Genomic DNA, 144,179 nt, shown 5'->3' on the forward strand with positions numbered 1-144,179 from the left:
TAAGTTAAATCAGGAGCTGAAATTGGCCTGTCGCAAAGATGTCACTACAGTTGTTATGGGGGATTTTAACATGCAGGTAGACTGGGAGAATCTTTCCACAAGAAAGAGACTTTGTGGAGTGCCTCAGAGATGGATTCTTAGAGCAGCTGGTGCTGGAGCCGACCAGGGAGAAGGCAATTCTGGATCTGGTATTGTGTAACAAACCAGAATTGGTCAGAGACCTCGAAGTGAAGGAGCCATTGGGAAGTAGTGACCATAATACAATAAGCTTCAATCTGCAATTTGAGAGGGAGAGGGTACAGTCGGAAGTGACAGTACTTCTGTTGAATAAAGGGAATTATGGAGCTATGAGAGAGGAGCTGGCCAAAGTTCAATGGTGCAATACCTTAGCAGGGATGACCGTGGAGGAACAATGGCAGATATTTCTGTGTATAATGCAGAAGTTGCAGGATCAGTTCATTCCTAAAAGGAAGAAAGATCCCAGGAGGAGGCATGGGCGGCCGTGGCTGACGAGGGAAGTAAAGAAACATATAAAGTTAAAAGAGAAAAAGTATAACATAGCTAAGATAAGTGGGAAAACTGAGGACTGGGAAGCTTTTAAAGAGCAGAGGATTACGAAGAAGGAAATACGCAGAGGAAAAATGAGGTACGAAGGTAAACTGGCCAAGAATATTAAGGAGGATAGTAAAAGCTTTTTTAGGTATGTGCAAGGCAAAAAAATGGTTAGGACAAAAATTGGGCCCTTGAAGACAGAAACAGGGGAATATATTACTAGGAACAAAGAAATGGCAGAGGAATTAAACGGGTACTTCAGATCTGTGTTCACTTGGGAAGACACAAGCAATCTCCCTGAGGTAACAGTGGCTGAAGGACCTGAACTTAAGGGAATTTATATTTGCCAGGATTTGGTGTTGGAGAAGCTGTTAGGTCTGAAGGTTGATAAGTCTCCGGGGCCTGATTGTCTGCATCCCAGGGTACTGAAGGAGGTGGCTCGGGAAATCGTGGATGCATTGGTGATTATTTTCCAGAGTTCAATAGATTCGGGGTCGGTTCCTGAGGATTGGAGGGTGGCTAATGTTATACCACTTTTTAAGAAAGGTGGGCGAGAGAAAGCAGGAAATTATAGACCAGTTAGTCTGACCTCAGTGGTGGGAAAGATGCTGGAGTCTATTATAAAGGATGAAATTACTGCACATCTGGATAGTAGTAACAGGATAGGACAGAGTCAGCATGGATTTATGAAGGGGAAATCATGCTTGACTAATCTTCTTGAATTTTTTGAGGATGTAACTATGAAGTTGGACGAGGGAAATCCAGTAGATGTAGGGTACCTGGACTTTCAGAAAGCTTTTGATAAAGTCCCACACAAGAGGTTAGTAAGTAAAATTAGGGCGCATGGTATTGGGGGCAAAGTACTAGATTGGATTGAAAATTGGTTGGCTAATAGGAAACAAAGGGTAGTGATAAACAGCTCCATTTCAGAATGGCAGGCAGTGACCAGTGGGGTATCGCAGGGATCCGTGCTTGGACCACAGCTTTTTACAATATATGTTAATGATATAGAAGATGGTATCAGCAATAACATTAGCAAATTTGCTGATGATACAAAGCTGGGTGGCAGGGTGAAAAGTGATGAGGATGTTAGGAGATTACAGGGTGACCTGGACAAGTTAGGTGAGTGGGCAGATGCATGGCAGAGGCAGTTTAATGTGGATAAATGTATGGTTATCCACTTTGGTAGCAAGAACAGAAAGGCAGACTACTACCTCAATGGAATCAATTTATGTAAAGGGGCAGTACAGAGAGATCTGGGTGTTCTTGTACACCAGTCAATTAAGGCAAGCATGCAGGTACAGCAGGTAGTGAAGAAGGCTAATAGCATGCTGGCCTTCATAACAAGAGGAATTGAGTATAGCAGCAAAGAGGTGCTTCTGCAGCTGTACAGGGCCCTGGTGAGACCACACCTGGAGTACTGTGTGCAGTTCTGGTCTCCAGATTTGAGAAAAGACATTCTGGTTATTGAGGGAGTGCAGCGTAGGTTCACAAGGTCAATTCCTGGAATGGCAGGATTATCTTACACTGAAAGACTGAAGCGACTGGGCTTGTATACCCTTGAGTTTCGAAGATTGAGAGGGGATCTGATTGAGACGTATAACATTATGAAAGGATTGGACACTCTGGCAGTAGGAAACATATTTCCACTGATGGGTGAGTGCCGAACCAGAGGACACAGCTTAAAAATACGGGGTAGACCATTTAGGACAGAGCTCAGGAGAAACTTCTTCACCCAGAGAGTGGTGGCTATGTGGAATGCTCTGCCACAGGGGGCAGTGGAGGCCCACTCTCTGGATTCATTTAAAAAGGAGTTGGATAGAGCTCTCAAAGACAGTGGAATCAAGGGTTATGGAGATAAGGCAGGAACAGGATATTGATTAGGAATGATCAGCCATGATTATATTGAATGGCGGTGCAGGCTCGAAGGGCTGAATGGCCTACTCCTGCACCTATTGTCTATTGTCTATTATTGCTAATATAAAGCAGCATTCAAAACACAGCTGAGTGGCTTGTGCTCATTTGAGTCATTTCTCTGCTATGTCCCAAAGATCTAATGGCATGCCGTAAGTGATCCTCTTGCCTCAAGGCTTTACTAAGCTCCCCAATCCTGGTCTTAATAAATCGGAGGGTAACAAAATTCTCCTGCCATTTTCATGCACCATCTCCTGGTTACCTTTCACTGACTTTGTTGGCTCTTAGTCAAGTAAAGTTTTGATTTTAAAATTCTCATGCACCTTCTTCAGCATCACAAATTTTATTTCCTGTATTGGTGCTGTGCCTTCAGTTGCCTACTCTCAGCTCTGGATTACTCCCACTCTCACTACTCTATCTTGCTTTCCTCCTTTAAGATCCCCTTTGACTAAGCTTTTGGTCATGTGACCTAATATCCTGATGTGGTTGCTGTCATTCGTTTGTGTTTTGTTATTCCAGTGCAGAGCAGCTTGGGATATTACATCAAGTTAAAGGCAGAGCGCATCAGTTACTGTTGACATATTAGCCAACTAATTAAATGAAAAGAAATTATCTTAATGAGAATGGAAGTACGTTTTTAAATAAAATGGTCAAGAAGATGTTATTACTTACAAACTCTACAGATCAGCTATAATTTCAATTGAAATAAACAATTTGCCCTTTTCAGATAAAGCACAGGTTATAGAAATAAATGGTAGTTTCTTGGAATGAAAACTATTAACTAGCAATATTGAGTAAAAGTGACTTTCTAACCTGCACAGTGTTGGACAAGCTAAAATCACGTCACTTTGGTTTTGGAGGCTTGTAGCATGTGCTCAGGTAGTGATTTTCTTTACTTACTAATAAGAGGACTGGTTTTAGGATCCAAAGAATGAGTTCAAAACCCATCTCAGCAATTTGAGATTTTGCCTTGTTTTTCAAAAACCGACATCTGTAAAGGTGGCCACAAAGCTCTTAGATTGTTGAAAAAAGCAAACCAGTTCACTAAAGTCCTTTAAAGAAGCCTGCCCAGAATACATGTGACATCAGTCCCATACCAATACAGTAATCATAGAATCCCAAGAGAGTGTGTAAACAGGCCCTTCAACCCAACAAGTCCACACCGACCCTCCAAAGAGTAACACACCCAGACCCATTCCCCTATATTCAACCCCTGACTAATGCACCCAACCTGCACATCCTGAACACTGGACAATTTAGCATGGCCCCTTCACCTAACCTACACATCTTTGGATTGTGGGAGTAAACCAGAGCACTTGGAGGAAACCCATGCAGACACGGGGAGAATGTGCAAACTCCACACAGACAGTCTGTCCGGGGCTGGGATCAAATCCGGGTCCCCGGCACTGTGAGGCAGCAGTGCTAACCACTGAGCCACTGTGTCACCCAGGGACTCACTGGCTTGAAGCAACCTCTACCAACCTCATTTGAAAATTGTATTGAAAAGTTCCTGAAAGGAGACCAATCACACCAGTCTCAGGGAAAGCCAGGAATAAAAAAAAAATGCAGCCCTCATAATGGTGCCCATTTTTAAAGCTTTTTAAGAAATTATTTTCTCAAAAGCAGTTGCTTGAATGGCAGGGGCATGTCAGTTTATGATGCTTACATTAGCAAGTATATTACGACAGACCAAAATCCTCATCCACAACATCACTATACCCAAACAAAAAAAAAACAGCATTTCTCCTTTTGAAAACAGAAAATAGTCTTGTGGTTTTTGTCCTGAAAAACTAATCTGACAAGATGGTATGCAGTTCCATACTTAACGTATTTATATCTTTTCAGCCAGTGAGCAAAATTAAACCTATTTACAAATAACATGATGATGGTCAAAAATGTTGCCTACCATGGACATCCAGCTGATTTTTAAGAGCTGTTTAGTTTATAGAAAATTAATTATTTACGTCAGCCAGCAGGAGCTCCTTAATAGTTTCAAAAAAAACTTGAGGTAATAGTCATCATCTATTTTCTGTAAACTTCAGCATAATCGGAAACAAAAATGTTAGTGCAAAAGGCTTTACTGAAATCTATCTGTACTGAATTTTCTTTTTATTGCCGCTGCTGTTTACTACATTTAGACACTAGTAAGGAAGAAGATGTGGATTTGTCTGGGTAGAGTGAACACATTAATGAAGATAAGTAGGAATTTTTAAGATTAGATTCCCTACAGTGTGGAAACAGGCCCTTCAGCCCAACAAGCCAACACTGACTCTCTGAAGAGTAACCCACCAGACTCATTTCCCTTCATTTACCCCTGACAAATACACCTAACACTATGGGCAATTTAGCATGGCCAATACACCTAACTTGTACATTTTTGGATTGTGGGAGGAAACCCACACATACATGGGAGAATGTGCAAATTCCACACAGAGAGTCGCCATAGGCTCAAATCGAACCTGGGTCCCTGGCGCTGAGAGGCAGCAGTGCTAACCACTGAACCACTTCGACTGCATTAATAGGATTTACAATTATCCACTTGTCATTTATATTTACAGTGGTGTGTGTCCTGGAACATAAGAAAATCTACCTCATTATTCTGAGTTTAAGCAAGCTAATCATGCTTTCCCTAATTCAAACTGTTCCAGTCATTGCAAAAATATGGATGAGTTACAGACAAAGTGTTTCTATTACCAGCACACAGGCTCGTGGCTATCATTGCCCAAAGGTTGAGCTGATTATCTTTACAATGCTGCTGCAGAATGATGCATAAAACTCAAAGCCATGCAGCTTCTAACAAGGTTTTCTCAAACTGACAATGGATAAAGGAGCAGACCATTATGGTCACAGAGGCATGTAGCTCAGGGAGTGGATACTTAAAAGTGAATGCTGCAGAGTGGAGAGGTATAGTGCAAATGGCACAGGCAGGAAGAAAATGAAATGTGTGCTATGTTCCATATTTTGTACTTGTTGAAAGTCTTCAAACAATCTTTGAAAATCAAACCTTAAGCCCACGCCTTTCAAATGAATTGTCGCTTCATTCAGATGCATTTTCCTTGCTAGAATGATAATTTATTAAACTTTACTGGAGGTTATTTTTACAAAAGCAGGTATAAATTAATGAAAGCCAAACATACATTTATCTTTGTTCATTTGTATACACATAATTGCTTAATTTTTAAAATTAGATTCTGTCAGCGTTAAAGAATTTAAAAAGGAGGGAATTTCATACTGCAAGACAGTACCAGGTAGTTACACAGCACTAAGTTTGAAGAATGAAAAAAAAAAGTAACCACCTGAAGCTGCCTGGGTGTCAAACTAAATTATCTAAAATTAACTAATCATTTTTCATTAATCAGTTTTGCAAAATTCTTTTTTGGTGTAGTCCCCATTGTTGTATCAGTAACAGCAGCATGCAAATTCTTACAGAAGACCAACACAGTTAAACTATTCAAGATACTTTTGTCTATGGGACCAAGCTTGAAATAATTCATTTATGTTCACATGAAAAGATAGAATAGACTTGCTGCAATGTCGGTTCTGAAATACGGAGACTCCAATAATACGGCACTCACACAGAGTTCCATTTAACTATCAACTGACTCTATACACACAAGCCATAGAGTCCTACAGCACAGCAACAGACCTTTTGGTCCAACTCATCAATGCTGACCAGGTTCCCTAAATTGATCTAGTCCCATTTGCCTACATTTGGCTCCTATTCCTCTTAACCTTTCCAATTCAAATACCTGTCCAAATACCTTTTAAATGTTGTAATTGTGCCTCTACCGCTTCCTTTGGCAGCTCATTCCAAACACACAAGCCCCAGTATGTGAAAAGGTTTCCCCTCAGGTTCCTTTTAAATCTTACCCCTCTTACCTTAAACCTACGCTCTCTAGTTTTGCACTCTGCTACCCTTGGGGGGAAAAAAATGAGTAACTGTTCACCTTATCCATGCTCCTCATGATTTTATAAACCTCCATGAGGTCACCCCTCAGCCTCTGACATTTCAGAGAAAAAAGTCCCAGCAGTGGGCGGCACAGTGGTTAGCACTGCTGCCTCACAGCGCCGGAGACCCGGGTTCAATTCCCGCCTCAGGCGACTGACTGTGTGGAGTTTGCACGTTCTCCCCATGTCTGCGTGGGTTTCCTCCGGGTGCTCCGGTTTCCTCCCACAGTCCAAAGATGTGCAGGTCAGGTGAATTGGCCATGCTAAATTGCCCGCAGTGTTAGGTAAGGGGTAAATGTAGGGGTATGGGTGGGTTGCGCTTCGGTGGGTCGGTGTGGACTTGTTGGGCCGAAGGGCCTGTTTCCACACTGAAATGTAATCTAATCTAATCTCTCCTTATAACTAGTCACAGACAAGTGCAACCACTGAGCCAAAGTGACACAAACAAACAACAGTGCTTTCACATGGACTGGTCCTTGTAAAGCAATTAATCTAATTAAATACTTAAAAATATGTACAAACAAGTAAAATGGCCATTTAATTAGCAACAGTTTAAAGAAACCTATTTTAGTCCAGCTCAGGCAAGTTAACCAATGCTACAACAGAATTATCAGTCTGGTTTCTCTTACTTGTGCATCAGTTGGCTCAGGTATCAACACTTGCCTCTGAATTATAAAGTTTTGATCCATCCCTTACTCCAGAAATTCAAATACAAAAATAAATTCTTGGATGAGATTTTCCTAACATTGGAGCTGGTGACAGTGGGAATTGTAGCCTCCTGTAACATCAAGCTCCATGAAACCAGTTTGAAGAGCAGGGAAGCTTTCTCCTCTACTCTGGACAATATTTAATCCTCAAACATCACAAAAATTGTGATTATTACTCATTTTAAATTCGTGGAAGCTTGCTATGTGTAAATTGTCATTTTTTCTATCTTAAATTTAAACATACTTCATTCGCACTAAAGTGCTCCACAAGGTTCTGAAGTATTGAAAGTCAATATATAAACTGATTCTTTCTTTTCCATCGATGCATTTTTTGATGCCTCTAGGATGTTTTAATAAATTGGGAGCATTGTTGACTTTGAAAGAGCAACATGGTTAAGAAATCCCCTTGTGATTGCTTACACTGAAGTTTTTAGTTTTATAGTGGGAGTTGGTTAGCTCAGCTGGCTGGATGGCTGGTTTGCAATGCAGAGTGACACCAAGACCATACCTGAGGTTATCATGAAGATCCCACCTTCTTGATCTCACCCCTCATTGGACAGCAAACCTATTGCCCTCTGACAATGGCAGTTGCTGCCAGATTTGCTAAAATATTGGAATTTCAGCTCTTCATTTAGTAAAAATTAAAGCAGCAGAGTCAAAGCAACTGAGGATGTTTCCAAGAACTCTAAAAGAGGATTACTACGTTAGCATTATGATTTTCAAAGAAAAGTGATTTATCTGATGGTGTCACTGACAAAACCAGCACTTATCCCATCCCTAATTGCCTTTGAAAAAGGTGGTGGTGAGATGACTACTTCAACCACTTGGTGTTGGTACACCCACATCATTGTTGCTTGGTCAAAATCCTGGTCAATGAAGAAACAGCAATAAAGTTGCAAGTCATGATTCTACGTGGCAATGCTCCATTAGTGAAATGATGCTAAGTATTCTGTAATACAAGATATTCACACATATATGGTTCAGGAGGTAGATTACAAACACATCTGATACAAAATTTTAAAAAGCATTTGAAAACAAGATCAAATTGTTTTTCCTCAAATAAATTTAATTCACACTTCACTGTAAACTAGTGAGAAATATTTAAATGTAAAATGAGTTGGGCACAAACAGAACATCGGAACCATCTGCAATAAGAGTTGGCTGATGTTCAGATATCTTTGGATCATTAAAGATAATAACAATGAGAAGCAAAGATGAATTAAGCAGGACTATGTTTAAATGTAAACAAAGTGATAAGGGTTTTTGTGAGTATCTCAAAGCAAAACCGAAGTGCAGTGTCTCTGTGGAATGAAGGTGCCAACTTTGCAGAATAAAAGATGCTGAATAAATACTTTTGGCACTATAAGTAACTAAGGAGACCATTAAGAGGATTAATATGCCTCAAGGATCATAGAAGTCTAGGCTGTTCAATCCTATTATGTAAAAGACGTTGCTGAGAAAACAGCACTTACTAAATATGATTTTCAAAATGCTTTGGCAAGAGAAATTGTACAAAATTTGTTGAGAAGCAAATACTTCATTATGTTTTTAAAGGGGAGAAGAAAGAGTAGCCAGCTAATTGTAGACCAATCAATCACATATTGGTTATAGAAAAACTGTTAAAGAACAAAAGAGGAAAAGCAAAGGTTTCCAAATAAGGAAAAGTCTATTTACTGGATATTAAAAATTTCAAAATATGCTTCAGAAAGCACCAAGTAGGAGACTAAGGAGTAGGGCTATTTGATTCAAAGCAAAGCAATAACATAGGTCGAGGCAAACTACAGGACAAAAAGAGGAATAAAAAAAGAACTGAAAGAACTGCGGATGCTGTAAATCCGAAACAAAAGCAGAAATTGCTGGAAAGGGTCAGCAGGTCTGGCAGCAACTGTGAGGAGAAGTCAGAGTTAATGTTTCAGGTCCGGTGACCTTTCCTAAGAGCAGTCCTGAGGAAGGGTCACTGGACAAGGAATAAGTGCATGCGTTTTTTGGACTGTCAAGCATTAACTAGGTGTACATAATCTATATACATTCCCAACAGAACATATTTTGCGCCCATTACATAAATGAACTTGACAGGGGCATGGAGGGAACATCAAAATTTGCTCGAGTGTTATGGTAAACTAATAAAAATACAAAACAAGAAAACAAAAGGAACTGCAGATGTTGAAGATCTAAAACAAAAATAGGAATTGCTGGCAAAACTCAGCAGGTCTGGCATCTGAGAAGAGAAAGCAGAGTTAATGTTTTGAATTGAGTGGGGGCAGACACACAAAGACAGACCATAATTAACATTTTCCCTAAACCTAGTCATCTTTCAGTACTATTGTCACTAGAACTGGAACAAAGAAATCTAGGGTGCAGATTTTTAAAAGGATCAGATAAAGAAATATGAAATCTCAATTATATAAAGGAGCGCAGAATACAACAGCAAGTGGCAAAGAGGAATCCATAAACAGTGCTGGTTAGACAATAATTGGAACATTGCAGTTTTAAGCACTGATTATTGAAAAATACTGCAGCCATGAAAATATACAACATTAGTTGACCAGGAATGACAAAGATATCTATGGCAAAATTGAAAAATGAGGCTTGCAACTGAAATTGAGAGGCTAGCTAATATAAATATTTAAAATCATTAAATGCTTTAAGAATACAGTGGTTAGTTCCATTGGAAAGTGAAACAATTACATGTGGATACAAATCTAGGATCAGTACAAGAAGCAAGAACGTAATTAAATAACCCAGGGGTTATTAGAATAAGGGCTAAGTACATTGCACAAGCAACGGACAATAAAGCTGATTCAATCACATTTTGAGTGTTGAATAAAATAATCATGAAAACACTGAATGAGGAAGAGTGTTGAAAGGTATGATTGAAGAAGGTTGTTGATCATTTGAGTCGGTGTCGGGAATAACCTCCTTCTGTACTTCAATGTCTGAGATCGTTTGACAGATTCTGGAGATGGAAAATTAAGTACCTAAGCTTGATGCATAGATAATTTATTGCTGTGTTATATGCTTCCATTTTGAAGATGCATTGATATTTGATCCTTTTGTAAATGTAAAAATATTGGCATGAAGGTCAAGAAAATCCAAACATGAATTTAATTAACAAAACAAAATTGAGCAATTTGCAAACATATTATAAGTTATGAACTCTCAGAGGGCTAGCATGATTACATTCTGTATGTGAATTGAAATATTTTACATTTTTACTAACGATTGTACATAATGTAAAATTCTACAAATGTATGAACATATTTTGAAAATAAAAATTATGATACTAAATTGTGGAGAATCTATTTAGATTTTTTAGATATCATGAAATGAAATATATCCTCCCTCTAGTTAAAATTCATTATTATAATTAAGCATTTTAACTCAAGTATATGAGTTGCTGCTTCTTTAATAGATTGGGATTTATGTTGTCAATGTAATTTGAGGATGTGTAAAATATAGGATACAAAACAGCAAGAGTGTTAAAACACCTCTTCCAAAACTGACAGGTTTGTTAGTCACCCCTCGATTATAAAACATCTCTCAAATGAACAGAGTAATGATGTGATTACTACTGATGTGATATTTCATAAGGGATTTATTTTAGCAACACCAATCTGCTTGATAATGATTTACTACACAGAATTCTAATTCAACTTAAAACAGAGTGAACATGTCATTTGCATTACATACTAAATGTTTCAAACTACCTGCATATAACATCTGCTAATGTTAATTGTAATACAAAGGAGCAAAAGTGATTTTCAAAATTCTAGTCAGGAAGGAACTACTTTAAAATTGATGAAGTATTTTTGAAGTGTAAAGATGACATCCACATTGCACACAGCAAGATCCCAAAAAATAGACAAATAACCAAATCATGTGCATGAGGAACCGAAGCATTAGTTAGAACTGAAGGGTTTCTAATTGCAACAACAGTTTCATGGCACTAACTTCATCTGGAGAAAGAATGGGAATAAAACTAAAATTTGCATTCACAGAAGCATTGTCTGTGACCATGATCTTATGAAGAATTGCCATTACATTTATAGTACTCCTTCTCCATCAACCGGGTGAAGAAGAAATTTCACAAAGTGCACTGACACGAGGTTGCAGTACTTCAGTGCAAGAAACCCATTATCATGACAGTTTTCCTACAACTGCCTTTGGAAGAAGTTGCAATCTCACATTTATGCACTTACTCCTTTCTTTTTATTGATAAAAGCAACCCAATCATTTAGAAATAGTACAGTCTTGGTTATACTGCTGCTTACATAAAATATCACAAGTAGTAAGAATTTCTTAGCATTGTGCATTTTCATAAATGAAAAGGATAGCACACCAGCAGTACCCACATATACAATCTGTCAGACTGAACTTATTGCAAAATGTATTGAGCATAACCAGAGAAATGTCAATAAACAAAGTTAAAAAATACATAGCTAGTAAATGGTAGAAATAAGTTTTTAATTGACTTTTGTAGCACAAATCTACAATAATGACAAAAGAGAACTTTACGGTAATGGAAGACCTCAATGATACAACTTTTCATCATGACATGTTCTGTTGGTCAAATGGTGTTTTCAATGAGATGCAATTTTGCTTTCAATAGCCTGAGGGATTCAGGCAACCAAATGGTTTTTGGAAGCTGATTTAGAATTTCTAGTCATGAAAACATTTCCTCAACAGTTTAAACTATTAAGCAATAAGTAGCTGTTAAGTGAAGACCATAACATTCCATTTCAGACTAGAATCCTCAATCTGCTTGTGGGAACCAGGCTGCTTTGGCACAATAAGGGGCAACCTATAAAGCAGAACTATAGGAGACCTCAGGCACACTCATTAAACACAAATTTACTTGTTATTTACATGCAATTCAGAAGATCAGTAGTTTACACGCATTGCATTATTAGATGGTTTTGCAAAATCTGGTGATCCTATCCCTTTCTTTCATCATAACCATTTGGCATGTGTGACTAAAATGGCCTGCCTACATAGATATTACCACAAACCTGTTCCTTATTGCCCTCTCTGCAATGCTACTGCTTAGGAGGCAAAGACTCATCCACTTGCTGAGGGAGGAAATTCCTCATCCAGATAAAACTATCAAGAAAGTGAACTCTGGTAAGCTAAAATATCAAAAGAGGCTGATTTGGATTTGGGAAGCAGGACATAGATTCAGTTATCATGAGCCTGTGGGATGCAACAATCAGACATGCAATTCATTCCTCAAATGTCGGGTTCAGTAATGTATCACTATTACTGCATCATCCAAATATATTACACCAATACTTTGTGGGTACCATTGTAAATCTTGTAAGTTAACATGATGCAATTTCCAATTGTACAATATGATAATGCAATATTGAGGCTATTTAATAATTGATATGACAGGCATGCTTACACTTAAAATGCTGTTATGCTAATACGCATTTTGAATCTGGTTTGATTCGCAGTAGTGTCTCCAATGACCTGAATTATACCCGAGTAAATGCATATTAGTTCAATACCATTTGACAGTCTGAAACAGATTGAACCTAACCGAGACATTACATCATAATCTTTGTGTTAACATGAAGCAAAACCACATCACATCAATGCAACAGTTGTATTAAAAATATGAACTGAATAGATGAATATAGAAAGAAAAGAAACTTATCACACAAAATAGCTTTGAGATGACTGAACAAATATATAACACAGGTAAACTATTACATTAACAGCAAGCATCATTCACATTAATTGCATACCATTTAAACTCTGTAGTAATAAGTGAGGGGATCAATTAGTTGTAGTTAGTTAAAGTGCTTAATGTGGAAATACAAAAGGATTTAATAGCCTATTAAAGAACAAATTAAACACTTTTGACAATTCAAGATCAAAAAATGCCTGATAGAATTCCAAAAAAGGCATGAATATGCTTTGCTGAACAACTACGTTTTCCTACTGGAGCTTGGATGTAAATTGAGCACATCTGCAAAGTTTGTTTTACTGTAGAGTAAATCAGTTATGTAATATACCAACACTAGTACACACCATCAGGTTCAAGAATATCTTCAAAATCATATTCATTTTCAATGCATGTCTGGTACCTATATGATTAATATTATTGATTGTTACTTGACACTGACAGCAAGACATGGAAGGCCAGGGGTTTCAGCTCGTTGCAGTTTGGAATAATTTTCCTTTAATTATTACTGTGTGAAATTTAAAAAGTCACTAAATATAACTTGTACTTCTAGCGTTTTATCTCAAACAGAAATAAAGATATATGGATGAAATCTCCATTTTAATTTTTGAACTTCTAGTTTCAAAGGCAGACAGAAAACTTTGTTGCAACAGTTTCCTCTCTATAATATTTAATAGTAAAAAAAAGCTAAACTACTAAAGAACCAAAATTAATTACACTCCATTGCTAGTTATTTATTTCAAATGGCTGCAAAAAAAAACTTCCAAGTCTGCAGAATAAAAACAAATCAAACTAAAGCTCTGCTTCTCAATACTCAGGAGTTGGATTAAATTTCTAAAATGAAGCATTTCCAGTTAGAAACATTAATAATTGACTTCAGAGTCTGCAAGTTTACAGAATAATTTCAGAGTACAGTCCTGTATTACAGCCATGACCACTGAAAGTGTAACATTTCTCACTGGCTACTGAATTTTGGCAGGCACAAATTAAATATTTAATTTCATGATTGTGCAATCGACCACAAGAATAAAATGACAACAAATCATGTTTACTGTTTTTTGTATGATTTTATGCTGTCAATGAAACTATTTTAGAGACCAATAGCATTGTCTGCTCCAAGCATAATCTAAGAAAGACATGTAATCTTTTCCAACTCTTATTGAACAAAGATACCTCCACCAACCTCTTCCAGATATTCAGTAGCATTTTCCAGCAAAAATGAAAACCTCCACTAAGAAATTTCTCTCACAAGCAGAAGACTTTGTTGTAATGGACTATATACACACTCAAATATCCCAACAGTAATTCAGACGTCTAACCCGCACAAAATGAACCTTCAAATGTTGTAATATGTCAGAAGAGCACAACTGATTCTGACAGTGCATTCTGTGACTAAAGTACAGGACTGCACCTAAAGTGATCTGGCGTTCCACTGAAACGGCAAAACCGCCCATTGCTGTTGGCCCATTCGTAGAGATTAAGCTTGCAGAATGAACTTGCATTCCTCCTACAGTAATTTCTGAGAAGAAGAAAAGTGTTGTAATGTTAAAACAAATCCTGCTGCACATCATTCACTGTAAGAAACATGCAACAAGTCATAAAATAATTTTTCCAAGTACAAGTCAGTTTTGAGTTTTCTTTGGAATGAAACAATGACTTGTGTAGGAATACTTGAATTGAAAAGCGATCACTCCAAATTTTACAGACTTTGGTGTATAAACTGAAAAATGTGATATTGACCCATCTCAACATCTCTCCTTTCAGGTTGCCAGTCTCTGTTTCTTCTTTCATTTCTTTCATTCCTCAATATTCACTATTGTTATGCTATTTAATAGCTAAAGTATAGAGCAACACAAGAGAACAAAAAAAACCCAAGATTTAAAAAATCTACAGGTGTCCAGGATTGGTTAAGAGTCATAGAAAGTAAATAAAACTGTTCAAAAAGCAGATGGGATCCTTAGTTTTATAAAAAAGTAGAGGCATTGAAAAAACTCCAATATCTTTTCAGCAATGTGGAAACCAATAAGAAACATCTCTACTGCAGTGTTATTTAAAGTTTAAGCAGGCACATCACCTCTTCTTAGGTTTTTATATTCTATCCCTAGTGATAAAGTCAATTTTTTCACCAGATTTTCTTGTAGCCCTGAGATGAGGGTTTTAAATGTCCTGAAACGCCAATCCTTTTTGCACTTACATTCAGTACTGTCAAAACCCATCCATTCTGAATGAACTTCGGGTTTTTTTTCCCAACAAAATGTATCAACTCATGATTACTGAAATTGAATTCCATTTGTAACATTTTCAACAATTCACCCAATTTAAATCAATACCCTTTTGGTCTTTTAAAGATTGAAATACATTACCAATTTTAGCAGGAACTACAAACTTTGACAGCAGCCCTTCCAAGTCAGCATCTAAATTATTGATATGTACAATGCACAAAAGATGCCATCAATCCAAAACATACTTTATCCCAAGTAAGTTTATTTTCTCACTCTTGTCCAGTTTGTTGCCAGGTTTCCATTAATGCTATAAAGTTTAGACTTGTAGGAAAATAATTGCTTCTGGCTTTTCCAGCTTAGAAACTACACTCTGCAACATTACAATCCATTACTGGAGAGAAGAGTGGCCAATGTGTCTTGTCCCAGGAATGGGAGGTCACTTAGAATTTTGTAATGTTCCAACTCAATAACTCATTTAATGAAAGCTTTATTAAATTAACTGGCAAACAAAGCAGTGAGCCAGGAGCAAACACGGAACAAAAATTAAAAAGGGGAAAAAAAAACACTTTTTATTTTTGGGTTTACCTAGTTGTGAGATCTGATGGGTGCTGCCAAGTACTTGAATAATTTCTGTATTCTCTATCAGCCACCTGATCCATGAGGCACAGCAACTCTTGCATTGGACCTGCAAAATAATACATTTAAAGAGCACATTGGTAAAATATTCAGTTTTTAAATTTCAACATGCTGCACTCTGACATGGAGACTTTAATTTTTGTACAAGTTGTTTTGTATTACAAGCATTCACAGAAAATTGATTACACTGGACAGTCTCTGATTAAACCAGGAGTGTCCAAACTGTGGCCTGTGAACCCCATGTCCCTTAAATTTCAATCAATTCAGTCCTACTGTATAATGTTTGCAGTAGATTATGATGCTTAAATTTTGTAGATCATGAAAAGGCTGACTCAGCATCACTGCCTCATTTGGTGGACAAATCCCAAATTAAATAGTAAACATGTGTATTACAAATCCATACAGGGCTGTATACTTTCAAGGAGTTATGATATTGCTGTATTCCTGATGAAGGGCTTTTGCCCGAAATGTCGATTTTACTGCTCCTCAGATGCTGCCTGAACTGCTGCGCTTTTCCAGCACCACTCTAATCTAGAATCTAGTTTCCAGCATCTGCAGTCATTGTTTTTACCTATATAGGCTGAACAGGCTGGGACTGTTTTCCGTGGAGCGTCAGAGGTTTATAGAGGTTTACAAAATTTTGTGGGGCATGGATAGGATAAATAGACAATGTCTTTTCCCTGGGGTCGGGGAGTCCAGAACTAGAGGGCATAGGTTTAGGGTGAGAGGGGAAAGATATAAAAGAGACCCAAGGGGCAACTTTTTCACACAGCGGGTAGTATGTGTATGGAATGAGCTGCCAGAGGAAGTGATGGAGGCTGGTACAATTGCAACATTTAAATGGGTATATGAATAGGAAGGGTTTGGAGGGATATGAGCTGGGTGCTGGAAGGCGAGACTAGATTACATTGGGATATCTGGTAGACATGGACGGACTGGACAGAAGGATCTGTTTCCGTGCTGTACATCTCCATGGCTCTCTATGACTCTGTGACTCTATGTGCAGTTTATGCATATATATTAACATAATTAATTTTTATGTTTGGATTTTGAACTAGTGGCATGTGGATTTAGGCCTGTATTTATAGAGCAGAATTAATGACTAACTTTTCAGTATTTCTGAAGCCATGAATTTGTTTAAAAAAACTGAGAGAGAGGGAGTCCCTGGCATGATAATGCAAATTTATTTTCATTGGCAGAGCTTTAGGAGTGGATAGAATAAACATCGAGGAGCATTAGCTTGCTTTCAGTTTAGAAGGTTCTGTGTTTCTTTTTGCTAAGGGAATAACACATAGTTTGGGAAGCTTTTTGTTTCAGTTTGCAGAGGCCCTGATTGTAGTTCAATGTTAGGAACAGGTTCTCCTAGGGAAAGAAATTAATTTTGAATTGTTAAGAAATAGGTTACCTCAATTTCAGGGTTTTATTGTGAAGGATCAAGACCTACAGTGGTGGTTAGAACCATAAAGGGATTACTTGAAGCTAAGAAAGTCTAAGCTTAGTTGTGTGACAAATCAGGGAAGAAGCTATCAAAATCTCAAGACTGAGAATTAAAATAAACAGTTAAATCAAACCTATCAATATGAAAAAGAAGGGGCTATCTCCGGTGATTGAGTACTGATGGTGTTAGGATAGATAGAATTACATTGTTTACTTTTGTGTTTTGAAATCTTTCACATTTAATCATATGGAAAAAAGCTTGGTTTATTCTATTGTATCTTTTCTTTTGTGTAATAAACTTCTTTTTTGTAGTTAAATTCAGATCTGCAGCATTGCATGCTTTTGCTTCAGTGAAAGACCACCCAGTAAAACAAAAATAAAATATGATTTTCAAACCAGATTTCAGCCTTCAATCTGGTTTGTCTAGTAATAACATCAGCTAGGAACAATCTTCAGCAATCTTGCAGGATTTAAATTGGATTTAAGAAGTATCTATGTCTTTCTTTATAAAGTAACAGCTATGCTGGTGGTTCTGATCATAAAATGGCTGCAATGTGGTAAAGTCTATTGCATAAAATTTAAGTATTGCTCAGTGTTTTCTTGTAGTGTAAAATATAATGGTAGATTATTTGAAATCTTTGACAAAAACTAAACCGTGGGAGTTAGCAGATAAATTGAAAGTGGAAGTAAAAGCAGGATCTCACAAGGAAGAAATGTTTTAAATAATTATTAGATATTTAGAATTGGTCAAAAGGAAACGTAAAATTGGAATGCCACAGCCAGAATTAGCTGAGATAGTTTGAAATGAAAAGACTTGAGTTAGAAGAAAATTGGGTAATAGAAATTGAGCAAAAAGAAAACAGATAAAGATGAAAAGTGAAGAGAAAGAAGAGAGTAATGGAATTATTTTGTAAAAAAAAAAACTTGAACTCCAAAGAAATGGGAAACTGAGAGAACATGAGTTTGCCAAAGAAACTCTTACAGATAATAAGGAAGGAGGAGATAGCATCTTGGATGATGGTACTGATTCCAATGAGTGATTTGATCCAACAAAGAATCAGCACCTAATACCGAAAATGATTAAGATGGAGTCAAAAAGTATCTTACCCTCATTTTAGAAGGGAGTTGGGCAGAAAGTGGCTGAGAAATGATTGGACCTTAATTTTTCCAAGACCATTCTCAATTTTTTCCCCTGACCTGAGAGATCTAAGCCACTGATCCCACAGTGCTTTTGTCCCATCCAAACTCCATAAATGTCAGATTAACTGTTCCTCTTGTAGTGCAAAAATTTAATTGATAAGCTTCAAGCATAAGTTTATAAGCACAGACAAATACAGATGGCTGATGGTCACATGGAAATCTACAAGGAAATTAGATGAATAGAAAATCTGTGGATGAAAGAGATATTTTTTTTTGAAAAGAGACAGAAGGTCACCAAAGTAATAAAGACAGGAACTAAAAACTGATATAAATAACGTGACATATAAGAAGACTAGACATACCAAAGTTAAATGCAAGGTAGATCGCAAGTGCAGAAATGTTTAAGGAATCTTCAAAAAAAGGGAGGCATCAGGAAAGGATGTAGGTAATAAAACTGAGGTAGCAGTACAGACAGAAGATAGTTCCTTGGAACGTACTTTGAAGGGAAAATTGGTTGGAAATTCTTCTTCAAAATTGATAAGGAAAATTAGACTACTGGAGGTTCTGAGTATTTTATTTATTTCAAAAGGGGAGGTATTTCCTTGTGCTTTGGTTCAAAGAGGTAAACAAACAAAGATATTGAGACACTGGAGAAAGCCAGGGACTAATGCTGGCTGATGATACTATTTACCTGACAGAGGGGTTAATGAAAGACAAAATATTAACTGGAAGTATACATGGAGGTTACAAACAAGTCACATTATAGAGAGTTAAATTAAAGAGTGATTTAGTAAATGGAGACATAGTGGAAATAATGAAGCCATGCTGACTCTGCTTGATGAAATTATTTGTAAAAAAGATATTTCTAGGTGAACTGATATTATACTTTATATTAGACTCTAGCATTTTCCCAATAACTGATGTTAAGCTAACTGAGCTATAGTATTTGTCTCCTCTTTTTAAATAAAAAAGTGTGACACTGGCAGTTTTCCAATCCTCTAGGGCTTTTCCAGAATCTAAGGATTCTGGGAAGATTACTACCAGTGCGTCTACTATCTCTATAGCTATTTCTTCTAATATCCTAGAATTTATCCCATCAGGCACAAGGAACTTATTGGTCTTTTGCCCAGTAGTTTCCCTAGCATTTTTTCTCAAGTAATAGTCATTGTACTTATTTTCTTTCCTTCTTACTCATTAATTATTTAGTAATTTTGAATAGTATTAGTGTCTTCTACCATGAAGATTTGATGCAAAGTATTTATTCGTGTTCTCTACCATTTCTTGGTTCCCCAATATTATGTCCCCAGCCTCGTTCTCTAAGGGGTCTTTGTTAACTTTGGTCACACTCTTTATTTTTAGTATATTTAAATAAGTTGCCACCTGTCTTGATATTCCTTGCAAGTTTACACTCAAAAGATATCTTCATTGTTTTTTGGGTTATATTTTGTTTGTTTTTTAAATTTTCCCAATCCTCTGACATACCACCAATCTTTGTCACATTGTATATTTTTTCTTTCAACTTGATCCTACCTGAAACTTCCCTGGTTAACTCTGATTGGCTATCTCCTCTCCAGAAATCTTCTTTCTCACTGGATACATCTATCAGCTATGAAATATTTTCTTAAATGTCTGCCATTTTTCCTCAACTATCTTTACTGCTAATCTCCTTTTCCCAAAGCTTTTCAGCTAGTTCTGGCATGAAACATTTGTAATGATGAAGGGCTTTTGCCCGAAACGTCGATCTTACTGCTCCTCGGATGCTGCCTGAACTGCTGTGCTTTTCCAGCACCACTCTTATCTAGACCCTGTTCAGCCTATATTCCAACAGTGGCCTAACCAATGTCCTATACAGCCGCAACATGACCTCCCAATTCCTGTACTCAATACTCTGATCAATAAAGGAAAGCATACCAAACGCCTTCTTCACTATCCTATCAACCTGCGACTCCACTTTCAAGGAGTTATGAACCTGCACTCCAAAGTCTCTTTGTTCAGCAACACTCTCTAGGACCTTACCATTAAGTGTGCAAGTCCTGCTAAGATTTGCTTTCCGAAAATGCAGCACCTCGCATTTATCTGAATTAAACTCCATCTGCTACTTCTCAGCCCATTGGCCCATCTGGTCAAGATCCTGTTATAATCTGAGGTAACCTTCTTCGCTATCCACTACACCTCCAATTTTGATGTCATCTGAAAACTTACTTACTGTACCTCTTATGCTCACATCCAAATCATTTATGTAAATGACAAAAAGTAGAGGACCCAGCACCGATCCTTGTGGCACTCCACTGGTCACAGGCCTCCAGTCTGAAAAACAACCCTCCACTACCATAGATTCCTGAAGAAGGGCCTGTGCCCGAAACGTCGAATCTCCTGTTCCCTGGATGCTGCCTGACCTGCTGTGCTGTTCCAGCAATAAAGTTTCAACTTTGATCTCCAGCATCTGCAGACCTCACTTTCTCCTCCACTACCATACTCTGTCTTCTACATACACATGTTTAAGCATGAAATGTTTCCCCAAGATGCCTTACTGCATTTAAAATGATCAGCTGAGAGGGTTGGAACAGTCACAATTTCACCCCACTCAAATATTATGTGGGATAAGATCCATATAAACAGAGAACTAGCCTCATTACGAGCTGAAGGTGGTAAAAGAAAAGTCAAAACAGTCAAGCTGGTGAATATTCCATTCTCTAGTTAAGAGTAAGTTGCATCCTTAAAGGCACCAGATCTTACCTCATTAATTTAAATTTACAGAAGTGTTCCAAAGAATGCCTACAGTCAAATAAATACAAGGCTGTTTAAAAAAAAACTTTGTTCAGTCTCAGTTCATTCAGAATTCTGTTGCTTGCTTATTTTGATATGCCAGCAAACAAAGTACTGTTGCAGTAAATATATAGATCCCAAATCTATCCACCACAGCCTACCTACTTATGCCACACAAAAAACGTCACCTCACCCAGGACATGGCTGCCACCCGCTTCAATTTTCTACACACCCCATGTACCTTGCTGTGTGTCTGGACTCTGTCCACAAAATCAAACCAATTAGAACAATCCAGATGATAAAATCTGAATATAGAGGAACCTCGATTATCCAGCATTTGATTAACCGAATTGTGGATTGTCTGAACAAGACCTCAAGGTCCCGGTGCTTGGCTAACTATGTTACCTGGAATTCAATTAACCAAACGAAATACTCCCCACTCGAATCGAGGTTCCTCTGTATTATTACAGATGTGCGCTATGATCAAGTTGTGCAAAATACTAAACATAATCAGATGATCTTCATCAGATATTTAAACCTTTTCACCCCTCTGTTGCAATCTATGCTCATTTTGCTTAGCCAATATGTTACTCAGGAGTGCAGACCTGACTGCAGACAACAGTGGAGGATTAGAGTTTGCGCGAGTGGGTAAAGGGCACAGACCCGAAGACAGCAGTGGAGGATAAGAAAGGTGAGTGGGTGGGAGGGCAGCACAGACCTGGTTAGAGACAACAGCAGCATAAGGTGGAGTAAGCTCAATTTTGAAAAAAAAAGTAAAAATTAAACTCACATGAGTTGATTGGCTGGTGAGTAGAGCAGCTTTTTCCCTTTCCCCAAAGTTGGGCATTAATATAAAGAGGAGATAAAATATTTTTGAAAGATAACTAGGGTGAGTAAAACATTTAAATGAACATCCCTAAACTTAAGAGGATGCCATTAGAAAAGGAGTGAGTAGCTGGCTGGTCTTTTCAAAATAAAAGTTTTGTTTTCTTCTAGGTAGAAGAATGCCAGGGAAATTCTGGCTTTACAGATGCACTGCTGTGAAATTTGGCAATCCCAGGACATTTCTTGTGTTCCCAGTTAAAACTGACTTAAGCAGCATAGGAATTGCAGTACCTCAAGGTAGGGTTTAGGATTTTGAGCACAATCGGCCATCACTGCACATATACCTAAAGTCTGGAGCTTTATTGATAACACTTTTATAGATGTAGTCATTTCACAACTTAAAAGTCTGCAAGGAGGAGTAGTGCAGGAGTACTGAGTACATCTAATTCTCCAACCAGTACTTGGTTCATTTGGGGAAGGTAAACACTAGTCGAGTGTGTGTTGCTGGGAAACCCAGCAGGTCAGGCAGCATCCGAGGAGCAGGAGAATCAATGTTTTGGGCATAAGCCCTTCATCAAGAATTACTAAGTTTATGGCATCTCAGCTGTTCAGGTGCACAAGAGATTCACAAAAACGACTGAAAGAGTAATGATAGCTGTTCAATAGTTAAGGGAGCAGACTGGCATTTCTGGGGTCACATATACAAACCTAGGATGTTATATTGATGCCTGGTGGCAAGGTCAAGGATTTTATTGAATGGCTACAGAGCACCCAGAGAGGGAGGGGTGGGGTAAGAAGGGATGGTGATGCAAGGTATGATTTTAGATTTTAAGATTTAGATTTTATTGTCAAGTACAGAAGTACAGGAGTACAGTGAAAAGTGTATAATGTCACCACACACAGCCTCAGGCATGTGGGCCAAATATCTCAATGAATGACTGACAGACCACACCCAACTGCCTCAGACTGTCTGCAGTAGGCAACATGCTGATTTGTGCTCAACCAGCCTATGCAAAACTCAGAAGCTAGGGCCCAGTGCCAGATGTGATTCTGCTATTAGACAACATTTAGTCATTCAGACTATGCTAAGATTTATCCTGAAAGTGAAATGGGGCTCTCTATTCGTATAATTTGTAAGTCATAAAAGCTACATATATTCATACAGAGGACTCTGCCAAGCCCTGCTGAACAATGGGCTACCTTCAAAGAGGAGATGGTTTTGGTATTGTCAAGTTACATCTGTCAATTGGGAAATGTAGGACAAACAAATCTAGACTTTCAAGTGACAAAGGTTATAGAAATTAAGAAAAAAAAAAGTGTGTTTATGACAGATATCTGGCAGTAAATGCAGTTGAGAACCAAGCCTAATAAAAAAAGGTTCAGGAGAAAAAGCAAATACAAAAAGCAAAAAGAGAGATTATATTTTAAAAAGGCTAATATAAAAGGAAATCCCAAAGCCTTCTATAAGTAGATCAAAGGTAAGAGGAAGAGTAGAGTGATTAGGACTGAAAAAGGGGTTCACTATTGGAGGTAGGAGGCATTGCAGAGATTTTGAACGAATACTTTGCATTGGTCTTTACCCATGAGGCAAATACTACACAGGTCATGGTGACAGAGGAGGAAACTCAGTCACTAGAAAAGGTTTAAAATCAATAAGCTCCAGGTATTGGATAAGCTGTCAGGTACTTAGACTTGATGAGAACCAGATGAGATGCAATCAATCAATGATACTGAACGAAATGAGTGGAAATTGCAGAAGAAGTGGTAATATTCTTTTTCTCATCTCTGGATTTGGGGCTGATGTTAAAGGATTGGAGAATTGCAAAGATTATGCCTTTGTTTGAGAAAGTATTTTTTAAAAATTGGCCCAGCAATTATAGATCAGTCAGTTTAACTTTCGTGCTGGGGAAACTTTAAGAAACAATTATTTGTGATAGAATTAATAGTCTCATAGAAAACTGGAAAAAAATGTTGATGTGGCGTAAGCAGATGTCCAAAAGATATTTTCTATGATGCCACAAATAGGCTTAAGGAATCTTATAGGTCATGGAATAGGAGGACAGTAGCAATGTGTATACAAAATTATCTGAGGGATAGGAAGCAGTGTAAAGGTTGATTAATATGTTTCAGGTTAGAACATGGTTTGCAGCAAGTTTCCCAGGGGTCAGTATTGAAATCCTTGCTTTGCCTCATATACATTTATGATCGAGACTTGTGTGCAGGGAACAATTTCAAAACCTGTGGATGACATAAAACGTAGGAGAACTGTAAACAGTGAGGGGAAGGACAGTATAAACTTCAAAAGGTCATTGACATACTGGTGGAATGGGTGGATTGGTGACAAAGTTTAAGGCAAACTGTAAGGCGATGTGCTTTAATACAAAGAACATGTAGAGACGGTATAAACTAGCAGAACTATTAGAATAAGTGTGCAGGAGCCCAGAAACCTGTGTACACATGTACAGAATTAATTTAAAAAAGTGGTAGGATCAGAAGGGAAATCTGTTAATAAGACAAAGACAGGCAGGAGGCTGGAAGAACAGTCTCAAGCAGCATCAGAAGGTGGAGAAGTTGACTTTTCGGGTGGAACTCCTCTTCAGGATTTGTTAATAAAGCACATGGCATTCTAGACTCCATAGAGACCGAGTGTACGAAAGGAGGGAGATTATGATAAACTTATTTAAGAGACTTGTTCAGCCTCAGCTGGAGCTTTGTGTATAGTCTCAAATCACACTGTAGGAAGGATGTGAATGCATTGCAGAGTATACAGGGAAGCTTTCAGAGGTGAATTAATTCAATTACGATAGTTTTCAACTTCATGAGGGGTGTGGGAAGAGCTCGTAGACAGAAACTGTTTTCATTCATAAATGGATCAAGAACTGGAGGAAACAGTTTTGAAGACATTTTCAAATGAAGCAAATGAGAGGTGAGAAAGAATGCTTTCACTCAGGGCCTAGTTACGGTCTGGAATGTACTGTCTGGAGATGTGGTGGAGGAGGCAGGTTCAATTCAGGCAATCAAGAGGAAATTGGGTTATTAATTGGAAATGTTACAGGAAAAAGTAGGAGACTTGCATTATGCTAAAAAGGTTAGTCGGCCAGCAAAGATAGGCTGGGATGAATAGCTTTATTTTGCACTATACCACTTCTGTGATACTGTAGGACAACATCCTGACAAAGTCAACCTGCCTATTTTGAGGTTAATCAGTTAACTAAAATTGACAGTTCACAGATCCAGCTGCATCTCCATGCTCATCATGATCCAATCAATTAACACCCTCCTCTCAAGTCGTATGAATTGATATTAGGGGCTCAAGTGGTAGTGGTGGTGTTCTTACCTCGGGCCAAGAGTCCGGGGTTCAAATCTCACCTGTTCCAGAGGGCTGTAATAACATCTCTGAACAGGCCGATGAGAAAATATCATCCCTTTCAAAGCTCATCCTAGTCCTATCGAGTGCAATATGAAAAGATCTGAGTTTGTGTCTCTTTTTCAGCGATTTCAGGTTCTGTACTGGCAAGTGCTGCTTGAATTGTTGGAGAGCTACATTGCCAAAACCTATTCCATTGTTCCTATCACAGATCTGTTCATCATTTTCTTCCTTATGCTTCCAAACCAAACAGCTTCATAACGCAGCAGTAGATGCAAGTGGGGAGAGTGAGAGTATTAAGTTGCAGCTGTTTCATGTTAAACAGGACTGGACAGTGGGGAATTGCTGACTGTCAACAGAAAGCAAGACATTGCATAAGAACTGTTTAATTGTCAAGAAAACAATTTAAATTATCAGACTTTGGAACTTCAACATGGTCAAACAGGTTTCCAAATGTATGCACTAAATAATAATTATCTATAATGTTTGCACATTCTTTGCAGGTTTATTTCTCTAATCTATCGCACTGGCTGATAGCCAATCGACTACACCAAGCAATTTAATTGTACAATTTTTATTCCTTAGCTCAAGACAACTAGATTCTGTCCTTCAACTCTCTGGGACATTTTCCTTTTCCAGCCCTGCAAAACACCTCTGCTGAGTTTGCTTAAAACCTCTCCAGTAGTACTGGCATAATGGCCCACAGGAACTTGGTCCCAGCTCTGTTTGGATGAAACCATCCAGTTTGTAGTGGCAACCTACACCCTCAAAAGCCAATGCAGTGTCTAAGGCATTCCCTTCTGTATCATCTTTCCAGCCACGCATTCATTGTTTTATCTTCCCATTTCAGTACTTGCTTATGCTTGAGATTGTGAGTAATCCAAAGATTATGTTTCAGTTCTCGATTGCTATTTTGTAATAAGCTCCCTAAATTCTGACGAGTGGACCATACCATCTGGCTGATCATTCTCCAAAACAAAAGTCCAACTCCACAGTGGACTGTTGCTATGCACCTGCTTAGACCCCTGAATTTAAACAATAATTGTTCCATTTCATTTAGATACTGGGGCAGAGATTGAGATTCCCTCAATTCACCAAACTGCTAATGTTCTGTTCAAGATGTACTTTGGCCATGTTACATTTTAAAAGAACTAGAAAGTCCAAAAAAGCTCACAGGAAAAGGAAAACAGAACACAGGAGATAAATGTACGTGGACAATATTTCAAAAGAATTGGACTTACTCTTCTGTGCAATGAAACTAAACCAAATTACACAGAATGTGTTTGATGTCACTATCTGTAAAGAAACCTTTTTCCGACACAGTTTAAATTAATTACAAACCAAGGTGACTTTACAAATAGAAGTAAGCAAATTTTTCTGTGCCCTCTGGATTTTTTTCTCTCTTCAATGTTGTAGCATTTATAGTTCACATAATAGAAAATGATTCAAAACTCCAAAGCATTTCTTGAATTCAGACCTTATTTCAGATTTTCATAAGTTACCTTGAATCCTTTGACCATTGTTTATATGGTGTGAAACGAGTCGAAGGTACAAATTCTTCCGTCGTTCTATCTCTTCATCAGACATCCAAATCATTCTGAAAAAAAGAGGGAGAAAAGAAACTTTAAATCACTTAATAATGTGTCCACATTTCAATTAGTTTGAAAACATTCCAAAGAAACATTCCAGACAATGTGCGCATCTGTAGAAATCATGTGTCCTATTGCTCTTACACATCAAAATATAGAGGCACCATGAATGCTGAGCTTGGTATACAGCAATGCTCCCACCTACAGGCTGCACTGAATAATGAATTTAATGGATAATGGCATGCAAACTAAATTGGACAGACATTGATATGCAGAAATGGTTAGCAAAATAGCATTTTCTCGACAGTTCCAGGCCTCATGAAATGTTCAGTGAGTAATGTAATTGAGGCCATGCTAACGACATTCAACAAACAACTGTTGTGCATGTTTAAAGGTAATGTCAACATAGTTTTACCAGACTATAGGACTGCATGAGACAGACATAAAGATGGGATTAATGTCAGGGAGAGGTCGAGTACTGAAATCATAAATGGAAAGTGTTAGAATCTTGACCATCATTATATAATAGTCAAATAACGTGTTGCAGGTAAGATGTGACAATTATAACCAGCAAATATTTGCACTCAAGTTAATTGTGTCACTGCTTACCTTGTACTCTGCCTGGTTTCTTCATGCTCTGATGTTTTTATGTCTGGATTATGTATCTGCAAATTCTTTTTGACAAGTTCTACATTACGCTGCTTGCGCCTTCTGGCTTTCGATTTAGATGATGATCGCGTCTTTGCCATAAAGGAAACAAAATCTCCATAAGCACACACAATACAACTAAAATAAGAGCTTCAGCGACAATCAACTGAGGGGATGAGACCGAAAGAGTTACTGATTTTCAAATTCATAATCTGAATTATTCACCCAATTAAGTACCTCCAGTGACTGAAGGACTATACAAATAGTGTACCAACCACCATGTCGTATGCAAATTTCGGGGAAAAAACCTGGAAAGAATATGCTCAGAGACCAAAAAGTATTTTAAAAGCAATAGGGATCTCATCAAATCCTGTAGACTGGTGCTATTGAAGTACGTTTCCATAGTATTTCTTTCCGTCAACCCAGAACATTCATGTTTGTCAGTCTGTGAGAGAGATTTTGAAGGGGATTAGTTTCAGCTAGTAAAATTATATGTTGACAATTCATATTTTTGTTTGCTTGTGGTTAAATAGATTTATTTGTAATTAATGATAGTTTGTGTTAAGTACAGAGACCTGATCAGTGTTTCCTACTAGACAGCCCTACAAGCTGCTAAACTGGAGACTTGAGTAATTTGATTAAATCTTTAACTTCTGTGATGACCCTGGAAGAAGTGGGTTCGAATATGATTTTCCACAATGAATTGTGACAAGACTAATTCATGGAAGGTGAGCTTTATTTGTAGGAAGACAAACTGGGCTGGTTAAGCTAGTATCCATTGGAGCCTGGAAAGAGACAACTTGATTGAAACTTAGAAGATCCTGAGGGACCTTAACAGGGTGGTGCAGAAAGGCTGTTTCCTCTTGTAGGAGAATCAGAAACTATAGGTCCCTGTGAATTAATAAGGTATTATACATTTAAAACAGAGATGAGAAGAATATTTTTCTGGAAGTCAAATATTTTTCTGGAACTCAGTCTTAAAAAAAGATGTTGAAAGCAGAGCTCACTGATATTTTTAACAGAGATGTGATCTTGCTGAGTAACTGGTTGAAAAGTTTGCAGAAACAAGCAGCAATTCGATCAGCCGTAATCTTATTGAATGATGGAGCGGACTTGAGGGCTCAAATGGCCCATTTCTGTTCCTAATTCATACTGGTGTGTACTCAAATTACCACAAAATGCTTAACATGAGAAAGCGTATAGAAGAGAGTAGGGTTAAACTATTGAAGCAAGTGAAGAAGAATGTCAGCATGCTTAATATGTATTGTGTGTTACATAATAAACAAAATTTTAAACTTTCCATAATCATTCATCAGGAATACAAATGATTTAGAACATTGAACATTCCAGCGCAGTACAGGCCCTTAGCCCCTGGTGTTGCGCCGACCTGTGAAATCAATCTGAAGTCCACCTAACCTACACTATTCCATTCTCGTCCATATACCTATCCAATGACCATTTAAATGCCCTTAAAGTTGGCGAGTCTACTACTATTACAGGCAATGTGTTTCACGCCCTTACTACACTCTGAATAAAGAAACTACCTTTGACATCTGTCCTATATCTATCACTCCTCAATTTAAAGCCATGTCCCCTCATGCTAGCCATCACCATCCAAGAAAAAGGCTCTCACTGTCCACCCTAACTGTCTGATTATCTTATATGTCTAAATTGTATTTTTAATATTAAAGACAGACTACCTTAGTTTAGGGTCTGATAGTTTTGGCTTTAAGTGCAAATCCAATCAAATTGGAGTCAAAGTCATCCATCATTCATCCAATGATTGTTAAACTAGTGATCGATTTAGAATACAGTCTCACACTGTAGATTGATACATGGCTAACTGTATGTTCATGTCTCTTTGATTACTTCAGCTGTGCTACACAAACTCATTGAAAATCTCACACAATGACATGAGAAAAGCATTATGGAATGCTTACCTTTCGTTTCTTGACTGCATTGCCACCGTGCACAGAAAAGCTGACATTTTCTTTCACCTTAGCATCTTTGGCCTTTTCTCCAAAAAATGTTATGACTCTTTCAGAAAACTTTTGCTCACACATTAATTTATTGTGATCTTTCAGCAAATTTGGTGAGTGGCTCGTTGACTTAGCTACGAGTGTCTTGCCCTGATCTGCTCCATTTCCTGTATGGTTCCTTTCATCAACTTTTCCATTTGCAGAAATTGGTGCTTGGCTGAACAAAGCAAATTCCTCATGTGATAGGTGATAAGTCTGATTTGCTTTTTCCATGTCACCACTTTCATGAACACAACTGAAATTATGCTGTTCAGGGTTGAGACTTGGATTAGCTTCTTGCTCCACCTGCAGTACAGTGAAATCTGTTGATGAGACATCACAAAGAACTAGTCTGCATTTCATCAATAACAAGGTAGCTTCCCGGTCAATTTAATGTAATTGGAGAGAGACAAATAGAGTATAAATGTTTGTGACAATCTGCTGTAAGTGTTTTATCGACTAATTTTATTTGCATCACATTTCCAAACCGGTGAAATGGCAGTATCAATATTATCCTCATCTGATTCCTGAAGATTCACATTTATTTCCTCAGATGTAAGACCTGGTCCACTGTTACCCCATCAACCAAACTGACCAAGGGATTTGGATTAAAGAGAGGATAATGGATTAAACATGACTAATTGATGCCAAAACCTGGATCAGCCATGATTGAATTACACACATCCAAATAACCTACTTCTGCTCCTCAATTGTCTTTTCAGACCTGCTCCTTGATTCAATAACATCTTGGCTGAACTGTGGGTGTTCCAAATTCCACATTTTTTTCCAAACCACTTTTTTTTTCTTTATTTGTGCTTGAACATGTCATTGGATAACATATAACACTGAAAATTTATTTACATTGACGGTCTACAAAGTGTTTTCTTGTTTCTGATGAAAACTATTACACAAAACTAGATAAACAAGCTAATTATCCTAACTTAATTGTCACTTCTACCATTTAATATATCCAAACCTTACGACTGATGAACATACCAATCTCGATCAAATTAAGTTGCCTCAGCTAAATTTTTTTTGAAATACAAAGACAGAGACTATTATAGGCAAAGTTTAAAAAGACACAAAATTCTGTAGAATTTAACTGGCTTTGACATTATTGGAAATACAAAATGTAAGTCATTACTAATTTACACTTCTTCATGTAATCCTGTAAATTTAACTATTATGACAGCAATGTCACTGTGAAAACCTTGTTGCAACAAACATTACACTGAAATGAAGTTCCACATTCTGATTTACCTCGATAACCCTAATTCCTCTGCCTAACAAGAATCTATTTTGCCCTGAAAAACATTCAATGGCTCGGTCTCCGGAGATAGAGAATTGCACAATTACACAGCCCTCAGAAATAATTTCCCTCATTTCTGTCCGATAAGAGCAAATCATAATTTTAAAACATTGTGGTGAGTCCAGATCTAAAGTACAAAGGGAACTAACCTTTCCATGTCTACCTTATAAAATCCCAAATGGACTTGGCAGCCAAGTCACCTCGCACTCTTAGAAACTCGAGTGGAAACAAGCCTGGTCAATTCAAATTTTCTTGATAAGACAACTTGCTCATTCTATGTATAAATCTAGCAAAACTTCCCTGAAATGCCACCAACGTAATTCCTTAAACAAGGAGACCAAACTTACATTACTCAAGATGTCACCAATGTATCATGTAACTGAAGATAACATCCTCACATTTATGTTTGAATTTTCTTGACATAAAGAATACCATTCTATTAGCTTTCTTAATCACTTTCTGTACCTACATAATAACTTGTAACTCATGCATTAAAACACCTACATCCTACCATATCTCAGAGCTCCGCAGTTGTTCTGTTAAATAATATTGCCTTTCATTCTTCCTACCAAAGTGAACAACTTCACATTTTCCCATGTTATACTATATCTACCAGATTTTTGTCCATTCACTTAAGGATGCAGGCCAAAAAATGTATGTATTTCATCTTCACAACATTCTCTCCTACTTATTTTTGAGTCACCTGCAAATTTAGCCATCATACCTTTGTTGCCCTCAGCTAAGTCATAATCACACTGTTAAAAAAATTGATGGCCATCCCAGACCCTGCAGGACACCACTCATCACTGCCTACAAATGTTACAAGGTTCCACTCCTTCACAATGTTTTCTACTAACCTTTTATCCATACTAATACATTACCACTTACACAAGAAGCTTCTACTTTATGCAATGGTTGAACAGTGCAACAGGATTCTGGAGTTGAATGATCTCTCTCATTGAACACATACAATAACAAAGAAATCACAGGGTGGAATTACAGCAGGAAATAACTCAATCTACCAAGTCTGTGCTGTTTCTTTTCTAAGAACAGTTCAGTTTGTCGTCATAGAAGGCAAACAATCCCACCACTGCTTATCATTGATGTAGCATTCTTTGGGTTACTGTTTGTGGCCCACTAACTTGGACAAAAATATTACCTGGTCAGTCATGTCTGCTAGCTCCAACATCTGACTTATTTGTACTATCTACTTAGAATTTACTCCAGCTGGCAACATCTAAGAGTGGGGCTCTGTGTATTTCAGATGACTGAGTCACCAATACTGCATGGATCAGTGCCCTCAGTACTCTGCAACCACCTTCATCTACACCCTCCAAACCCTGGTTCCATGACCATTCACTCTCAGGAAGTGTACATGTGCTTCAGGAGCTCAGACGTTGATGGTTTGACACAACTGGGATTTGACATATGCTAATCTCAAAAGCTCAGTTTGTTCCATATTCAAAATTTGTACATTTTTCCTCACCAATCATCCCAGCAGCACCTACACCTATAATAGGATCATTAGCCACCATTTCTGCCACCTCCAGCAAGATGCCACCGCCAGATACACATTCTCCTCTCCTCACTGGTCAGCTGTCCGCAAGGACCATTCCATCCCTGACATCCTGACCCACTCCTCTTTCCACTCCCAACACATCCCTGTGGCACCTTGCCCTGCAACCACAGAAGGTGTAACACCTGTCTGTTTACTTCCTCCCTCCTCAGTAGCCTAGGCCCCACACTCACCTTGCAGGTGAAGCAACACTTTACCTGCACTTCACTCAATATGGTCTACTGCAGTCAGTGCTCACAATGTCATCTCCTCTACATTGAGGAAACAAAGAAGGAGTGAATGCTTCACAGAACAACTACATTCTTGCACAAAAAAGACCCTGAGCTTCCAGCTGCCTGCCACTTCAACACACCACATCCAAAGTTTCATCTGCACTTCCACACATTATTTACTATATCCGTTGCTCCCGATGCTGTTTCCTCTACACTGGGGAGACTGGACACCTTCTCTCAGAGCACTTTAAAGAACATCTCTGGGACACCCGCACCAATCAACCCCACTGCCCCGTGGCCGAACCTTTCAACTCCCCCTCCCACTCTGCTGAGAACATGTGGGATGGGTCTCCTCCACTGTTACTCCCTCACCACCCGATGCCTGAAGGAATAACGCCTCATCTTCTGCCTGGGGACCCTCCAACTCCATGGCATCAATGTGGACTTCACCAGTTTCCTCACTTCCCCTTTCCCCACCTAACCCCAGTACCAACCTTCCAGCTCATTACCGCCCTCATGATCTGTCCCACCTGTCAATCTTTCTTCCAACCTATCACCTTTAACCCCACCTCCATTCACTTATTGCATTCTCAGCTACCTTCTCCCTAGCCCTACCCCCTCCCAATTTATCTCTCCATCCCAGAGGCTCCCAGCCTCATTCCTGATGAAGAGCTTTTGCCCGAAACATCAATTTTTCTGCTCCTTAGATGCTGCCTGACCTGCTGTGTTTTTCCAGCACCACTCTAATCTTGACTTCCACCTTATTCCTTGGCCAACATCTGTCTCAGTTCTGCTGCAGTGGTCCAGCGAAGCTCAGCACAAGCTTTCCCCATGTCTTTCTCCCAATCCCCCCACACCAGACCTTGTCATCACATGGACTGCTACCCCACACAATCCATTAGCAGCCATTCATTCTCCGAGACTGACCTTTATCCACACCTTTCTCCGTCCAACTTTTTTCTCTCTCTCCCTGGATTCCACCTCCACCTCTCGTTTACTCCTTCTCCCTCTCCCCATCCATCTTTTGCATAAATACTCGCTATCATCGGTTCTAAACGTTAACTCGCATTTCTCTCCACAAGTGCTGTCAGACCTGCTGAGTTTTTTCAGCAATTTCTGTTTTCGTTTCTGATTTCCAACATCTGCAGTTCTTTTATATATATAAAATGTTTTCATTTCTGCTCCAAAACTCTTTTCTTTCATAGGTGAACTAGCTTATCACTGTCAGCCCTATAGGAAATACTCAAAGGAGTGAACTCCCGGATCACAATAATGTTATTGAACATTTTTCTTACGCACTCGGCTCTAAGTTCAAACGCATCTCGCCATATACTATTCAAACAGCTGCATATTGTCAGGGGTGGGGGAGTTTCTATACACTTTAAATTTCTACAAATCTTACAAAGTTTTGGTGCACACTTTGAGTTACTGACCAGCACAACGAGAGACACCTTCCAGAATATTTCTACATTAGAGTAAAGCGCACCAAATTTGGCGAATTTTCCAAAGACCTACTTTTTCTTTCACCAACGAACATATAACGCGCACTGGAACCTCTAGGCTTTACTTTTTCCTCATCCTAATCTTTAAAATAAAAAAAAACTGGTAGCAACTGTCTCACAACGCTCCTTCCAACTTTCCCCCCATTGAAAGTTACTGCAGGCTGCGCACGCAATCCATCAACAAGGTTGTCAGGCCATTCGGCCCACAGCTCCTGGATACAGGTGTAGCCAGGCTGCGTGCGCAGTCCTCACCTGTATCATGGAGCCTGTTCTCGGATTGGGGAATGGGTGGAGAAGTGGATATTTGGATATGTTCTCCATGTTGATGGCCTTCTGAAAAGTGGATACACTTCACTGTACAAAAGGTCCTGATGGTAAACTGAGGAAACCCTGCTGACTGAGGTTTTTGATGATAAACTATATAAATGTATGTAGATTTGCTGCTTACGAGTTACTAATGCGACACCAGTATTCGCCAGACTCTACCATTGAAGTGGCGGTGTTGCATTACACACTTTAAAGGTATTTCATTGACTGTCAAGCACTTTAATGGCATCTGAGAATATGAAAGGTGCTATAAGTACAATTTCCTTTAGTTAAGAGGGATTGGAAACAAGTTTTATCTGCAGTGGAGGATTTTTTTTAGTTAATAAGTAAAACAAGACAGTGTGAAATGAACAACACATAAAACATCTTTAACATAAATTGGTGCAAAGCACTTCACGGGCACAGTATAAAACGAAATGATGCACAAAGATACAATAGGTCACATGATCAAAACTTGGTAAAATACTTCAGATTTAAGGAATATCTTAAAGGGGGAATGTAATATGAGATGACAGAAATCTATAGGAAAGGAATTCCAGTTGTTATAGGACATGGGTAACTGCAGACACACAACCAATGGTGGCGTGATTGCATATAAACATAGCAGCAAGAGTAGTTCCTGGAGCCTGCTCTGTCATTTAATAATGATTGATCTGATTGTAACTTCAAATCCATATTCTTGTCGACCACTGTCAACTTTTTACCCTTTGGTTTAGCAGAGATCTCTCTACCATTACCTTAAAAATATTTAAGGGCTCTACCTGGTCAGGAAGACTTCCAAAGACTCATTACTTCCAAGGAAGAAAAATAATGACTTCATCTTTGTCATTTCATGGCACTTTATTTTGAAACAATGACTCATTGTTTTAGATTTTCCCAAGTAAAAAATCTACCTCTCCATCTATCCTGTCAAGACCTCTGTCTTATTTGTTTCAATCAAATCACCTCTAAACTCCAGTACATACAAGCTTGCACTATGCAATTGTTCCTCATAAGACAACTTCTCCTTCACCCACTCCCCCCCAACCACCACCACTATCGTTCCAAGTATTAGTCTGGTAACCTTCTCTGCATTGCTCCAATGCATTGGCATCGTTCCTTAAATAAGATGATCAATACTGTATACAATGCTCCATAAATGGTCTCATCAGCCTATATAACTGAAGTAAAACTTCCCTACTTCTGTATTCAATTTGGCTTGTGTTAAATTATACCCCTTCAATTAGTTTTTCGAATTATTTGCTGTCCCTGAATACTAACCATCCATGATTTATGCACATAGACACTCATTACATCTGAAAGCTCGCTCATGTTTCTTTTTCACTTTCCATCCAAAATGGACAATTTCCTATTTTCTATACCATTGCCTATTTGCCATGTCTTTGCCCATTCACTTACTCAATCTTTTTGCAGCTGCCTTATCGCAGAGGGAAAAACAGTAGTACTGCTTGGAAATTAACACGTTGATATATTGGAGCTCCATTTTGAAATACACACAATAAACTAGACCAATATGTGTTATTAATAGGTTTTACTGGTTTATTTTCCACTATGGTGTCCTCTTCACAACTTATTTTACTATCTATCCTTGCGTCACCAGCAAATCGGGGTTGCTCAAGAAGCCTGAGTGTTGTGCTGCTGAAATTGATTACGAGGCCCATAGAATGAATTCAAGTCAAGGGGAGAATGTTAAAATCAAATTGTTGCTTGATCAGGAGCCAATAACAATCAGTGAAACTACTAATATGTAAACTAGATTTGATCCAAAGTATAAGGGAGAAAATGATAATGCAAAGGAATAACATGAGGGGAGCAAAGAACAGATGGGGAATGAGCAAAATACAAAATGAATGAATGTGAATGGAAGTGTATTTGTTTCATGCCATCAGTTTGTCAATTGCAATTCCTTCTCCTCCTGAATCTGTATGTTAACATCTAGTGTATCCAAATACTGAGGCAGCAGACCCAAAGGCACCAGTAAACAACTTGATTGGTGAAGCAACTAAATTAATTCACTTTAAGAACTCTAATTAGATTTTTTATGCATTCAATAGCTCTGCATGGAAGAAATTATGTCAAGATAATCAACAGGCAGCATAACTTCATTGGCACCAAAATACATTTTAACCATTATTACAGGCTCTGGTGCACATTCTTGAAAATTACCATGGGGAATTTCTAATCTAGACCTTTCAGTAGAGACCTCGGTTTGAAGACTCTTCTCCCTCAGGGGTGCTTTACTAAACCATGCCTCATATCAGGCATGAGATCATTTAAATACAGGAGACATATTTCTGTTCTCCAGAAAGACACTGCAATGGTTGAAGAGTTAGGGGGACAGACATGAAGTAAGCTGGACTGAAACTTGTCCAATTTAGGTCACCACTCTGAGCTCTGTACACAGCTGTACTTGCAAAGAATCTTCAGTTTTGCCTCCAGAGTGTCTTCTACTGACTGTTCATTATTGACACCAATATGAAATAAGTTGCTCCTGCATCTAGTGGAATTGATGTAAAACATGGAACAGATCATGATTAATTAATTTGCATGTACTTATTCCGACTAGTTTCTCTGATATAACAGCTCACTGGGAAATGGTGGTGAGACAGGAAAGCAATGGAGCATGGCTTCTACAAATCTGGGAGGATTGACACATCTGTCCTACCGTGAACATGTGTGTCTTGTTTATACTATAGTGTTGGTCACACTTATGGAGGCAATGGCTCAGTGGTATTTGTGCTAGACTATTCATCCAGTGACTCAGGTCATATTCTGGGGAGCTGGGTTTGAATCCTGCCATGGCAGGTGGTGGAAATTGAATTCAATAAAAATCTGAAATTAACAGCCTAATGATGACCATGAACTGTTGTCCATTGTCAAAAAAAAACCCCATCTGGTTCATTAATGTCCTTTCGAGAGGAAACTGCCGTCCTTACCTGGTCTGGCTTACCTGTGACTCTGGTGCTACAGCAATATGGTTGACTCTTAACTGCCCTCTAGAGAATAAATGTTGAGCCAATGATGCCCACTCCAGTGAATGAAAAAAATCTGATGGAATAAAAATTAAGTAATGCAATTGGTATTGCCACACAAATGAATCTTGGTCAACAGTAATTAAAGCACTTTTACATAGATAACTTCAACAAACAAGAGAAAAAGAACTGAAACTGCTGAATATCTGAAATGAAGTCAAAAATTGTTGGGAATACACAGCACCCTATCAGTTGCCAACAAAAAGAAATCATAGATTCCATGCAGTGTGGAAGCAGGCCATTCAGCCCGTCAAGTCCACAGTGACCCTCCGAAAAGCATCACACCCAGACCAATCCACCCTATCCCTGTAACTGTGTATTTCCCATGGCTATTCCATATAACTTGCACATCCCTGGACACTATAGGCAATTAGGCATAGCCAATCCACCTAACTTGCACACCTTTGGACTGCGGGAGGAAATCAGCGTACACCCACGCAGACACGGGAATATGTGCAAACTGCACATAGACAGTTGCCTGTGGCTGGAATCAAACCTGGATCGCTGGTTTGCCACAGAGCAATATTTCTAATGCGGATTCTTCAACAACTGAAAAATTCATTTCAGGCCTAAATCTTAATAAACTATCTAGAATAAATATAAACTATATATATCCCACTAAATGATTCATGTTATCTACTTTGAAATTGTACAACTAAAATCTGCTGACATCCAGCTCCCACTAACCCCATTATAATGGTTCTGTTCGCCGAGCTGGGAATTTGTGTTGCAGACGTTTCGTCCCCTGTCTAGGTGTCATCCTCAGTGCTTGGAAACCTCTTGTGAAGCACTTCTGTGATCTTTCCTCCGGCATTTGTAGTGGTTTGAATCTGTCGCTTCCGGTTGTCAGTTCCAGCTGTCCGTTGCAGTGGCCAGTATATTGGGTCCAGATCGATGTGCTTATTGCTTGAATCTGTGAATGAGTGCCATGCCTCTAGGAATTCCCTGGCTGTTCTCTGTTTGGCTTGTCCTATAATAGTGTTGTCCCAGTCGAATTCATTTTGCTTGTCATCTGCGTGTTTGGCTACTAAGGATAGCTGGTCATGTCATTTCGTGGCTAATTGGTGTTCATGGATGCGGATCGTTCGCTGTCTTCCGGTTTGTCCTATGTAATGTTTTGTGCAGTCCTTGCATGGGATTTTGTACACTACATTGGTTTTGCTCATGCTGGGTATCGGGTCCTTCGTTCTGGTGAGTTGTTGTCTGAGAGTGGCTGTTGGTTTGTGTGCTGTTATGAGTCCTAGTGGTCGCAGTAGCTGTCAGTGGCTGTCAGTTCAGAAATGTTCTTGATGTATGGTAGTGTGCCTAGTCCTATGGATTGTGGCATGTCCTCGTTCCGTTGTCTTTCCCTTAGACATCTGTTGATGAAATTGCGCGGGACCACTAGGACTCATAACAGCATACAAACCAACAGCCACTCTCAGACAACAACTCACCAGAACGAAGGACCCGATACCCAGCATTGGCAAAACCAAAGTAATGTACAAAATCCCATGAAGGACTGCACAAAACACTACATAGGACAAACAGGAAGACAGCTAACAATCCACATCCATGAACACCAATTAGCCACGAAACGACACAACCAGCTATCCTTCGTAGCCACACACACAGATGTAAAGCAAAATGAATTTGACTGGGACAACACTACTATTATAGGACAAACCAAACAGAGAACAGCCAGGGAATTCCTAGAGGCATGGCACTCATCCACAGATTCAATCAATAAGCACATCGATCTGGACCCAATATACCGGCCACTGCAACGGACAGCTGGAACTGACAACCGGAAGCGACAGATTCAAACCACTATAAATGCTAGAGGAAAGATCTCAGAAGCGCTCCACAGAAGGCTCCCAAGCACTGAGGATGTCACCTAGACAGGGGATGAAACGTCTGCAACACAAATTCCCAGCTCGGCGAACAGAACCTCAACAACGAGCACCCAAGCTACAAATCTCTCACAAACTTTGAACCCCATTATAAGCCCAAGAGCAATTTCAAAAATGGTCCTTTTGTTCAATGAATTCATTTTGCAATCACTACTTTTGTTTTACAGAACTTCAAATAAAAAAATGGATACTATGAAAACAAAAAAGTATAGCTGTTAGAAAAGATATACCACAGATATACCTGTCTGTATTGTTGACTTCTACCAGACGTTCCTGAAGGTAAGTTCTGTCTCTAATGGTATTTGCAAATGAGTTTTCTTCCAACATTCCCCTCACCATATTAATGGCATGAACATTCAACTAGGCAACTTATTGCTGCTACAGATTTAAACTACACAAACGTTAAAACCTTTGTCTGTGACCATCCTAGATACATTTAGGCGGCAATTACATATCTCAGTCTTTTTCTTACAAAGAATTAACTTTTCAAACTTTATGAACTATAGCATTTTGCAGCAGTCAATTTCTTATACTCTTTTAACCTTTCACGTCTGTGGAGACTATTGCAATTCCACATGTCTGGAATGATTGTATGGGACTTTATATAGAGGAATGAAGAAGCTCATCATCTATCTGCCAGCAAGGATCTGTTTTCTCCAGTGCAGAAGCTTAATGTTTACTTAGCTTGTGTAACTAGTGCAGGTCAAAAATGAAAATTACTACCCTTCAGGTTGAAAGCAATCATGGCTACAAAAGAACATTTCTTCACAAAATACTTCACAATGTGACTTACATAGGAAGAGGATTGTGCCAACCTGCTTCAAATTTTGACTTTCTAACCTAGTAAATTCATGGGGTATCATTTGTCAGTAGTTGCAATATTTGTGCTGTTAGTGATTGATGTTTTATTCTTTTATTATTTAGATATATTTTGTATGCTTCCTACAATATCAGCAAACATATTTGCCATCATTATTCAATATTCATAAACAGTTTCACAGAAATTGCTTTATGTGATCCATGTTATAGAATAACCCTCCCGTGAAGCACCCTGCAATGTTTTGAATCAATAGAAGCCTTTTTAGAATGTTGCCTTCTGTTTACATGCAGATACTACAGATAACCTGCCAATCCTAGCCTCTAGGATGCAAAAATTTACTCAAAGCAAAGTTCAAATCTGCTTTTAGATTTAGTGTGGTGGAGGTATCATTTAACCCTTACAGTCTAAAATCTCAATTTTCCCAAATTGTCTCCCTGTTGGCCCATTGGCTTCAATCCAAGATAGTCAATATAGTGGTAATGTCCTTTTCCTTTTTTTCTCCATCACACACTGACACTGACTAGGTATCTAGCTTAGGACTGCGTAATCGCCTTGTGTAATAGCTGAGACATGGTAGATGTAAAATCACCAGTTGGATGACAGCCGGGACATAGGATACAATTCTAATCCATGGATGTATTGGTATATTAATTCCCAAAATCCATAGTTCCTCCCACCAGGTGGTAGTCTCTATACATTCAGTGTCACTGGCTAAGGCCTGAGTCTACTGCTGAACTGTATGGTGTCTATGATATACTCAACTTATCTCATCCCAGCTCAGCGTGAGGTGTTTGGGCGAATGTGAGGTAACATAAGAGAACTAGTCTAGGTACTGTGTCACACAGTACTTTCCTCAGGTTGGACAGGAATTACTTTTACATGTTTCAATCAATTCTTCCTTTGCCACACTTGCTGGCACCAATCGGTGGAAGCACATTAGGTGGTTGTAAATGGGGCAGGATTGATTGTTCTCATATTGAAACTCCTGTCATCAGCTGGTGATACAAAGTCTTCCATCACCCATGTATACAATTTGCATTGGCTCTTTTGCTATTCATATCATCGCCATCGTACAATTAATTGTACCATTGAATCTGCAACATGCCACTTGCGATATATCAATAAGGACACGTGACTGATGAAGATTCAACACTATAGGTCATTATCCTCCATCTGCATGTCCAAAAATTGAAAAGACCTAAAAACCAAAGTCTTTTTCAAAAACAGACCCAAATGCACCTGTAGAAATGCTAAGTTTGAGCCTTTTGGAAAAACACTCTGCTTAACCCAAACAGGCCTAAAAACACCGTTTTTTCCCAAAAGCCCAATCTCAGCATATCTACACATTCCTTTGGGTCCTTTGGAAAAAATCTTCACTTTTAAAGGTTTGTTCGGTCCAAGTGAAGTTTTTTTCCAAAAACCTATACGTATTTGGATCTAGCTGAAAAACAGCTAGTGCCAATGTTTTTTGAATGAAAGGTTCCTGACCTGTACCTCTCTCTGGTCTATTACTAACTATAGTAACCTGTATTTCGAGGGCAAATGTCAGTACATTGCGATATCTGCTATAATGATTTCCATTTTTTACTCTGTATAACGCCCTGCTGAGTGTCATTTTAGGTATGACAGTATGAACAAGACAAATCCAAATAACAAATTATTACTTACTGTACATTTCAGCAGTAGTTCTATATACACGTTAAATCCCTGAGCTAACAATCAGTCAAACCATGGCTGTGTTGTGAAAGGCTAAAAGCTGAGCATTTGATATTCATAAATGAGCCATATTCTCATAAATTTATCTCAACTTTTCATGTGTTTGTTCAAATATCCATGATCCATAGATGAAGAAAATATTATCCCTACTTGAATCATCTGATATGTGTTTACTCATCTCAATCAATTTGTTAATGGAACCTGCATGACCCTCCAGCATAGTGGTCACACTTTGTATTAGACAAGCGTGTGTCTAAATAGATATCTTAACTTCTTTGCCCCTTTTTAACAATTTCCTTAAGCTGTAAACTTAGTGCTCAGATCTTTTGGTCCACAGTAGCTAAATCAATTAAATTAACTATCGAAGTTAGACTTCATTTGGAGTACTGTGAGCAGATCCGGGCACCATACTTGAGGAAGAATACTTTGGCGTCGGAGGAAGTACAACATAGGTTTACAAGAATAATACCTGGACTTCAGAGGTTAAGTTATGAGGAGAGATTATACAAACTAGGCTTGTTTTCTCTAGAACTTAGTAAGTTAAAGAGTGAGCTGATTGAAGTCTTCAAGATATTAACAGGAAAAGACAGTGTAGCTAAACTATTTCCACTGGTTGGGGATTCTCAAACTAGGGGGTAGAACCTGAGATTTAGGGCCAGACTGTTCAGGAGAAATGCTGGGAAGCACTTCTAAAAACATAATCATGCCCCACATACAACCACAAGAGGTTTGGAACTCTCTTCCACAAATGCAGTTGATGTTAAGTCAGTTGTTAATTTTGCTTCTGAGAGAGATAAATTTTTGTTAAGTAAAGTTATCAAGGGATATGGGCCAAAGGCAGGTATATACACTTAGTTCACAGGTCAGCCAGGATCTCACTGAGTGGCAGAACAGGCTCGAGGGGCTGAATAGCCAAATCCTGTTCTCATGTTCCTATTTAATATTATCATGGTATTTGGGTGGCATGGTGACCAGGGACCTGGATTCGATTCTAGCCTCAGGCAACTGTCTGTGTGAAGTTTACACATTCTTCCTGTGTCTAAGTGGGTTTCGTCTGGTTGTTCCAGTTTCCTCCCACAATCCAAAGATGTGCAAGTTAAGTGATTTGGCCATGCTAAATTGCCCATAGTATTCATGGATATGTGGGCTCGGTGCATTAGTCAGAGGTAAATGTAGAGGAGGGGAATGGATCTGGTGGATTACCCTTTGGAGAGTTGATGTGCACTTGTTTGGCAAAAGGGCTTGTTTCCACACTGTATTCTAAAAATTCTAATAGTTTATCAAACACACTTCGGCCTGTTCCCTTTACAGGTCAGTAGCCATTTTCCATGATTTAACTGAGCCGTTTCCACCATTAACTGACCCATTAAGGTTGTATCCTGTGTTGTGAGTATGGATTAAGCACTGTAGAGGCAGGGTTATGTCAGACAGCTTTAGAACTATAGGTACCAACTCATGGTGTACATTATAATGCAAGATCTTATCATTATTAATTAGCCCAAACCCATTTTGAGGCATTGTAATATCTGTGGTTCCTGACCTTCTATTTGTGGCAAAATAGTACTCATTCATAGAGGGAGGCAAGTCAGCAGGGAAATTGGATCCAGTTATCCATCCTCAGTTCAAGGTTTGATCCTGTCTTTTGGTCCGACATTGAATCAGCACACCCATATTTGGAAAACACTTGTCCCTCCCAAACACATCCATTTAATCAAAATATGGGCAATTGTCAGTATTATTATTGTTCCCAGGCTCACCCTGAGTCTGCATGTCCCTTGCTAATGCCTCAGTGAATATCAGACTGGAAATGTTGAGGGCAGTTAATACACACATATCTATTCAATGAGACACTGATCGTAGTTATCTCCCGTATGTCAAAACACCAGATAAGTGCCTGTGGGAGAAAATCCGCTTCCCTGCATGGGCCACAAGGAACATAAGGAACCATGTCTGCCTAAGCCACAACAGAAAGTACCCAGAATGCCTCAGCCTTGCAGCCAAATAGGCTAGCTAAGACACTAGGCAGCAAACAAGAAATGACTCAAGCCACTTCCAGACTGGGGAATACACTTCCTTGCCCTCAGGCACAACTGCTCCCAAAGCTCTAAGGCAGCCTTGCTCCTCACACATGCTGGAACTCAGGATACTGACATACAGGATGCTCAGACTGAAAGGCAGTATGGTACCTTACTTGGGAACTAACCACAATGGAAATCCATTGATGCCAGGATGAGAAATATTAGCACCTACTCTCACAGAGGATCGGAATCTCCTAATTCAATCACGGACTGATTGCTGCTACCGGATGGCTGATTGTCCTCCCATTGATTGTCTTTTACTCTTGAGTGTACTGTAATTCACACCATTATTACTGTATCCCTAGAAAACTGCCTGTGCCCAGTGCTTGAGGAAGAGTACCTTGATTATTCTACAGACTGTCAATTCTGTGTCAGCCTAGTCAATTTCTCTTTCAGCGATATCGCTTGTAATAAACAGCTTGTCAATTTCACCTGATCCGTGTTGGTGTGGTCTCTGTTCAATTGGGTAATTTCTCCGACAATGTCAAACCTGGTGTTTCATCATCCAGTGTGACCATGGGAACAGCCTATGAGATTGACGGCCCTCAACTTCTGATACACCATGGGCTGCAGTCACTTTGGGCTCCACAGGTATCACCACTCCTCTGTATCTCTTAGACAGGTGCCCTCCAGAAACATAGGCCGAATTAGATTTGTTTATAATTATCATCCTAATCATTAGGCTTAATAGACTGTGTGTCTTCATATTAATTAGCCTGTGACTGAAAACACATTTCCAGTCCTTGCCAAGTGGTTAGCTTATGATCATTATATCCGTTCTGTATATTTTTCTTTCGGATTCGGTACCTACAGAATCAGGATTCAAAGTTGAGTTAGTCTGTAGAGTTGTATCTCTTGAGCTGTGTCCAATGCTGTCACGGCCCCCCTTTCCCTTTTACATGTATGCAACACATGTATCACTGGTCATTGTTACTTCATATGACTCTGATACCATATGCAAACCCTGTTTTTTTGGAAGCTATTCTGACCATTACCTTATCTCCCATACTGGATACACCAGACTGTTCCACTGTCATCTCTGCCGTTACATGATGATATCATGCAGCAACTGATGGTCTCTAATCTCCTGATGCAGTTGTTTGCACAGTTCCCTCATGAATTACTTCCCTCTGTGTCTCATCAATTCTACTTCCTCAGGCCCTTTAATGGCATTTCCTGGCAGTCTTATCGCCCTAGTGCTATGTGTCAATCCAGTCATAGGGCTGGGTGTTGCTCTGAGTCCCATCAGGATATTGGATAACAATTCCACCTACTCCACCCTGTTTCCTGAATGGCCTTGGCCAGCACTTTCTTTGGAGTTCTGCCCATTTGCTCAAGTATGCCTGAACTTTGCAGGGTGGATAAAGCATGTGAAACTTTTCTCTTATGTCCAGCTAATTACCAACTTCCTTAATCAATGTGTACCTTGATTAAAATCTAACAGTAATGGTATGTCACACTGGAGAATCATCTCCTTTAGCATTATCCATTAGGGAAATACTTCTACCCATTTAATAGATTGGTCAATGATGACTAAACAATATTGTTTACTCAAATGCATCTGTATCTGTACCTGTTCCTATACAGCCTCAGTCGAGGTTGATGTGACACATGGACTTTAATGGTTCTGTGTTGTGCTGCATGCGTGTCAGACATTGTTGGCAAGTTTTATGACATCTCTTCCCAGTCCTTGCCTATCCTATCCTCTGTCCCAAGGTGGGCCATTATATTTACGTCAAATATTTTGCTGATACTTTTGGGTGCAATTACATTCCTATCCTTTTGCTAAATTTCATTTCTATTTTTAACTGATACCTGGCTTTCCCAATTACATGTTTCTTCTTTTTCAGTGTCTCTGTGTAACTTTACCATATTGTCCTCCTCAGATCCAATTGCTGCTGAAGCCACCTGATACCACAGATCAGTTCCTGCAGCATCCTTTGACCAATTCAATAGGGTCTCCAGATGCTGGTGACTTTTGACTTTTATTACTGCTGCAATTTGGATGGCAGTTTCACACCCTCCACTAATTCCTTGATCATGGCTTCATGTGTTTTGTATCCTCCTCCCAACCTGTCCAGCTCCACACAGCCTTGTAATTATGTACTACTCCAAAGGCGTATCCCAAGATGGTACAAATATTAGTTTTTTTCAAACTGTGCTGTATGGAAAGCCTCCTTTGAAGCTATCAGTTCTGCTGAATTTGTCCCTGTCAATTTGTCCTGACGGGGATTTGTCTTTCTCCATTGACAACAGCCCATCTTTGTACAGGGACCATGGAACCCTCTTCAAACAGGGAAATGTCTACATCTTCTAACTAATTTTCTCCCACAGTTCTCAGACTTTCCTCATTTATTTTCTGCAGGCAATTATGCTCTGATTCAATGACATGTTCTTTCCCCACTGATAATAAACTCTTCTCTGGATTAACCCTGGAGTGACGGACTTTTAGTTATTGTCTCTTGGCAATAGCAAAGCTTCACACTCTGTTCACCTGTTATCTGACATGGTTTTCAGCTTTACCCATGTTGAGCTGTTCCACCATGATAAGTTTTGTGTGCAATAGCAACTAACTTGTCATTACTGTGTGTACACGGGCTTTCACCGTCCAGGGTGCACAGTTTATTGCTACTCCACATCAGGCACTCCATTCTCCATGAGGGATATTTTAACTGAAAAATACCCTACCAGTCTCACCCTACCTCTATGCTCTTAAGCTAACACAGTACTGTAAAATCTTTCTTCAATTGGGTACACAGATGGAATGGTTTTCCCATCCAAGGTCATCCCAGTGCTAGTGCCCAAGTGAGTGCTTGTTTCAAGGCCTAATTCCTATTCCTCTCCACGGTTTATCAGAACTATGATGCCATCTCCCCTTCGTCAGTTCTTGTAGAGCTGTAGCTATTTTAGCGAGTCTGTCCACAGGTGTACTGCAATAGTTAAAGAGCCCCATCGTACCCAGGGCACATCTACACCTCTCATCATTCTCTCCATTGCCTCTTTTCAGATGTGGGGAAGTTCCCATTTATCCTTTGATACCACATAGCCAAAATCCTGAACTTCCAACTTCCCTAGCTGAACTTCCTCTGGATTGGCATTAAAAACAGCCACTTTTAAGAAAAATCCTTTGTGTTCATTAGCAGTCTCTGATGCAGTCAGAAGATTGCCCACGTTGGGTCACTATGCTGCCTTTACCTCGTTTGCATGGCTTAAAATGTCATTCATCACCCAGTGAAACAGTCCCTAGATAACTCAGCTCACAATGCATTAAAGGTTAGAGTCTGTCAGTATCTCAACCTTAAGTAATTGTGTGAACTGAGATGTCACCTTTTTTTAATATAAAACCTTAAGTTACCTTGGGACTGTGACTTGAAAGAAGTTGTGGGATTTACATACTAATGAATCAAAACCTGCAACCCCATTCTAAGTGATTAAAGACTTAACAGCAATCTAGGTTTGTTCAATACATCGTATCAGTTTCATGACAATTTGATCTTTTAATATAAGTTCTGTGTCTTATGATCTTGCCCCACTAGCTATCTGACGAAGGAGCAGTGCTTTGAAAGCTTGTACTTCCAAATAATCCTGTTGGACTATAAACTGGTGTTGTGAGATTTTTAACTGTGTCCACCCTAGTCTAACCCGGCACCTCCACATCATGATTTTGCAGTCCTACAAGCTGATTAAGGGCCTCTGTTTTGCTAAAGTATCCATTCCCATGATATTTAAAGGGAAGCAATGACCCAATGGTGTTATCACTAGACTATTAATCCATAGATACAGGTAATGTTCTGGGATCCCAGTTTCAAAACCAACCATTGCAGATAGTGGAATTTGAATTCAAAAAATCATCTGGGATTAAGAGTATAAAGATGACTGTGAATCCATTACTGTCTGTCAGAAAAACACAACTGGTTCATCAGTGTCTTTTAGGGAAGGAAATCTTCAGCCTTACCTGGTCTGGCCTACATGTGACTCCAGACGCACAGCAAAGCGGTTGACTCCCAATTGTCCTCTCAATTGAGTAGTTAAGGATGGGCAATAAATACTGGCCTGGCCAGTGATGTCCACATTTTCATGAATGAATAAAATATTATCTCTGTAGTCTGGCATTCCCAGATTCAAGTCAGAAGGACTAGACACCATCACCTGCAGGGGAATAGCCTCACACTGTTTTGCTCTAAGATCCCCATCACGGTTCTTGTCATTTGAGTACTGGGAAATCCAAGTCCATCTAACAAAACAATGTACTGTCAGTCTCCCAACAACATATCAACAAACATGTGGGGTTCCCCCAGTCCTGGATGTTCTGAAGGGCAGCTTCTACCTATTGTGCAGATTCCGGAAGAGCTCCCAAGCCTCATCTGCTGTGAGAAACTATTGTCCCTGTTTTTGTTTGCTAAAGTTTGCTTCTGACCCTAACCCTTTTGACCTCCCACTCATGACCAGAACTCACCTTGGTGAGTGTTCAAACCTTCTACAGTTTGTGCAATGCACATTTGATTGCTGTTTCTTTTGAAACTCTTCACACATTTGTCCTACTTTGGTATCTGAATCTATGTCTATTACACTCATAGTTCTATCAAGATTCACATTAACCCATCCACACAATTGCAAATGTAAAGTAGTGTTGATAATCAGAGACAGAAATAGACATAGAATCACAGTGCAGACAGAGGCCAGTCAGCCCATCAAGTCTACACTGACCCTTCGAAGAGCATCTCACCCAGACCAACTATCCCTAATAACTCCGCATTTCCCATGGCTAATCCACCTATCCTGCATATCTTTGGACTGTGGGAGGAAACTGGAGCACCCGATGGAAACCCACGCAGACACAGGGAGAACATGCGAACTCCACACAGACCGTCACCCAAGGCTTGAATCGAAGCTGTGAGGCAGCAGTGCTAACCACGGAGCCATGTGCTGCCCATCATTAACCCCTTTTGTTCTTTATTCTTCTTCTGACCCATCCACCAATATGTTCTCCAGGGATTCTCTGTAAATTCCACCCATCCTTCAGCATTCTCTTAATCATTTTTTACTGTTTTGCTGTAAACCTGGTGAAGGAGTCCTCCAATCCCCAATCAAAGATTAAAGCATCCCTTTTCTCGTACTCAGTGTGGATCCCATCAGCACTGTCTTCCTTCAGCCCCTAAGCAGATACTACCAGCTCAGATTTGGCATACATGGGAGATATTGTATTACCACAGGGTGGCAGGAGTTTTGACATGGGAACAGTCGACCCTGCCCCATTCACAACCACTGTGTGTTTCCACCATCAGGTGCTGGTAAGATTGGGGAAGACTGTGAGGGGAACTTTAGATTTTGAACTGTAAGGGTTAATTGATACTTCCAAACTAAATGCACAAGAGCAAAAAACAAATCTCAGTCTCCAGTGATTGATTGACCTCCTCCATTTAGACACCATCTGGCATTGTGGCACACAAGGTACTCATCTCGAACCATCGGAGTAGCACTGCAGTACAGGTTTTATAATCATTTTAGTCAAACGATGCAAGGAGAGAACTCCCTCAATTACAAAACAGAAGTGAAGCTCTGGAGTATACAGAAAGATTGAGTGTCTTTATACCATATGTATTACATTTTTCAAATTCCAATACAAACAAAAATGCAGATGTCCATTCTATGTCATAGGTTAACATTGTAAAAGTATGCTTTATCAAGACAGAGAGTAATCAGTTTTGTTGCTTCTTTATCAATGTTTACATCCCCCCACTTTGGCTGGCCCTCTCAAGACCTTCTTAGAATGAATTTATTAACACTGCCTCCTATTTACACAGGGCCTACAGAAGTCCTGCTGACACTAGCCTTTAGGATGCATAATGTTCTGTAAATGCAAAATTGAAAGCATTTTGCTTTTGGAAGCATCATTAACCTCTTATGGTCTAAAATCTAAATCTTCCCTAAAAAAAAGTTATGACACACCTCAGTGACAGGTAGAACTTCATGGCTTAGGGATCAGGATATGCCACTACACCACAGACTTTTGGGCCTTTTTTATATGTGCTATGTATAATATTTATAGATGAGATTTTAATCAAGCTGTTCAGACATGTTATTAATGCTCTAGAACAGGTCAACGGGTCTCCTGGCTCAGGGGTCAGGACACTACCACTGTGCCACAAGAACCCTATATATTTTATAACTTACTTTTCTAATCAACCTGTTTAGAGATGTTATTACACTCCTCTGGAGGAGGTAGAACTTGAACTCAGGTCTCTCAGTCCAGGGGTAAGGATAGTATGACTGCATCACAACAGGGTCCCAAAGCAAGGAGGGCTTCTCTGAGTGGTTGCAAATCACCTACCTTCCAGTTAACAGCTGAACACACTGAATAATTGACCCACAGACAGGGTTTTATAGCCCTATATATGATCTTGAGACAATTGATCAATTATCTCTCGTCATCTGTTAATCCTTCACCATAACTATGTCATTGAACTCCCAGAATGAGCATCAGATAAAACAATTCCCACCAGAAACACAACTGACTCTTCAATGTAACTTATGGTGTTCAGGCACCAAAGCACAAGTTTCCTCAATGTGGAGCATTGTCACATCATTGCACTCATGTCTAAAATGTGGGTACAACTGTTGTCATCATCATTAGCTGTCCCTCACTCCGAGACTGATATCTACTTAGGGTCCTGAGTTTCTGCCATGGGTTTTCAGGGGACATGGGGCAAGACAGTCCATGAGACATTGAGATCCAGAATACAGGAATTTCTTCATTTTGGTTCCTCAGTTACTGCTTTTCCCCATCATTAAAGCATTTAGACTTAATGCATGATGCTTCATGATGGATGGGTTGTCACGAAGGAAGGTGCAAAATCATAGATTGCAAGAATTTGGAGAGTTCATGGAAAGTGGCCATATGTGTATGCAAACTCAATTATGCCCAATTTAAGTAGACAAGCTGCCAAATATAACCTGTTAAAATTGGGATTAAACTCTGATTGTGGACCTGATGAGGTTTAGAAACTTAAACTACCATTTCTTTTTCACAATAATACTCTGTGCTCAGAGTAATTGCATTTTGTAGCCAATGAAGTCATTTGAAGGGTCCTCAATTGTTATGTAGGAAACATGAAAATCAATTTGAGCACAGCAAATTGATGACCAAATAGCTTTTTTCATTGATATTGAAGGATCACTGACAACGAGAAAAATCTTTGCGTTTTTCTTTTAAGGTAGTTTTGGTGGTGAATTAAAGGATAAATGTTGGCTGGGACACATATACGAGATGTAACTAGCTGCTCTTGGAATAGACCGGGTATCAGCTCAACATTGCATCACAAAGCTATTATTTCTAACTGTACTATAGGACTTCATTTCAATGATATGTTAGATTTTGTGCTCAACTTCTAACTGAGAGATAAGAATGGTACCATTGATTCTAACATTTATTAGGCTGATCGTATCTACCTTTGGAGTGATATACCATTGAAGTGATTTGCTGCAGTGAAACAGTAAAATGGCAAAATGTTATGAAGGGTAGAGTTCATGAGGTAAAAGCCTCATGGATGCGAGTGTTAGTGGCAAGGCCAGCATTTGTTGCCCATCCTGAATTTCCTGAAGGTAGTGGTGATGAGTCTGCATCTTGAAAAGCTGCTCTCCAGCTGGTGTAGGGACCTCCACCAAGCTGCTAAAGGGGGGTGTCCCAAAAATCAATTTGGTGACGGTTGAAGGAACAAAGTTATGGTTTGAAGTCAAAATGGCATGTAACTTAAATGGCTCTGGTAACTTCCATGCATTTCCTGTCCTTCATCTCCTCGGCCGTTGAGGTTGTACTTTTGGATGGTGTTGTTAATGGAAACTTGGTGAGTTGCTGCAGTAAATCTTGTATGTTTATCACACTGCTGCTTACAGAGAATTGATGAGGGGAGAATGTTTAAGTTGGTGATGGGGTTGCAAATCAAGTGGGCTGTTTTAATGATACCACACTGCCTCATGGATGTCCATTTTTGGGTTGTTCTGAATCTATCCCATTTAGCAGAGTGATAGTGTCATTAAACAGGATAGACTGGACGATCAATTTGATTATGAGAATTTGCCTTTACAAGGACTTCTCATGGACAAGTACATCTTTGACAGGTAGATTCATCTAGATAACGTATGATTGGATTTTCTGTCTTCTTGGTTCTTTCATCACCTGCAGTAGGCCAGTGTAGCAGATACTCCCCGCTTCAGAACTCTGCCACCTCAGTCAGTAGGGATACTACTGAGGCATTGTTGCTGATGGCACTGAAGTCTCTATCCAGCATACATTCTGAGCCCTTACCCTTAGTTGTTCATCCGAGTAATGTTCAATATAAAGGATCACCAATTAATCAGCTGAAGTTGAAGGGTGGAGGAGAATTGTTATCAATAGATTTCCTTGCCTATGCAAACATGCATATAAATTAGGAGCAGGAGTGGGCCCCTTCGAACCAGCTCTACCACTTAATAAGATCATGGCTGATCTAATTAAACTACATTCCTATCCATTTCAATAATGTTTTACCCCCCTTACTATCAAGGATCTGTCAACATCTTGCCTTAAGAATATTCAAGGCTGTGCTTCCACCACCTTATTCCACAAGAGAGCTCCAAAGACACACTACCCTTTATTAGAAACAATGTTTCTCCTCACCTCTGCCTTAAATCGGCAGCCCTTTAGTTTGAAACAGTCAGCCCTGGTTCTATATTTTCCCACAAGAGGAAACATACACCTTGTCAAGACTTTTCAGGATTTCGGTGTTGTGGTTAAGTCACTTCTTGCTCTTCTAAACTCCAGTGGATACAAGCCTATCATGTCAAACCTTTCTCCAAAAGACCACTCTCTCATTCCAGGCAGTAATCCTGTAAACCTTTCCTGAATTGCTTCCAATGCATTTACATCCTTCCTTAAATAAGGAGACCAATAACATACACAGTACTCCAGATTTGGATGTTAACATAGGAAGTATAGTTAGTAAGTTTGCAGATGACACCATGTGTAGTGGACAGTGAAGGTTACATCAGATTACAATAGGATCTTGATCAGATGGGCCAATGGGCTGAGGAGTGGCAGATGGGGTTTAATTTAGATAAATGCGATGTGTTGCATTTCGGGAAAGCCAATCTTAGCAGGACTTATACACTTAATGGGAAGGCCCTTGGGAGTGTTGCTGAACAAAGAGACCTTGGCGTGCAAGTTCATAGCTCCTTGAAAATAGAGTCACAAGTAGATAGGATAGTGAAGAAGGTGTTTGGTATGCTTTCTTTTAGTGGTCAGAGTATTGAGTACAGGAGTTGGAAGGTCATTTTGCGGCTGTACAGGACATTGTATAGGCCATTATTGGAATATTGCATACAATTCTGGTCTCCTTCCTATCGGAAAGATGTTGTGAAACTTGAAAGGGTTCAGAAACGATTTACGAGGATGTTGCTGGGGTTGGAGGATTTGAGGTATAGGTAGAGGCTGAATAGGCTGGGGCTGGTTTCCCTGGAACATCGGAGGCTGAGGGGTGACCTTACTGAGGTCTATAAAATCATGAGGGGCACGGATAGGATAAAAAGACAAAGCCTTTTTCCTGGGGTGGGGGAAGTCCAGAACTCGAGGGCATATGTTTCGGAGGCTGAGGGGTTTATAAAATCACGAAGAGCATGGATAGGACAAATAGACAAAATCTTTTCCCTGGGGTAAGGGAGTCCAGTACTAGAGGGCATAGGTTTGGGGTGAGAGGGGAAAGATATAAAGGAGACCTAAGGTGCAATGTTTTCACACAGAGGTTGGTGAGTGTATGGAGGAATATGGGCTGGGAGATGGGAAGTGGAACTAGATTAGATTGGGATATCTGGTCAGCATGGACAAGTTGGATCGAAGGGTCTGTTTCCGTGCTGTACATCTCTATGACTCTCTGTGATCTCACTATTATAAATTGAAGCATAACCTCTGTACTTTTGTATTCAGTTCCCCTCAATAAATGACAACATGCTAGAAGCTTTCCTAACTGCTGAACCTGCATACTAGTGTTTTGTATTTTATTAACTATTGCATGCAGATCCCTTGTTTGGATGTAGGTTTGCTCGCTGAGCTGGAAGGTTCATTTCCAGATGCTTTGTTACTCTACTAGGTAACAGCTTCAGTGGGCCACTGGGCAAAGCATTGCTGATAATTCCTGCTTTCTATTTATATGTTTGGGTTTCTTTGGGTTGATTATGTAATTTCCTGTGGTGATGTCACTTCCTGTTCTTTTTCTCAGGGGGTCTAACTCGATGTGTTTGTTGATAGAGTTCCGATTGGAATGCCATGTTTCTCGTGCGTGTCTCTGTTTGGTTTGTCCTAGGATGGATGTGTTGACTCAGTCGAAGTGGTATCCTTCCTTATCTGTATGTAAGGATACTACTAAGCATGGGTCATGTCATTTCGTGGCTCGTTGATGTTCATGTATCCTGGTGACTAGTTTTTTGCCTGTTTGTCCAATATAGTGTTTGTTACAGTTCTTGCACAGTAATTTGTAAATGACATTAGTTTTGCTTGTTGTCTGTATAGGATCTTTCAAGTTCACTAGCTGCTATTTTAGTGTGTTGGTGGGTTTGTGGGCCACCATGATGCCAAGAGGTCTGAGTAGTCTGGCAGTCATTTCAGAAATGTCTTTGATGTAGGGGAGAGTGGACAGGGATTCTGGACATGTTTTGTTGTTGAGAAATCGGCGGACTGTGTTCATTGGGTTTAGATCAGAGTGGTACTGGAAAAGCACAGCAGGACAGAGAGCATCAGAGGAGCAGGAAAAAAATCGACATTTCGGGCAAAAGCCCTTCATCAGGAATAGCTCTATTCCTGATGAAGGGCTTTTGCCCGAAATATCAATTTTCCTGCTCCTCGGATGCTGCCTGACCTGCTGTGCTTTTCCAGCACCACTCTGAACTAAACTCTGGATTCCAGCATCTGCAGTCCTCACATTTGCCCTGTGTTCATTGGGTACCCATTCTTTAGTGAATTTTAGTAAAAGAAGAGGAAAACAACAACAAACTGCCATTCCTAGATGTCACAGTAGAGCGAACGGCAAATGGGGAACTTGAAACCAGCGTCTACAGGAAAACAACACATACGGACCAAATATTGAACTACAGTAGCAATCATCCTAACATCCACAAACGAAGCTGCATCAGAACATTATTTCAGTGAGCCACCACACACTGCAGCACAGAGGTACTATGCAGAGCAGAGGAAAATCACCTAAACGGTGTATTCAAAAGAATGGGTACCCAATGAATGCCAGGATACATGAACATCAACTAGCCACAAAATGACATGACCCTCTCTCACTAGTATCCTTACATACAGATAAGGAAGGACACCACTTTGACTGGGACAATACATCCATCCTAGGACAAGCCAAACAGAGACACGCACGAGAATTCTTAGAAGGATGGCATTCCAACCGGAACTCTATCAACAAACACATCGAGTTAGACCCCATCTACCACCCCCTGAGAAAAAGAACAGGAAATGACATCATCAACCCAAAGAAACCCAAACATGTAAATAGAAAGAAAGAATTATGAGCAATACTTCGCCCGGAGGCCCACTGAAGAGGTTACCTAGGAGGGTGACGAAAAGTCTGGAAATGAACCTTCCAGCTCAGCAAGCAAACCTATATCCAGAACCTCAACGTGAGCTACAAATCTCATCAAAACTTGCTAAGATCCCTTGTTTCTCAAATATCTACAGTCTCTTCCCATTTAAATATTACACTTTAATTATGATGGAGCAGTGCTCCGAAAGCTCGTACTTTCAAATAAACCTGTTGACTCTAACCTGGTGTTGTGATTTTAACTTTGTCCACCCCAGTCCAACAGCGACACCTCCACATCATGCCAGCATGGACAGTTTCACACTTCCCTACTTTATACTGCATTTACCAGATCTTCGCCTCTTGAGCTGCTCCTATCCATTTTGTTTCCTTGATCCTTCTTCACAGCTTATCTTTCTACCCATCTTTGTCACATTAGCAAAGTTTAGTTGCCATGCATTTGGTTCCTTCATCCAAGTCATTGCTTCAGTTGTTAAAGTTTGAGGCCCCAGCACTGCTCCATGTGGCACACTACTCATTGCTACTTGCTAACCAGAAAATGATCTATTTATGCAAACTCTGCTTCCTTTTATGCAGCCCAATCTTATGTCCATGAGATTTTGTTTTCAGCAATAACCTTTGATGTGGCACTTTATCAAATGCCTTTGATCTGCTGTCAGAGACTTCTCAGAGTCCCAAAACACTGTGGAGGACTCCTATGGAGGCTGCCTCTTGACCGTTCATTACTGTAATGCCACCCCTACAGGTTTTGTCCTATCAGTAGTATAGAATATATTCTGGAGTGGTAATGGTGGTATGTGGAACATTGGCTGGAAAGCATGATTTGGTAAGAAGGGCTTATGCCCGAAATGTCGATTTGCCTGCTCCTTGTATGCTGCCTGACCTGCTGTGTTTTTCCAGCAACACATTTTTCAGCTCTGACCTCCAGCATCTGCAGTCCTCACGTTCTCCTAAGTATAATTGTGTCAGTTGTTACTCGACTAGTTGTGAGATTTCTGCCAACCTTGGTTAAAGATCCTAGATGTTAGTAAGGTCTCGTAGGGTTGATACGGTGGGATATACCATTGAGGTTTCTGCTGTCTTAAAGTGTGAGTGTAGTCCGTCCATTTTTGTTTCCTTCTGAATTTTTCTGAGAAGCGTGGTACAACTGAGTTGCTTGCAATTGATAGTCAAACACATTGCTGTGGGTTAGGAATCACATGTAGGCCAGAGTAGTTATTTTCCTTCTTAAAGTGAACTTAATTTCTGCATATCAAGTTCCTTCACTCTCAGTTCTTCTCATTTGTGGAAATGTTGCTGACAGCCTCTACATATTTAGGGGAATAAGAGGCTGAAAAATTACCTTGGCCAGTGCTATTCAGCTTTCAATTCGCTTGGAAGGTCTGCTGTCATTCTGCACTATCTGCCCTTGAACCAGGAATAGTCTGAATAAGTAAAGATAATCAAACAGAAACTTGCATTTATGGCCCCTACTCCCAAACTCTCACCGCTGGTTCCTTGACCTGTGGAACTTAGACCTCATTAGGGCCATGTGCATATGTGCAGCCAGTGACATCAAAAGTATATGCAAGGATTCATTCTGATTTAGGGATGTCTGGCACCAGTATCTGATGTCACCGGGCACATTCTCATGTATGTGGGTAGCCATTTTGACAGCCATCTTTGCTTTCTTGCCAATTACCTCACTTAAGAATAGAGAGAAATGCTTAATTTATTGCCACTATGCAAAACCAGCATATTAACACAGATGTGAATCCTCATATGTTAAAGATGAATTAAGAATCGTAGAATCCATACACAATCTGGAAGCAGACCATCTGACCCTCTGAAGAATATCCCACCCAGACTCAATCCCCCTATTGTATCCCACAACCGCTCATTAATCACATCTAACCCACTTAATCAAGGGATGTGTCGGTTATGAGCAATTTACCACAGCCAATCCACCTAACCTGTACATCTGTGGACTATGGGAGGAAACCAGAGCACTCTGAACAAACACACGTACAGGAAATCAGGACTTCAAATGAAAAAAGATAAATTTTATATCTTATCGAACCATAAATACGTACAGGTAGTTGTCCTATAATGCCGTATTTGCGTTCCAGTGAAATCTCACTTAATAGAAATAACGGGGCCCATGGGAAAAGTGGGGTTGGGGCAGACCAGCAAAAAATATCACTCACGATCGCTCAAAATCACCCAAATGTCTAACGCATAGGATAGCACAGCCTGAATGACGGTTGAAATCATATTTATTAACAAAATGAAAGTTAATTTAACATGGTACATTTAAAAAATGTAAGAAAGCTGCTCTCTGTACAGTACCTCTCACAGAAAGCAACTCTGCTGGCAGCTGACATTGTGCTGGTCTGTGCATGCACCAAAGACCAACACTGCACGGATAATGGCACATGTGCAGAATGGTACAAAGATTTTCAAACGTGCATTGGTGCATTCGCAGATCAAAGCACACAAACTAATCCCCGCTGGAATCACATTATTGCCAGAGGTAAGTCTTCTCCAAAATATCGTTCCATAATTCTTCAGTGACATTATAACCAAATTACGCTGCTGAAACATGCATTATCCCAGAACTACCTGTATATTACTCCCTGCAGTCACATTGGAACATCACTTGGTTCAAAGTTCTCATCATGCCTTGTAGTTTCAGTTCAGGCCTAAAGTCTCACTCACTGGCAGGCATGTTGTATTGCAGGTCCCTGGAGACATTCATCATCAAACAACACACTCAATAACATTTCCTTGGCTAGGCGTATGACAACCTTGTAATTGCACATTTCCCAAAGAACTCTGTCCAAGACCTCATTAAACCTTTGGTTATCTCCTAGAAAACTGTTGAATAGCATGGAATTGTCCAATTCATAATGCTCTGCTCTAACCCCATCTTCAGTTTCCAGTCCTTTGTAACAGATTACACAAAGTCCCTAACAAATATGCCTTCTTTATTCTTCCTCTTTGCTAAAGCTCTGCTGCCTGCAGCTCCCTTTCTTAGGCACAGTCATTGGCGTAATTTCCTTCCTGTTGGTACTGCTTCCAGGTCAAGGGTTATCAGTCGCATGATCCAGTTATTTATTATCCAAGCAATTTTTCCAAACTTAAGTTCATTTCAAATACTTACACACAATTAAATTTCAGGGAGCTCTAAAAGAAATCACATTCTCTGTACTTTACAGTTGTATGTCTTAGGTCAAACTATTAAATGATATTGTTAAGTTCAAATCTATGGTCTGAAAATTTAAACAAAGCCCAAATACAGTGGTAGGATATGCAAGTTGACTCATATTGCTTATTTACCATTTTTAAGAAATATTTACCCATTTCTATTAACTACAATGAGGCAAAGGGAACACAAGGAACTATTGGCAATTTAACTTGACACTAATAGTCGAAAAAATGCTCGGATTTATCAAGGATGCCATAATAGGCTACCTTAAAAATCACAATTTGCCAGAGTCAACTCCATTTTATGAAAGTGAAACCATGTTTGGTAATTCTATTAGACTGTATAGAGAAGAGTTTGGGAGAAATGTCTTTAAATGGCTTCTGACAAAGTAAAGATTTCACAAGAGATTATTGCGCAAAATTAGGGCTTATGGAATTGAGCCCTGAATAGTAAATGAGGGGATCAGGTGCAATGTATCAAAGTTTGGTGAAGTGATATCACTAGTTGGAAAGTAAGACATGAGGAAGGCATATGGGCTAAAATAGAACACAAAGTTAACATCCAGGTGAAGCAAGCAATTTGACAGCAAAATCATAAGTTAGCTTTTATTGAAAAAAAGTTTAGAATATTAGAGTTTGCAAGTCTTACCATTATTAGGTAGGGCCTTGGTGAGCTCACATTTGAAGTTTTGTATATTTGTGGTCTTTAACTATCAAATAATATACTTTCCATAATTGGGTGGAAGATTGATTCATTTGGTCAACTTGGTGTCAGACAGCTGTTGTGAGGAAAATGGAGTAGAAAGGGCCGATATTTTCTCGATTTGAGAAGAATTAAGTCATTTCATGGAACCATACTAATTTCCTGTCAGCCTTTACAACACAGCTATGGAGAGGCTGTTTACCCCAGTTAGAGCATCTAGAATTAGATGCCATTCATCTAGGAATAAAGAATCCACATTTAGGACCCGAGATTTGGATAAATTTATTCACTCAAAGTTATGAATCTTTGAAATTAATTAGAGATCTGTAGATGCTCAGTGAATGATAATGTTATTTTATGGTCACTAAGGGAATTGGTGATGGTGGGGTTGGGGGGTGGGGTAATGGGGAAACTGGAACTACTACTTTTTGAATAGTGGAGTAAGATCAAGGGCTGTATCATTTACGCCTGCTCTTATTTCTTTTGTGCAAACCAATGCTAAAGAAATTTCAAAATTGAAAATAAAATGATATGATGCCTTCATAGCAACACCATCCCATTAAAACTTTCTCAATCCTCATTAAAAATAGTTTCAAATCTTCATTTCCTCACACCTCGAAAGTGGAAACAGTAGCAAGGCATTGGTTTTAAAAAAAAAACGTGCACACTATCAAGTTTAATCTTCCGTAAAAGCAGAATAAGTATTGTTCAAAGCATCATTTAAAAAAAGGACATCACCTAGAGGTTGACAGCTTCTCCATTTTCACAGTAGTGCATTTATTGTACATTTGTCAAAAGTGCTAACAATATTACCATCATTAAAAAGCACTAGTTCTCTACAAGATATTGCAAACACTTGACCTTGTAGTATGGAATTTTTCACACTGGAGTTTACTGAAATTCCAAAACCAAAAATGCCAGAGTAACAAGTCTGAATCCATTCTGTAATAATTCATAAAAATATTTCCATTAAATGTACAGTTGAGTACCACATTTGCATCATTAAAAGCTGCAAGAAACATCATGTAAAATAATAGATTAACCATGGTGATAGAGAATACCAGATTGTTAAATGGGAATCATTCTACATAAGGGGTAAGCTTGGCTTGAACTACAACTGTGGCCATTTTGGTCACTTCAAAATGGTCTATTTCCCATTTGTAGAGTTGGATGAGGAGAAAACCCAAAAGTAATGTTATGCCAGTAGTTTTGGGCTCTGATCAATAATGGGAAACCGAGAAAAGTTGAGCAAATGCAGAGCACCATTTCATTCCTTTCTCTGTTAAGAGCTTAACAGCAATTTTAAATTGTCTAGATTCTTAGATGTCTATTCTCACCATTACAGATGTGAATTTATTACTTACTCTGTTTTGCATACTCCAGAGTGTGCGCGAATTATTCTTAAAATGAAACACTGCTACAAAACTGCTTGTAAATTTAAAACTCCTAAAAATATTTGTGTGTAAGATACCTTGTACTCATTTTCAGTCCATAAAGTTGACATGCAACAGATTTCCCACATGATTAACAGGGGTACATCATATTACAATAGGCTTGGTATCACCCTCACTTTTGTAATCTTGGTCATGTTTTACACCAGCTAGCACCAGGAATGCATCTACCAGATGTAAACTGAAGCTTCTGGATCTGACCATTCAAGTTTTAAAAAGATACAGGTTCTATTTGTTCCATTATAGATATACAAAAAGAGTCCTGTTTTCAGATTTCAAAACTTTTCAGTGAGGGAGCATTTTGGGAATACTGACCATAATTCCATAAGTTTTCAGATACTTATGGATAAAGTCAAAGGTGGACCTCAGATGAATGTATTAAATTGGGGGGGGGGGGGTGGAAGGAGGAAGGTCAACAGCAACTGAATTAGGCAAGAATTGGAGAATGTGCATTAGGAGCAGCTGTTTGAAGGTAAGTCCACATCTGACTTGTGGGATTCTTTTAAAAAGCAATTGATCAGGCATGCTCCTGTAAGAATGAAGGACAGGAATGGCAGGATTCAGGAACCTTCGATGACAGTGGAAACTATCAGCTTAGTCAAAAATAGGAAGCATAATTAAGGTCTAGACAACTAAAAACAGAAAGTTTAGATTTGATCCTCCAAAGAGTAACCCACCCAGACCCATTCCCCAACCCTATAGTCACCCCTAACTAATGCATCCAACACTACTGGCAATTTAGCATGGCTAATTCACCTGACCGGCACATCTTTGGACTATGGGAGGAAACCGGAGCACCCAGAGGAAACCAATGCAGATGCGGAAAGAAATGTGCAAACTCCATCGGACAGTCACGCAAAGCAGGAATCAAACCCAGGTCCCTGGTGCGGTGAGGCAGCAGTGCTAACCACTGAGCCACCATGCCACCCTTAAGTGCACTCGTGACTTTGATTACAAGTGGCACTGTATGGTTAGCTTAGATTTCCTACAGTGTGGAAACAGGCCATTTGGCCCAACAAAGTCCACACCGACCCTCTGAACAGGGACTCACCCAGACCCATTCCCTTACCCTATATTTACCCCTGACTAATGCGCCTAACAATGTGGGCAATTTAGCATGTCCAACTCACCTAACCTGCACATCTTTGGATTGTGGGAGGAAACTGGAGCACCTGGAGGAACCCCACGCAGACACGTGACACAGGAAGAATGTGCATACTCCACACAGTCACCCAAGGCGGGAATCAAACCCGGTTCGGTGGTGCTGAGAGGCAGCACTGCCAACCACTGAGCCACCGTGCCAGTGCAAGTCCTTGATGAATATGGAGAAAGTAGAAATGAGCTCAAATAAGGAGTTAGCAGGTCCGAAAAGGGGCTATTAAATATCCTTGGCCAGCCAGGATAAGGAGAATCTCAAGGCATTTAATACATATATTAGGAGGAAGAGAGTAGCTAACGAAAGAGTAGGCCCACCCGAGGATAAGGGAGGGAGGTGATGAGCCAGAGGAAGTGGGTGAGATCCTTATAGGTATTTTATGTCAGTATTTACTGAAGAGAGAGACAGGAGTAATGTTGACGTCTGGGAAAGGTTTGTAAACCCTGTTGGGCAGGAAAACATAACAAAGGAGGAAGTGTTAAATACACTGAGGTAGACATGTCCCTTGGGCCAGATGGGATCTATTCCAGAATAATGTGGGAGACCAGGGAGGAAATAGCTGAGGCCTTAACAGATATTTGATCCTGTTTTGGCATCAGGCAAAGTTCCAGAAGACTGGAGAATGGCCAGTGTTGTTCCTTTGTTTAAGAAGGGAAACAGAGATAATCAAGGTAATTACAGACCGATGAGCCTAATGTCAGTGGTGGGGAAGCTATTGGAGAAGATACCAAGAGACAGGATTTATTCACAATTGGAAGAGAATGGAATTATTAGTGATAGGCAGCATCGGTTTGTGCGGGGAAGATCATGTCTCATCAATTTGATTTGGGTTTTTTGAGGAGATGACAAGAATGATTGATGAGGGAGGCCAATGGATGTTGTCTATGCAGACTTTAGTAAGGCATCTGATAAGGTATCTCTTGGCTGGCTGGTGCAGAAGGTAGAGTCTCACAGGATCTGGGGTGAGCTTGCTACATACAAACAAAATTACCTTGATCATAGAAGACAGAGTAGCTGTGGGAGGGTGGTGATCCGCAGGGATCAGTGCAGGGACTTTTGTTCTTTGTAATATATATTAATGCTCTGGATGGAAATATAAGTGGTCCGATTAAGTTAGGGGATGACACCAAAATTGGCAGAGGTGTAGATAGCGAGGATAAAATTGTCAAAAGGATACAGCGGAATATCGATAGATTGCTGATTTGAGCAGAGAAATGGCAGATGGAGTTTAATCCAGACAAATGAGAGGTGATACATTTTGGAAGATCAAATTCAGGTGTGAAATATACAATAAATGACTGTACCCTTAGGAACATTGATGGAGAGGCATCTGGGCATACAGGTCCACAGATCCCTGAAAGTGGCAACATAGATGGAGAAGGTGGTCAAGACATACAGCATGCTTGCCTTCATCAGCTGGGCAATAAATGTGAAAGTTGGCAAGTTACGTCACAGCTGTACAAAATTTAGTTAGGTCACATTTGGAATATTGCGTGTCGGTCTGATCGCTATACTACCAAAAGGATGTGGATGCTTTGGACAGGTGCAGAGATGACTTATCAGGGTGTTGCCTGGTCTTGAGGGTTCTAGTTATGAGGAGAGGTTGGATAAACTTGGATTGTTTTCACTGGAAAGACAGAGCTGAAGGATGATCTGAAAGAGCTCTGCAAAATTAGAGAGGCATAGATAGAGTAGATAGTCAGGTGCTTGGTCCCCAGGGTGGAAAGGTCAATACAAGAGGGCACAGGTTTAAAGGTGACAGGGGAAAAGTACGGGGAAAAGTTTTCACACAGAGTGGTGGATTCCTGGAACGCACTGCAGTGGAGGTAGTGGAAGCAGACATATTAGCAACATTTAAAGCATATCTTGACAGACACATGTACAGGAGGCTAACAGTGTTATAAACCATACATGGGCAATAAGTAGCGGGTCTAAATGAGGATCAGGAATTGCTGCAGGCTTGGTGGGACAAAGGGCCTGTTCCTGTATTGAATTGAATTGTAAAAGTTTGAGATGAAACTAAAGGCAATAAGGAGGTGGAAATGACATGGACTTAAAATAATTAACATTCATTATAATAGTACATCGTTTGTAACATAAAAATGCAGAGATTAAATATGGTTACCTCATTAACCTATAATTAATGTAACAAATACTTACATATAAAGTTTCAAATTGCAAGTCTACGAAGTGACAATTGAGGGCATTCATCTATACTGTCACATAGCAAATTAAAAGGGGCCACTTACATTGTTAGGGTAATAACAGCAGAAAATGACGAGACAATAAGCTGCTTGTTCAGTTGGGAAAGAACAATATTTCCTTAAAAATAAAAGAAGATATTTTATTATACTTAACACAATTGAATCTAATATATAGACAGTTATAAACTTGTAGTATTTTCAGGATTTATTTCTAGCAACAGTTTTAGTTCAAATGAATAGGCAGCTAATCGCCCACTTAAGCTAGACTATACATTCTTGGTTGGGTCTAAGCCTGAATGGATTTTCTATCAGGGCTATTGGCTTTGGTCTGAATTTCTTTGAAGGCAACACTGGAACAGTAAACATATTTAATCCTCCATTTCAGTCATCCTGCAACAGTCATTCAAATCAAAGCTCCATTCTTGAACCATTGCATCTCGAGAGCAGAAGGTGCCGAGCTAGGTTTTGAGTGGTTAGTTCCTCTTTCGTAAGCAAGCTGTCTATTCTCTTTGGCTCTCAGGTTGTCAGAACCCAAACAAATCATCTCTATCTGTAACTCCAGGATCACTTTTTCCCCAGTCTGTAGGAGATAGGCATTCTTCTGCCTGCATATCGTGAGGGCTTAAACCAATGTCCAGGAGCTGAGGGTTTGTTCGAGATTGAGCCAGTCTGAAAAAGGGAGAGAAGGGGAAAGATGTTATATTGATTGCTTTTTGCCATGGTTTATGTTCTGTGCATGACTACAGTTGATTTTACACTGAAGGAGTGGAATCTACACTCCCTCAATTAGATTGATATAGACAGTGAGGTTGAAGAGGGCTAACTCAGCACAATGTAATGTAATGTATGAATTTATATTTCTTTTTTATATTATCTTTCTTTGGATTTTGAACTATTGGCTTGTGAGTTTTGTTTTGTGTATGAGGAGTTTTAATGAATAACTTATCACTATTTTTGAAGCTTTTTCTTAAAACCAGTATGAGAAATACAGTTCCTGGAATGCTAATGGAAATTTGTTTGCATTGGGAGAGTTTGAGTGGACAGATTAAAACATTCAGACTGTTTTCAATTAGAAGGACTGGAATTGTTTTTTGGCTTGGAGAAACATCCATAGCTTGAAGATTTTTGGTTTCAGTTTATGGAGGTCCAGGGTGATTTTGGATGTATAAAACAGTTCTCCTCAAGTAGCAAGTTCAGAAAATGTTAGAAATAGGCTACCTCAGTGCAAGGGTTTAGTTTGAAGCTTCAGATTATCAAGTCAACCTTCAACATGTGAGAGGAAATTCTTGCTGGTATTTGAATATTATTAAAAAGGGATGCTGGTGGGAGAGATAGAATATTGTATTTTAACAAGCATTTTGAAAACTTTCAAATCATTAGGAGTACCTGCCTATTCTATTTTATCTTCATCTCTTTTAGATAACAGGCTTCTGTTTTATTGTCAAAACCGGTTCTGCAGCATTATAGTGCATTAAATAAAACAAAATCATGCCAGAATTCAGAATAGGATGTCATTTGGGACTGATGAGGACTATATCACTGCAGTGATGGATGCAGAAACCAGAGTTTCAAATAGGGAATTATGGGATCCTGGGCACAGAATTTACAGACAAAAGCATGATCAATCATTTTGGAAAGGGAAGAGAGGTTGAAGCTTAGATAGCTGTTTGCAAGAACATAATTTCTTTTTAGGAATGAGTTAATGGGGCTGCATTGAAAGAGAAGTGGGCGGAGTAGATAGAAGTATTTACTGTGTCAGCAAGCATGAACAGGAAGGGATCATGGAGGTGTGCATGCAGCGTAAAAAATGCTCATTGACCAAGTTGCAAAGGACAGGAATTCAATGTACAAACAAATTACGTAATTGCTTTATTTAAAAGATGGGGCCTTGTGAAGTCCACTTAACAGGAAGAAGCAAGGTTTCAATGTCCTCCTTTTCAGCAGTGGATGTCACACACTCTGGCTTTTTCCTGACCAGAAGAGAGACAAGAGGTGGGGGGGGGAAAAGCACTTGAATTTGTTGCAGACTGTGAAAGAGAATTTGAATCCAGATTCCCTGCATTTGCATTTCTGAAGTCTCCCTATTCTCCTTGTGACATTATCACTGTCACCCAAACAAGGAATTACTTTATACAAGGTAAACATAGAATTAAAGCACAGACATTACTGTCCTGCAACATTTGCAAAAGGCAGCTGATGCACAAAGTGCCTTAATCCAAGCAGCACATAGGATCACAATCTGACAACTGATTCCTCATTGCTTTCTTCAAATACGAACCTCATAAGTGAAGCAGCTTTCATCTACACAAAATCCTCCAGCAAACCAAATTTATTTATTGTAATAAGCCAAAGCAACATTATAATAATACACCATTGGAAAAGAAAACATCTAATGGGAAGGTGCATTGGAATTTTCCATATTCAGTATTCACAGTTCATGTTTCATTTGAGCTGGAGTGCTTTTTATCTATATTGGAGAGCCAGTATCAAATCACTGTCTTCCAATTAAATAATTTTAATGAATTAGTTTTGAATATTTCTTATTCAATATCTTCCTAAAATCCAAATGAATAAACTAAAAAAATTAGTCAAATGATACATTGCACTCCTACTGCACAGTGGGGTAACTTAGTCAGATTGGCAACAGGCAATTAAATACAGCAGGGTGACGACATACAGTGTGAAGCACATGTAGAGAACCAGAGTATTTTACAGATTTGTTGCACAGTGTAGGGAGGATCATCTGCAGAGATGGTGGGCTGAAAGTTTCAAATCATGCACTATATCATACGTTCGATAATTACCTGCAATTGAACTAAAGCTATCCAAATTGCAGCTTGTAAAAGTAAGAACGAGAGATCAGTTTGAAAATGAACAAGAATTAATTTGATCATTGAAAAGGTGCTCAAAGTAAATCATTTTATATGTAAGTTTGAAATTTCAAAAGGAAATAATACCTTGCAAAAGCTTCATCCAGGTCATCATTCAGTTCCTGAAAATAAATTAAAGGCAAATTAGCATCTGTATAGACCACATATCTTTATTTTCCTTTAGTTTTTGATTCGGAACTAAGATGGAAAAGAGCTGTTTCTAAAGCAAGTCTGGGAAAGGAATTGTTTGAATGAAGTTACAGGAACTCATTGTGAGTGGCATTTACGTTATTGCCTTGATAAGACCTTGTGGCATTCGGGTGTGTTCAGATGATTTGGCTGGCCTTTGGTAGCGGATTGTACAAAACAATGTGACCAGTTATGGACGCTAGAAGATATCAGCCTGACAACAGCTCTGTGATTGGCTCCTGGGCTGGTGAACAGCTGGGGAGTTATCAATACTAGGGCAGAAACCACTGGACTGCTGTAAGAAAAAGGTTCAGTGTTTCTATCCTTATGCAGTCAAAGTACCCAAGCAAGCCAGTTATTTTCTCCCATCAGTGTTGCAAGCCATTGGCTTTAAATCAGTGACCAAGAGAATTTGTAATTAGAATACCAATTGCTGTTTGCCTCCTTTGAAGTAGTGAAAAGAGCTTGAGAAACTGAAAAGAACAGAAGGTCATGAGAAGCAAAAGGAGCAGCAAATTGGACCCTGTGGACTGATGTTAGTGAACAGCATTTCACTAGTTTTGTCTGTCTGTTTCCAAGTATGTGTAGAGGTTTAAGGGACGGCGGGGGTGGGGGGGGTCAGAGTTGGAGTTTCAGTTAGTGCTGTTAAATATTGATTGTTTTGTTTATTTAACTCCATTTGTAAAAGAACAGAACAGTATTTCCAGAGGGAAATGGGAGGATTAAGTGAGTGGGCAAAAGCCTAGCAGATAGGAGGTTGTGCGCTTTGGCAGGAAGAAAAGAGGAGCTGAATATTATTTAGGTGGAGAAAACTGCAGACAGCAGGGATTTAAGAGTCCTCATGTGTAAATTACAAAAAGCGGCACGGTGGCACAGTGGTTAGCACTGCTGCCTCACAGCGCCAGAGATCCGGGTTCAATTCCCGCCTCAGGCGACTGACTGTGTGGAGTTTGCACGTTCTCCCAGTGTCTGTGTGGGTTTCCTCCGGGTGCTCCAGTTTCCTCCCACAGTCCAAAGATTTGCACGTCAGGTGAATTGGCCATGCTAAATTGCCCGTTAGGTAAGGGGTAAATGTAGGGGTATGGATGGGTTGCACTTCGGCGGGTCAGTGTGGACTTGTTGGGCCGAAGGGCCTGTTTCCACACTGTAATGTAATGTAATGTAATGTAATCTAATCTAATCTAACATTCAAATTCAGCTGATAATAGGGAACATAAATGGAATTTTGGCCTTTATTTCAAATGCAACGAAGTATAAAAATAGTGAGGGCTTGCTAAAACTATAAAAAGGCACTAGTCAGACCATATCTAGAACACTTTGAACACTTTTGGACCCCTTATCCAAGAAAATTCATACTGGTATTGGAGGCAGTTTAGAGAAGGTTCAGTAAGCTTATCCCAGATGTGAAGAGACTGTCTTATGGAGGAGAGGTTAAATAAGTTGGCCCTGTACTCTTTGGAATATAGAAGAATGAGAGCAAATCTTATTGAAACATACAATATTCTTATTGGACTTGTCGGCGTAGGTATGGAAAGGTTGTTTCCTATTTTGAAAAGAGCCTCGGACCAGGGGGCATAATCACAGAATAAGGAGTTGCCAACTTAAGACAAATGAAGAGGAATTTCTTCTGTCAAAGGTTAGTGAGTCTGTGGGATTCTTTACCAAGGAATGCTGTAAAGGTTAGGTCATTAAATTATATTCAAGTCTGCGATAAACAAATTCTTAATAAAGGAATCAAGGGTTATGGGAGAAAAAAAAACAGGAAATTGGAGTTGAGGATTATCAGGTCAGCCACGATCTCATTAAATGACACAGCAGACTTGAACGGCTGAATGGCCTGGGCCCAATGGTCAATGTTTTCTGCTCGCCACATTCCATCTGCTCGGTAAATTGATGTGGTTGCTTATTTTATTAAACTAACCGTTGTGAGAACCTTGGGAAGTACCAGGGCTCAATAATCACATTCCCAAGTGATTTGCAGCAAGAGATGGAGGGTTCATCTAGGATTATTTTCAAATGTAGGTGATGAAGGTGTGTATCTGGTATTAGTGAGTGACAAAATTCTTTTCTGACAATAAGAAATAACACTGTAAATGGAAGAAGATTTCTCGGAGGTAGTGTGGTTGTCCCTGATGGTCTCAAGTGATTTTCTTCAATTTGATTAAATTGATGAGTAAGATGGTGGTGAAATTGTTCACTAAAATCTAGGAATAGACCATGCATTCTGATTGGTGAAACATCAGAACTAGGTGCTGTTCCGATACAGTCAACGTAGTGGAGCATAAAGTAACAAAATGGAAAAACTAGAGGTGAAGAAGCCAGAAAAGGATATGGAATTCCATTATCTTGCTCTACTCTTTGAAGGGGAAATGGAAATGAATAGAATGGAAATGAGAAAACTATAATTAGAATTGCACAGGAAAAGGAAAGAAAACAATAGAGAATCAAAGCTTAAAATTCGGCAGGTGCCAGATATTGGCACTGATTCTGATTCTCTCAGAGCGTAAAAATCTAGCAAAGAGACTTTTAAATTTGTGCAGGCACTACAAAATTTGAGAAAAAAGTATGTGGTCGCATTTGATTGAGGGGGTGGGGGGAGCGCATGCTGTTATATATCTGTACATCGACAGTGATAATGGTAACATAGTGTAAGGAACAAGAAGGGGAAAACTTTCTGGAATTAAGTGTCTAATGCTGACCATGAATGCTGATTATCAATTGTCAGGAAAAACCCATTTGATTCTGTAGTGTCCTTTCGGAAAGGTAACTGCCATCTTTACCTGGTCTGACTTAAAATGTGATTCCAGAGCCACAGCAATGTAGTTGACACTTAATTGCTCTGTGGGATGGGCAATAAATGCTGGCCTAGCCAGTGATGCCATTATCCCATGAATGAATAAAAGAAAAATATCTTGTTGGGAGGAGGTATGCATCCATTGGTAGCTGTAATCTGGACCAACTGTATGCAACAGCTCAGAGTGCTTGACCAGTTGTTACAGGAGTTAGTATTTAATTAAAGGAATTTGTATTTAAAGCAAAATCTTACCAATCCATTCCTAAAATCAATAGGCACATTAAATGTGATCAAGCATTTCCTCAAATGGTATTTACACTTACCCACATAATGTTGTTGTTTACTGAACAGTTTGTGTCTCCAGTAGAAAGATCATGTCTGTTGTTTGTTGATAATGAAGATATTGCTCCTTCAGTTAAATCCAACAAATTTGCTGTTGCAACCTCTGTAGAGAATTTTATAATTAACACAGACTTAACATTGCACAATCTGACAGAGTCTCGCTAAAACAAAATTAAACATGAGAATGAAGAGAAAGAGAAAAAGTGAGGACTGCAGATGCTGGAGATCAGAGCTTAAAAATGTGTTGCTGGAAAAGTGCAGCAGGTCAGGCAGCATCAAAGGAGCAGGAACATCGACGTGAAGGGCTTATGCCCGAAACGTCGATTCTCCTGTTCCTTTGATGCTGCCTGACCTGCTGCGCTTTTCCAGCAACACATTAAGCTCTGAAGAGAAAGAGATTCAATATAGAATCACCTCTCCAACAAAAAGTAATGGGAAAAAATCCTGTATAAAGCGAGATATACTCAAAAAAAGAATCAGCAACAGTACTGCACACTTTGTACCTCAGGATTGACTTAAATTTAGTTCATGTTAAACATGAAGGATTCTCATCTCCCTCAGGCAGCTCAGGCCACAAGCCTTGGTGCTACTGCTTTAATGAATATTAATAGGTTTATCAATGCCATGCAATATGGCTTCAAGAGGGAATATCTTCAGCAACCAGCACCTAAAATTGATGTCTACTCCTGTTTAATTCAGCAACAACTATCAAAAATCAGGTCCACTGTTCACAATAGATGATTATTTCCTCTGTAAACATATTCATTAATGTTCATTTTTATAGCAAAGTGAGGAATGCTGTAAAGACAATTTTTTCTGAATCCTTTTTTTTAATCTTTTATCAGCAGACAGAAGGTTTAGCAGACTTCCCTAAATATGTTTACTGCATTGTAGAGTGCTACAGAAAAAACTGTGAATTTAGAATACTATTAGATTTCACTTAAAAACAGCAAAGCTTTAAAAAAACATAACATTTCCCACCCTTTGGGTGTCTTTCAAGTACTAAATCATGGCTATCCAATGAAGCCGACATAAATAGGATATGCACGAGTAAAAACGGGAAAGCTTTGTTGCCGGCGTGCAATATAGATAATTTAAACTGCAGATTGTAGAGCACAAATTTGGAGTCAATATAATTATGCCCCATCTCCAAGCCCCACCAGTAGCCAGAAAGACTTGATGCTAACTGTGGTTTCATAACCTTGGCCCTGTACTATTCATGGACAAAACCAACATTCTTTCTCCAATTCAACTCAAGAGGGCAGAGTTGTCTCACCTGCTTTGTGCTGATGATTGGCAGAGGCTTCTGATTGCAATTTACCAGTGGTACCACTGTTTGAGGGTCTAACTGTGGCCCTTTTCCCTTTCTCTGTAAAAGATAATACAAGTGTAAACATTGCTCACTGATAAAACGTATCGATTTAAAAGAGCTACTGAATATTTAATGTCGAAGCGCCACTATATATTTTACTCCAAGCAACCTGATAACATTAATAAAAATGGCCAGCTTAGAAAACAAATTCTCCTGAGGCCCAAAAAAAAAGTGAAATTTTAATTCAGTTGAGAAATAAAGAGAAAGAGAGAGCAGGAGCGTGAATAAAAAGACAGAATTCAGAACTCAGGCAATCCAGCCCACATAAACCATCAATCTAATAGAGGACATGGTTAACCTTCCAGTCAGAGGAGGGAGAGCCTAAATACTCCACGCTAACTCCATCAAAACAAAATATTAAATCAAATGTTTAAATGTTGACAGTGATTAAATGAGATTTTACTGAAGAGGGTAAAAGAAATCCACCAGCATTATTTGTGCTACCTAGCACGATTAAAGGATTTCAGAGTAGAAGGTATATCAATCTTGGAGAATGTCCAGTTGGCTGGACAGCTAATTTGCAGCACAGAGTGAGGCCAGCAGCATGGGGTTAATTCCCACACCACTGTCGTTACCTTGAAGGACTCTCCTTCTCAACATTTGCCCTCAACTGAGGCATGGTGACTCTCAGGTTAAACCACCACCAAATTACATCTCTGTCATAAAGAGAGCAACCCTACGGCCTTTTAAGACCATGGCGGCTTTATCTTGATATCATTCATGATACAACCTAAGCCTTTTTGTCAATAATCTTTAGCACATTTGAATAAGTTGTACTTGTTTAAAAGAATTTACTACAAAAACGCATTATTCTTGATTGACTGAAAAAAAACTAGCTGACATGTTTAGAATACCAAAAATCAGATTGGGTTGGGATATTTGATCGGCATGGACGAGTTGACCGAAGGGTCTGTTTCCGTGCTGTACACTTAAAACAAATGTAGTTGGTCATATCACTGATTGGATTTAAAATTTAGTCTGACCAATGGAGGAGTGGAACTGCAAAGTAATTAGTGTACCCCTCCAACTTTAGTAAAAACAACAAGCAAAACCTTATCCTGGCTTTTACCTCATAGTTAAATATAATAGATTGAAAAGTAACTGACTTAAATACACCCTCTGAAAGGCCAGAAGGAATTGAAAGGAAAATCACAATTAGGAAGTTTAAAATTTAGATCCTAACATGAAATGAGCAGGTTCTTCATTTGGTAGCATTGTAAATTGAATTTAAAAAAAAGTCAGATTTAAAACTTGCATTAAAACTTTTAGCAGATACCTTAACACTTTAATGAAGGAAGGTTCTATTTTTGGTGTTTCAGTCTTTTAGCAAAAATGTTAAAACGCAGTCCCATCTCCTGGTCAGATGAACACAGCTACTCAAAAGGTAGGGAATTCTCCCTCAACCACAACAAAGAGTTAACTGCTCATGCATATTCATTTAGTATTTGTGGAATCTTGATTTACTTTAATGTACTATAAGAGAAGTTTTCTCTTTGTTATTCTTCCTGAGCGTAAAAGTTTTGTATACATGATGCAGAGTGGATGTCACTTGCATTGGTACCAGAAATAATTCTATTAAAATTAACTATTTGCAAGACAAAATGCAAAACAAAAACACACAGGTATTAGTAGTAAGCTAATGTGCAATAGGACAGTCTTAAGGGTGCAATTCAAATTGAGTGAGATATTAAATATATTGCCTTTGAAGGAAGACTTTGTACCGTTGCTGCTGCACAAACTGCAGAGCAAACGATGACAAGTAATTTCCTCCCATTCAAACTGCCGCACTTTCTCTTTTGTGCCTCCTGTTAATTACAACATGTGACTGAATAGATGAGCTGAAACCACGGTTACCAACAGTTGCTGCTGCATTTCCCTTTTGCAAAATAGCTCATACTACGTGGCAAGTAATAATGAGAAGGGAGGGGTGCAACAAACCCACCAGTCATGTCACACCCATTTTGCCAGTTTGCAAGTTAACTTTCAGGTTAAAATTATCTTAAACACAATCCTATTTAAAGGATTAACTGAAGTCAGCAAATTGAATGACTTAAGAGTGCAGAGATCACTTTACCCATTCCTAACACAAATGATATAAACCAAAAAAAATGACGAATCATACAAAATTTGCTGTTTAAACAGAAGTCTTTCGATCAAATCAGCATTGGCAACAATGATACAGAAAGAAAAATTGTCCAAGCACTGCATATATTTAAAATAAGGAGACATAAATCTTGCTGATTCCTAAAGTACCTTCACTAAGAATAACTAATTGGAGCAAGGAATTTGCCTTAACCATTGCATTTATTTCAGATCCATTGCATTTAATCCATAAAATGAGTTGCAATAAACTCTTACACTGAGAACGCAGCCCTCCAAGTATAAAGTAGCATTAATATGTGAAAAACATACATTTCCTATTTAAGAGAGAGACTATCAGAGACTTCCTGAAAATGCTACAAAGCTCTCTTCAGAATTTAAAGTTGCAAAAGCAAACTTACTGCTGATTCATTTTATTTTGATAAAATAAGACAGAATGAACAGCAATAAATTAAAAAAAAGATAGTAATTTTTGCAGAGAAATTAGATGATTCATCGCCCTAGAGGCCAAAAGATGCCCAGGACCAGCAGGGGTAGATCAGTAATCAAACTTTAAAAAACACAAGCCAAGAGTCTTTGCTGTGAATATTTGTGTCGACCCAATGGGTTTTCTTGTATCGTGCATCCATGCACCAGAGCCACAGTATAAAGGGTCAGTGATGCACAAATGTCTTATGGATCCTCATTCCAACACAGCCCTAACCACATTAAATCAGAAGGCAGGGTTTTTAACAGCGTAAAAATTATTTATTTCAGAACACACTTTCACAATTTCAGCCCTCCGCTAAAGAGATGAACAGGTGCAGGAAGAGTCCCACAGTAGGTTATTATTCATGTACGTGTGATCTGTTTCACTTTAGAATATCGATCAGAATAATGGGATCTCCTGCCTGTCGTGGAACACACTACTAGCAGAGTTCAGCAATTTTGTTTTATTTTATGACTTCTGTCAGACCCCTCACTGATTTTATTATTTCTATCCCTCATCAACTCTGGTTTGAAACTAGGAACTGTGAACGAAACGGGACTTTTGGGCTTGTGTTAAAAGGAAAACTGACCAAACAAGCACTTGTTTATTCAGCAAGTCAGGACAAAAAGTTAACTGCAGGTTGGTTCCTGATCAAAAAGATTCTATTTAAAAGGTTTAAAGCATAGACCAATTAGATTACTTTGTTGCTTAATTTTGTGCTAAGGTTATTATATTGTTAGTAAATTGCTAAGTCTTTTGCTTAAGCTGCAAACCAGTGTTTGAGACTTCATTGTTTGCAAAGACTGGGATTGGTTTTTCAACCAGTCCAGTTAAGAACCATTGGGGTCAATTTTGGAGATTGTTGAAGGTCTTAATTTTACTGTGTTGTGAATACAGAAAAAGAAAGGTTCATTTGATTCAGCTATGTGCCTTTGGGTCATAACACTTCCTTGTATGACCAGTGGAGTGCCACAAGGATCAGTTCTTGGTCCACTACTTTTCATCATTTATATAAATGACTTGGACGTGAGCATAAGAGGTATAGTTAGTAAGTTTGTAGATGAGGAGAAAGTGAGGTCTGCAGATGCTGGAGATCAGAGCTGAAAATGTGTTGCTGGAAAAGCGCAGCAGATCAGGCAGCATCCGGGGAACAGGAGAATCGACGTTTTGGGCATAAGCCCTTCTTCAGGAATGGCTTCATAAGCCATTCCTGAAGAAGGGCTTATGCCCGAAACGTCGATTCTCCTGTTCCCTGGATGCTGCCTGACGTGCTGCGCTTTTCCAGCAACACATTTTCAGCTCAGGTTTGTAGATGACACAAAAATTGGAGGTGTAGTGGACAGCGAAGCAGGTTCCCTCAGATTATAACAGGATCATGATCAGATGGGCCAATGGGCTGAGGAGTTCCAGATGGAGTTTAATTTAAATAAATGCGAGGTGCTGCATTTTGGGAAAGCAAATCTTAGCAGGACTTATACACTTAATGGTAAGGTCCTAGGGAGTGTTGCTGAACAAAGAGATCTTGGGAGTGCAGGTTCTTAGCTCCTTGAAAGTAGGATCACACGTAAATAGGTTAGTGAAGGCGGCGTTTAGTATGCTTTCCCTTATTGGTCAGAGTATTGAGTACAGGAGTTGGGGACGTCATGTTGCGGATGTACAGGACATGGGTTAGACCACTTTTGGAATATTGCGTGCAGTTCTGGTCTCCTTCCTATCGGAAGGATGTGGTGAAACTTGAAAGGGTTCAGAAAAGATTTACGAGGATGTTGCCTGGGTTGGAGGATTTGAGGTATAGGTAGCGGCTGCATAGGCTGGGGCTGAGGGGTGACCTTACTGAGGTCTATAAAATCATGAGGGGCACAGATAGGATAAATAGACAAAGCCTTTTCCCTGGGGTGGGGAAAGTCCAGAACTCGAGGGCATCTGTTTCAGGTGAGAAGGGAAAAGATATAAAAGAGCCCTAAGGGGCAACGTTTTCATGCAGAGGGTGGTAGGTGTATGGAATGAGCTGCCAGAGGAAGTGGTGGAGGCTAGTACAATTGCAACAGGATGGGTGTACGAATAGGAAGTGTTTGGAGGGATATGGGCCGGGTGCTAGCAGGTGGGACTAGATTGGTTTGGGATATCTGATCGGCATGGATGGGTTGGACCGAAGGGTTTGTTTCTGTGCTGTGTATCTCTATGACTTTATATCCCTCCCTATCATTGTAATCTCAAAATTTAGGAGGTGTGTTTCTTTAATTATTGCCTCAAGAACATTCTCCAAAAAAAACTAGAATGTCTCTATTGACAATAGTGCATTTATACGATGCATTGTTTAAACTTGTGCTTCTACATTTAACTGGTTTCACCTTTCATCTTGGTTGGCAGATGAACAGGATAGGGCATGTGGTTTTGAACAGGGGAGTAGAGACCCATGCACGTCACCTCCCCCTCCTGTATCAACTCCCTTACTGTGCCCAGCCCCTGCATCTTCACTCCCTCACATCCCTCCTCCTGCATCTTCACTCCCTCACCTTCCCCCTTGTTCTCTGTCCCTCTCTTTCCCCCTTTCTGTATCCTCAATCCCCCTTCTGAACTCCATATCAATATCATGCTTCTTCTCTGGGCATGCTCAGTGCCTTTGCATATCACATGATGACAGAATAGGATTGGAACTGTGAACATACACATTTTGACAACATTAGCACATGCACAACTACAGGTGTCAGCAGACACTCCCTCATAACTATTCCACCACTGGCGGCTGTACTATCAGCTGCCAAGGTCCCAGGTTCTAGAATTCATCTCTCTCCACTTCTAACTCAGAAGCTGCTAATATCTACCACTTTGACCAAACATTTGCTCCACAGATCCTTATCTTCTTACATGGCTCATTGTCACACTTTATTTTATGATGTGCCTGTTACTTGCCTGGGGAGACTTCATTACATCATATGTATGTGGCCTTTAAATTGTGCGTATAAGAAAGGAAAGCAAAGACGACTAGCCCACTATTCAATGCACATTCACAGAATCTCTAGTGTGGAAGCAGATCATCTGGCCCATCAGGACAATGACTCTCTGAAGAGCATCCCATCTGAGCCCTATATCCCTGCATTTCCCATCCCACCCAGAACCACTCCCCCACCCTACCCCTACAACCCTGCATTTCCAATGACTAATCCACCCAGCCTACACATCCTTGGACACTCTGGGCAATTTCCCATGGCCAATCCACCTGACCTGCACACATCTTTGGAGTGTGCAGACATGGGAAGAATGTGCAAACTTCACTCAGACAGTCCTCCAAGGTGGAATCAAACCCAAATCCCTGGCTCTGAAGCAGCAGTGCTAACCACTGAGCCACCGTGCCACCTACCCGTGTTTTTTTACCATAGCTAACATCACCTATCACAGATGCTGCACTAATATTGCAAACATGGTGCTGATTAACATAAAAGCAGTAACACCACAGAATTGAATATATCATAGCATTATCCATGAAAGAAGTTGAGTTCCTCTATAATGCTCAACATGATGAAAATGTGAACTCAAAAGTGAACCTCTTTGAAAGTCAAAAGTTCAGTTTAGGCAGCTTAAAAAAAATTGCCACAACTCTGCAGAGGTTTATCGTAAAAGAAAACATACTCAGTTTAAAAGTGATAACCCAGTCACAGTAATAAAGTAGCAATTCAGAAACTCACCTTCTTTGGCAGCCTGCCAGAATTCAAAAGCTACTTTGAAAGCCTGAGCCACTGTTAATGTCACTGCTTGAGCCTAGGAGGACAGCGCAAAGATTAAGATGCATTTCGGGTTAAATAGCATTTCTAACCAAGTTAGGGTTAAATATATGGAGAACTCCGCTCCATACCTTCAGGCTCTTGATATGGAGTACAGCTACTCTGCAGGTTTAGTATCATGGCTTTAGCCAAATAACATTAATAACTTTATTAATTATATTGAACATTGTTTGTTTTGGGCCTGCCAAAACATAGCAGAGTTGGCATCATAGCAAGAGAATATATTGGTCCTTAGCTAAATGTGAAATCTGTTAACACTTAATTAATAATACAATGAGACACAAAAACCACAAAGTAGTTTTGGTTTATAAAAACGTGCCACATTTACATTTTAAGGAACTACAGACTATAGAAAACAAAAGTGAAAGTACTGTGAGCTTACTAAAAATAGGAGCAAAATATTTTAAGTATATACACCTTGGAAAAAAAAAGACTTGCATTCACACCAAACTTTTCACAACCTCCAGATGTCTCAAATAACTACAGTGTCAATTAACTACTTATTGAAGTGCAGTCTCTGTTCTATGGTTAGAAAACCCAGCAGTCAATACATGTACTGCAAACAGCAGTGTGATGTTACCCAATGGATAAATATCAGCTAGGATAGCAGGGCTAACTGCCCTGTTCATCTTCAGGATCCCCTTTTACATCCACCCAAAAGTCAAATGGGATCTCTAACCAGCTTCCAAAGGACAGTATCTCAAACAGTGTGGGGACTCCCTCAGTACAGCATGAGAATCAAGGCTGACACACAGTGCTAAGTCTTAAAGATCAACATGACCCAGAACATTTTACTCATTGTTACTAACTTGACCACGGCCTTGAATGTAGATAAACATCCAGAAGTTCAGCTGAGAATGTATGTTCATAACCTCACCATTTGCAGTGGTCCTTACTTTCCCAATTTGGAATCCAAATTGAGCCAACAATTGGATGGCTCAATCCAAAGCACATAACTAAGAGTGCAATATAAACCACACACTCACTCCATCAATGAATGATTTCAAAAAAAATGATTTCCATTGGTGGGCCCCATCAGAGGGAGTTCTAAAATCTGGTCTGATCATTGAAGGGTCCCTTTGATGATAATTTTGTAATCTCATAACAGGTATTTACACTGCTCACATGCTGTTTCACAAAATAGGTTTTTATTATTTTTATAGTTCAAAACTTTTTCTCAGCATCATTAATCTTAGCACTTTGGAATCTGAACTAGTTGGTTAAGGTTTGAATGCAACAGGCAGTACAAGGTTAGAAAGTAAGATCTGGATTTAGATTAGATTCCCTACAGTGTGGAAACAGGCCCTCCGGCCCAACAGGTCCACACCAACCCTCCGAAGAGTAACCCACCCAAACCCCTTTTCCCTCTGACTAATGCACCTAATTGATAATTTAAGCATGGCCAATTCACCTAACCTGCACATCTTTGGACTGTGGGAAGAAAGCGGAGCACCTGGAGGAAACCCACGCAGACATGGGGAGAATGTACAAACTCACCAATTTTTTCTTTGTACACAGGAAAGCATGGCATTCCAAAGTCTCATTTAGCTGGCTCTGAGCAATGTAGGCAAAAACTTTATCATGTACTTTGTCTGCCGTACAATAAGATATCCTGGTAAAGAACAAAGGCATTGTTTAATAAAAAATTAAAGAGTCAAATTTAACACAAAAAATACCCACCAGAAATAATGACCAGTGGCAAAGGCCTGCTTCCATTGTAATTGTATTTAGTCTAGCTTATATAAACAAATACAAATAAAATGACCCTCAGCTCTGCAGTAATTAAGCAACTAAACCTTCAATCAAAACTAAATGAAGCTTATGTGAACTCATCCACCTACCTCTACAACAAAAATCTACTCCACTAACGCAAACCAAGAGTGAGGCCCTGGAAAACTGGAAGGTAGCGGAAGTTGTGCCATTATTCAAGATGGACTGCAAAAGAAAAACCTGGGAATAGAGTTGGGCTGAGAAGTGGCGGATGAAGTTCAACCTGGAATAATGCATAGTGATTCATTTTGGAAGGTCAAATCTGAATGCTGAATACAGGGTTAAAGACAGGATTCTTAGCAATGTGGAGGAACAACAGGATCTTGGGGTCCATGTACATAGATCCCTCAAAGTTGCCATCCTAGTTAAAAAGTTTTTTTGGAAGGCATGTGATGGTTTGGCTTTGATTAACAGGGGGATTGCATTTAAAAGTCACAAGGTTTTGCTGCAACTCTATAAAATCCTGGTTAGACCCCACTTGGAACATTGTGTTCAGTTCTGGTTGCCTCATTATTGGAAGGATATGGATGCTTTAGAGAGGGTGTAGAGGAGATTTACCAGGATGCTGCCTAGATTGGTGGGCTTGTCTTATGAAGAGAGGTTGAGTAAGCTCAGGCTTTTCACAATGGAGAGAAGGAAGAAAGAGGGAAAGAAGGAAGAATTGATAAAGGTGTACAAAGTAAGGAGAGGCATAGAGTAGATAGCCAGAAGCTTTTCCCCAGGGCAGAAATAGCTGTCACGAGGGGTCATAATTTTAAGATGATTGGAGCAAGGAATAGGGGAGATGTCAGAGGTAGGTTCTTTACACAGGGAGTGGTGGGTGCGTGGAATGCCAGTGGTGATAGTAAATTCAGAGACAGGGACATTTAAGCAACTGCTGGAAAAGCACATGGACAGCAATAAATTGAGGGCTGTATAGGTTAGATTGATCTTAGATTAAGATGAATGTTCAGCACAATGTTGTGAGCCGAATGGCTTGTACTGTGCTGTACCTTCCATGTTCAAACCAATTCTTCAGGAGCTTGCACACACCAAGTCACCATAAATAACAATGGTAATAATGACCAGGTAAATCCAGTGATGTCAGTTCAGAGATAAATATTGTCAAGAGTACTTGCAAGAACTCGCCTGCTCTTCTTCAAAATAGTGTCATTACATCCCAAGAGAGCAGACTGATCCTCAACTTAACATCTCAGCTGAAATAGAGTGCCTCTGGTAGTACAGCTCATCTGCATGACTGGGGTGTTAGAACAGATTTATGCTGAACAGATTTGTGCTGAAGACTTCAGTGAAACTTGAACCCACAGCTTCTGACTCAGAATAGAGAGAGTGAGACGAACTAAGCAACAACTAGAGGAGTGTAAACATTTGCATTCTGAACTAGCAAAGTGCTACCAGAGAACACTGGGTATAGGACTGGAAGAAATTCCTTCTGAAAAGATAACTTGTCTAATAAAACTTCAGGTTTCTTCCCAATGCAAGAGCAAAAAGAATGTAAATGCAGAAACTATTTTAGGAGAAATAACAAATTTAATGACAGTTTGCTTATTTCCATTTTCCTTCATTTGTGGAAAGCAGAACTGTGAAGAAAGGTAAATTTCAGTGACCACTATATATTATATCATATATAATTAAAAGTACTGACATAAGTCCAAACAGGCTGCAATAATATGGAAAAATAGAAAAAAAAGGGCTTTTCAGCCTTTAAAAAGATGAATTCTTAATATTAAGATAACTAACAACATGAAAAGTGTATGTCTACAAAGTATATTTAAAAAGTTAAAAGCTTAGGTAGTATAAAGAGACAGGTCCAAGTCTGTAATGGTAAGATTAAGATTCAGAACCATTATGGTTACGATTCCAGCTGATGTTAATACTAGACAAGTCAAATCCCAGGCTGAAATTTGGCTTGATTTTAAAACAAACAAAATAGAATTTAACAAAGTGGCCATTCACTGAAACATGTAATGCTGCAATTATATACAAATGAACACATTAAAATAGAATAAACCAAGCTGTTTACATAAAGCATAATTTGAAGTCCCAAAACACTGCAAAAATATAATCTCATCATCTATTCTAACACAACACAACACAACACCCAAACACGAGAGAGAGAGAGAAAAAGAGAGAGAGAAAAAGAGAGAGAGAGAGAGAGAGAGAAAGAGAGAAGAAGAATCCTCTTCTCTATTACATCTTTAGGTTAACTGTATTTTTCAATTCCTAATCTTGAGAGTTTGCAAGCCTCTTACTTGGTTATTCACACAATGGAACTGAACTTAGACTTTGACAGCTTTGAATAATCCTTTGAGGGTTCTAACCAAAACATTTCTGGTCTGGAACATTCAAAACTAAAATAATTAAATAGAGACTATTTCCTGGCTGTTCTAAATTACCTCCTTTTATCAGTGGAACCACACTTTTACAACTCCAAAACAGGTCTTCTACATACTGAAAACAAAACAAAGCTTTCTAAACTATGGGTTTTTCTCCTAAATCAAAAAAAAAATCTGATTCTATTTGAAAATAAGCTAAAGCTCTTCGATGTTTACCCTGTGCAAAATTCTCCCAGTATTAATAAATTCCTATTAATAATCCAAGGATTCACTCTCATGCTGGTCTCAAAAAAAATCATGATTACCAAAATATTGACAAACCAATCATGAAACCCCCTCATACACAGACAAAAGCCCTGGTGCCACTTCAACATCCAACTTCTAAAAGCAATGATATTTGTATCATCCACCTTTACATCATAAATTGGGCAGTTCTGGTTAACACAGATTAATGTACAGAACAAACATGCATACAGTGGCATTCAGTTATTTCAGAGCCTTGGTCATGAACGGGAGAGATTTAGAGGGATATGGACCAAATGCAGGCTAGTGGGACTAGTTTACTTTGGGAAATTTGGTCAGCATAGAGTCATAGAGACGTACAGCACAGAAACAGACCCTTCGGTCCAACTCATCCATGCCGAGCAGATATCCTAACCTAATCTAGTCCCATTTGCCAGCACTCGGCCCATATCTCTCTAAACCCTTCCTATTCATCAACCCATCCAGATGCCTTTTAAATGCTATAATTGTACCAGCCTCCACCATTTCCTCTGGCAGCTCATTCCATACACACACCACGCTCTGCATGAAAAAGTTGCTCCTTAGGTTGCTTTTATAATCTTTCCCCTCTCACCCTAAACTATGCCCTCTAGTTCTGGAAATAGTACCCCCACTCCAGGGAAAAGACTTTGTCTATTTATCCAATCCATGCCCCTCATGATTTTATAAGCCTCTATAAGGTCACCCCTCAGCCTCTGATGCTCCAGGAAAAACAGCCTCACCCTGTTCAGCCCCTCCCTACAGCTCAAATCCTCCAACCCTGGCAACATGGTCGAGTTGGACTGAAGGGTCTGTTTCTGTGCTGTATGACTCTATAACCAACAAAAGGAGAGTGTAGGGAGAAAACCCAAAGATGCTAGTTCTCTCTAAAATGGATGAATTAAATTCCAACATTATTATAAAAGAATATTGAAAAGCAAAAAGGAGAAGCAACACTCACTGACAGTCTCTCAGAAGCAGAATACCAGTGTAAAAACATGGCTTATGACAGTAGAGCTAAGATTTTGAAATAACATGCGGTTTGAGGAGAGCATTGCAGATATAAACCCACATCCTGTCACTCCTTGGCATAATAGGGTGTAGTTTTTAACTAAACAATAAAAGTGTGTGTGTGTGGCACATGAACTTTATTCAATGTTTTAACTCAGTGTTACAGCCTTGTACAGAATTTAGAGCCATGATGTCAGAAGCAAGATGGAACGGTCCAACGCGTCTATGCTGACCACGTTTCCCAACCTAAACTAGTCCCACCAGCCTGCATTTGGTCCCTATCCCTCTAAACCTTTGTTCATTGCCAAGGCTCTAACTGAATGTGTCTACCTTTGCCACTGTATTCATGTTTGTTCTGTACATTAATCTGCATTAACCAGAACGTCCTGATTATGATGATGTAAAGGTGGTTGATACAAATATCATTGCTTTTAGAGGTTGGGTATTGAAGTGGCACCTGGGCTTATAGTCTGTGTATGAGGGGGATTTAATGATAGATTGACAAACCGATCTCTCCTTAAAAAATTAGTTATATTCCGATAGCTGTTTGGTAACATGTGACTGGAGTACTGTTAAACATAAAAGTTACATTTTGTACAGTCTCCAGGGCAGCATTTCTACCAAAAGTCCACTCACCAACCAATCAGCACACTCTTCATAGGTGATCGTGATGGACCCCTTACATTTGTAATTCATGTTAATGCCCTTATGAGTGAATGATGAAAAGCTTTGACAAAATGTGTAGTTTTCAAGCAACACTCAAAATATACTTTTATTTTATCAAAGTGTGTGTGCAGGTTTCACCCCAGTACATGAAGACCCATTCTGTTAAGTTGCCAGCGTGCAGAAGCTGTTCTCCAGATAACAAGAGGTTTTGCAACAAGTTTTCCACAAAGCAACAAGTCACGTTTGCAATGAAAACGATAACTCTGCAGCCACAATATGAGAGTGGAAGTGGCATTAAGAAAATAAGACGTCAAATTGAGGCTTTGATACTATTATTGAAGAAGTTTGGGATAATGTAAGCAGGGATAAAATGGAGACAGGTTGTATCCATAGGCCAGGCTCAGCAATATTCAGGTTTAACAGCTCTCCTGCATTATTTTGATCGAAACTCCGTTTTCTCCATCTTCATACCATCCATAAAATATAGAGGAAAGCAAATCAGGCAGTACATTACAGAGTCCGATAAAAACTCAGTAATGCTGAAATTCCAGAGCTTGCAGCATACACCAGGAAACCCTTACTAGGTTAGTACAAAACACAAACAGGTTGCAAGATCATTAGAAGTTCCTTTTTTGTATTTGCTTACTTTTTGCAGCACATTCCTAAAATGTTTGAGAAATGGTTGGTTCAGTGTATAAGTTGATCTCCCACTGTTTAGCCAAAAGTCCAAATGTTTTTTGTGATTAGATTCCCAACAGTATGGAAACAGGCCATTCGGCTCAACAAGTCCACACTGACCGTCCAAAGAGCAACCCACCCAGACCCATCCCCCTACCCTATATTTACCCCTGAGACCCGGGTTCAATTCCCGACTCAGGCGACTGACTGTGTGGAGTTTGCATATTCTCCCCGTGTCTGCGTGGGTTTCCTCCGGGTGCTCCGGTTTCCTCCCACAGTCAAAGATGTGCGGGTCAGGTGAATTGGCCATGCTCAATTGCCCGTAGTGTTAGGTTAAAGGGGTAAATGTAGGGGTATGGGTGGGTTGCGCTTCGGCGGGTCGGTGTGGACTTGTTGGGCCGAAGGGCCTGTTTCCACACTAAGTAATCTAATCTAATCTAATCCACCTAACACTATGGGCAATTTAGCATGGCCAATTCACCTGACTTGCACATCTTTGGATTGTGGGAGGAAACCCACGCAGACACTGGGAGAATGTGCAAACTCCACACAGACAGTTGCCAAGGCTGGAATCTAACCCAGATCCCCGATGCTGTAGCACTAACCACTGAGCCACCGTGGCATTTATCACCTGCTTGCCCCTAATAGGCTCTACGTGGCTGGACTAGACGCAAGAAGCCCAATCAAGTAATGGGTCTGGGCCATGGGTTCAAAATCCACCATGGAAACTGGAATTGAAGCAGAGCACTTAGAAAATTTCATGGCAATTAGGCAGAGTCAGTGTGGCTTTAAGCAATTTATTATAGTTCTTTGAGAAAGTAACATTCTTTTGACAGGGCAATCCAGAAAGCATTTGACAAGTTTGCCACATCAAGGTTATTGGAGAAAATTAAAGCTGCTGGTGTACAAAGTAACATATTGACATGGATCGAGAATGGGCCAGAAAACAAGAAACAGCAGGTAAAAACAAGTTTCAGCAGTGGATGCTGACAATCTGAAACAAAAACACACAAATTGCTGGAGAAATTCAGCAGGCCTGGCAGCATCTGTGAAGAGATAAACAGAGTCAATGTTTCAAGTTGAATATGACACTTCTTCAGAACTAGAAAGGGGTTAGAGAATCATGGTTTTTATAATATGACAGTGGCATAAATGGGGCAAGGGGAACAGATGTGCAGGCTCAATGCAAAGGTGTTACTAAAGGGGTGAAGGAGAACTGGAGGAGGAAAACAGGTGTAAATTGAGGTGCAGCAGGGAGAAAATGGGTCCTCTCAGCTGAGAACAAAATCAAAACAAGACGAGCCATGTGTGGCAGAAGAATAATGTAAGAAAAATGAAAACAGAGGACAAACATCATGAAGTCAGGCTCAGAATTCAAAATGGAGACCTGGAGACTGTAACGTGCCAAAGTGAAAAATGAGGTAGTGTTTCTTGTACTTCATTGGAACATTATGGCAGGTCCAGGACAGAAACAGCATGACAGCAGGGAGGCTTATTGGAATGGCAAGGTAATTTCTACAGAGTGGAGGTGTTCCTCGACATAGTCACACAGCCTCTACTGGTCTTTCCAATGTAAAGGAGACAACATTGTGAGCAGCAAATACAATAGACCACATTGAATAAAGTACAAATAAGTCCCAGGTTCTATTCCAGCCTCAGGTGACTGTCTGTGTGGAGTTTGCACATCTCCCAGTGCGTGCGTGGGTTTCCTCCGAGCGCTCCGGTTTCCTCCCACAGTCCGAAGATGTGCAGGTCAGGTGAATTGGCCATGCTAAATTGCCCATAGTGTTAGGTGCATTAGTCAGAAGGAAATGGGTCTGGGTGGGTTACTCTTTGGAGGGTCGGCAGGGGAATCTAATCTAATCTAAAATGCTGTTTCACCTTGATGGTGCTCTTGGGGCCTTAGACATTGAGCAATCAGGAGGTGAATGGTCAAATGTTATGGAAAGGTGTCATGGGGGAGTCAAGTGTGAGGACTCATTGAGGAATGATGCAATGCACCATGGTGCCACAGAGGGAAGAGTCCCTGTGGAATGCTGATAGTGGAGGTGAGGGGAAGGTGTATTTGGTGACAGTGTCCTCTTGGACGGGGCAAAAACAAAGACAAAAAGATGATTATTTGCATGTAGAAACTAGGAGAGAGGAGGGAGGAGAAATAATAAAGGACAGAAGTGCGGAAAATGGGTCTCACATGGCTGGGTGTCCTGTCAACCACAGTGGGTTATATAAAAAAGTGAGCCACTGACAGTTTCTGGTTAGCAAGATGAACCAGTTATGTGCCACAGGGATCAGCTCTGGGCCCTCAAGTTTCTACAATTTATATAAATGTGATGGATGGAAGAAGTGCAGAAAGTATTATTGTTTTATTTGCTAATGACTCAAAGATAGAAAAAGTAAATTGTGAATAGGAACTTTTAGGGACAGCATTTGTGGATACTTTCCCTAATCTTGCAATTCTGCAGTGGTGAATGAGAGGGTAGATTTCAACCCATCACATATTATTCGTGTGAAAGTTGATCCTCTACTTTTTTTAAAAAAAAAGACTAAATGTTTACTCTTATACTCCCAGAAAGCTAAGGATCTACGTGGTGGAGCATTTGGTATTTAATCTTTCATTTCTTCATACCATCATAGTTTTCCTTTTCTGAACATCAAGAATATTAGCTCTTATGTTGTGTCAAGATTAATGAATGAAGCTACAACCTAAAGCTATGCTTTTTTGCAAAACACCTTTAAGTAGCATTGGTTGTGAAGGAGGGTCAACACACACAACATTGATTGGTTATGCTCTTTTCAGCCTTTCATAGTAACACAGTTTTAACAGCATTCTTATGGTACTGAGGGTTGAACATCAACCTTCCTACCCTGTACCAGTGTACAGTCAACATTTGTGCCTAAACATATCATCAAGTCAGAGTGGAAGTGCTCTATACCTGTAAATGGAGACGTTTTCTATCAGTTCATTATTTGTACCATCGTGCAGTATGATTCCTCTCGGTGACACAGTCAGTGAGACTTTCTGAAATTTTTTACCACTTGCTTTGGCCTGCACAGAAAAAAAAAATCCTAAAATTGAGTTACATTGTCAAAAACTTACACACATCCAAGAAATTAATTCTCTCAGGAGGACAGCCAACCAAGGGAACATCTGGTAAAATTTCAATTCAGTTGGTAAAATGGCATTTCCCACCTACTGACTTTATTAAAACTGTCAATGTTTCTTTATCTACTAACCTAAGAAATTCCTAGTACATTGATTGCCACCAACTATTGGTATATATGTTTGATGCCCATTATAAATGTTAATTTCAATAACCATAAATAATAATAAAACCCAAGCCTTGAATTAATCATCACAAAAAGCAATCTATGACAAATATAGTTGGATATTCCGCAGCGACTGGTAACAGACTGGAAATACTCCCAGCAGAGGAGTTACAAGACCAAGAAACAGAATTCAAAACCATCAGTAGTAGATGGTTTCCACAAAACATAAGTGGTTTTAAAATTTTTTTTAAAAATCAACTCAGCTTTTGATCTTCTCTATTACTGCACATGTGGAGGAGTGGAGTGAAGGTCAAATGTGGTTGCTAGGCAAAACAATCTGGTAGGGTATACTACACCATGTGAGAAGAGCAATCAGACATAATTCAGTTTCTATTTTAAAAGCAAATTATGTCATTTTTAATAAATTCATTAGAACATTTTATCTTCAAACTATTCATGGAGATAGACAATGCCAACTTATCATGCTACACCAACACCTCCATTTAGTAAAGTGACACCAATGTGGTGTGACTATGTGCTTTAAGGCCACTAAGTTCACAGAAGTTGACAGGAGCTGAATCATTTTGTTGTTTGCACCAGTAATTCAATTTCCATTGCCAACATAAACAGCAGCTGCATCTATGAACAATTTCAATATTGGATGTGTCCTGTGTTAGTGCCTCAAGGAGGGTGTGTTCAGCCAACATCAATTCACAGAGATGTGACTGAGCAACCAAAATCTGACAAAGCTGTGACCATTGCTTTCAGTATTCCAATTGCATCTGAAATCAGCCATTTAAAAATGTAGACAAAAAATGAATATTACCATCGCAACAATCCTTCGAACAGCAGCAGACGACATTTCTTCCCCCTTTGGTTGTTCCACTAGCGTCATACCCAAATACTTGAGATTAAATATCATTCCTTCCTGCAGCGACTCTCTTGTATCTGTCCAGTTTTCTGGCAACTCTTGAAGAAAAAGATGAAAAATGTGCATGTAATGAAATGCAGGATCAATGGGCAAGAGGGACCATACTGTTTCCAACCAGTAAAGAAATTTAAGAACTGTCTTAATTCAGTAAAAGCTGAAGTTTCCGATTCACCAAGTTGGCATTTTCATTTTAAAATCAACCCAACCCAAAATAACTGGTTGAGAATTTTAAATCCAAACATTCTGGAAGGAGACTTTAAAAATTAACTTAGTTCCTTTGGACACAAATAGACATATTTTTAAAGTTAGTGTTAGTTATATGTTTGCAGAAATAAATGTTCCTAACACTAACTTTTCATCTTCTCCCTCTCTCCTACCAAAATACTTCCATAGTAAAACTAACAGAAATTAAAATCATACCTACAATCACTTTGGACATGTAAAAATTTTAAATCAGGCTCAAAAAGCCAATTTGGAATGAAAATCGGATTTGTATGTGATAAATCTCATTTATTTTTGGGAGAACATTACTTTCTCTTTCATCATCTTCACTTGGGTCACATGTGCAGGGAAACTGCTGCCTCATTTTTACTACAGCTGATGATGCAGGATTGCAAATGGTAACAATCCCTCAGATTTGTGCTGCACTTGAGGGGTCCCATTATCAGATTGAGAATTCAGAAGATTCAAGAGAGTTTAATCCTGCATTCTGTAACCTCTATTCCTCTGATGCAGATGGTTGTACAAGAGACTGTAACACCTGAATATGTTCTCAGATTTAAAACATGTTACACTGCATTGTAAATTGTACAACATATAGAGTCATAGAGATGTACAGCATGGAAACAGACCCTTCGGTCCAACCTGTCCATGCTGACCAGATATCCCAACTCAATCTGGTCCCACCTAACAGCACCCGGCCCATATCCCTCCAACCACTTCCTATGCATATACCCATCCAAATGCCTCTTAAATGTTGCAATTGCACCAGCTTCCACCACTTCCTCTGGCAGCTCATTCCATACACGTACCACCTGGTGTGTGGAAGAGTAGCCCCTTATGTCCCTTTTATATCTTGCCCCTCTCACCCTAAACCTATGCCCTCTAGTTCTAGACTCCCCCACCCCAGGGAAAAGACTTTGCCTATTTATCCTATCCATGCCCCTCATATTTTGTAAACCTCTATGAGGTCACCCCTCAGCCTCCGACACTCCAGAGAAAACAGCCCCAGTCTGTTCAGCCTCTCCCTATAGCTCCAATCCTCCAACCCTGGCAACATGCTTGTAAATCTTTTCTGAACCCTTTCAAGTTTCACAACATCTTTCCGATAGGAAGGAGACCAGAATTGCACGCAATATTCCAACAGTGGCCTAACCAATGTCCTGTACAGCCGCAACATGACCTCCCAACTCCTGTACTCACTACTCTGACCAATAAAGGAAAGCATACCAAATGCCTTCTTCACTATCCTATCAACCTGTGACTTCACTTTCAAGGAGCTATGAACCTCACTCCAAGGTCTCTTTGTTCAGCAACACTCCCTAGGACCTTACCATTAAAGGTGTATAAGTCCTGCTAAGATTTGCTTTCCCAAAATGCAGCTGCTGTGACTATTTGACTTAGTAACTTTAAAGTGAGCCTTTTAGCCCTACAAACTGGCAAACTTGCAACCTGATTTAATGAAACACAAGATTTAAGTCACCATTTGGAATAATGACCATGTTAATTTAACCAGACAGAAATGTGTTCCCGAACATTGTTGCTAACTAACATTGGACGTAGAATAGCATTTATAAATCACAGCACATCAGAACATCTGGTAGAGATGATTTTGAAGCTGGAGTATAGAAAATTAAAGGCTACAATTAAAATTTAGCCAGTACATAAAATTACAATAACATTAGAATAAATAACAGTGTAAGGGAAGTCTAGAGCTTATACTTTCTTTGCTGGTGCTGAAGGCAACGTTTCTTGAATTAGTTTGCATTAAAATATTTTAATCTCATTTTAAAAACTTTATAGGAATGCTGTCTGTGAAAAGCAGGCACCCCTTCACTTCATTTAGTCGAAGAAACAACAGGCTCTTCTGTTCCAACACAGCTGACAGAATCTACATAAAAAGTTAGTGCTCGACTGAGCATTTTCCCCACCCCATCCCCAAAAGTTAACAGGGCACTCAACTGTGTCCGCCCATTACCAGTACTTCTGCTCTCACCTCTTCCCCTCCCACACAAAACCATGCTGGGGTTTCCCTTTTCCTCACCTTCCACCCCACTAATCTCCATATTCAAATGATCATTCATCACCATTTCAGTCACCCGGATTGTGGAGGTCATGACAAATCACAGCTTCCCCCTCTCTTTCAGCATTCTGAAGGCATTCCATGATACATGGTCCACTCCTCATACTTGATCCCCTCCCCACAGGCTCTCTCCATCCAAACTGGGACACAATAGCTGTCCTTTTGCCCAGTCTGCTTCATCACTGTTCAGGGCCACAAACAAAACACAGTCTTTCAAGGTGAAACAAACAAGAGATTGATGTCATTTTCAATCTAGTCTACTACTTTCACTGTTCATTAAATAGTTCCCTCTACACTGGGGAGACAAAACACATTAGTGTCTGTTTTGTAGAAATTTCCAAATCAGTCCAAAAGTATGACCCCCGGTTTCTGGTAACCTGTCAATTTAATTCTCAACCTAGATCTCATACCTGACATTTCTGTCCTCGGCCAAATAAAAACCAGAGGTTAAATGCTGCTTAGACAAAATTCAAGATTGGACTTTTCTAGTCAGAATTTTACTTTGACAGTCAGTTCTGCTATGACATGCATTTCTTCAACACAAATTGGCTATAACGTGATTGAAGAATTTAAACCATTATTTGTAGAATGTGAACTTTCTTTACTTGTATTGGCTATAATGAGATTCTAGTCCCATCGGGTTAAATGGTGCTGCTATTGCATGATTTTCTTATAACACAGGAACTAAACTATTGCGTTACATCAGAACAGGTTGTACTCATTCCATCGATTCCAACTACACTGATTACTTGTTTTACGCATGAAAGAAATATATATTTCATCATTTCCTGACGAAGGACTTCTGCCCAAAATGTCGATTCTCTTGCTCCGCAGATGCTGCCTGACCTGCGGTGCTTTTCCAGTGTTGTCCCATTCTCCACCCGCCCCGCCCCCCCCGAAGCAAAATGCTCAAAGACACAGTATAGTTTTACCTCCTTCATCTTTACTCTGAGCCCTGGAGAGAGAGAGAGAGATGGATCGCCCACGTGCACTGGGATGAGTTCACTGTCTTCTCTCAACCAAAAAGGGTTCTTATTGCACAATGGTAGTGTCCCGTCCACTGAACCAGGAAGTACAGGTTCTCTATCTTCCCCAGAGATAGTATAATAACACGTCTGAACAGGTTGGCTAAAAATATTTACACCCAGTCAAATGCTCACCCAAATTATCCCTTAAAAACATTTGACCATCACCTGTTCCTGGATCCAATCAGGCATCTGTACCACACCCAACTAGATGACAAGACGGCCCATTGCATAGCTCCAATGAGGCTCAATGCAAACTTTGTTAATAACACCTCATCTTTCAGTCAGATGCTTTACAGTCTTCTGTGCTGAACATTCTCAGACCAAAATTACTAAAACTATGTGTTTCTTTTTTTCCCTTATATTCGATAACACACATTTTGTCTCATTCCTTACCCCACTTCCATTCCTTTTGGGCCTGGAAGAGTAACTCATTTAATCATTCACTCTCTCCTACTCTCATATAGACCTTCCATTGGTTCTTCACCCAAGCCTTGCTTAAAACCTGCTATATCTCTAACTCTTCTTAATTTTAAAAAAAAAGTTACAGTTTGTGTTTCTGGGCTGAGTTTTTAATCTTTCCACAAATATTGTCATAACTAGAATGTATTTTCAGCATTTTGAATTTTATTATTTCAGATTTGTAGCATTCACTGTGTTCTGGAAAGGTGAATATTAATCAAAAACTATTGAACATCTAGCTTTGACAGTGGAATGAATTGCAGAGGTGGGTTTAATTTAAAAAAAAGAGTTTGGATAAAGGTAACTTAGTGTGGGATGTCCTATACCCATTGCTGCTTTTCAATGTCAAATTGAAAAGTTTGAAAACTCTTTATTGTGAAATCTTCAACATTCAACTGGAGTCAATGAAATTCTGAATCTCAACATGAAATGTGCCAAACAATGGACAAACATCCTGGCAATGATGGCCCCGCCCATCAGTTATCAAGCCAGAGAGTCTTGTGCTTTATCCATTGGAGAGGGTGTTAAGTTGCTACTATTGGGCCTTCTCCTGCAGGAAGTGCCTTGGAGATTGTCTCCTTTATGGGCAGTGTCTGCAGAAATAGTAACAACTGCCTCAGTGCACCCATCACAGGCTCAGAATCAATGAAGGGATCCACGGCCAAAAGGTGAGCAAGGGTGAAATGGGTTTGTGGGATTGGGCATGTCAGAGTCAAGTGTTGGAAGGAGTGGGGGAAGTTATAACAGACCCTCTCTGAATGTCAGGTTCCTTGATCAGGTCCCAAATCTCTAACAATAAAAACGGGGACCTCACCAGAAGCCCCAAACAAACTTCAGAACAATTTGCTTTTTGGGGTTCTTCTGAATCGCTAATGTGCAGAAGCAGGCCATTCAACCCATTGAGGCCACACAGAATGTCTGAACAGCATCCCACCCAGACACACCCCCTTACCCTTGTAAACCTTAATTTACCATGGCTAACCTACCTAGCTTATACATCCAGGTCACTACAAGACAATTTAGCCTGGTCAATCCACCTCATTTGCACATCTGTGCAAGGAAACTTTAGAATCTGGGGGAAACCCACAAACACAGCAGCACTGGGGCAGGGGAGAACTGGGGAACATACAAACACTGCATAAACAAATCACCCAAAGGTAGAATCGAACCTGGGTCCCTCGTGCTGTGAGTCAGCAGTGCGAATCACTGGGCTGTTGTGCCGCACTCGGGATTCTTCTGTGGAGAATTCCCTTCCTGTCACTTCGTACAATCAAAATTCCACTCTATTTGGCCATTAATTGCCCACTTAAAAACCTCCATAAGCATTCCATCATCTGTAAGCTTTCCCACCTCGGGCTTAGCAGGTTGGCAGATTCACCACCCAGCACCCTCTTGCTCAATTATGCCCATTCCCACTTCCAAACTTATGTTGGGGCTAGTACATTATCCCTAATTAATTGAACACAGATTTACCAGATTGAGTTATAATGACATCCATTCTCAATGAAGGAAATATAGTCTGCTATTTCCACTGTATGAAACAGCCAAAATGACAAGCATGAATAAGATTCCTAAAGTAAATCATGGCACAAATTTGTTAGGCTCGAGACTCAAAACATAGCAAAGTTAAAAATTTAATTGGAAATTCACACCATACCCAGGCCAAGTTTTTACCCATTGGTTTAAAGAATAGAATGACATGGTTTTTTTTTTTGGAAAACCTTAAAATTGGCTGTTAAAATGACATGTTTGACAATTTTCAGCAAGTCTTCATGGCAGATTTCACATACAAATCAGAATTTGTGCCAATTATCTAACATTAGAAGCTTAATTATGCTTTACCACAGAAAAGTGAACAGATTGCGGTTACAAGTTGTAACAAAAATCAACCTTAATAGTTTCTCTTCCCGTTTGCCTATGCTTTAGCACCATGACCCCACCCACGGTCATTAAGAGGTCAAGGAACTACTTGTGGAGTTTTAGGTTTGGCAATAGAAGCATTGGAAGGAGGGGAATAAAAATTTGGCTCTCCTCCTACTAGATCTTCCAAGCTTTTGTTTCATTGACAGAACTATTTACAGCAGTTGCTCTACATTGTAAGAGTACAAACAGCTGAATTAAAAACAAAACAGCCATGAAGAGCCCTTGCAGCATAAATCTTGGGCCATTGGCAACAATAGGTTCCAATAAATACCCACAGATTAGGGGGGTCAATTATTGCAAGACAATTCAAGTCAAGAAACTTCTTTTTTGGGTACACATACAAGATCCTAATCTATAATTTGTTACATTACCTGCTTAATGATTATTTTAGATTTGAGAATAAAACTTTAAAAAGGTAAATCAGAAAAATAAATTTTAAAATGTCACCTCAATGTGAACTAAGTTGCAAGAAATGATCCTTGAAACGGCGTGTGCAAATGGTTCCTAAATGAATTAGATAATTGTTTGAAAAATGCAAATTAAAATGGCTGTGACAATTACACAGGAATATGGAACTTTTTCAAGTGGCAAATTAAGAGAAGATTGCAAGTGTAAATTTGATGGGCCAAAATGGTTCAGTTTCCATCCAATAACATGATACAAATCATGGGAATAACAGATTAAAAACCAGTACAGAATGAAGTCAACTACACAGATTTCATAGAAGTGTTTTATTCTTACAACACTAAATACTACTTCTTTTATAGTTATGCTCAATGATTGCATCAGCTCAGGGGTCGATTGATTAATATATTTGACCTACATTTAATCATTGGGACCTTCAATCCTGCTTCTCATAACAGTTTTTCCAGAGTTTTTCGCAGAATCTAGATGGACTGATGTGGAAAACTGGTATAATAAATATTGCAAACTAAAATGACCAGTCATGAAAGTTCATCATGACATAAACCTGGCTTAGGTGTTAAGATTCCTGAATCAGGGACCAGTGTAGAATCACCTCTTCCTTACTAAAAAGAACTATAGTTATTTTAATCTTCAACCTCAGTTTTGGGGATTTTCATGCAGACGACATATCTACAACAGGTAATTTACTGCAGACAAGATTTTAAAATCACTAGAACTTGAAACCTTAATACAGACACTAACTTAAAGCATACCCAAGCTAAACAGAACATTTAAATTTAAACCCACAATCAGAAAAAAAAGCCCTCATCCATTATATTATCTGAAATAATTGCACAGTCTTTAAAACTTCTAACAAGTAAAGCAATCAGAGTAAAACACTTCAGAAGAAAATCTGAATCAATGAACACAAATTTTACTTTTATAATACACTAGATTCCATCCAACACACCCATTAAAGTAAAATTATATGTTAACTTGAAGCACCACAGAAATAGACATAATCATTATATATTTGTGTGTATAGTGAGTACTTTTCTTAAAATTTGTAAATTGTTCAAGCTTAAATGTTCCATTCTCTAACCGTGGTCATGATATGACAAAGACTCGAGTATCATAATCTCAATTTTTAAAAAAACTGAATTTTTACAGAGAGACACATTTTTCTGCAGAGGTTGAAAAGAGGTCAAGTCGGAAAAGATCAAAGATAAACATAATATTTCTCAATGTGAGCAAGGAAAGTCAAAAAATTTCAACTAAGTTGCCATGCGAATGAAAGGTTTAAAATTTGTGAGAATACCAAAGTCTACAATATTACAGTCCTCAAAAACCATTACAACCTAACAATATTGGCTAACAGCAAACATAAGCAATATGTGGAGTGCAGCCTATTAAAAAACTATTTGGAATGGAGCATCTATCCTGCCTCAGCAGTAAAATGACAAATGTCTGGCATATGTATTGAACTTTAGATCATCTCTATAAATAAATATCTCCCTTAAAAGAGAAACCTAACTGCATCTGCCACTTTTGCTGTTCATTATAAATTATAATCTCAACCCAAGATCATCAATTCTTCTTCATGTCAATCACTATGGTATTATTTTTATGCTTTACACCACAAGATATAAGAGTGGAATTAGGTCATTTGGCAAATTTGATTGCACTCTGATATTCGATCACAATCCCACTCTCCGGTCTTCTTTCCATAATCCTCAATCCCTTTACTAAATCAAGGACCTATGTATCTCGGTCTTAAATACACACAATGCTTTGGTTTCCACTTCCATCTGTGGCAATGATTCCTACATAATCACCACCCTCTGGCTGAAGAAATCCTTCCCTCATCTCAGTTTCTAAAGGGTTGTCCCTTCACTCGGAAAAGTGCTGTTGAGTCCTAGTCTTTCCTCTTCGTGGAAAGATGTTCTGCACAACCACTCTAACAAGGCCTCTCAGTATACTGTAAGATTCAACCAGATCCTCCCTCTTCCTTCTAAACTCCATCAGTTACAGACCAGAGTCCTCAACTGTTCCTTATGTGATAAGTCCTTCATTCCCAGGATCATTCTTATAAACCTCCTCTTTAGATCTCGCTCTCTCACTCTCCTGGAGTTTTGAAATAAATGCTAACATTACATTTGCCTTCTCAACATCTGACTGTACATGCGTGTTAACCTTAAGAAAATCCTGAATTATGACAAGTGCCTTTTTACTTTCAGATTTCCGAAGCCTTCCCCATTTAGAATAGCTCATGCCTCTATTCTTCCTACCAAAGTGCTTAACCTCACACTTTCCCACATGGTTCTTCTTTTCCCACTTTTCTAACCTGTCCAAGTCTTTCCACAACTTCCTGGCTACCTCAACATTCCCTCCACGTATCTTTGTGTCATCTGCAAACTTAGCAACAATACTCTCAGTTCCTTCATCCAGATTGTTAAATGCAACAAATGACCCCTCCACCAGTCACTGGTTACCACCCAAAAGGAGACCTTTATTCCCACTCTCTGCCTTCTGTCAGTCAGCCAATCCTCTATGCCCATCCAATAACTTTCCCCTAACACCATGGGCTTGTCTTATTTCACAGGCTGGTGTGTGTGGCACTTTATCAAAAGCCTTCTGGAAATCCAAGTAAATCACATCCACTGGCTCTCCTTTGTCTAACTTGCTCATTACCACCTCAAATGAATTCTAACAGATTTATCAGGCATGATGTCCCCTTGATAAAGCCATACTGACTCAGCCCTATTTTATCTTGCACTTCCAAGTACTCCACAATCTCATCCTGAAGTGCATTTTAAAATCTTACACACAACCTAGGTCAGGTTAACCAACCTCCTATCTGTTGCCTCTCTCTCTTCTTAAAACAAGGCCGTTACATTACGCAATTTCCAGTCCTCTGGCACCATCCCGGACTCCAGCGATTCCAGAAAGAAAGATCACCACCAATGCCTCCACAATCTCCTTGGCTATCTCCTTCAGAACTCTTGCTTGTAGTCCATCTCATCTGGATAATTTGTCCACCTTCAGAACTTTTCAGTTCCTCAACTCTACCTGCACAAATTCTAAGCCTTTCAACTCTAACATGTCTTGCTTTGTTTTTATGTCATTTCTGAATGACAGGACAACTCTGTCCCCTCTGCCTGTCCTTTCAATAGAATACGTATCTCTAGATATTTAGTTCCCAGCCCTGATCACCTTGCAGCCACAACACTGGATCCACCAATTTCAGTCTCTGCTATAAATTCATTTACCTTGTTTCATATACTGCGTGCATTTAAGTACAACACCCACAGTCCTGCATTATTGGCTCCCTTCTTATAGTTGTCTCTTATGGACAGTGCCTGAAGTTAGATTCCTGACTCTTTCCATACTCCGTCCTATTATTGGAAACTTAAATAACCCCTGCTGAGCCCTACTCCTGCTTCACTGTCTCCATAAACTTTCCATACAACTGACGCCCACCCTGCTCTTCAGTTTAGAGGACAGCCCCAGACGTGATTCACCAGAACTCTGGTGCCAGCAAGATTCTGGTGAAGCCCATTGCATCAGAACAGCTCCCCCTCCTTCACCAGTACCTTGCTTAGTATAGGTATTTCATCACAGTATGCACTAATTTGTTCTGTAATTATTTACCTAATTGAAGGACTATCAAAGGGAATGCATTTCACTTTGGGTTTAAAACAAGTAATTTTTCTGCATTCATGTTATACTTTATAATCTTAAAATCACTTAGTGGCAAAGACTTACATTCTTCGAATTCTGTGGACAAGATTCTACTGTTGAACAATGTTTATATAGAAAATTGAGTGAGTGGACGCGTCACAAACAAAGTCAAATTCTTATGTTAAAGGAGTTAGATGCAAAAAAATTAAAAATTAATCAGGTCTATCCTTTAAGATGTTGAACATATTAATATATCGATAGGGCTGGTACATTCACATCCCCAAGTTGCCATTTGTAAAGTTATCACCTCTGTGACTCAGATTAATGCAGCCTTTTGGTGGGATGTCACAGCAGAGGTGGTGGTGTATCACTCAGTTAGTAATCTAGTACTCCATATTTAATAGGTTCAAGTCCCACCATATAATGATATTAGAATCCAAAAATCTAGAATAAAACACTAGTTCACTAATGTCCTTCTCTGAAGGGAAGAAAATCTGTCATCCTTACCTGCCTTACAGGTGACTCCTGACCCACAGCAATGTGGTTGACTCTACTCTGGGAAGTTAGGAGTGGACAATAAATTCAAAACTCATGACTGAATGAATTACAACATCAACTAAAAAAAAGTTTGTTGACTTCAGAAAGAAGGAAGGAAAACATGTCCCCATCGACATCAACTGTGTAGATTTGAGAGAGTGGAGAGCATCAAGTTCCTAGAAGTGATGATAACCACTGGTCCTGGTCTTCCCACATAGATGGGACAGTCAAGGTAGCACAATAATGCCTCTTCTTCCCTCAGGCAGCTCAGGAAATTTGGCAGGTCCACAAGGTCCCACACCAACTTTTATGGCTGCACCATTGAAAGGATACTGTCTGCGTGCATAACAGCCTGGTATGGCTACTGCTCTTCCCAGAACTGTAAGAAACTATAGAAAGGTGGTGTGCACAGTCCAAACCATCATGGAAGCCAACCTTCCATCCATGGACTCCATTTACACAGCCCATTGCCATGGGAAAGGCTGCCAACAAAGACACACCGCATCCTAGCAAAGCTCTTCCATCAAACAGAAGATACAGAAGCTTGAACACATGTACCAGCAGGTACAAGAATAGTTTCTTCCCTGCTGTTATTAGACTAATGAATGGACTCTCTAACTTCAAATAATGCTGATTTTACTAATGCTGATCTTGCCTAGCATATGCCCTATGCAATGTAACTTGTATGCCTCTGTCGAGCTTATTTCACCCTATGACCAATGCGTCCTTGCTTAGTACGATTTGTCTGTGCTGATCACAAACAAAGCTTTTCACCATACTTAGGTACACGTTACAGTAATCAAAATCAATCAACTTGAAGTCCAAGTTGCTGTGGCAGTGTGCACGTTTTACATGTATATTGTAGTCTTGAGCTTTATATAGTGATGGGAGAAAGTGAGGACTGCAGATGCTGGAGATCAGAGCTGAAAATGTGTTGCTGGAAAAGCGCAGCAGGTCAGGCAGCATCCAAGGAGCAGGAGAATCGACGTTTCGGGCATGAGCCCTTCTTCAGGAATGAGGAAAGTGTACCAAGCAGGCTAAGATAAAAGGTAGGGAGGAGGGACTTGGGGGAGGGGCATTGGAAATGCGATAGGTAGAAGGAGGTTAAGGTGAGGGTGATAGGCCGGACTGGGGGTGGGGGCGGAGAGGTCAGAAAGAAGATTGCAGGTTAGGAAGGTGGGTGCTGAGTTCGAGGATTGGGACTGAGACAAGGTGGGGGGAGGGGAAATGAGGAAACTGGAGAAATCAGAGTTCATCCCTTGTGATTGGAGGGTTCCTAGGCGGAAGATGAGGCGCTCTTCCTCCAGCCGTCGTGTTGCTATGGTCTGGCGATGAAGGAGTCCAAGGACCTGCATGTCCTTGGTGGAGTGGGAGGGGGAGTTGAAGTATTGAGCCACGGGGTGGTTGGGTTGGTTGGTCCGGGTGTGCCAGAGGTGTTCTCTGAAACGTTCCGCAAGTAGGCAGCCTGTCTCCCCAATATAGAGGAGGTCACATTGGGTGCAGCAGATGCAGTAAATGATGTCTGTGGAGGTGCAGGTGAATTTGTGGCAGATATGGAAGGATCCCTTGGGGCCTTGGAAGGAAGTAAGGAGTGGGGGGGGGGGGGGGGGGGAGAGAAAAAAAAAAAAAAGAGGTGTGGGCACAAGTTTTGCACTTCTTGCGGTTGCAGGGGATGGTGCCGGGAGTGGAGGTTGGGTTGGTGGGGGGTGTGGACCTGACGAGGGAGTCACGGAGGGAGTGGTCTTTTCAGAACGCTGATGGTGGTGGGGTCTGTTTGGAGGTGGCGGAAATGACGACGGATGATACGATGTTAATGGAGGTTGGTGGGGTGGTAGGTGAGGACCAGTGAGGTTCTGTCCTGGTGGCAATTGGAGGGGCGGCAAAGGTGTTGTGAAACTTGAAAGGGTTCAGAAAAGATTTACAAGGATGTTGCCAGGATTGGAGGATTTGAGCTGCAAAGAGAGACGGAATACACTTGGGCTGTTTTCCCTGGGGCGTCAGAAGCTGAGGGGTGATGTTATACAAGTTTTATAAAATCATGAAGGGCATGGATAGGGTAAACAGACAAGTTATTTTCCCTGGGGCGGGGGAGCCCAGCACTAGAGGGCATAGGTTTAGGATGAGGGGGAAAGATTTACAAGGGACTTAAGGGGCAACTTTTTCACGCAGAGGGTGGTGCATGTATTGAATGAGCTGCCAGAGGAAGTGGTGGAGACTGGTACAATTACAACATTTAAAAAGGCATCTGGATGGGTATAGAGGGATATGGGCCAAGTGTTGGCAAATGGGACTGATTAGTTTAGGATATCTGGTCAGCATGGACAAGTTGGACAGAAGGGCTTGTTTCCTTGCTGTACATCTCTATGACTCTAATTGCAAATGTCAATTGAAGCCAGTTAATAAAACAAAGGGGGAAATTAAACAAAAAGAGTGAAATATTAAAAGGGCATTCGGAGAGAATAGAAACGAAATGAAAAAGAGATCCAGCGAAGATATAAGCACCAAAGACATGAAAGCCATTCTTTAAGTGAAACTTCTGTGATTCAGACCCCAGAATCTTTTTTTAAAAATATGGTATACAATCTACCAACTGCCAATTCTTTAGTGTTCAGCATACAAGCTGCTTATAGGAGCTAGAGAAATGCACATTTTTGATTAAAAGTGGTGCCACACCAAGCAAATCTCAATCTTTCTTTCCTACAACTGTCAGAAGTCTCATTGAGAGAAAGATCAGCACTCAATTCCTTTCTACATATTTATGTATCTACATACTGTATTTGTTCTTCAAAAGCCTTCGACTCTCTCCTGTATTCTTCTTTGTCACCTTTTCTCATTCTTTGACTTTCAACCAGACTAAAGCAAGGCACAAAAGCATTAAAAATAATTATCGAATCCCTTTGATTATTCTTGTTATATCCACCGAAGAGTCTAACCATAAAACACTATTCTGTTTATCACTATGATTTATGAAATTTCGATTAGCCATGAGGTGAAACAGCATAAGAACTCATCCATGCTGTTGAAATTAATAATTTTGAAGTTATGTTGCTTTTAATTTTGGAAATTCCCATAAAATAATCCAAAGATCTAAAAAGATCTGCTCAGTGGACAGCAATGTATGGTGCAGACCATGTTGTTTACAAGGACGCAACCAGATTAGAACTTTGTGAATTCCACCACCTGCTCACAGTCAAGGATATACAATTAGTGCAACAATAATCCTCAATGTTTCCAGTATTCAAGAAAATGAGAGTGTTTGCTTTTTCTCCCCACCCATCCACCCTTCCGCATTGCTCGAATTCACCTGTGAGTGGTATGAGAACAAATCGGAGCCAAACAGTGCATTTCCTGTCAAAACCATATTAATAAGCAGGCACGTGGATAGTGTAACAGACGGTGCCTGGCACCCATAAAATCTTACATCAGCAACCTTCAAGAAAGCAAAATAAGAACTTTAAAATCTTTAATCCTTGCAGCATGATTGATTAGCTGCTTATTAACTAATTCATGACCTTGGCCTTTTCCATGTCTGGCAGTTTATTATTTGAAGACTCCTGCAACTGTCAATTATTAAACATACTTCATTCAAAAGAAAATAAGGAACTATAAAATGTACATTCCTGACCCATAATTAATGTAAGTGTGTACAAAGTTCCAAATAGAACCTAAAGTTCACACTTGCGGCATCAGTTTAAAACCTATAGGTCACCATTTTATTTTAAATCCTTGGATCACAAGTGCTGAAATTTGAACTGCATTGAACTGTTTTGTGTATATAACTGGTAGGTTAAAAAAAAAACTTGTAAATTGCAAATGAAAACATCAAAAGTTAAAATCAATGCAGTTTATAATTATCAGGTTTCAACATATCAATCACTCCTTTTGAAAGATTGTTCCACCTAATCTTACATTCTCTAGTTGATGTTTTGTTAGCAATAACAATTAAAAGTTGTGCAAGATTTTATACACAGCCCAGATTTCTAAAAATGGAGGAAAAAAAAAAGGGTTAAGCCAAGAACGAATGAATGCATCTCTGGTATGCTGCATGACAACAATAAAAAAAGACTAAAAATACATGTATACAGATTACTGCAAGTGTTGCGTTCTATACAATAACTAGGTACCATTGCAGAACGGTTATATGACTGGATTGTTATTCCAAAGGTCGCACTGTCAGATATTGCCAGAGGTGAGAATTCCCAATCAAATCAGTTTGGAAAAAAACAACAAATCTGGAAAATAGACTGTAAAGTAGGTACCATTTAAGTGAATAAGTTGTTGTTATCATAATCTGATCTTTTTATGTATGCAGTCCAGCATCAAACAAGTTTATTGCTTAATACCTTCAGAAGAGACCTTGCAAGGTTCTCCAATAACTAACGATGAGTATTAAATGCCAGCCTTGCAAGCGATACCCATATCCAAAAATAAATTTTGGAATTTGAATTAAAAATATACATGAGAAATTGACCCAAAGCAATGATCAACTTTGATAGCAGATGCAATGTCAAGTTCACACTGGGATATACACTGTGCCAACACATTGTCAGATATGTTAAGAAAAGCATCACATGAATGTCACCATAAACAAAATAAAGCTAAAAATGAAGGAGAGATCTTTTGATGCTGAAGTTCTACATTTCACATCTCAGAACAGTTTCTACAACTAGTTATATAAATAAGATATGCACACCTTCATCTACTATTTTCTCCCCCACCCCTTCCCATGCTTGGGAGATCAACTTGTCTTTTGGTATCCTTTCTTGCCACCTGACCTACAGCTCCTATGTAAGTGTACATTCTTAATACAAATCTAGATACCAAATTAAAGTTGGTAGCTTTTCCATGGTGCTCATTATTCCCAACTTTGATTTTAGTTTTACTTTGCATTCACACAACATTTGGTCTCCCTATAGTGTGTCACCGGTTAAGAGCCAAAAAAGAATACATGCATCAGTCATTCCTCCCACTCCAGCCACATTCAGGTGAAAGCAAGATTGTTACTGTCTAGGGTTAGCAACTGATGAGGAATCATTCAGCTTATATGATTTCTAGCATTAGTTGTTGCTAGAGGACATATTTCAAAGAACACATTGAATAGTATGTAATAGAACCAGCTTCTTGCTCATGCTTTTGGTGATGGTACAACTTAACAGACAGAAAATTGCAGGTTTTGCATTCAATTTTCTATCATGACAAGGCTCTGGTCAAAGTGCATAAGCGAAAGATTTACTTTGCTATTCAGTGATCAACTTGACCAATAGTCAATAATTAAAATAAATAAAGACTTTTTTTTGGCTCAGGTTTTGGGCAATTGGCATTATTGTTCTATTTCATGAACAGTCTTTTGTTGTGTTTCTGTCTGTACATCTTTAAGAAATCCAATGAATTTTCAATCACCTCTTGTTCAAGTAAAGGAATTTGAGATGAGTTAACAGAATGTTGAAAACTGCAAAAGGCAGTGTAGATTTTGTTTTTATTATTTATACTAGTATCTGAGCTAGTATAAATACTACCAATTCTTAAGGTGTCGTTTTAAAATTGCTAATTTTAAACTTCAGCACATTTTGAAACCAACTCTGCCAGGTAGCAGTAAACACATTTCATGGCAGGAAATGGGTGTGATAGTAGTACACTCTTAATATTCACACTGCTGTAGATAAAGAAAACAGATTAAAAAATACATTTACACAGTGCAGAAAAGATGTGGAAGGGTTAGTGATAGTTGAACTGAATACAGGTAAGCATTTGAAAAGTATCAGCTAGGTTTATTTCATTCTCAAAGAGATATTGTGCACAGTAAGATTGGTTCAGTTAAAAAAAAACTTGTTTAATGTAGCAGAAGGGAGAATTTGTATTCATAAACCATCTTTTCCATCCTCAAAAAGCCTTCAAAAATGTGTTATAGCCAATTAGTTACTTTTTGACACATTGCATTTTCCAACAAAACAACAACAGTCGCCAGTTTTCACTTAGTTCCACAAAGAATTGAGAGATAAATAACCAACAAATCTGGTTTAGTTGTTGAGAGAAACTGGGACAATACTGCTCTTCAAAAACAAATGACTTTTTAAAATAAGACCATAAGACATAGGAGTGGAAGTAAGGCCATTCGGCCCATCGAGTCCACTCCCCCATTTAATCATGGCTGATGGGCATTTCAACTCCACTTACCCGCATTCTCCCCGTAGCCCTTAATTCCTTGTGACATCAAGAATTTATCAATCTCTGCCTTGATGACATTTAGCGTCCACCGCACTCCGCGGCAATGAATTCCACAGGCCCACCACTCTCTGGCTGAAGAAATGTCTCCACATTTCTGTTCCGAATTGACCCCCTCTAATTTTAAGGCTGTGCCCACGGGTCCTAGTCTCCCCACCTAACAGAAACAATTTCTTAGCGTCCATCCTTTCCAAGCCATGTATTATCTTGTACATTTCTATTAGATCTCCCCTTAACCTTCTAAACTCCAATGAGTACAATCCCAGGATCCTCAGCCGTTCCTCATATGTTAGACCTACCATTCCAGGGATCATCCATGTGAATCTCTGCTGAACACGCTCCAGTGCCAGTATGTCCCTCCGGAGGTGTGGGGCCCAAAACTGGACACAGTACTCCAAATGGGGCCTAACCAGAGCTTTATAAAGTCTCAGTAGCTCATTGCTGCTTTTATATTCCAACCCTCTTGAGATAAATGACAACATTGCAAATAACATCTATCTGAAGAGGCAACATCTTGGTTTTATATTTCATTTGAATAAATGTACCAACAACAATACAGTACTCCCTCTGTATTATGCTTTAGTATCAGCCTACGTTAGCTGCTCAATTCTGAAAAGGGATGTCAACTTGCAACGTTCTGAACAGCTTGGAAGGTACGACTGAACCAATATTACACAAGGCAGGAGACATATGAAATGGATGAATCCAAGTACATTTCCTTGTTTGTGTTGAGCAAATAACCTTGAACAAGATACTGTTTCCAGAAGTAGTATAAACATTGAAATTCAGTGTAGAAGTGAGAGGTGTAACATTTTACTGGAAAGAGCTGCAGATCTTACAGAAGACACTGACTAGACCTCAATGAGAGTATTGTGTACATTCTGGGCATCAATCAGGAAGGATGTGGATGCATTGGAAAGAAGGTACAAAAGGTTAACCAGAATAGTTCCAGGGATAAGAAATTCCAATTATAAACATACTTTAGAGAAGCTGGGGCTGCTTTCCTTCGAAAGAGGCCAAGAGGAGATTTGTTCGGAGAAAAAAAAACTCTTTCACGCTGCAGCTAGTTAGGAAGGCACTGCATGGAAGTTCAGGCAACTTCAAATCAAACTATTAAAATTACATTATTATTTAAATCAAAACAATGTGCTTTGGGATGGGCAGAAGAATGGCAGTCATAATTCTCATTAGGAAAGCCAGTGCAGAGCGATGAGCTAAAATAGCCTCCTCCTCCACCATAACAATTCTGTAATCAATACCATGGGTTAGAGGCAAAGAATATCACATCTCATTCCCAAATACTGTTTAGTGAAACACTGAAAATGTACCAAAGGCTAAAGAACACCACAAGGCTAAGTCTGATGATTCATTAGCCCATCAGCTGTGATACTGCTCCCACATGTTTATAAACTTGGAGAATGACAATATCGGACAGCTGATGATATTAATTGTATCAAAATCACTTCTAACATCAATTACTACAGTAACAAATTCACAGCATCACTCACTAAAGTTGTTATAATAAAAAGGAGTTATTAGAAGAATTTAGACAAACAAGAATGTAGTCATGAAATCACTGACATTCATTAAAAATATTTCCTAATTAACCTATTCAAAAGATGTTTATCCACACCTCTGGAGCAGGTGGAACTTGAACTCAGGCTTAGGGATTCTAGCACTGCCCTACAAGAGCCTTTCTACAAGGCGAAAGTGAGGACTGCAGATGCTGGAGATCAGAGTCAAAATTAGAGTGGTGTTGCAAAAGCACAGGTCAGGCAGCATCCAAGGAGCAGGAAAATCAACATTTTGGGCAAAAGCCCTTCATCAGGAAGGAGGCTGGGAGCCTCGGAGGTGGAGAGGTAAATGGTGGGTGGGGGGGGGGGGAAGAATGTGTGTGTGGCTGGGAAAAGGTAGCTGAAAGTGCTATAGGTGGATGGAGTTGGGGGTAAAGGTGATAGGTGGGAAGGAAGATTGGCAGGTAGGACAGGTCATGAGGATGGTGCTGAGCTGGCAGGTTGGAATTGGGGTAAAATAAAAAGGTAGGGGGAGGGGAAACGAGGAAACTGGTGAAGTCCACATTGAATTCCACATGTGGAAGATGATGCATTCTTCCTCCAGGCATCTGGCACTGAGGGCGTGGCGGTGGAGGAGGCCCAGGACCTGCATGTTCTCGGCAGAGTGGGAGGAGGAGTTGAAATGTTCAGCCATGGGGTGGTGGGGTTGATTGGTGCTGGTGTCCTGGAGATGTTCCCTAAAGCACTCTGCGAGGAGGCGTCCAGTCTCCCCAATGTAAAGGGGAACGCATCGAGAGCGCCGGATAAAATAAATAACATTTGTGGATGTGGAAGGCTACTTTGGGGCCTTGGATGGAGATGAATGGGGAGGTGTGGGTGCACGTTTTGCAATTCCTGCAGTGGCAAGGGAATATGCCAGGACCCCAATAACTCACCCTCCCCTCTTGGCACCTTCCCCTGCCACTGCTGGAATTGCAAAATCTGCACACACACCTCCTCCCTCACCACCATCCAAGGCCCCAAAGAAGTCTTCCACATCCAAAGTTTCACCTGCACATCCAATGTCATTTATTGTATCTGTTGCTCCTGATGTGGTCTCATTTACACTGGGGAGACTACTCCTCTACACTATTCCTCAGGGAACATCTCTGGGACACCTGCACCAGTCAACCCCACTGCCCTGTGGCCCAACATTTCAACTCCCCCTCCCACTCTGCCAAAGACTTGCAGGTCCTGGGCCTCCTTCACCAATGCTCCCTCACCACTCGACACCTGGAGGAAGAACGCATCTTCTTCCGTCTCAGAACACCAGGGCATCAATGTGGAGTTCACAAGTTTCCTCATTTCCCCTCCTCCCACCTTACCCCAATTCCAACCTGCCTGCTCAGCACCATCCTGATGATTTGTCCTACCTGCCAATCTTTCTTCCCACCTATCCGCTCCACCCTATCACCTTTGCCCCCACCTCCATCCACCTATTACACTCTTAACTACCTTCTCCCTAGCCCCACTCCCCTCTCATTTATCTCTCCATCCCAGAGGCTCCCAGCCTCATTCCTGATGAATGGTTTTTGCTTGAAACATCGATTTTCCTGCTCCTCGGATGCTGCCTGACCTGCTGTGCTTTTCCAGCACCACTCTAATCAAGAGCCTTTCTATTGTCAAGTGCAGCATTATTTATCATTTAGCATACCAACTACCTCAATAACAGATGACAATAAGGTCTTGCTTTATTCATAGATACATCATTATGTCAGAAATTGAGATGTTCAGCACAATTCATGACTCTCCAGACATTAAATTAGCCTGCGACTATATGCAACAAGACAAACATCCAGGCTTGGGTTAATAAATTACAAGTAATATTCCATCTCCCTTTAAAGATACAATGACACTGAACTCCCCACTAACAGCATTGATCAGAGACTAAACTAGACCAGCCATATAAATGCTAAGGCTATAAGAGCAGATCAGACACTAATGAATTCTGCGCCAAGTAATTAACTTCCCAATTCCCCAAAGCCTTTCCACCGTCTACAAAAGACACAAGTTAGGAGTGTGATGGAATACTTTCTACTTGCCTGCATGAGGGTAGCTCCAACAAACACAAGAAGCTTGTCTTAACCCAGGCAAAACAGCCCATGCAATTGACACCACATCTATTCAAAGTCCGTTCCTCCACCATTAGGGTATAGTGGAAACCAAGTTTATTAACTACAAGATGCACCAAGGCTTGATCAACAGAACCTTCCAAACCCACAACTTCTGCCACGCAGAAGGACAAGGGCAGCAGATGCACAAAAACGCTATCAGCTGGGAATTCAAAGTCATACATCATCCTGACTTTGAACTAAATCACCATTCCTTCACCAGTCATTGGGTCATTATCCTAGAGCTTCCTTGCTAACAGCACTCTGCCGCCATGGACTAGAGTAATTCAAGAAAATATGGCGATAATTGCTGTCCTAGCAAATTACACCAATATCCTTTAAACAAAAGGCAAACATTTAAATCCTTGGATCATTTAATAAAGACAGCTTTTGATGTGGCAAATGATAAAGAATTACAAGCAGGAAATTTTTAAAATACATTTTTCCTACTAATCACCCAAACAAATCTGTATGCAAAAGTGGCCTAATGACCCCAATCTTGTGGACTTATGGAATGGTCCTTAACTGGTGCGTAATGTTAACAAGATTGTTGAAGAGGTAGATAGGTTTTACAGACAATGTTTTAACTGGAGCCCTCTAGCTGGTTCCATATTTATTTTAAACCAACTGAATTCATAACATGTAGATATAAAGGATATCAAATTGTAAAAGCAAGTGGATTATGAAACTTTGTTTACCAACCACAAACAAAAGGACTACACAAAAATAACAAGCTCCTGGGTAACCAAGCACGTGGTTTGAACAGCTGACCATTTCCAGAGTTATTTTCTGAGAAATATTTCAAAGCACAGACAACATACCCCACCCATACATCCATCACAGCATGCAGATTTAATGGAGTGAGAGAGCACACGCGCGCGTGTGTGTTGGTGGGAAGGAGCAGATGCAGTGGTATGGAGAGTCAGGGTTAAACAGAGCTACAGAATGCATTACCTGTTGGAGAATTGTTCTTGAACCTGAAATAATATTTTGAAACTATGTTGATCTTTGATATTGGGAACTTCACTACCAGGAACTGATATTTATGCAAATTCTGAGTAGCAATTTCAGTAGAGCAGTTTAAATAATCTTCTCACCTTTACAAAATGTTACTGAACATGGTATTAATTCACCACCTCACTCACATTGGTGCAGTTTTACTATTTACGTTGTATGTAGTTACTGTAAATGCAATTACTCCGCCGAGACAGTCATGCATTCAGATTTAGGGAAGTTCCACTTCAGGATACTTGGCTGTGGACAGATAAAATGTTCAAGGTTACACAGAATACCTTGGTATACGGTCATCCTTATACTGTTTTCAGAGTTAGTTCAGCTATTTGGTGTTGCTGACCTTAGAGGTTTACAAAATCCTGTGACATATGGATAAGGTGAATAGAAAAGAAGTTATTTTTCCTAGTGTAGAGGGGATCAAAACTAGAGGACATAGGTTTAAGGAGCAAGGGTAAAGATTAAAAAAAGAGACCTGAGGGGAAGCTTTTTCCACACAGAGGTAGTGTATATATGGAATGAACTGCCAGGGGAAGTGGTAGAGGCAAGTACAGTTACAACATTTCAATGACATTTGGACAGGTAGAGAGAAATGTACCCTAGAATTCTGGGAAGCAAGGGAAATGATTGCTGGGCCTATAGCTCAGATATTTGTACCATCGATACTCACAGGTCAGGTGCCGGAAGACTGGAGGTTGGCAAACGTGGTGCCACTGTTTATGGAGAGTGGTAAGGACAAGCCAAGGAACTATAGACCAGTGAGCCTGATGTCAGTGGTGTGCAAGTTGTTAGAGGGAATCCTGAGGGACAGGATGTACATGTATTTGGAAAGGCAAGGACTGATTCGGGATTGTCAACATGGCTTTGTGCATGGGAAATCATGTCTCACAAACTTGATTGAGTTTTTTGAAGAAGTAACAAAGAGGATTGATGAGGACAGAGTGGTAGATGTGATCTACATGGACTTCAATAAGGCATTCGACAAGTTTCCCCATGGGAGACTGGTTGGCAAGGTTAGATCTCATGGAATAAAGAGAGAACTAGCCGTTTGGATACAGAACTGGCTCAAAGTAGAAGACAGAGGGTGGTAGCGGAGGGTTGTTTTTCAGACTGGAGGCCTATGACCAGTGGAGTGCCACAAGGATCGGTTCTGGGTCCTCTACTTTTTGTCATTTACATAAATCATTTGGATGCGAGCATAAGAGGTACAGTTAGTAAGTTTGCAGGTGACACCAAAACTGGAGGTGTAGTGGACAGCAAAGAAGGCTACCTCAGATTACAACAGGATCTTGATCAGATGGGCCAATGGGCCAAGAAGTGGCAGATGGAGTTTAATTCAGATAAATGCAAGATGCTGCATTTTGGGAAAGCAAATCTTAGCAGGACTTATACACTTAATGGTAAAGTCGTAGGGAGTGTTGCTGAACAAAGAGACCTTGGAGTGCAGGTTCATAGCTCCTTGAAAGTGGAGTCGTAGGTAGATAGGATAGTGAAGGCGTTTGGTATGCTTTCCTTTATTGGTCAGAGTATTGAGTACAGGAGTTGGGAGGTCATGCTGCGGCTGTACAGGACATTGGTTAGGCCACTGTTGGAATATTGCGTGCAATTCTGGTCTCCTTCCTATCAGAAGGATGTTGTGAAGCGTGAAAGGGTTCAGAAAAGATTTACAAGGATGTTGCCAGGGTTGGAGGATTTTAGCTATGGGAAGAGGCTGAACAGGCTGGGACTGGTTTTCCCTGGAGCGTCAGAGACTGAGGGGTGACCTTATAGAGGTTTATAAAACCATGAGGGGCATGGATAAGATAAATAGACAAAGTCTTTTCCCTGGGGTGGGGGAGTCCAGAACTAGAGGGCATAGGTTTAGGGTGAGAGGGGAAAGATATGAAAGGGACCTAAGGGGCAACTTTTTGATGCAAAGGGTGGTATGTGTATGGAATGAGCTGCCAGAGGATGTGGTGGAGGCTGGTACAATTGCAATATTTAAAACGCATCTGGATGGGTATATGAATAGGAAGGGTTTGGAGGGATATGGGCTGGGTGCTGGCAGATGGGACTAGATTGGATTGGAATATCTGGTCAGCATGGACGGGTTGGACCGAAGGGTCTGTTTCCATGCTATACATCTCGATGACTCTAACATAGGTCAATTACAAGCAAATGGGACTAGTTTAGTTTGGACAAGTTGGATGAAAGAGTCTGTTTTCATGCTGCATGATTCTATCCATCTAGAATAAATAAGTTATTTCAATACGCTAAAACTAGAATCCCAGTTGTTTTAAGCTAAATTTTAAAGTTCAAAATACAACTTTTCAAATGAAATCAAATATTGCTCGAAAAAGCTGAAGAGCAGCCTTTAATTCCCTCCTATCTATACATCTTCTAGCTCAACCAGAATATTTTTCCAATTGTGAAAGAAGTACTCCCAATTCTCAAACTTTGCTTCATTAAAGCTATTTAAAAAGCATCAGGGATAGAATTCTGCTCTTCAATAACTTATTAAGCTAGGGCAAGGCAGAAAAGTACATGAAGGAAGAAGAGATTCTATTTATTTCCAGCATTAATCCATGTCTTTCAGATTAAAGAGAGCCCTTCTTCCACTAGTGCTGCAGTAACTATTAGTTGCTGCTGTACTAGCAGTGAAACAGCTGGAAAGAACTAAACACAGATATCTTGTACAACAGATTACTAATGGTGCGAATTTATCAGAGAACGTGTGTATTTATGTTCCAAAAATCGATTTTACACACATGTGGAACTCCTTCTCTGATTCAGAGATTGAGAGATCTGGGTGAATACTCCAGCACACATCCATTTGGAGATTTGAAGTAATTTACACAATCCAATTGCAAAACACTCCATCTCAAGCACTTATTTCAATAAGATAATTATGGCTTTTCATGGCAATCCATACCAGCCCCCATTCCCTGACAAAATTTCACTAAAGAGTTTTAGTGTCAGTATTGCATAGTTGATAGTACTTGTCTGGAAGGAGAAGGGTATGAGTTCAAACTCTAGCCCAAGGCTTGTACACATGACACAATGCATGCTGCATTGCCAGAATTGACATATCTCATGCAGAATGCTTTTTCAGATGCACCTAAAAGATTCTCATAGCACTTTCAATATCCTGAGTAATATTATTCTTCCAAATGTAAAAAGAAAAAAATGCTATTAGCTAGTCATTTATAGTATTCACTGGTCATGAGATTTTGCCAAGTACATTAGTTACATCAGGAGGAAATGCACACATGTATCCTTGATTATACAAAACTGTTAATGATAAGTTTAATTATAAGACAAAGGAGCGGAAATTAGGCCATTCAGCCCATCAAGTCTGCTCCACCATTCAATCATGGCTGATAATTTTCTCAACCGCATTCTCCCACTTTCTCCACATAATCCTTGATCCCCTTGACAATCAAGAACTTATCTATCTCCCTCCATCTTAAGTGTACTCAATGACCTGGCCTCTACAGCCTATGGAAATGATTTCCATAAATTTATCACTCTCTGCCTGAAGTAGTTTCTCCTTATCTCAGTTCAAAAAAAAAAAAAAGGTCTTCCATTTACTCGACAGCTGTGCCCTCAGGTCCTGGAATTGCACACGACAACTCACTTCTCGTTTGTAATAGACAAAAATAAGAATAAAGTATTCTGAGTTCTGAAAAAAAGTGTCACGTTGGACTTGATACACTAATTCCATTTCTCTCACCACAGATGTTGCCCGACCTGCTGAGATCCTCCAGCATGTTCTGCCATTATTTTAGATTTCTGGCATCCATAGTATTTTGCTTTCATAGAAATATTCACTTTGGTGCGTTTCTTCCCAGTTTGAATAGGACAACACTCTCAAGAACAAGCTCAGAGCTACACAACCCTCACAAGATGATACTCAGCATTAAAACAATTTAATTCTCTACAACCAGATTTGGGGCCATCATAGCTTTTCACTTAAAATTCTCACTGGCAGAAAGCATGGATAGCATTAGTTAAGATAATTCAGCAGTGGTGAAGGTTTACATTGCTTTGTGCCTTGAACAATTGTAGGAACCCAGTCAGAGCAGATAGCTAGTAGCATACCAAAACAACACACACACGCGTGCGTGCTCAATAGGTTACACTGCATAAACCATGTTAAAACTCCAACACCAGGTTATAGTCCAGCACACTTACTTGGAAGCAGTAGCTTTCTCCTGCTCCTTCATCAGGTAGCTGTGGAATGGGATCATAAGACACTGAATTTACAGCAAAAGATTACAGTGTCATGCAAACTGAAATGATATATTGAATAAACCTAGATTGCTGTTAAGTATTTCATCTTTTAGAATGGGTTGCAGGTTTTGGTTCATTAATATGTAAGTCCCAGAACTTATTTTAGGTCACCTTCTCAAGATAACTTAAGGTTTTATATTTTTTTTAAAAAAGGTGACATCTCAGCTCAGACAATACATGAAAGGTGTGAGGTTAGAGTCTGTCCATATCCCAACCTTGAGTCAGACTGGTTCTATTCTCAAAGTTGGGATTTATAAAATATTACATGGATTGAGTGCCTGCAGGTTGTGTGCTTTTTGAGCAAAGTAGAATGTATCTGCAAAAAAAAAAAATTCTGCAAATGTAAATTCACCTCAAAGACTTGTGTGTGTGCATGAGAGAGAATGCTTGGTAAAGTGGGTGTGATGGAGTGTAAGCCTGCGAGAGGGGGTGTGTGTGTGTGTGTGTGTGTGTGTGTGTGTGTGAGAGAGTGTGGGGTGTGTATGTGTATGAGAGAGGATCTGTGTGAGCATGAGTGTAAGTAAGAGTGTGTGTACAAGAGTGTATAGTGTGGTGGGTTCATGTCACAATACAGGTGACCCCAAGATCTCAGTTGAGGCCATCCCCATGGGTACCAAACTTGGCTATCAGCCTCTGCTAGGCCACTCTGCATTAATGCATATCCCGAAGTCTGACTTGGAGGATGGTCACCCGAAGATCAGATACATTCTACTTTACTCAAAAAGCACACAAACTGCAGGCAGTCAATCCATGTAATATTTTATAAATTCCTACTTTTGAAATAGAACCTGTCTGACTCTGAAATACAGACATACTCTAACCTCAAACCTTTAATGCATGGTCTGAGCCGAGATGTCTTCTTAAAAGTAAAATCTTAAGTTCTCTCGAGAATGTGACTTAAAAGAAGAGAAGTTCTGGGATTACATATTAAATGAACCGAAACTTGCAAAGCATTCTAAAAGATTAAATACTTAACAGCAATCTAGGTTTGTTCAATATTTCATTTAAGTTAGAGTCATAGAAATGTACAGCATGGAAACAGACCTTCGGTCCAACCCACCCATGCCAACCAGATATCCCAACTCAATCTAGTCCCACCTGCCAACACCTGACCTATATCCCTCCAAACCCTTCCTATTCATATACCCATCCAAATGCCTCTTAAATGTTGCAATTGTACCAGCCTCCACCACATCCTCTGGCAGCTCATTCCATACACGTACCACCCTCTGCGTGAAAAAGTTGCCCCTTAGGTCTCTTTTATATGTCTAATTTCACGCATACTATACCCGCGGGAGGATTAGCACAAACGATTCCCCCAGAGACATTGGGAGACCGCTTTGCACACGACTTTCACATCTATAACCCTCCTCCTCCCCAGGAATAAATCCCTTCGAACATAAACCACCGGCACAACAGTGCACATCAACTTGAAATGGATGGGCTATAGGAGCTAGTTATAAACAAGAAAGGATTGGAGTGGGGGGTGCGGGCAGCTTGTAACCTCTCTGATAACCTTGTGCTGGGCATTGTTGAAATTCCGTTCAGGGCCCTGGGACAAAGTTGTGAACTCGGATGGCAATGTGCGCTGTTGAGGAGAGTACGTCATAACCTAACCTGGGGAGGAGTCAATCAGCTTTAGCCCAGTTTAAAAAGCAGCTTTTAACAAAAAAAATATCGTAATGATCATTAGCAATCGGAGCAATCCAAGGCGGATAGGGCCAGTGTTTAACGCGAGGGCAAAAGGATAGTTGCAACTCGTGAAACTGACAGTTTTGGTGAGTTACACACATTGTCACGTTGTGACCACAAGAGACATGTTTCAATGTCTCCATTTGCCACCGCGCGCACTGTATTTCAAGTCGAAATCATTACTCAGCTTTCAGCTTCAAGCACAAACTAACATAAAAGTGGAATTATTCCAGCTGCGGGAACATCCAGCCAATCGGAAAGAGACACACACATACATACCTACATATATTTGTAACATTAGCCACCAAACTTGTTCCATGCGGAGCAACTTTATCAACTTTGAAACACCAGCTCGTTAATGCTAGTTGGTAAACTCGGATCGTAAATAAACCTACTTTTGTGCTTGCTACTTCCCCAGCTTTGCTTGGCGATGCTGGGACTTCTTATAATCGCTCGTCCCGCCGACTTTAACGCATCCATTGTTATAAATTCCTCTCGGAGGTGGAGAAAATGCAGAAATATTTTACAGGAGCCTTCAACTGAGCCTCCTCGCCTGTTACTAGCACCTCCCGCAAACTTCCCAAACCCTCAATGGAGTCTCAGGGAGGTGACATTTATGTAAAATACTACCGCCCAGCCATGACGCAGCACGTCCCTGACATTGCGTTCACCGCTCTCTGTTTGAGAATTGTCTGCTTTAGGACGGCGCGGAAATTCAGAACTGTCAGATTCAACAGGATGTAATCTGGTGGGATGAGATCATCACACGGGCTGGTGTCGGTTGATAATTCATGCATAGAAGCCAGCCCTCAAAGCGACAGCGCCCAGTTAAATAAAAGAGACAATTTGTCTTCAATTGTTAAATCAAATTCAGTGTATGAGACAGTAGGTAAACTGGAACAAAGTCATGATTTGCAGATGCCGGTGTTGGACTGGGGTGTACAGAGTTAAAAATCACACACCAGGTTATAGTCCAACAGGGCAAAAGTGAGGACTGCAGATGCTGGAAACCAGAGTCTAGATTAGAGTGGTGCTGGAAAAGCAGGTCAGTCAGCATCCAAGGAGCAGGAAAATCGACGTTTCGGGCAAAAGCCCTTCATTAGTTTACCGATTAAACCAAAATAAAACCCCACAGAGCAGCAGATGCTGGAGATCCGAAACAAAACCAGAAATTGCTGGAAAGATTCAGCAGTCCTGGCAGCAATCTTACACACACGGAAAGACCAGCCCATTCTCTCAATTTTCACTGAGGGGTCACAATGGGGAAAATAATTTAGGTAGCACTGTCCTAGAGGCATTTCAGTGTGTGACAGATTTATTTGCCAGATTCCTTTTTTTAGGGCACAAATAAGCCTCACAGATGTTGCAAATTGTGACTAGGCAATAAAACCATTGGCTAGCAGCTCCCCTGATATTGCAATGGCTAAATACACTATATAACTACAAGTTCTGTTATCCTCACTGATATCATCAGCGCATGAAAAGTTGAAACATTAACTGTGATACTTTCTCAACAGATGTAGCCAGATCTGCACTCTGTTTTTGCATTGAAATTCACCTCAGTTTAAAGAGGGCTGGTTTATGCTCCAATTGATGTACATAGGCTTGGAGAAAATATGGATAAATAGACAGTCAGCCTGTGACCTTCACCTTCTGCAATCACCAATCCACAGTTTTTCTCTGGTCCAATTAAGGAGGTTGAAATTGCATGCTGGTGAATGCAGAAGCAAAAACACCAACTCTGGTAAGTAAGGAACCATGGTGCATGATGATGCAACCAGTAAAGAATTGCCAATTAACACACCAGGTTTGGGGGGGTTGGAGAGGAAGGGGGTGGAAATCACTTGAATGAGGGGATCAGTCCCCAGTGAAGACACAGATGCACACACACTTTGTATTCCTATCCATTTGCAGCATTGAACTATGGTGTGAGACAACTGAGTATGAAATAGACTCCAAGAAGTGCGAGAAATTGCTCCTAAATCAGATGAATTGTTATAGCATGTAATGTAAGCATTTATGCATGGCCAAAAATAGGAGGATGCCAGTTTTCACTATTGTCTTATCCAGGCATTTCCACCGTGTAGACATTTGCTCACCTGAAATCTCAATGTACAGTATATACAAAATGCTGCACTCAAATTTTACAGGAATTAATTTTCACTGTAGATTCCAAATTGTCCTGCCTTAAGATTTGAGATTTCAGATAAGATTCTGATAAACAGAGATCTGCTCAATAATTAGAGAAATTACCAACCCATTTTATGTTATCTGTTTAAATCATTTGATCTGTATTTTGCATTTCAAAGTTTTATTTTGCTTTCCAATTTCCAAGCAGAATAGTTTTAAAGATGTATTTGAACTTTCAGCAAGTTTGATAGAATTGTTGCCCATTTTGTCTGAACAAAGCACACTGCTAGATTCCATGCAAAACTAATTACAGTTCCACTTTTATTAATCTAAAATGATAATCACACGTACATTAAAGGAAATTACTGGTAATATTTTTAATGATGTAACATGTGTTTTGGTTTTGCAATGTGATAAACATCTGTGTGATATTGTGATAACATTGCAAATGGAACAACTTCACAATATTTGTATAAACATTCACACAATTGATGTCTGAGTTTCCAGTTGTATCCAGACAAGCTATTAAACTGCTAACATCATCTCTTAAAAAGCTTTAATTTGAAAACTCCTTTTTGGTGCAAATATGTTTTGACTCCTTTTCATTTAAAATCTCACTCCTACTTTCTTCAACATTTTGAATGTTCCCTAACAACTTTAGACTAGCTAACAATAAAGTAAAATATGCTGCATCGTGAGTCAGGTGGTTGTTTTGTTAGAATCAAAGAACCTCTACAGTGTGGAAATAGGCCATTCAGCCCATCAAACACTGACCCTCCGAAAGGCAACCCTCCCAGACCCACCCCATCCCTGTAACCCTGCATTTCCCATAGCTAATTCACATAGCCTGTACACTATGTGCAGTTTAGCATGGCCAATCCACCTGACCTGTACATTTTTGGACTGTGGGAGGAATCCAGAGCACCCGGAGGAAACCCACGCAGACACGGGAGAATGTGCAAACTCCACAAAGACAGTCACTTGAGGCTGGAAACAAATCCAGGCCCTACTGCTGTCAGACAGCAGTGCTAACCACTCAGCCGCCCAATCTGCAATGCCCTGATTGGTTTCGATGTGGCTACAGTTAATTGCTAGCAATTATAAAGGAGAATTACTGAAGCAACAAGAATTTTGCAAACTTCAACTTCATTTGAAAAATTACACCTTAAGGTAAAATTGCTTTTGCAGTACAATATTGACAAGCTGATCAAATTGATAAAAGCATGACAAATGCAATTTAATCATGAAAGGTATGAGGTGCATTTTTGGAAGACTAGCAAGTCAAGATAATGAACGTTAAGACCATAGGAAGTGCAGAGAATCAGAGTGTGGTGCATGTCCATAGAATCCTGCAGTATAGAAACAGGCCCTTTGATCCAGCAAGTCTACATTGACTTGCCTACCCTATTACTCTACATTTACCCTTGACTAATGCACCTAACCACACATCCCTCAAGTCTTGGGCAATTTAACATGGCCAACTCACCTAACCTGCACATCTTTGGATTGTGAGAGGAAACCCACGCAGACACGGGAAAACGTGCAAACTCCACACAGACAGTCGCCCGAGGCTGGAATCAAACCCAGGTCACTGGATCTGTGAGGCAGAAGTGTTAACCACTGAGCCACCGTGCCACCTTGGAGACAGCAAGACAGGTAGATAAGATGGTTTAGAAGGCATATAAATTACTGTCCTTTATTAGTCAAGGAATTTAATACAAAAGCAGGGAGGTTACGATGATGCTGTATATTAGTTAGGCTACAGCTGCAGTACTGTTTGCATTCTGGTCACCACACAATGGAAAGAATGTGACAGTATGGTGGAGAGGAACTAGATTGGCTGGGGTTGTTTCTCTGAGAGCAGAAAAGGCTGAGAGGGGATCTGAGTGAGGTGTTCAAACTTCTGAGGAGATAGGAAGAAACTTTCTATTCAGTCTTCCAATAATCATTATCATAACCATTATCATGACTTGAGTGGTCTTAGCACATTTTCAAAGCAGCATTCCAGATGAAGCCAAGAGTTGATTCTCAAAACTCTATGAGACAACTGCACTGTCACACATATTTTATAGTAATACTGTTTATGACAGGTTGGCTACTGTGGCAGCAGTTTTAAAGTCACCATTGGAGATAACCTGATTCCACTTTGGTACTTTATTTTGAATTCGCTAATCAGATGTATTAACATAGTTCACATGGCACCTTGTTCTTTTTCATTGTTGGTTCTCGCTATGACTATCACTATTACTCTGTAAATGTGTTTCATTTCTGAACATGTACAAGCAGAGAAAGTGAGTGTTTTAGTCTGCATTATGACTATAACATTAACAGAAATAATTAGGGTTTAGTAACAAATGTTGGCTTTATCAGGAATGCCCATATCTTACGAAAGAATGAAGAAAATAAATTTTTTGTTTTAAAAAATCAAACAAAAAGTATTGCTGAGAAAACAAGACTAGCAGGTCACAGCTCGTACACTGAGGTAGCATTTGGCACTGATTCAGTAAGTTCTGCTTTGTACTTGAATGAACTTTGAAAACTGTTTGTGTAACAACCTCAAAATGTCTGTAACCGTGCAAAGAAAGATTTATCTGGACATTGTGTGCAACATCTGTTATAGAGGCCTCAAACTTGCTTTTGGCTCACACGGGTTGGCTTCCAAGTTTTTCCTGGAACTAAACATTGCCTAATGCCACAACTGACTCAGAGAGTAGAATTCACTGTTAGTACACGGTTTTGAGACATCTGTGTTTTGCACAGAGAACCAGCATTTTGGGAGTGGTACCTACACATCAGTATTTCCCTAATCAGATTTGGCTGGTGTCTTCAGCATCTTGGGCTCTGTTGAACCCAGAACGCCCAAATGTTTATGAATAGCTGCAAAACATAGGGATCTGGGAAGCAATGTTGGGGTTGGAGGTGAGTTATGCCCTAGTTTACCCTAAAATCTGTTGTTACAATGTCAGTGCAAAAACAGAAAGCTGTAGATACTGGAAATCCAGAATAAAAACAAAACAAAAGCTGGAAATACTCAGCAGGTTAGGAAGAATGTGTGGAGAAAGAAACAGAATTAACATTTCAAGTCTGTGGCCTTCCATCAGAGTGGATCAACCTGGCACATTGACATCTTTTTCCCTCCAGAGATTCTGAAGGGCCTGTTGAGTGGCTCCAGTTTTTAAAAAATGTTTTCATTTAACATTTCAAAATCTGTGCCCATTGAAAAGCTGTCCATTTTAGTTAAATGGCAGGGGATATTAGCAATGCTCTTTAGGAGGCAGAATGTGAGAAAATGCAAACACACAGTTAGGTATGAATAGATAAAGGTGGGGGTGGACTGCTTAGTTAAGGTACAATATAACTGTGTGTGAATTTAATGCTGCCACAGTGGATGTCTCTTGGATGGTTTGCCCAAATGGGTTTGCTGCTGCCTCCCAGAGAAAGGGGGTCTTAATACTTGATCAAAGGATTGCTCACTAAGAGCCAACCCCTGTCCTTTCATTCAACCCACAATGCCCTCTCCAGTCAGCAATCCCCTCCATGCCTTCACTCACCTGGAACCTGGACTCAGTTGGGTGCATTATATGCTGCTTTCAATGGAGAGATGGTCAGCATTTGATATGTAGTTCTGGCGGAGTATGATTTTATTTAACCCCACCCCCCACCATCCCTGGCACTGAGCTGGGACCTTGATCGCAGGGAAAGCATGTAACTGGTTACTTAAGAATAGAACTGGCACAAAATATCGTGGGCTTTCCCTGAAGAAGGTGGGTGTGTGCACCCCAAACTGAATTAGATTCTGTTCTTTTTTAAACTCTAAGTGATGTCAACCTACTCAGTAGATCATTGACTTGTTCAGTCTGTAATAAGCAATGCCTAACACAAAAACATCACAAGAACCTCAAGTTCAGAGGGTGAAAGATCAATGTCTCAGCCCTAAAGAAGTTTAACCAAGCAGAAGAACACCAGAAGCAACTCACACCAATCTGGAAAATCTTCACACACTCAACTCCATTTCAGAACAGTGGGATGGAATTCTGTCAGCTGTAGCAGGTACCAAAGTCCAGAGCATTAGGTTTGGCATCAGCGCTGCCAGAACGGATTTAATGAAAAAGATGCAGAAATATACAGCCTCCTGGAACAAAAATGAATGGCCTTCATTACTGACAGAACAATTAAAGTTCACAAGTCAATGTAGCAGCATTCTACCTTCAAGGCTGAAGCTCCAAACCAGATTTGTAACATAAAAGGCAAGCGATGGGATGAGAAGCCCAAGGAATCCAATGATATACCTGTCGCAAGATGCAAAATCTATTTTGAAACCACTTGGACCATTTATTGACCAAAGTCAAATGGACAACATCTCTTTTGTCTCTCTTGATGTCTCTTTTCATAAGGATGACAAGGCCATGTATTAATGCTGAAAAAACAAGTTCAACAAATCTTGGACCATGAATCCACATTGACAGTTGATACTCTCTAGGTAATCCCTCAGTAGCATTTGCTAGAATTCATGGTGATCCTCCGTCAATGGATCAGATGGATGATAAACATAAAGCCTGCAGGCCTGGTGATAGCAGCTGAAGCCTTCAAAGTTAGTGGGCTTCTGCTAGTATCAAGGTTCCACTTGTGTGTCTTTCCTTTGGAAGTAAAATGAATTAAACGCGCACACACACACACACACTGTCAAACACAACATGAGGACCTCTTTATTACATTCATCAATATGACAAAAGCATTTGGTTGAATAAATTGTGAGGCTCTGTGGATTGTTCTCCAAAGATTTGAATGTCATCACGATCCTGCAATTGCCTCAAGATGAAGTGACTGCAACTGTTTTCAATGGAACATCTGAAACAGACTCCTTCAAAACCTCGACTGCTGTCAAGTATGGCTATGTGAGAGTCCCCACACTGTGTACAATCGACCTGGCAGTGAGTATTCACTTAATCAAAGATCAACCTGAGCTAAGAATTTTCAATACATCAAGATGAAAAACACTTTAACCTCAGTCACTTCTGTACCCAAAACTAAACTGATCACCATTGCTATAGGTCACTGACAGTATGTGGATGATTGCATTGTTTTGTCTACTTGGTATCAGATATGCAAGCCACTCCCCATCTCTTCATTTCTGCATACAAGAGATTCAGCCTGTTTTTGAACATTTCCAAAACAAAACACATAATCACTCCAAATTTGGTTAATCAAATATTCCACCTTCCATATATGTTACAGGAGAGATTCAGGAAAGTGTGGAGCACTTCCCATTCCTTAGCAGTCACTTGGCTCAAAAAGCCATCATTGACGAGGAGATCCAATACCAGGTTAGCTGCACTAGCTCAGCCTTCAACAAACTATGGCAACACGACTGATGACAAAGACCTCTACAAGTCAACATAAGTCTAACTGTATAGAACAGTTGTCAGGACAATACCCTTGTACTGCAGTGAGAGCTGGACAGTATATCAGTTACATATAAGAGCATTGGGAAAAATTCCATCTGCATTGCCTTTGCTACCTCCTTCATACTCAATGGGATGCTTATCAGGCAAACAGCCTTCTTGAAGCCAACTCTGGAAACATTCAGAAAAAGCTTGTAAAAAATTAACTAGGATTGACTGGATACTGTCCGACTGGCAGAAAAGCACCTCCAACACCAGGTTCTGTTTTGTCAACTCACAACTGGCCACTGTTCATGGAGAGAACAGAGACCATAAAAGGTAGGAGCAGAGGTAGACCATTCAGCCCATCAGGCCTGCTCTGCCATTCATGAAGAAAACAGCTGATCCAATAATCCTCAACCAACATCCCTCAATGCCCTTACGGATTAAAAATCTGTCTATCTTGGCCTTGACTATTCTCAATGATGCAGCTTCTACAGTTTTCTGCAATAAAAAAATTTCACAAGTTCACTAGCCTCTAAGAAAGAAATTCCCCCTCCTGTCTGCCTTAAATTGGTGAGCCCTTATTCTGCGATAATGGCCTCAAACAAAATACCACAGAAGCACTCTGAGGCACAGCAGCTTTGACATAAATGATTGGGAGGAGCATGTTACCAATTGCTCAAATTGTCCATCAAGCTGCACAATGTTTTGATTCCAAACACCCTAATGAAAAGGCAGAGCAGTGACTGAGATTGAAAAGAGAGGAAGCAAATCCTGCACTGCAGATCCTACTAGCTTCTGGGATGTCCTGTCCAATGTGCCCAAGGACCTGTGGGATAAGAACCTAGATCCTCTGTTTGATGAAGACCCACAGCAGAAACACATGACCCCGAGTAGATGTCATTCTTAAAATGAGAGATTGTGACAACATTTATTTTCACTCAACAAATAACAGCATTTGATTCCATTTGCATTTTGTAGATTAGATAGTTTTTCAGAGTTGAGCTGGCTTTTCTATGATCATAAATGGAGCATGAATTAACAGTCAGTTGCCAGACAATAAATTACAGGAAGCACCTCGATTATGAAACAAGATCTTTATAAAAGGTCTAAAAATATAAACATCATTCTTAGAACTTGGCTAGCCAGATGATAAATGCTGGGTCAATGGAGCTTAGTATTTTATACATTTTCAAATTAGAGAGACATACTTTGTACATTGTGCAACTTCAACCAAAGACACCTTTTTCAGTCTGCTCCTAAATGTAGATTAATATAAACATTATGAGGTCCTAATTAATATCCATTACCTGAAAACAATTAACACTAAATTGTACACAATATACAGAGACCCAGGTTCAAGTTCCAACAGAGATGTAAGAACATCTCTGAACAGGTTCATTAGAAAAATAGGTTAATAAAAATAAGTGTTTTATACAATTGTACAGTTAACAAACTTCCTTCTCTTTCTCTCAATAAAGTTAGATTTATGGGGAAATTCTACTAGTGTTAGCAGTACAGCAGCAGAATTCATTTGCCCCAGAGTTATGTCATAGCCTGTAAGGAGCAGCGCTCTGAAAGCTAGTGCTCCCAAACAAACCTGTTGGACCATAACCTGGTGTCATGTAATTTTTAACCAGGTTGAAGTAGAATGCACAAGTTCATATATAACTGCAGCCAAGCAGTTATTTTCCCAGATTTTTTCATGTATGAGTCAAACATGGAAAACGAGATTGAAAAGTGTGCATGAATGTTGAGGAATAGGGCAGCCCCTTCCAGTGTTAGTGGGTGAAAATATGAAGTGCTAACTCATAAGTCTACAACTTAAACCGTACCCCTTCTTAAAACACCCCTCCACTCACAGACAGACACACAAAAACTGAAACTGAACAGATATGCTTATTAAGAGCAGAAAAAAAAAGGAAACACAGTTTGACAGCACCGGACCACAGAATTCAGTGAGTTCCTTTCCTTTCTTAGTTCTTTCTTTATTAGCTCTTTGCTATTGAAATAAGGTTGTTTACAGACCAACACCCTCTTTCATCAACTGGTTAAAAATTCATTCTTTCACTGTTTTTGGAAGCATTTTATTTCTACTCCTGTAAAGTTAAAGTGCAAGGAATTGGGTAGTGCATTGAGTTGGATAGAGAACTGGTTGGCAGACAGGAACAAAATTCGGAACAAATGGGTTTATTTCCGAATGACAGCCAGTGCCTACTGGGATACCACAGGGATCAGTGCCTGGACCCAATCTAGTCTCAATTTTTATTAATGATTTAGATGAGGGAACTAAATGTAATGACTCCAAGTTTGCACGTCACAAACCTGGGTGGGACGGTGAGTTCTGAGGAGGATGCAGCAATGTATCAGTGTGATTTGATCAAGTTGAGCGAGTGGGCACATACATAGCAGATGAAGTATAAATTGATAAATGTGAGGTTATCCACTTTTGTAGCAAAAACTGGAAGACAGATTACTATTTGAGCTGTGATGGATTGGGAAACGAGGGGGTAAAAAAAGACCTGGATGTCCTGATACACCAGGCAGTAAAATGGCAGGTGCAGAGGCGATGAAGAACACAAACGATGTGTTGGACTTCATCGCAAGAGGATTCGAGCATAAGAGCAGGGATGTCTTGTGGCAATTGTACAGGGCTTCAGTGAGACCACACCTGCAGTATTGTGCGTAGTTTTGGAGTTATTATCTGAGGAAGGATATTCTCGATTATAGAGAGAGTGCAATGAAGGTTTAGTCAACTGATGATAAGGCATATGAAAAGTAATTGGGAATCAGTTAGGAGAAATCTCTTCACGCAAAGATTTGGTGGGCCTGTGGAATTCTCTGCTACACAATGTAGTGGAGGCTAAAACAATACATGTTTTCAAGAAGAGGTTAGATATAGTTCTTAGGGCTAAAAGAGTCAAAGGTTTGGGGCAAAAGCAGATCAGTGTATTGAGTCAGATGATCAGCCACGGTCAGATTGTATGGCAGAGAAGGCTTGCAGTTTCAAATGGCTGACTATTGCTTCTATTTTTTATCATATAATATTTCAACATGAGATTTCCAGATAAAGGTGAGTAGAAAGAAGACAGCTAGCCAGTACTGGAGACTTTATAATCCCTCCACATTGGAGAAACAGAGAGAGAGATTATTTTCTGTCCTCTCTTTGCAGACTAGGTGGTTCTCTGCTTTATCCCCACTGTTCCAGGGGAAAGTGATATCATGTATAACTCACAGTGTGCTCCAGGAAACATGATCTTTTTAAAACAGCAGAGATCTCTTTATTTAGTTTCTTTGGTTTAAAGCAGCATCTTCCATTTCTGGTCCACAGTCCACAAATAAGAGAAATAAAAAAGTGGTCTTTTGTGCTGAACTTTTACTGTGTGCAAATAATTGTTCCCTAGCATTTTCCCACTGAGCTAACTGGGTATATGCTTCATTCCACTGTCTGGAAACAAAAGCTATTTATGACCTGTGTGATCCCATTTTTGAAAAATAGATTGACAATATTTAGTAATACTGACCTAGACTATTCATTTCAGGGTGGGAATGCTGACATCCAACCAACAAAGTAGAGAGATCTGAAACATGTAACTTTATCATTGCTATCCAAGTTCCTTATTGTTAGAGCAGCCTGCCTGGAAGTCTGAGGAACATGCTAGAGGATGCTATTGTCAGCATGTTTCAGACCAGCGTGGCTGGAACTCATAAAGGTAAATTGATAACAAAATGAAGGTCTACTGCATCGTTTTGAACTCATCAACTCAGAGGCGGCTGAACAGATTCAGCCAGCACTTGCTTCATTACCCATGGTCATTGTTCTCATTCCCCTCCAGACATTCTTGGTGCCTTAAATCTGGAGGAATTTGGTCACTAACTTGCACTGTTTCTTCCTCCAGCAAGACTTACTTTGAGCAGACAAGCACTATCACAAAATATGCAACAGGTGGAAAGTGATACGTCTGGTAGCAGAGTGGGTATTTGTAGATGACAGTGATGGGAATGGTCAGTGATACAGTGCAGCACAGATGGAATCTGAAGCAGCAAGGAACCAAGCACAGCAACAGCAGGAGGTAGTTCTAGATGTTGGTACAATCAAGACAGGCCTATGAAGGCTCCATTGACATCCTCTGCAGCAGCAATGGTCACCATGGTACAGAGAAAGTGGGATGAAGCTTTGAGTGGACAGTGGGATCTCAGAATGGGAGGATGAAATCCCAATGCAATCCTCTCCAGAGTTAGCTGGTATCCCAATGTAGGAGGACTATGTGGACCCATTGGAAGACCTATGTGAATTGACAGTGTTGTCGTCCAGTTCCTCTAGGAAGGCTTGAACTCCTAAAATTGAGAAAGAACAGCATGTCATCATCTCAAGACAAAAATTTAGCCATTGTTAGTTGTTTTTCAATTCTCCCTCTGAGAATCCCCCACAGAGAGATGATAGATAATCATGTTGTGAAGGATTTCTATCTGACGATTATCATACAGATATAACACTCTCTATTAGATACCATTGCAGGAAGTGATTCCATACAGACAGACAGTAACGATGTGTGCACACTGCTTGATGTCACCTTTCATGGCTTTGTGATCAGTTGTCACACACAGAGAGCAGCAGCTTCCATCTTACAGCTGGCTGCTAAAGAAGGCCTACTCCTGGCTGATCCATTATCTCAATGCCACATACCTGCTTTCTCTCCAAACCCCTTGATGCCTTTAATATCTAAAAAAAATATCAACTTTGTTAGAGTCTTACACTTTTCAATCAATTCGACTCTCATTCTTCTAAACTTTATTAAAAACAGGCTGAGTTTCTCCTCAACTTGAAGCCCTGTCCAACTGATGGCCGTGGTATCGGCTAGTGAATCTCTGTTGCATTCTCACTATGGTAAGTACATCTTGTTTTAGGCTTTGATTAGGAAGGCATGCAACTTTAGTAATAGGAAGTACTTTTCATATGTAATTAACTCCAATGGTTTTCCAGTATTTAATCCTTCTAGTTATTCATTGTTGCCCATTTATCTAATGATCAATATGTTCTTCCAAAACTAAGGATTACTAATTTTATTCTAGGTGAGTTATGGCTAAAATGGAAATGCTCTTGAACAATGTTGCAACTGAAGCGAGGCAGTGGTGTAACGAGTGGGTGAAATGCAATCGGAGTGGAAGACCAGTGATGGTCACCAACAGTGTTTCCACTTTGCTGCTGCACAGATGTTCCAACATGTGCCAGGAAGCAGGATATTTAATCGGTTCCATGGATATGGCTTGTTACACCATATTAGGAAGTCAGTAGATTGAATTTTCAAATACCCACAGGTATCTGCAGGTGCACATACAAGATGGATACATTGTTGAAGTTACCAAGCTTTCCTTTAGTTTGGGGTCTTCCTCAAAACGCATGCACTGCTTTCCATTGGGAGCTAGCAGGCAGTGAACGAAACTGTGTCTCTCTGCACCAACTGTCCAGGAATTTTACATTGGCTCTCCATGAAACGTAGTTGTGCTGGATTACGGCTTGAACTTCACTAAGCCATTGCATTTCATGGCAAGAAAGAAAATTCCAGAAGCCCGTGAGGCCATTGCTTCATGATTTGCCATGTCTAACTGGAATACTCTCTGTGGAATATCCAGAGCACTGGTGGTCCTTATCCGGCTTTCTTCCAAAAATCGATCATTCCCAATGAGATGTGCTGTTCTGCATTGATGCTTGCAATTGACACAGACTCTCCATCATGATTCTACTGTGCCATATACAAAGGAACCTCAATTATCCGAAGGACACGTGTGGAGAGTATTTGGTTTGGTTGACCAAATTCTGGATAACGGTTTAGCCGAACATCGGGACCTCATAGTCTTGCCGGATCATAGGGCGGCATGATGGCACAGTGTTTAGTACTGCTGCCTCACACGCCAGAGACCCGGGTTCAATTCCCACCTCAAGCAACTGTGTGGAGTTTGCACATTCCCTACGTGGGTTTCCTCCGGGTGCTCCGGTTCCCTTCCACAGTCCAAAAATGCACGTTAGGTGAATTGGCTATGCTAAATTGCCTGTACTGTTAGGTGTAAGGGAATGGGTCTGGGTGGGTTGCTCTTCGGAGGGTCAGTGTGGACTTATTGGGTCGAAGGGCCAGTTTCCACACTATAAGTAATCTAATTGACATTCCTCTGTAATGTACATTTGCTGATGTATCTTTCCAAAAGTATTCAGCTTCCCCTGTGAGGCATGTAATTGGCACATGAAGCAGCAGCAAAGATGTTGGGGCATGATTTTGCAAGTATTGAAGAGTGTGGTACTGAGAAAGCACAGCCGGTCAGACAGCATCAGAGGAGCAGGAGAATCGACATTTCAGGTATAAGCTCAAATGGTTCATCAGTTCTTCTCTATGCCATTTCTGATGATTGCAAATTCAGCAGCATTTCCACAGTGTTAAAATGAGGACAAAAATAAATTCCACAAGACCCTGAGAGGGGAAACCTTTTGTGCATAGCCAGGAGTTCACAGCTAAATCGTTAGCTTTACATAGATGAAGCTATATCTACATTGAAGGGGGACTGCCCTGCAAGTATCAAAGACTCAACAAGTACAGAGTGTTTCTTTATAATGACAATACAAGGCTGAGACTTTACAAGGGGACAATTCTCTTGTTCTGAATGCCAGGAAACAAAGTCAGCCAGCTTAGCAGTATCTTGACTTGTCAGGGAAGTGCTGATAGACAAGACTGTCCCATGCCAGGATCCTTAAACACGAAGCACAAATGCACATTTAAGAGTTTGTATGGGAATCCCTCCAGACATAAAGCTGCAGTGGCCATTTATGTGAAAATGGAATTCAAGGGTATATATGATGTGCATAATTCCACAATGTTGTGGCTCTATATATGTGACATCATAGATTTTTATCCCTCAGATTCAATTGCTCTGAACTGAACAAGCCACCAATCTACACTTGAAAATATGGGTGAGAAATGTGTAAAGTGATTGGGGAAAGGTACAAAATCAACTTGTTACAAAATGTTCTATTTATTAAATGTCTGATGGATGTGTGGGTTAATAGAACCCATAAGATTTGAATAAGGCCTGAGCTCAAGGTCATGAACAGATAGTGTCTTTGTTTTTTTGATGGAACTTGGCCAAGATGACATTAATGCATTGCACATAAATACCAAGTGTGCATAAATATATACAATATACACAAATGAGTTCAATGTTAATGCACGTAGATATTTCCATTCTTGCAAATTAGAATCATCACTTGTATATACTTCCTTGAATCTTCTTTCTGTAATAAATTTAAAAATGCAACAATAAACATGGAGCTCTGAGAAATTTGCAATTAAGTTTAACACTGCAATCAGAAAGCAGGAGAAAATAAAGATTTGATAGGGGAGGTGTGCAGGTGCTGTGAAGGTGGATGTTATCGGGGTGAAGAAAACAGGAGAGTGGGTGTCGATGAGGGTGAAGGAGCTGTGAAGGTGGATAATGAAGGAGCTGTGAAGGTGTGTTGAAGCGGTGAAGGAGCTGCATATCAATATATTGGCAGAGTGATGGTCTACTGTTCCAAAAAAAAATCAAGAAAATTGCAATTGTCTGCATGCATCAGAAAAGAAATTTTAGTGTGCGCTGTGTAAGGGCTCAATACAATAATACCAAATCTGCCTGATAGAATCATACTGATGTCAGGTGAGTAAATTACACATGTATTGCTCACATCAATATCAAGTTAAGAGCTGGCATTCAGATCTCAGCACTTTATGTCTCTCAGTGATGGGGGTACTGCCACACAGATGTGGGGGTTATCTGTAATTAAAAAAATGAGACAATGATCAAGGCCTCAAATGGATTTTCAATATAAATGTCAGAAATCAAAGAGACAGCCTGGGTATGGAGCAATTAACCTAAGTACACATTGAAAAGTCATGGTGCCTGCTCAAAGATTTTTAATGAGGCCAGTAGGATTGCTAGTATTGTGGTCACTTCAGTGGGGATGGGCAGCATGGTGGCTCAGTGGTTAGCACTGCAGCCTCACAGCACCAGGTACCTGGGTTCGATTCTCACCTCAGGTGACTATCTGTGTGGAGTTTGCCCATTTTTCCTGTGTCTGCGTGAGTTTCTTCCGGGTGCTCTGATTTCCTCCCACAATCCAAAAAGATGTGCAGGCCAGGTGAATTGGCCAAGCTAAATTGCCAAGTCAGGGGTAAATATAGGGTAGGGGAATGGGCCTGGGTGGGTTACTCTTGCGGAAGGGCCTGTTTTCATACTGTAGGTAATCTAATCAGGATCCAGTAATATAGGCTGCTAAATTTCATACTGGTTTTATACTCCATACTAGGCATGGAGCATAGAATTTATACTTAAATTCCATGTTCCTTATTAAGCATTACATTGAAAAATTAACCTCCTGCAGGATCCTCAATTTCTTTAGACTGTTCCATCTATTAATAAAACACAAACAATTGATGGCTGATTAAAGATTTTTATTGGTGTTCGAATTATTTCTTGTTATTCTGCATCCAAAGTGGTTTTAAATTATTATGTTACTAAAAATACATGACACACATTCCATTTCCATTGATGTATTTAAGTTTGAATTCTCAAATCAGCAGTTAGTCTTATTATTGCAATGCACCATGAGAAAATGCATTGTTCTACTGACCCTCAGAAACTATGATGGACTTCTCCATGAGACATGGCAAGTTAAAAATCTTTTGGCCATAACTCAGGGTTGACTACACAAGATTGACTGTTACTGAAGTGTATATCATAACTTCTTGTTAGCACCTTTCAGGTGCATTTTTAACAATTGAGTAGAGTGAACCAACATTCTCTGTAATTTTAGTGAATATGGTTTTTACCCTCTATCCCTTATCATCTAATGCCATTAACAATTATCCAGGACTTTGATGAGCAATATTATGGTTTGGTTACATAATCCAATAATTTCCTGAATGGATAAAGTTCAGATCCAGGGATTTCCCAAAAATAATTACAAGCTTCAAGTCTCAAGTGTACCTTTCTTACACAAGGTTTACTCACCAGCACAGCTAACTCATGAGACATTACATCAATACCGGTCAATTATCTTACTTCAACCACATCACCAGTGTAAAGTGATCTTGAAGCACTGGCATTATACGACCTGAAGTAGTCCTTTTATGATCTTTAATCTTGTTAATGATCATCACTATTTAGTGAAGCAAGATAACAATACAAATAATCTACCTCACATACATCTGAAGTATATGTGCTTAAAGAATTGTGGCTAATATATTCATCAAAAGATTACAACTGTGTGACTCAAATCTAAGAGGAGAAAGTGAGGTCTGCAGATGCTGGAGATCAGAGATGGAAATGTGTTGCTGGAAAAGCGCAGCAGGTCAGGCAGCATCTAGGGAACAGGAGAATCGACGTTTCGGGCATTAGCCGATGTTTCGTTCCTGAAGAAGGGCTAATGCCCGAAACGTCGATTCTCCTGTTCCCTAGATGCTGCCTGACCTGCTGCGCTTTTCCAGCAACACATATCCATCTCTGACTCAAATCTAAACCCATGATATGTCATTATGTTTAGCTCCTCCATATAATTTCTCTCCTTATATCCCAGATAATGGTTCTCAAGAGTCACATCTAAAGCATCTATTAATTCTTCCCTGAATTAATTATTTCTGAAATTCACACACCTTTATTACTGTTTCAGTAGTCATCACCATTCTGACTGACTTTATTCCTTCTGTTATACTGACACCTGCATCCAGGAACTGGAATATTTTAAAGCATGTTAACCTTTTCAAGTGTACAACTCAGAATTGTGCAAACATTTGGAGTTTATTGATGTGGACTCAAGGTGTCTGCCTCATGGTACTGGTTGCATGACTATAGGAGGCAGGACAGACATTTCTACACAGTTGTTTATCAATCCAAATATCCCCTTTTTGATACGAATAAAAGCTTAAAAAGGCTTACATTATTGTGTACATCGAGTTACCCAAATTATCAAATATATACACAGCTATTCAGAACATTAGCAACTGTTTGTTAGTCCAGCTAGTCCCACATTAGTTCGCTATTTACATGCACATTTGTATCTTCTAATAATACACATACAGGATGTCAGCTTTTTCATCAAGGTTTGCTAATTGGAATGATGTGCTTTCTCGTTTGCATTTACAAATCTTCCCAAGGAACGTTGTTGGTGTCTTAGACTCGTCGTTTCTTTAGGTGTTTTAGCCGAATCGAGCAAGGCATTTTGTGACTTCAGCCTCAAAATTCTTTTGCTTTCCTTCAGTGTGACAGTGTTTGCGATGTTTGTTTGTCTATTCAGCAGTTGATGTAACACTGTAAATCTTATCCAGTACATTTTGGGTTATAAATTTGGACTTGCAACATGCTTAGTTTTGCAGCTAAAATTTTCAAGCTGTAGGGAATCTAATCACTTCTTGTCCTGGACTCTCAAGGCATCGGTGGCCGTGAGAACCCAATGCGGACTTAGAGTGGGCCCGGCCCAGTGCACAAACCTCGAGCAAGCCCTTACGTTTTCTGGGGCACAGGACCTGGCATCGGGATCAGCAGTTGCTACGTTGGAGGTGAAGGTAAGCCGAGCAGCGAATGATGGTGCCTGAGGATTGGCGGCTTTGTCGTCAGTTGGGTGTGGTTCCCCCACCCCCGGGCTGGGCATGCTTTGTTTTATGCAACAATCTCCTCAATATTTGCAACTTGTCTTTCACCTCTGAATGTCCTGGCCCATGTGGCTGTCAATACAATTCTAACTATTCTGCCATGAATCTGCTCTATCTGTTGATTCCCAACCTCAGCACTTCTACACATGCTCTCCTTCTTTCAGTAGATATGCTTTCAATTGTTCTTAACACAGTCCTCTCTCTAAATATCTCATGCTTGATGAATGAAGAATGATGAATGTTTTTATTGTCACATGTTCTTTACTGTAAGAATGCAACAAAATAGTGAAAAACTTTCATTGTGGCCATTTGGCACCATTTTCAAATAATTCAAAAATAAGGAAAACAAAAATATAGCTTAAAGAGAGTCCATCAGTCTTGAGTTAGCTTATTACCATCAATAACATCTGCAATGCCATTCCTCCTCCAGCACTTTGCTGCTATCAACACAGGACCCAACCAACAAAGTTGCTGACCAGCTTTCACCACTGGACAGAGACTCGTCTGCCACCGCCTTGCTGCAATCTGTGCCAGACTAACCAATGCTTTTGCCTGAAATGTCGATTTTCCTGTTCCTCGGATGCTGCCTGACCTGCTGTGCTTTTCCAGTACCACAGACTTGACTCTAATCTCCAGCATCTGCAGTACTCACTCTGTCTAACCAACAGCAGAATTGAGTCTCTCACCACTGGGCCCATATTGATGTCGCTCCGATACTCTTCCGCCACCGCTGCTGGCACCAGACCCAACTGACGACAAAGCCGCCAATCCTCAGGCACCATCATTCGCTGCTCGGCTTACCTTCACCTCCAACGTAGCAACTGCTGATCCCGATGCCAGGTCCTGTGCCCCAGAAAACGTAAGGGCTTGCTCGAGGTTTGTGCACTGGGCCGGGCCCACTCTAAGTCCGCATTGGGTTCTCACGGCAACCGATGCCTCGAGAGTCCAGGACAAGAAGTGATTAGATTCCCTACAGCTTGAAAATAGGCCCTTCGGCCCAACAAGTCCACACCAACCTTCTAAAGAATAACCCGCCTCCCTCTGACTAATGCACCTAACAGCTATGGACAATTTAGCATGGCCAATTCACCTGACCTGCACATCTTTGGAATGTGGGAGGAAACCTGAGTACCCGGAGGAAATCTACACCGACACAGGGAGAATGTGCAAACTCCACACAGACAGTCACCCAAGGCTGGAATTGAACCCGAGACAGTGATGCTGTGAGGCAGCAGTGCTAATCACTGAGCCACCGTGCCGCCCAGATAAGGGAAGGTTTGAGAGAAAAAAAGTGGTCGGAGCAGACAAGCTCTCGCTCAGGAGCCCTACTCGGAATCCATGTTGTATTGTGCAAATTCTCAAGTTTCTGGAAACTGAGTTAATGATTACACAACTTGATCACTGAACCTTTTTTCACTTTGTTCTTTATTATTGTGTATGTAAGCTTCATATGTAACGTTCACTTCAGACTGAAAGTGTTCCTTCAAAGCTTTTAAAATGTGTTTTTTTTCCTATTCTTTTGAGAATTAGGGTGGAATATTAAAACACAGTGATAAAATTGCAGCAAAAAGCACCCACAAATAATGTAAGAGACCAGATAATTCATTTTTGTAACGTTGGTTGAGAGGCAGCTTTTGACAAATACGCCACAGATAACTCCGTTGGTTCTTATCAAGATAGTACTGTCGGAATTTTTACAAACAGTCGAGCAAAACAGACAGGGCCTCAGTTTATCACCTCATTAGAAGGACAGAGCTTAATGTAATGCATTGCAGTGTCAGCCTCGATTTCTGCACTTGAGAACCTAGTGCATTCATTTATGGCATTATGAGACTTTGCATAACAATAAAGATATGCATTATAAGGATTGGAGGATTTGAGCTATGGGAGGGGCTGAATAGACTGGGGCTGTTTTCCCTGGGGCTTCAGAGGCTGAGGGGTGGGGGGTGATGTTATAGAGGTTTATAAAATCATGAGGGGCATGGATAGGATAAACAGGCAAGGTCTTTTCCCTGGGGTGGAGTCGTCCAGAACTAGAGGGCATAGGTTTAGGGTGAGAGGGGAAAGATATAAAAGGGACCAAAGGGGCAACTTTTCCCACACAGAGTGGCACGTGTATGGAATGAGCTGCCAAAGGAAGTGGTGGAGGCTGGTACAATTATCACATTTAAAAGACATCTGGATGGGTTGATGAATAGGAAGGGTTTCGGGGGATATGGGCCAAGAGCTGGAAAACGGGTCTATATTAGGTCAGGATATCTGGTCGGCATGGATGAGTTGGACCGAAGGGTCTGTTTCCGTGCTATACATCGCTGTGACTATGACTCTTCAGCAGCTAGCGGCTAAATTGGACGATATCAAAAATTAATGGTTTACAGTCACTTGAACAGATAGTGGGTGGAAGGGGTTGGGATGGATTAGACTATGTATATGTATAATGACAAAATAAGCACAATTGGAATTAAAAAATGAAACCATTTCATTTGCTCTTGCTTCACAAAAAAATACCAAATCACACAGAAATATTATAAAAATGAGTTAAGTGTCCTATTGTTGGTAATTATTTTAAAATATGAATTTTGCTTCTATACTGGAAATTTACTTTTACACAATAATGTATGAAACTAATGAGATAACCCATCAGGGTGTTTGATACTGATGTTCAAAATATCCTTTCCCTCAGTGTCTACTGCTAAATATAACAAACTGGACTAAAATAACTGCAAAACCTCACTTATGCAGAGTCTTTGATTTAAACTAAACTTGAATTTCCTGTCACAGGAAATGATGTTTATTTTCTGGTTGTGCAACAGAAAGGTAGTGAAAATTTTCTTAAAATGGAAGACACCAAAGTCTCACAATGATTACAAAAAAAAAGAGTGAACACAAACAACAGATAGAACTGAGAAAAATGCAATGTGTGTTCTCACTTGTAAGTAAAGCAGCCTCGAGTTTCTCAACAAAATTTTCTTTTAAAGTGCACTCATCAAAGCACAGGATTGTTAGATGTTAAGGAAGGGTGGGGGTATCATTCAAAGTGTTATTTATAGCAAAACAGCATTTATTAGTGCTTTTACCTTTTAGTTCAGCTACAGGAAGATGCTGGTGAAAGTTGCATTTATTAACTTTGAGAAAGTGATGGTTGTGAACCACATTTCTGATCATAATTGAGTGTTTGCTCATTTCAAAGGAAACCATGAGCCAACCATATTGCTGTTGTTCTGGAACTAAATAATGGGCCAGACTGGGTATTGTTATGCTATCAATTGATGTTATTACTGGAGAAGTCAGATCCTAGACTGAAATTTGGCTTGATAGATCATTTTTTTCTTGGCATTAACAAGATCAACAATGAAACATATGGACAATGCTTTAGATTTGTTTTAGCAGAAGTTTATTATGCAAAAGAAATGAAGATAAATAGAATAAACCAAACTATTTACATTTAACAAATTAAAAAATTCAAAATACAGTAAAATATAACCTCATTAAGCCCAACAGTACTCCTTTACAATACACACACCAGAGAGAATTTCTTCTCTCATCTCTACAGGGCTTAATTTAACTGCAGCTTCAATTCAGAGTCCCAAGAATCCATTAGCCTCTTCTTTCAGTCTTCATATATCTGAGGTTAGAATTTCTCAGCTTCAAATAAGATTCAGGGAATTTTTTAAAAACCAAACAGTTCTGATCTGTAACTTTCAAGCCAAATGCATTAAACCGAGGTAGCCTAGTTCTTAACAGTTTTAAACTATTTCCTGCTTTCAGGCACTACTGCTGTATCCAGACAACTTCAGTTAGGATCTTAGCAAAACTGCCAAACAAGAACTAAAAGACTTGCAAAAGTTATGGGTGCTTTTCACCTCAGCTAAAAAGAATTCTGGATCCTTTTATCTGAAACCTAATGCATAACTGTTCACTGTGTTTACTTGTAAAACTCTCCCAATGCAAAAAAAAGCCCCTTACTCTCCCGCAAGCCTCTATCTCCGACTATATTTTAAATTAAACCTCCTTTGCTACAGAAATACTTAAAAATAAATCATTAAATCCTTTCAAAGAGACAGACCAAACCAATATGCTACGAGTTCAAATTCCAAACACCTTGTCACAGTATGGATTGCAGATTTACTTTGCTCAAATGCATTTAGTGAACTAGATAAATTTTCCTTGTTATTCCAGAATTAAAGACTGGATTTAATTGGATGCGGTTGGATTTAAATTAATGTCTCTGCATTACTAGTCCAGTAGCAAGATTGGTTTGCAGCAGTATCCCTGGAGCAAATTCATTGTATCAACAGCAGGAACCTTTGTGGAGCAATGCTTCTAAATAGTAAATTCAATATGTAAGCATACTATGCAAGTCCATAAAATCCCTGTAATACATGATTTTGTTCTCAATACTCGTAATTTGTTTAGTAAAGCTTGTATTTTGAGTTTACCATGTTTCTAAAATATTAAAAATTGTCCCTAAATAACAAAGTCCCCGATTATGTGAAATGCAGTAACTTATAGTATTTGATTATGAATTAATACATTAGCTCACATATATGTACTCCGTTTCTCCATGCAATTTTAGCAACGTCTATAATCCCACACCGATTGGAGACGAAAGGATTTGTTTTCTTCATAGAATCTCTTGATAGAAGAGGTTTGCAGCACAGTTCTAAGTAGCAAAGGAACTAATGTTTGGCTCAAACTCTTTCCTCCACTATTTCAGCAGCATCCAACTATTCATCAATGTCATACGTCAATGATGAAGTCAGTTAAATATATATACACACACAAGATGCAGCAACTGGGGAGTGAAGAACAGGGTTTACAGTTCAAGTCCGACTTTTCATCAGAACTGGGAAAAGTTAGATAAATGACAGCTAACATTGGATCCATGCTGCCCAACATTTTTGCTTCAAATTTGATGACAAGCATCTAGTGGCACTTTATTAACACCTTTTGGAAGTTAACACTCACCGCATCAAATGTTTTCCACTTGTCAGTTCTCTTCATTATTTCATTGAAAACATATTATAACATGATACGCCCATAACAAATCCATGCTTCCTTTCCTAATGAACCCACATCTGTCCAAGAGACTGAATTTTGTTCTGGACTATTGTTTCATGAAGGACAAATAAAGAAATGTGTGTCTGACAGGAAATTTAAAAAAAAAGAGGAAAAACAAAGCCGAAAAAAAAGTAGCAAAATGAAGGCTGAAGTTAGAATCCAACCAGTTTTGATTGTATGTTGAGTCTAAAAAAATTGAAAAATGTCCAGTCAAAAGGTGAAGTGTTATTTTCCAACCTTGTGTTAAGCTTCATTGGAACATTTCAAGAGACAGAGGGCAGTCAAATATAGATGTTCTGCAAAGTAGCCACCAAGTCTGTATTTAGTTTTTTTTCCCCCCAAGTAGAGAACAAACTACAAGTACAGTACACTAAATTGAAAGAAATACAGTAAATTGTAATTTCAGATGGAAGGATTATGTGGGGCCAATCATGAAAAGGAAGTAAAGAATAGAATATCCTTTATTGTCACATGTGCTCCACTGCAGAAGTACAATGAAAAGTTTTTAACAAAAGCTGCCATTTATGGCAGCATCTTAAGTACCTAGGTACAAATCTTGGAATCAAAAGAGGAATAAAAATTTGTTTAAAAATAAAAGTTAGAAATAAGGTATTGTTAAAGGATTGATATTAAGGTCAGGTAACAAGTTTCAAATAAACATTAGGTTGTAGCAGCTCACCACAGGGCCTCCACATATAGTCTGACAGTCTGCGCCAGACCCCAATCCAACAGCCATCCCCACTCCGCTCCTTAACGCCACTCAGTTGCTTCAAGGTAAATTCCATGACTGCCTCCCCTGCACTGGTGTCCACCCAGGAATCGCTGCTTTGGGATCCGCTCTTCTCCCATTGTTCCAGAGCTCAGTGCCTATGCAAAAGGATAACTGATGCAGATGTTGGATATCAAAAGTGGGTGAAACAGAACAGAAATGGTCCAGGGTCCTCTCATCCATAACAGATGATCTCAGTTGAGGAAAACAATATTTTGGAAGCTAATTGGGGATATAATTGCATAGCAGTGGGCTAGTAATCAAAAGGAGAAAGTGAGGACTGCAGATGCTGGAGATCAGAGCTGAAAATGTGTTGCTGGAAAAGAGCAGCAGGTCAGGCAGCATCCAAGGAGCAGGAGAATTGACGTTTCCTGAAGAAGGGCTCATGCCCGAAACGTCGATTCTCCTGCTCCTTGGATGCTGCCTGACCTGCTGCGCTTTTCCAGCAACACATTTTCAGTAGTAATCAAAAGGCCCAAGCTGGTGACAGGTATTTGAATTTCACCTCTGTAACTGGTAAAATTTGAGATCAATTCATTAATAAATTCATGTAATTGGTTGAAGATCTAGAATACAAATCTAGTCTCAGCAATGAAGACTATGAAACCAACATTTGATTGTTATAAAAGCCCATTAATGTCCTCTAGGGATGGAAATTCACCATCCTTGCTAGATCTGACCTACAAGGGACTCCAGAACTGCAGTGACATAGTGGAATCTGAACTACTAGAATAAGCTACTCAGTTCAAAAGCAGTTCAGGATGGCTAATGAGCGCTGACCTGCAGGGGTAGCAAGTAATTAAGGCAAGCACAATTTTGCCTTTTAATTTGAAAAGGGGTTGGAGTTTAAAAATAGGGAATTCTTATTTCAGTGGTACAGGGTGTTAGTGAAGGAGTAGTATGTGAAGTTTTGGTCCTGTATTTAGGAAAGTAATAGTGCCATTGGGGCTGTTCAAAACAGATTCATTAGGCTGATTCTGGGAAGGCATTGACTTACCAAGAACAGCAAACAAATTAGGCCTTTATTGAGTAGAATTAAGAAGAACGAGGGTGGTCTTACACAAGATTCTGATGGGGCTAGATGCTGAGAAGTTAGTGCCAATGGTTGGGGAATCTTGAACCAGGGGCTATAGTTATAGATTAATCCCAGTTTAATCTTACATTTAAATTAGTGTCGCCAGATCATTCATCTGGACCTCTGGATTGTTACACCATTAACAATAGGTTACTGTCTGCTGAGCCTAATCACAGAGGCCAATTGCAGTAGCCACCAGCAGAATAGCTAGGTTTAACACTAATTCATCAGTGATCAGGAACTAAAGGCAGGATGTTTGTGGTCTGCATGCAACTCAAACAAAGGGTATTCACAGTCTAGCATAACCACAATAGAACATCAAATGAGCAATCTCCATTGAACCGCATTAAAAATAAGCAGAACAATTAAAAATAACATAACAAATTAGTGTTTTCTGTGAAGAGGAACTGAACTTGTTAATTCAGCTTTTGCTATTAATTTGTTTTTAACAGGATATCATATTCATTGAAGAGAAAATGAGGTCTGCAGATGCTGGAGATCAGAGATGGAAATGTGTTGCTGGAGAAGCGCAGCAGGTCAGGCAGCATCTAGGGAACAGGAGAATCGACGTTTCGGGCATTAGCCCATTCCTGAAGAAGGGCTAATGCCCGAAACGTCGATTCTCCTGTTCCCTAGATGCTGCCTGACCTGCTGCGCTTCTCCAGCAACACATTTCCATATCATATTCATTGTCCGATTGCTAAATAGAAAATCCATTTAAAAACCTTTATGTTCAATGCCATTCGATCAATAACTGATAAAAAAATAAATTTAAAAAGGTGCTTGATGTAAGCAGTAGAAGAGTTAACACAATGAACAGTTCTGTCATCTTGTACTCACCCTTTGGCGTAGGCTCTTCGTCACTCCACCAATGGGTTCACCCTGAAGCAGTACTGGGAATATTACTGACGATGTCAGATTGCTTGCCAATATCAACAATTATGTGGACATTCACAAAGTTGGTTGGAATTGGCTAACATGGTTAAAAACTCCCAGAAATGGAGGAACCTATTAACTGGTTTAACATACACATGTTCAACATCTGTTAATACTTCTCTATGTTAAATGACAATCAAGACATTCAAGAATAAACTGGATTATTACGTGATAAAGAGGAATTTGCAGGGTTATGGGTGAAGGTGGAGCAGTGGTCCTCAATAATCTGCACCTGTGGAGAGTCAACACAGATGCCAAAGACTGCTAATTACGCACCATACCCTTCACACACTCCTAGTTCACACCATTTTGTTATAATTTCATGCCTCTTTGTGCATCTGCCCGGTGCAAATTCAATTATTGGCGTTCCAATCTTGGAGTCAGAAGGCAGTCAAATTCAAAACCCATTCCAGGATTTGAGAACTCGAAGGTTGACAATGTAGTGTTGCACCTCCAGAGTGCTGCACTGACAGAGACGCTCGCTTTTGGGTAAGATGTTAAAACAAAGTCCTTGTCTGCTCTCTTAGGTTCACATAAAGATCTCACAACTCTATTCCAAAGTGACCTGGTATCTTGGTTAGTATTTATCCCTCAATTGACATTACATCGCCAGGTCATCTAGCCATTATCGCATTGTTACTTGTGGGTATTTCTGTGTGCAAGTTTGACTGATGTATTTCTTAACTTGAGCAATTACTACATCTAAAGAAAATCCTTAAAATGGCTGTCAAGTTTTGTTTTAGGACATGCACGCTGCAAAAATGCAAGTTTTATCTCAAACCTAGCTGTGAGTCTTCAATCAGCTGCGTGGAATGCAATATGATGAAGTAAGGATGATTTGTGAAAAGATAAAGTCTATGTTTTTAATCAAGGCTGCAGAAAACATGTTGATCTTAGTATGGGAAAATGGCTGCAGCACAGTCAAACCTCTTAGTAGAGCAAAATGCCCAAGGTAGCATCCAAACAATTTCTATGCTTCAAAGCAAAATATTTCCAAACAACTTCATCCTATTTGAAGAGATGAACAAAGCTAAAGTATGGACATAGATAGATTTGGGTTTTAGACAACAGCAAGGCCAATGATAGAAAGGATAAGGAACATTTACTCTTAGTTCCTACTTACATCTGGAAAGACATCAGTCCAACATCAGAATCCCTGCGGCACAGAAAAAGGCTATTTGGCCCATCACATCCACACTGACCCTCTGAAAAGTTTTCCACCCAGAACCAACTTCCCCACCCTATCCTTGTAACCTCTCATACTCTGGCTACTCCACCTGACTGCACATCCCTGGACACTATGGGACAATTTGACATGGCCAATCCACCTAACCTACACATCTTTGCACTATGCGAGGAAACCAGAGCACCGGGTGAAACTCAAGCAGACATGGGGAGAACTTGCAAACTCCACAGTCATCCAAAGCTGGAATCGAACATGGGTCCCCATTGTTGTGAAAGCAACATTACTAACTACTGTGCTGTCTTTTATTGACAAACATTTAGGCCCTTGGCTCTTTTGAACTTTGTAGAAATAATCAACCTGTAGTAATGATTGGATAGTCTCTCAGGATATTGATCCCCTAAACCTGGAAGTTACCATTAGTGACAGCAATGTTTTATAAAACTCACCCTCCATCTTGCTTTTGACTTAACAGTGCAAGCCCTATAGACCACTGCAGTGGACAGAAATAACAGCTTCTAAAGCAGAGAAGCTATCAGTATTTAAAGTTGGATATTTGCGTAACACAAATATAGGAAGTTGAGCTGCAATTGCAACATTGCATTTGCAGTTGATGGAAAAATTGAATGCTTACCAGTGAGATATCATGGTGTGTATCCCTCAATTTACACTTCAGTATTGTATTATCTAGTACTGTCAGATCAGGAAAGGTGAATATCCTTTCTCTTCA

General features: G+C 39.8%; 2 protein-coding genes across 5 annotated transcripts; both read right to left on the reverse strand.

The window, feature by feature from the left end:
* Nucleotides 1-10,957: 10,957 nt before the first annotated feature.
* On the reverse strand, nt 10,958-30,112 carry s100pbp (S100P binding protein). Of its 2 annotated transcripts, XR_015752147.1 has the most exons (6): nt 29,378-30,112; nt 27,399-27,529; nt 26,703-26,797; nt 25,171-25,549; nt 15,615-15,714; nt 14,289-14,326 (listed from the first exon to the last, which is right to left on the reverse strand). XR_015752147.1 is itself a non-coding variant. In XM_043717636.2 (5 exons), the coding sequence occupies exons 1-5, from the start codon at nt 29,816-29,818 to the stop codon at nt 14,200-14,202; spliced, it is 894 nt and encodes a 297-aa protein (XP_043573571.2). In that variant the 5' UTR covers nt 29,819-30,112; the 3' UTR covers nt 10,958-14,199. The 2 variants fall into 2 exon arrangements, 1 of the variants encoding a protein (XP_043573571.2); XM_043717636.2 differs by lacking the exon at nt 25,171-25,549 and having other exon boundaries at nt 10,958-14,326.
* A 7,219-nt stretch (nt 30,113-37,331) lies between these two features.
* Nucleotides 37,332-116,854, reverse strand: ldlrap1b (low density lipoprotein receptor adaptor protein 1b). Of its 3 annotated transcripts, none has more exons than XR_015752146.1 (10): nt 116,634-116,854; nt 88,938-89,080; nt 87,778-87,890; nt 79,620-79,734; nt 78,027-78,099; nt 71,676-71,768; nt 70,381-70,502; nt 67,162-67,196; nt 64,250-64,873; nt 37,332-37,429 (listed from the first exon to the last, which is right to left on the reverse strand). XR_015752146.1 is itself a non-coding variant. In XM_043717644.2 (9 exons), exons 1-9 carry the CDS (start codon nt 116,716-116,718, stop codon nt 64,729-64,731), a joined length of 924 nt encoding a protein of 307 aa, XP_043573579.1. In that variant the 5' UTR covers nt 116,719-116,854; the 3' UTR covers nt 60,147-64,728. The 3 variants fall into 3 exon arrangements, 1 of the variants encoding a protein (XP_043573579.1); XR_006315675.2 differs by lacking the exon at nt 37,332-37,429 and adding an exon at nt 60,147-60,335; XM_043717644.2 differs by lacking the exon at nt 37,332-37,429 and having other exon boundaries at nt 60,147-64,873.
* Between the last annotated feature and the right edge of the window lie 27,325 nt (nt 116,855-144,179).

The sequence above is a fragment of the Chiloscyllium plagiosum genome, unplaced genomic scaffold (assembly GCF_037043375.1).
Source record: "Chiloscyllium plagiosum isolate Xiang-an unplaced genomic scaffold, Cpla_swu_hap1 HiC_scaffold_30, whole genome shotgun sequence".
In the NCBI taxonomy this organism is placed as follows: domain Eukaryota; kingdom Metazoa; phylum Chordata; class Chondrichthyes; order Orectolobiformes; family Hemiscylliidae; genus Chiloscyllium; species Chiloscyllium plagiosum.

What these genes read in the sequence shown, in the direction of transcription:
- s100pbp (XM_043717636.2), bottom strand. Translation starts at nt 29,818, where the DNA reads ATGAAATGCAGACTAGTTCTTTGTGATGTCTCATCAACAGATTTCACT. An exon ending in ATGCAGTCAAGAAACGAAAG is followed by an intron (nt 27,530 to 29,377) that starts GTAAGCATTCCA and finishes TTTATGGCAAAG; the next exon opens with ACGCGATCATCATCTAAATC. An exon ending in GAAACCAGGCAGAGTACAAG is followed by an intron (nt 26,798 to 27,398) that starts GTAAGCAGTGAC and finishes TCTTTTTTTCAG; the next exon opens with AATGATTTGGATGTCTGATG.
- ldlrap1b (XM_043717644.2), bottom strand. Translation starts at nt 116,718, where the DNA reads ATGGATGCGTTAAAGTCGGCGGGACGAGCGATTATAAGAAGTCCCAGC. An exon ending in TTCGAAGGATTGTTGCGATG is followed by an intron (nt 87,891 to 88,937) that starts GTAATATTCATT and finishes TTTTCTGTGCAG; the next exon opens with GCCAAAGCAAGTGGTAAAAA. An exon ending in CTGGATGAAGCTTTTGCAAG is followed by an intron (nt 64,874 to 67,161) that starts GTATTATTTCCT and finishes TCCCTTTTTCAG; the next exon opens with ACTGGCTCAATCTCGAACAA.